Raw genomic sequence first — 121,896 nt, 5'->3', positions numbered from 1 at the left:
GGCAGCAGAGGAACTTTTGTAAACACCTTCGATCACGCTGTTGTATTACGGCACCATATTATTTCCCCCACGTTATGAACGCGCATATAGCTGCTGTGCGCATGCGTATCCAGGGCAGCGACCCAGCGCACTATGGGGTCAAAAATTTAATTTGCATATGGAAACAGCATTTGAAGCCAATCGCTTTTAAAAGAATTCTTGCAAAGTATGCAAGTTATATGTTAAATAGACATATCGAACTATTTATTTTTAGGGAAATAGCTGCTGCAGCCTGGAGACTGACGTTTTAACCCCAAGCTGCCCGCTTGCTGAAGAAAAAAATAATAATGGAAAATGGAAAATGTATTGGGTGCTGAATGCAGTACATGATTGAATCTTTGAAAATCATTCAACTAAAAAAAAACACACTTTAAAAAAAACAACTCAAGGATATGCAGTCAAGTCCAGGCAGAGACGCCTAACTTTAAGTTTTTTCTGCATTTTGTCCTCAAATTTAGACTAAAAAGTCACTGTTTGCTACGTGCACGGAATATCAGTATCAAACCCGTTGGTTTAAAATTGAAATAGCATATGTTGCATGTTTCTTCTTTTATGTGGCATGGTTCTCTCTAATAACAAGTAGAACAATGTTAATTCGCTTCCTCGTTTAAACTTTGCCTCTCACCAGAAAGCGTGGCAGCTAGGCAGCTCCTCACAGGAGAGTTTTATTTTGGAGGTTGTGGCCCGGCAGTCTTTCTCCCCGGCTGTCCCTGCTCATAATGGAGCAGATTGGATTGTTGGCGGATGGGGGCGCTTCACCGCCATTAGAAACACACACAGACACATACACACGGACACACATACGCACACTCACTGGCTCGGTCTATGCGACGCTACGCGTGTAGCCCCTGGAAGTGGACTAGAAGATGGACTGAGTTGCAGATAAGACAAACAAATCTTCACCGCGAAAGCGAACCGGACCCGATTATTCGATGATCGGATGATGTGAAAACACTGATCGCAGAGATCAGTCCGGGCCGAGCAGGCTGAAGTGAAGAAGCAGGACTTTTCCGTGCCTGTTACTCACGCTGGCCATCAGATGACCAAGTTCTGAAAAGTCGATCTGCGCTGTCTTTGCGGGGTTTCAGCTCGAGACTTCGGAACAAGTAAGTACGTTTGTGTTTTGTTTCTTTCAAAGCGCGGAGAGCTTATTTTTTGGCGTTCACCCATATCTCCGAAACTCCATGTGTTAAGCAGCTTGCGCACGATCCTGGAAACTTTGCCAAAAAAACCCAAAATGTGCATTACAAATGCTATTTTGCTCGTTGCAAAATCTTGTTTGACCAATCATACATATTTAATATGCTGAGTCTACTGCACGGTTTATTTGAAGCTCGCATTAACATGACATAGACTTAAAGTTGCTCTAAAATTCCGCTGCAACTGCTCACGAAGTGACAGCCGTGGTCTGTGTGGACAGATGTAGCCTAAAGAGCGTATCCTGATAAATATCAAATCCCAAAGGGAGGAATAAAAAAACATCTGTGCGTGAGATAGAGATGAGCTAAACTGGCTCGCTTGGAAAATGAAACCTCTAATATTAAGTGTACAGCTGAAATATTCTGTAGTGTTTCTTCACTGTTGACACAGTCTGGTGTATTGTTGCAGGCACAGATGGGAATCAATATATAGGCCCATGCTCGCTCCAGTGCCCATGATATGCTTATTTATTTGACTGTAGATGCATTACACGAGGAGTGCAACCATAGAGATAATCAGTTCTCCTTTTTTTTTTAACTGTTTTGATCTATTAATCAACAAATGTAGACCAGTGTTAATGAGAAGTTGCCAGAGTTCATGATGCCTTTTAAACTGCTGATATGTTGTCTCATCAACTGGCCAAAAACACAAAGGAATTCAGTTTACATCAATATAGAATATATAAAACTGGAACCAGTTTATGTCCGGATTCTTACTGGTTAAATTACTTAAACTATTAAAAATACACTCAAGATATTGATTAATTTAGTACCACACTACGTTACTAAATGAATTAATTGAAAAAAAATGTCCACCCTGTACGAGCAGTTTGACAGATTCTATGTGTTTTTATTATTACACTGTTTGAATTGGAAAGCGCAGCACGCTGGGATGAGAGGCAATGTGCAAACTGAATCTGGTTTTGTGTCATATTTAAATGTGTTTCGCCCTGCTGTAGTTAATGAGATTTCTTTAAGAAAAAGCTTTTACTGCACCGTTGAGTCCCATGACTTCTTCCTCTGTTGTGGCTCCAGATCATTGTTTTTATCTAAATCATATATAAATTGCTGCGTGTTTATTATCCACTGGATGGCATTAGTTTAGGGACCAATTTAAAAATAATATACAATCCCCTGACACTGTGGGATGTTATGCATATCACAAACCAGTTTTCCTTTCAGACCGTATGGTTGGATGGTATTCACCTAAATAAAGCTAAGCCATACTCAATATGATTGTTACATCGGCTCCTCGGATGCAGAGAAAAAGCAAGTTGAAGGACACGTATAATAGCAGCCGTCAAAGCACCCTCCTGAGGTACAAGGTGTATTAATAGACGAGGCGAGGATTTTTAAGAGACATTATAGTTCCATCAGTTTCTGAATCAGTGTTTGCTCCACTCCCACATACAACATTAAGTACAGCTGTTATGTTCTGACAGCACTCGGGAAGACCATTAGATTTTTACACACATCAACGTGCACTTTGTCTGATGGTGGTTGTCAGGATGAGTGTGTGTGTGTGTGTGTGTGTGTCTGACATTGTCTGCAAATTGGAGAGTCCGTGCTGCACATTTATACTTAGACTTCATTCTTTATCTAAGCACTGATTGTGCACTTATTAGTTTGCCTGTGACTGTCCATTCTGTAAAGTTTGAATCAAGTCTCTCTGAAATGACCAACCGAGGCATAACCGAGGTTATTGTGTTGATGTTAAGCAGCGGAGACACCCGATGAAAAGGTAAGATTCAGGCGAAATTTAGCTTGACAGCTATTAGTTGTAATATCTTTGACAAACTGTTGCATGCCCGTGCGTGTGCACAGACACACACACACAGCGCGGCATGCTGCAAAGCAGACATTTCCCCTAAAAGATCGATTTTGAGATCTGTGCAGCACACACTCTCTCCGTTTCTGCTGGACCCGGGCTCTAGCTCGGACTCTTTACCTTTCTTGTTCTCGCTCCGATACACACACTTGATTTTACACGTACACGCCTGCACATGCACGCACGCAAACACCAAACGCTTGCTTTCATTCGCCTCACACACACACACAGACACAGTGTAGCAGGGGTTTGCAGATGTGTGTCCCGCTTCTAGCACAAGCTCTCCTCATGCCAGTGTGCTGACTCTGAGTTTTCCACTCTCTCTCTCTCTCTCTCTCTCTCTCTCTCTCTCTCTCTCTCTCTCTCTCTCTCTCTCTCTCTCTCTCTCTCTCTCTCTCTCTCTCTCTCTCTCTCTCTCTCTCTCTCTCTCTCTCTCTCATATATGAAATAAGAGTTGGAGACATTAGAGCACATCCAGCATCCAGACGTGAATGCCTGAGTGCGCTCACAGAGACGCAGGTTAAAAAATGCTTTCTGTGTGTGTGCGTGTAGGCCCGTACCCTCTCCACAAACGCACACATACTCATCTCACCACAGGTCAGGGCATTTATGTGAATACGTCCAACAGTTGGAGGTCTATTAGAAGCAGCTGGCTGAGCTGCAGCTTTTGGGTCCTGCCTTCTTCGTCTGCGTGGACCCTTCCTAACCCGTTTCTGGTCAAACGTGCAGGCTCATGTTGAAGTCTGTTGTTTACTGTTTATTTTATTTTATTTTAAAGAAAGAGGTTATCGTGGTGAAGGGGAAAGTCGTGGGCAGAACATATATTTTCATGATTTTTGAAATGATGACGATGATGTTGAATTATTTCTGCCACGATATTTGTGAAATAATGTGTAGTGGTTATCATGCAGCAAGTACAACCGTGCTTTGTCAAGACGGAGCGATTAAAGATGCTCCATTGGTCCATTGATTGATGCCAGGTGCTTGGAGGTCTATAGGTGCACAGTACGTGAAAGGCCTGTTGTGTTGCTGTGAAAAAGCTATTTTTATTTATGTTTGCATAGTTTTGTCGCAGTCGTAGTTATTACACACACTTGCTTTTAAGTGATTTCAAGCTGATTTGCTCTCACAAGCTGCACACCAAAAGAGGGAGCGGTTTACAGTTTCTCTCAATAGCACGGTTTTTAAAACGGGGCTCGTCTAGTCAAAACACGACACACAATTCACACAATCGGATCAGATTTTGTCACCGTATGGCACACACACACACACGGTTCATCTGGACACTGATTGTTAGAGTGAGGTACTAGATTGTTAGAGTGAGGTAAATGAATATATTGACCACACACAACACACAAAGTGTTGCACAATGATGAAGATATTGATTTCTCTCTACATTGTGAAAGCAATCAATGTATTTCCAAGGGTTGCATTTTGCACTGAAAAATGGAGAAGAGCATATTCTAAGTAAAGTAGAAACACAGCAAAATCATTTGTGGAGAAAAAAAAAAAGAGCATGAATTACATACATTTTTTAAACTGCTAATACAGGTCTTTGAGAACAGCTACTCGCTTTAGCCTCCATTGTTGTTGTAAACAGGAAAAACCTGTAGTTGTTTCATAATGCTTACATGATTGATGAGTAGACAATCAAACGATCAGGTGTTTGGCCATGGGTGCGGCATTTTCGTTATACCAGTGTTTTGGCAAAATAAAGTGCCATATTTAATTGCAAATTTCCTTGCAACGCTCAAAATGTGTTTAGGGTTTTGAGACATGAGCTGAGGTTTTGCTCTCAGTGTCTCAGTATGCTTGTGCTTTCATGTGTCATTTTAAAAATAAGCACAATGGCTGGAAATCAAGTCTTCTTGGTAAGATTTTGTGTTTGCATGTTATCCTTTGGGAGTGCAATGCTGTCTCCACCACCGGCTAGCTAAACCACTGGCTGGAAGAACATTTCACCCAAAGGGCTGGTTCCTCTCAGCGGGTTTCCTTGTGGCATCACACTCATGTGGGCTTAACTTTTAGTAGTATACCTTTTTAGATTGTCTTTGGCTCAACTCTTTTTTTTGTCTTTCCTTGAGGAATCAGACGCTGAATAGATTTTGTTATGTAGGCTTGGCAAGTAATTTAGTGATTGGTTCCAAAGTAATTAACAAGTTCATACTGAATTGATTAATATCTTCCTTTAACTTGTCATTAGCCCAGCAGTGAGGCACTTGGAGCTCAGAGTATCAATACGTTTTGTAGTGAAATATAGACTGCAATGAATGAAATAGGCAAGGAATAAAAGTGAAGAATTGAAAGTGAGTGAGCGAAAGATCAAGAATGCACCAATGGGAGACATCACATTCGCATTAATTCATTCAAAGACTTGGAAGAGTCCCTAAATCCTCTGAAGTCACTGAAAGGCAAGTCATGCCTCTTGTCATGCTGTATGATATTTCTAAAACCCCCCGTTGGGCTAAAAGCAAATGTTTGGAAACACGTCTATGTTAAAATCTCTACTTCTCACTTGATTTATACCCTCAGTGAACATGAGTTTATGGTCTCAATCACTAGTTTCAAGTCTTCTTCAATACAGCATGATGTTCATTTGGTAAATTTAGGGTTCCATTTAGAGTACAATAAACCATAAAGCAAGGCTTGCTTAAGGTGTGGTTAACTTGTGATTGACAGGTCGCTGCCACGGCGTTGTTCCGCCTGGGAGTTGTCCTTGTTTTTGTCTTACAACTAAAACTCTTTTACAGTGTGTTTACAGTTCATGCAATTTAATTGTAACAACTTGATTGCCTAAAAATGTCTTTATCAGCTTTTGATTGTAATTAGTTTCCCCTCATTAAACTTCTGGTTGCAAAAAACAAAGGTTGGAGACGGCTAAAATGCAGAAAAGACTGCTCCTTCTGCTTTAATGCATATATTTCACAATTTTTCTCTCTCAATTGTGTACTTTCATCTTGGGACAGCCCGAAGTGGCACAGTGTAGGAGCCTTCGCTAAAGGGCCAATTGCCAATGTCTTTGTAAAAATCTTTTTGGAGCGTCTGGCTCCCTCAGAGGAGCTCTTTCCTGGTTGTTTTTACCTTCAGTGAGACGTCTGCCAGCACTCTCCGTCTGCCTTGCACTTCATTTCCTCTAGCCTGAAGTACTTAACTCCACACGGCTTTCTGATATTACTGGAATGTTGACAGAAGCAGAGGGACACAAAGAAAGAGAAAGATTAAAGGCTAATGTTAATTATCCTAACCCTTTGCTGCAGGCCAACACACCCCTATTTTAACAAAAGTGTGTGTGCACCTGTTTCTAACGAGTGTCTCTCACAGATTGGGGTCGACAGCTCATCGAGGGTTGTGGGTGAGGAGGTGGTCCATCAAAGCCATAATCCCATTCAAGGGTAACCTCAATGTTTTGCATGTATGTCTGTGCACGGATGTATGCATTTCTATAATCGTGTTAATGAATGTGAGTGAGTGTTTCAGTACCTACCTCCCGCCCTTTAAGGTAAACCTCCACACACTCCAGATGACAATTTCTATTTAGCTTTTCAAGTTTTTCAGGATGTTAAGTAAATAGCCTCGGTGGTATTTGTTAACGTAATGTGTATGTATGCCTAAGGTCTGACAAACGGGTTCAATGTATTTTCCTTCTCGGAAAACATTCCCAGAGCCCTCTTTCAAAAATATTTTAAATTACTCATTGTGCGCATGTGCTAGCAGTCTTCTTGATCACTGCCAGGCGTATGGCGTCGCCTTTGCTCCATAGTGAAAACCATTTTGTTCTTCATCATAAAAGCTCAAAATATATATCTCTTTAGAGATATAATGCAAAGATATCATAGATGATCATAGTGATTTCTGAAATACTGGACTAGTGCAATACTGTCTCTTTGCTCAATAAATGCATCTAGGCACTGGATCATTTATCTTAAGGGATCTAAAACACAGAACACGTAGCAAAGTCAGCTGTACTCCTAAATACTTTGTCATAATCTTCAAAAGTACTACAAAACACGAGTATCCTAACTTCTCTGTACTGTACTGTAACTTTAAAGAACTGTGTCCTAGATTTCTGTCCATTAGAAATACAAGTGAAGCTGTTGTTTATTGTTAGACATAACAACTTCAAATCTTCATTGTCTTACAAGCATCAGGGCACCCAGAGAAACACTGCCGTAGCAAATGTGTCTGAATGACCACACATGTCCTCACAAAACACAACTTTGACCTCAGTGTCCCCCAGACACACGTACTGAACAAGGTAAATGGAGTTGTGTCCTCCAGCTGTCCAGAGAGAGGGTGAGAGTGTGTGTGTGATGAAGACAGAATAGCAGAGACAGAGCAATCATTCCACAGTATTTCTGCTTTTTATTTGGAGGAACCCCTAGATAAACTTGGGCTTGCAACATCAATCTGTGTGTGTTTGTGCATGCTTTTCTTCTGCAGCTATAGAAGGGGCTAACACAGACATGATGTGACCTCTCACCCCATAACCTGTTTTTTTTTGTTCTTTCTTTGGCTTCAACCTCACATCATCACCCCATCTACTCCTATGACCTCCTCCCTCTCGTGACAGCTCCCTTTTTGCACAAACACAGATGATCAATAGAGGTGTGTGTGTGTGTGTGTGTGTGTGTGTGTGTGTGTGTGTGTGTGTGTGTGTGTGTGTGTGTGTGTGTGTGTGTGTGTGTGTGTGTGTGTGTGTGTGTGTGTGTGTGTGTGTGTGTGTGGCAGAGGTAGTGGGAGGAGGTTTGACCACAGAGGCCTTAAATGTTTACCAAGGGACCCCAGGAGACCGGGGCCGAGCCTCCCTCTTTTCTAATTGGCTGAGGCGGTCTTCCTGAGAGTCTGCAATTGGCAGAGAGGAGGAGAGGAATGGGGGAGAAACGTGCATGAGCTGGAGATGAAGCACCAGCCATGCCAGGCCTTTCACATGAGTGAGGGGCTGAGACTAATGTTGGGCTTAACATGAGGCCACATGTCGGAGTGGAGGGACCGTTTGGCCCCCTGTTATAGTACTTTAGTTACTCGACCGATTTAAAGAATGTTAGACTCTGAAAGAAAAGACAATGTAAAGAAAAAAAGAGGAGCAGAGAACTTAACCCGTCAAAAATAAAAAAGCTGGTTTGAAAGTGCTCATCAGAGGGCTGTTAACTTCACCCTGATAATGGGGCTTTTGATGAGTGGAGAGATGTTTTTAATCAGGATTCCAGAATGACAGATTATCAAAACTGAAGGGAAAGTGTCTGACAGGATCTTATGAGCAATAATTGATTGTAAATGGAGCATTTTAGGCAGGCGAGATTCACCCGCTGTAATGAGTTCTTGCATTGTATGACTTGGCACTTGAAAGCCTCTGACACTTGGAATTCATCCACACACACACACACACACACACACACACACTTGTGACTGCACGTTTATGTTGATAGACTGAACTGGGAAATGTTTTACACTGTATGTTGTAGAATATACTCACAAGTCCAGTCTTACAAACTACAAGTAGCAAACTTGAATTTTGCAAAGCTTATGAGATTCTTGTCTTTATGTTCTTGGTTTATAGTTTTTTGTAGTACTTCTATCTTCTAATCTGTAGTAAATCTAATCTAGAAAAAAGTAATGTAAGGTGTTCTGATTTGAAATAGCTGCCAGTACTTTGATATGTGCTGTTATACGAACGCTCATATGAACTTTGCTCATAGATTTTTTTTATTTTTTTTTTGCCTCTAGGTCTGGCAACACTCTATCCAAGCTTGTCAGTCTTAAAAAAATGTGCCTGCGCTGGCCACATTGCTCAGTAGTTGTCACTCTGTATATCAGATTGTTGTGAAATAGTCACTTGCCTTACTATTTTTAGGCACGGCAAACAGTTTTCCCCATAAAAAAAACATACAGAAGAAGAATTTCATATGCCAAAATACGGCCACAGTTGCCCGGAGAAACATAGCCTCTACGTTTGGGTCTGCTGGCTGCCCAGCAAAGTTGCGGAGACACAGCTGTAAATAGCCATGGGTGCGGACAGAACGTTTGGGCTATATTTAGAGGTTGGACTTGACTTGAGAGTTGTCAACACCAACTTATTGACCAGGAAGAGTTTTTCAATATAACAGACCATAGACATTATTCTAGTTGTAGGTAGATGGCCTGGGTGAGAGAGGCAGTCGCCACATTTCTGTGTGAAAGGTTTTGTTTGAATCTTCAAGTCTAGTTTCTAGAGGAGGAGTCAATGTTCCTATTGCCGTGGTACAAAGACGTCTTGCTAGATTCTCACAGCATGTGATGATTGGACACCAAATGTCAAATGCTACTATTCGGTAATGTGATTTGGCGTGGGGTATGAGCTGCTATACTCAGTATGTTTGTGTTAACAGTGGATCAAATTACTTTGTGTGAAGGTGTCACACGTAGTGATGACACATGGATGGTTATCATATGCCTCTACCCTATGGAGCATTTTAGGGTCTTTCATTGTTTTGGTTATACGGCTTCCATACAGTATTGCTTTGGTTGACTCTCACCGCTCTCATCCATTGTTTCTGGAAGCAGCAGCAGGGTAAACTCTCTGCGCAGCACCAATTGGCAGACAAACAAAGTTAAGGACCAGCTGGTGAACATGTTTGAGAGAAAGGTTTAAAGTTGTAAGACAAAAACACGGACAACTCCCAGACCTGACGATGCCTGGGTAGTGACCTGTCAATCCCAAGGTAGCCCCGCCCTAAAGCATATGCTGCTTTATTTTGTATTTTACTCCAAATGGACCATAATTTACTATATGAACATCACACTGTCTTGAAGCAGGCTTGAAATTAGCAATTGAGACCATAAACTCATGTTTACAATGTTTACTGAGGTAATAATCAAGTGAGAAGTAGTCATGTTCTCATAGACTTCTATACAATCAGACTTCATTTTTCAACCAGAGGACTAGACTGCTGATGACCATTTTGAGATAATGCAAGTTTAAGGCACTTCCGCATAGGCGTCACTTTTCCGACCTGGAGGTTGCCGCCTGCCCCATATCTACTTAAATGGTGATAATGTGTCAGTGTTGTGTTTACAGCTTGTTTCTGCTGCCCCCGAGTGGCCCTAAAAATCAATGCAGGTTTGATATATTACCACATGTGGTGTTACGTTTATGCAGTGTTATTAATCATGGTTCATAAACCAGAGTGGTGTAACGTGGACTTGAGTAATGTATCAACATATTAGGCTTGGCCTCGGAGGAACAGCAGTTACAATTCTAACAATTTAAATGACCCTGATATTTAATTCACAACCAGTTGGCGTCACGAGGGATCACTTTTTGCTTCTCTCTCAAATCACTCTTGCTGCTGTCATTTCGAAACCTACAGTATATATTAATGTCTGGTGGAAATCATGGCTGATGACAAAATCATTTAAAATGGGTTTCACAGAGAAATGGTGTATAAGAACTGACAAATAAAGAGAAAATGTTTCTAGGAGGTTACACAAACACTTACTGCTTACATTCAACCTACAAATGCTGCAGCACCAACCGGCCATGATAATTAATTATTCCCTGTCCCGTGTTAGGTTTCACATACACCAGCTGAAAATAAATGGCAGTGGCACCCACCCACAATTTAATGCTCACTGGCCAGAGAGCAAGAAAGAGAGAGAAAAAAAGGGAGTGAGGCCGAAAGTAGTGAGGGAAGGAGGCGGTTTTTCACATGGGTATGTCATCATGGAGTTCAACTGATAATTATAGTCACTGTCTCTATCCCTCTCTCATTCTCCCCTCTGTCTCTCTCCAGCATCATGGCTGCCTTGTCCTCCTCCTCCAATCTCCTGCTCCTTCTCCTAATGTCCTCCCTGGATTGGCTGTCCACTCCGGGATCTGCATTTTTCATGGGCCGGCACCGCGTGACGTCACCAGGTAGGTTTACTGGTGTTTTTTTTTTTTTTTTTTTTTTTTTACTGCTTTTCTTTGGGACAAATATATGCAGAAGAAACAGATTAATGCAAGACAAAAAGCATCCTTCAGCTTATTAAGCTCTCTCTAATGCAGCTCATCAAACATTAACAAATGTGATTCCGGTTTTTGCGCGCAGCCCGCTGTAGACACTCGTTATCGCGAGTGTCAACATCAGTTGCAGCACGCTGTGTTTGCTCAGATACATGTGGAAAGGTTCACCGTTGATCAAACGCCGCTCTTTCCTGGTTTGGCTTGTCAAACAGCCTGGTGATCAATAGTGCTTGGGTAAATATATGGTCGGAGCGTCTCTGTCAAAGTCCAGGGACAGGACGACGCAGAATGTTCAGCCAGCTAATCCAGCTGTCACTGAACCATTTGAAATAATTAGGTGAAAGAATCCTGCGGCTGAGAAAACAGGCCAAACAAGCAGATTACATATGATTTACAACTTGAAATCCCCTAAGGCAACAGGCGGCCAAGATAGATATCTTTTTACTTTTAATATCCAATCATAATCACAGAACAGACTGAGGGTTATAGCCTTGTGGTGATTTGGCATCTTCCTCTACTGTTTGAAGCCACTGCAGCTGGAATTAGGCAAAAGTGCGCAGCCCTGCCAGAAAGAATCTCTACACTAGAACAGCATGATTTAGAGAAATCCTCACAGCCAAGATTCAACTCCCAAGAATGTATCAATTCTGCTGTTGACTTTGCTAAAACCTGTCTCTAAGCTTTAAAACGTTGCTGTGTGGCTGTTTGGTTCTGCTACGTCTGCATTATTGGGGATGACACTTTTGACAGCAACCGTTTTCAATGAAAACCTTTGTTCTTCATGATGAAATGAGGAATTGTTCATTTTGGTAAGGATTACATAAAAAAAAAAGTAATAACAGCTTATCCACATGCCCTTGGGACATCGATTAGATAAAATCACACATAAAATAGAGCTGAAACAATTTATCGATGATATGACAGAATATCAATGTCTATTGAGATAATTCATATATCAATAATTCATTCATCAAGTAAAGATGAAAAATGTGTCCTGGTAACAACATATTTAAACATATTTAAATGTGTTGATTAGTTAGAACCTTTTGAAAAAAAAAGGTTTTTCACTTTCAATTTTTTTTTTTTTTTTTTTTTTTTAAAACTTGGCTAAGCTTCCCTCAGTTCCAGTTACCTTAGTTGAGCATGCAATTCAATGTACCGCAAACATTTGGCAACGCAATAAAAGTCGTCCGTAAATAATACATTTTGGCAAGTCGCTGTCCTTCCAGTGTATTTTTAGGTGCGTGGGCATCTGCTCGTTATCTTTAATAAGCGAGCCAGACAGCGTTAGACAGAGACCTGAGAAATCTCCAAACCATCTCTGCCCGTCTGGCTGCTGCAGCACCTGTTGCCAGAATGGAGAGCACGCACGTTACCTGGAGGAATCTTGGCTGTGAGATACGGGCTCCAACGGAGGCCCTATGCACTTGAAGCCCGGCTCCTCCGGTCCACATGTCAAAGTGTCCTTGAGCGAGACACTGAACCCAAAGGTTGCTCCCCAGGCGATTTACAGCAGCCCAATGCTTTGGATGAGTTAAATAAAGTTGTCAGATTTCATGCATGTTCCTGTATCTTTGTGACAACTGGAATAACGTTTTAGTACTGGGTTCCTGCACATGTACGTGTGAAGGATTTCTCTGTACTGCCTTTCTGTGCTGATGATCCCTTTTTAATGTAATGCACAGACTTTCTTTGCCAGGAGACCGCTGTTCGTGTCCCGTTTGTCACGTCAGTAGTCACGTGAGTTGTTACTTACATGGGTCGCTAATCAAAAGACTCGTTTGTCACTCTCGTATACGTGAGTCGTTTGTCAGTCAAGTAAACGTCAACCACGATCTTTTCCTAAAACTAACTAAATGTTTTTTTTGCCTAAACCCAACTTCCGGTGAAGACTGAAGTTTATTCTGAAAAGACACTATGCAAAAGTGACACGCCGTCTTTGATTTGTCCAAAACTGATTCTAGACCACTGACCAAGCGTCGGAATATTACGAGTTGGGAGTGTGAATGTGTTGTCAAGAAAGTGTTGATTTTTTTTTGCGATTGTGCCAAATTTTCATAACGTCCTTGAGCAGGACAATGAACCACGATCTATACCAGACAAATAGTTTGGCACTTCAGTACGGCTACTCCTTTTTTTGGGGGGGGGTTTAGTGAAAACCAGCTGGGAATATTACCAAAGTCATGCACTGGCAAAGGCCAACTCATCTTGTCTTGAGTCCACACCCTTCTTCTTCTGTTCTTTTAGGCTTTATTGGGGAGAAAATGCTGCCAGTATTAATGCTTTGTGCTATTGGATGCTTTCATATATTTTTCTTCTATTTATTTGTAAATTCTGTGTATGTACGTGCAGATCAACGCAAAAACCGGAGTCAAATTCCTTGTATGCGTACGCATACATGGCCAATGAAGCTGATTCTGATTGACTGGTGAATGTTGAAGCCTCACAGATTTAAATGTTGTCCATTGTGCAATCTGCAGCTTTCTTAGCTGCATCTATCGGGGAATAAGGGAATAAGTCAAAGCTTCGCCGGTTGAGGAAAATAAATGACTCAGTGGACCGATGTGGCACAGAAGTTTGAGAACATTGGTTCAATTATTGTGTGCTGTGAACATATTGTTCTTTCTGCTCTCCTGCTTTAAGTGCTTTTCCAAGCAAAAAAAAACATTCAAGTGCCAGTGCTGGTACCAAAGCAGAACAAAAAAATGTTGTCTCAGAGATTTTGGTTGTAAAACAACTCCTCTTCTTTGCTATTACAGCCTTTTAAACCATGGACTGAAGTAATATCTGCATGAACTAAGCATTGCTATTTGGATCAAGTGATCATTGTTAAAGGCCATGTTGGCATTTTGACTGGAAATGAATAACTGAAAATGTTTTTCCGACGTGTATCATAAATTCTTGGTTATTGCTATGCGCTTTGGGCATTGGTTTTGAAAAACAGCTTGTGTTGGAGAGTCTAGGTCAAGTGATTTTGGTGTTTCGTTGGGTGTAGCTGAGTGAGAATAACTCCTCCGAATGAGAGTCCTGATACGATACTCCAACAGACATGCGACGACATGTGAAAACTAGAGCCTCCGTTACAAGATGTGTGTAGAATAGAGGCAGTTAATATCCTAGTTAATTATAGAAATATTTTGTTGATCTTCACACGTAAAAAAAACCCACAGCTACCCCTGATTACTGGTTAAGATTCCATGTTACAAATAAAGGCACTAATGTAGAACCGATGGGTCTGTTTGCGCTGCACTTTAAATCAATTAGCAATATCACACAGACTTTTGAGCTCCACGTCTTTGCCCTTGGGTCTTTCGACTTTGTACTTGTTCACAGACTGCAGCAAATATCTTTATCTCTGCGGGTTTCAGCTACCTTTTCTGATAAACTCTCAGACAAACCGCAAATACGCAGATGAGGTTTTGACCGGTCCACCTCATTTAAATCGTTACAATGGTCTCCATACGCGTCTCGACAACCATTTAAAACATCTGTAAACACAAAGCAGCTACTGATTGCATCAGCAAACACATGCAACCTGTGCCTTTCTCAAGCTTACCAGTGTCAACTCAAACCTGACACCTGCTGTCTACACTTAAAACGGCCCATCAATCTTTGAGTAGCCCTAAACATTGTGATTTTGGGGTTGTTTAAAACCATTTTGCTGTTCCATTTGGAGATCTTAAAGAGCCTTCCTGAAATTCTGAGGGTTATTCTGTTTCTGCAGCATTTCTATGTCCGTTGTAGAGCCAGCCGCATAACAAGCCAAGAGTAGACATTTGGAGACGCTCCCTATGTATTTAAAGGCTTACCAAAGTGATTATAGCCACTGGTAGTTGTTTGTCTTGATCTGACCTCATGTACACGCTGTTCTTATTTTAACAAAACGAGTTGAAAGGCTAAGTAAGGCTCATTAGCAGCAGGGCAGACTGAGGATTATCATATAAAAAGTTACAGGGAGCCAAAGTGAAACCGGAAATGCATAATACTCTTATTTATTTATATATTTTTCGATGTGTAAAATATTTGGGTAAATGGTGTGCCCGACCGGTGTGATGTAGCTTTTACTCAAAGCTTGATATGCCTAATATCATATTTAACAAAAGATTTGCGAAATAAGAACGAGGAAATATAGAGGAGTCACAAATAATCGCATAACTAATATCAAATTCTGATGGCAAGTACAGTCCCATTTTCTTATAATATGAAAAATGAATCCCAGGAACAGTTTTTCAGAAAGACAAAATACTCTTCATAGGTGATTTCTTTGAGTGATAGAGGCGAGTGGAGCGGCGGCTACAGCTTAGAAACAATGTCAGGTTTTCGGCTCTCACTTGTAACACATGCTACGGAGCCATTTTGACTCATTTCTGAAACGGGGATGTCCCACCTCAGTGTGAGGCCGCGCAGTCGCCGGCTGAAATGAACATGTTGCTTTGGTCCCGTGTGAAAACGTCTGACGCCCTGCTGAAGTGTCGAGGCCAGCAGAATGGAATAAGCCAGAATAAAAAAGACGAGAGAGAAAGTGAAAGGTGGAGAGAGTTTGCCCTCAGTATATGCAGATGTCCAAGCTGGAAGCCAGACACCCCCACTCATCTATATTTACTCTCACTTGGATGTAATATAACATAACTAAGCCAATACTGTGGGGTGTAATGGCATTAGGGGAGATTAACATCGTTAGTTCAGGCTAATAAATCTCTGGGGGAAGAAAAGGCTGACTGGGTCACTGCATGGTCAAACGCATCAGATTGTGTCTGTAAGACTTCAAAGCTATGAACACTGATGGGAATCATGAGGATCAGATGGAGCGGCAACTCGTCGCTCTGTGGTCCCGGACTTAAAGAAGGAAGAAAGAAGCCATAGGTCCTGTTGTGTAACTGGGAGGAAAGGCGCAACGTTTTCAAGGAATGGGACAATGGAACGTTGATATTCTCTGTCTGTTTTTGTTTTGAAGGTGTAAGTTCAGCGTGTGTCCGTGCACTCATGTGTGAAACTGCTTGTGCATGTTGGTTATTTATATCATCTGTTTGCATTCCCTTGTTTGTATCTTGTTGCAGCCTCTCACCTTTCTCCCCCTCACTTGTGGCCCACTTATTGCTCTTTCTGGCTCTCTCGATGGCTTCTTGAATTAACCTCCACTCCTAAGCGCAATTTGAAAGGTTTTAATTTTTATTTCCTCCACAAATTGAATTACATGTGCATAAAATACAGAGTCCAAGGAGCCCCGAAGAGGACATGGGGAGAAAGAAATGTATGGGTTTCTCCCGAGAAACTTTTGCGTTGTATCTGAATTTGTAATCGTTCGACCGACTCGTTTATAAGGCTGTCCTGGCCAACCTCAGCAGCGCAGTTGGCTGCCAGGAGAGGGTCGTCAGCTTGATTAAGCTCACCTTGGCCTTCCAGGCTATTAAAGCCGTGCCCTTGTGTGAACTCCCATCTCTCCCTTCCTACAGCTCACGTCCACCCTGCATCACAACGCCTCCACACCACACATGGCACAAATCCCAGCACTGCTCATATTTGCTGACACTGCTGATTCTGCACACTTCATTGTTCATTAGCTTTATAAATTATGTTTGGATTGAAGTAAAACCTTGTGTAGAAAACTCAGTTTTTGTCACATTCCCTGAGCTAGTTTGTGACACAGACTAAAGATGAGACAATTAGCTAGCTAGCTCACCCCACGGTCCCTCTGCCTCACTCACTAGGAGAACTACTACTACTTTGCTGGGAGGAGAGTGGACAGCGGCTCCAAAAAACTGGTGCTGCAGCTCTAAGTTCGGCCAGCAAATCCAAGCGCCGGGCTCTGACCCCATACACTGTTAGAGAGGTGAGACCCAGAACTGCCGCTGGCTACCCTCCCCCTGGCCACCGGCTCACTTGCGCTGGGTGAATTTAAGCTATGCTATAGCCGCTAACTGAAGCTCGTTCTCTAACAGCTACTGAAGCTCAGAAAAATAGCCATATGGGGAACTGAACTTGATGGATATACTGTTCATCAGACCACAAATGAGACCAGACTTGGCTAGCTAGCTTCGACGGGAGGTCAGCGTCTGACCCGGAAGTACTTTTACCTCATTTTTGGGGGGTTTTCGCAAACGTTTTTGCAAGATTTTACATCTCTTTCTCTCAACCTTTGATCCAACACCCCCCCTCCCCCATGTCCCTTCCGGGGCTCCGTATGAGTCGGTACGGATGCATTTGTGACACAAAGTAAATTCTCAAGTCTGTTCATTCTTTCTCTTTCTCATCATCCAAGACACTTTCCCTGTGGAAGACAAACAACGCCGTCTGCTGCACCCACATTAACGCATCTGCTGGTGTGTGTTGCAGAAAAGAGCATGTGTGTGTATGAGCTTTGGTGCAGGGATATAATGTAGAACTCGGCATGTGTGAACTGACGGGCACTTTTACTTTTAGAACAGTGTAAGTATATGCTGTCAATACCTCCATCTGGTTAACAGAAACACACACACACAAAGACAGACTGGCATGGGTCAGAACTACCAATTACATTTACGTAAGTGTTCAAAGCGGTGCCTACCTGTTCTGGAGACATAAAGCAAGTTAATATTGCATCTCTAAATACACAATGTTTGGGCTGAGATAACATCAAATAAGTACTTTTATGTTATAGCTTTACCCTAAAAAGAAGAGGTTACATTTTCCTGTTAGGGTTAAATTGAGACTTGCAGTGGCAATTCAGCTTTGTGTGCCTTGTAATTGTGTTTACGCTGTCAGTAGAGAGCAGAGTACGAGTTTGTGAGTGAACTGACCCGAGGACAACGGGTTCTACTGTTCAGCAGCCGTGTGTGTTCTCTTCAAGCATAGGGCAATTCAAATCAATTACGTGCTAATGGCACAATGAAGAGACACTCAATGTCCATATAGCTAGGGTTTATGTGTCTGTCTATATGTGCTTTTCTGGTGTTATTGAGCTATTTTTGACAGTGAGAAACACATAAGAGCACTTCCTAAAACCAAGTCACTAACTGTACATGCAGTCATAAAGTAAAAGATGATCAAGTTTAATTTATTTACTTTAACCAGATTTGTGTCAAAGTGCTTTACACAGGAAATATGAAATGCAGTGAGTTGCAGTAGTCGTAGCAAGAACTTCCTCCATGTCAGAGGGAGGTGGGATGTGCCCAATTCTGGGTGCAATTTAATTTTTTTTTAAAGGTAAATTTAACAAATGTGTATATGACTGTGAGGGAGTTTTGTTCTCATGAAGATTCAGAAAATTGTGTCCTGAGGTATGTCTGCTATTAATGAAGCATACAATATATCTAAGTTTCACCTGCATAGCAGAACAGTCAATAGAGGCATATGAAAAGAGTAAAGGACCCAAAATAGAGCCCTGAAGGACACCAGACAGTGGGGACAGATAATTAATCACCTCCAGAGACTGGGAAATTTCTCCAGATGAACCAGTTTTTGACAAACTGCAACATATCAACAGTACCCTACAACAACAAAAATGCTAGATTTGCACATTCACTCTCTCTGACTGTTGCCATCTATCTGTTGCTCTCTTCCTCCTCCTTACTGCACATCTCCTCCCTCCTTCGCAGCCTTTTGAAGCGTTATTAACCTTGACACTATCTTAAATCTGCAAATGAGCTGGAAAAGGTGATAATTCATAGCACAATAGTCTACTTTCCATCCCGCTGCTCATAACAGTCGAGCATTTCCCAACACGGTAACTGATAAAGCCTGGTCGCACCTTTTCTCACCGCAATTTGTAGTGCTGTTTGCCAGCTGGCGCAAGGGCCGGGAGAAGAGGGCTTTATTTAGGCTTTTTAGTGGATTTTAAACCTTAATGGCTAAAGCTGACATCGAGGTAGATAAGTGGTTTCCTAGCTCCCCTGTATGGACTGATGAAGACGGGACGTGAGGCTAAGAGCTGTTTATCAGTCTCAGACAAACACAGCCCTCAAGGGCCAACAGATACATATGGACAGACGGGATGAGCACACACACAATTAAGTTTCTTCTTCCAGACGAAGGCTTTCAACGGCTGATCATTTAATGGCAGCTGGCAGGTACATGCAGGATTTAGCTTTCCATTACTGAAACTGGTTATGTATTAATATGTGTCGAAAATTACCAGTCTATACATGGCAGGTAATTAACACATAGCTGTCAAGACTTTGCCCCGTGGCTTGTGAGCCAGTCACAACTTGAACAGTTTCTTATTTTCTTTTTACAGCAATACATATTAAGCCGAGAGAGAGAGAGGAGAATTGGACACTTTCCAGGTGTTGCTGCACAACCTTCCACCTCTGACACACTTCAGAATGACTAACATCCACAGCCTTTAAAGTTATTTTTATTTTTTTAAAGGCTGTACCTTCTGACCTTTGCTAGCAGAGCCCCATTCTTTATGGAGAGGTTAACTTTCAAATCAATCGCTGTGTGCTTTAGAGTCTTCACCACCAAGACTACAACAGCTACACCACCAAGACTTGCACATTGAAAAAAGTGCAAGCTGCCTGAAATGTTGCCCCACCACGAGACATATTTGAACCCAAAGTTATTTCACTTTTTATGTAAATTGTCCTGCTGTAGTTCTAAGCACTCCTTTGCATCCAGTGTCAGCAGAAAGCTCTTTGATGGTAGCAGCTGGAATTTGTTGGTTGGGGGAGGGGAGGCCCAGTTGAAATAGCAAAGCTCTGGGAACCAAGACAGAAGATGAAGGGAGGGAAGGTGGGTAAGGCGGAGGGAGTGTTGAGAGCTCCAGGCCTTGGAATGCGATGAATTATGAGGTTGCACTGGCATCAAATCAACAGTAAGCAAAGCAATGGTGCAAATTCTGTGTGAATAAATGATGAGTATTTGCTGTCTGGCCTACTGGGGGTTGGGCTTGTTTGTTTGGGCGTTTTGTTGCGGTGTCTGGTTAACTTTGGATGCACGCTAGCCGGTTGTGTGCAAATGTCGTATGCATTAACATGCTGGTAGTGTGTATTTTACCCCTTTTTTTCTCTCTTTTAAAGATTTAGCAGCAGTCAGTGAGTCTATGTGGAGATAATTATTCTTTAATGTCTATGAAATCCAAAAAAGCGATCCCATGACAGCGCCCTGCTGCATTTGCGCAGCATTGCTCCAACCAGTCTGTCTTTAATTTAATTCTGTGTTGTGAAGCCCGTTTATGTTCCCGTGGTCTGGTGTGTGTGATTTATGCTGCAGCCAGCGCTGGAGGAGAGCGAGTGGAATCGATGATACCTTCACGTGGCTTATTTATGATTGCAGCAAACGCCGGGACTCTCGTGGATGAATGAGAAACTGGCCTCCGACCGGGAGGGGGAGGTGGCGTGGGGATTGGCGATGAGGAGCGACAGGGTGCAGAGGGAGAGGGGGACAGGGCTGAGTCAGGGCCTTGGGGGTGGGGCAGATGAGAAATGGAACGGGCAGATCTAAAGGTTATAAAGGCACAGGGGCTGAGCTTTGATGCAGCCGATAACTCTGTCTTTCAACAAGTGGTTTTTCTACTCGCAGATTTGCAGGGAGCTGAAATTGATTTTAGAGTAACACACGATGCAGAACTGCAAGTTAGCCTTGTCTCCCACCAGCAGAAAGTGTTATCCCCGCTGCAGGGCTATCATCTGGCAACTACAGGAAACTCGTAACCTCCATCACTGAAAATACTTGATGCTACAATGTAATGTACGGTGTACGTCTAATTATGTTAACAGAGAGGAGTGTGACAAAATTAGACTGCTGTCATGGTTTAAGGAGGAGTAGGGATAAACCGGTGATTGATCAGCCTCATGCAGTCTGAGTTCTTCTGATTACCCTGCCTCTGATCCTCTACCTTTCCTTTGTATCTTTCTCTCGCTGCCTTTCAGCTCCCCTTGAACCTCATATCACAGAGTGCATATCGAGGGACCAGACGACATTCCAATGTTGGTGGAGTCCAGGCAACTTCCACAACCTGTCCTCCCCCGGATCGCTCAGACTCTTCTACATTAGGAAAGAGTGAGTGTGACAGCCGCAGTGCCTTCTTTACCGCGAGACGTTCAAATGATTGTTTTTCATGTGGAGCACTTTATGCATCTGTGTGTGTGCATATATGTGAGTTTAACGCAAAGTTCATCTTCTGTCATTGTTCCCCCTCCTTCAGCTCGCCCACCAGTGAATGGAAAGAGTGTCCAGAGTATGTTCATTCAAATCGGGAGTGCTTCTTTGATGTCCCCCACACGTCCATTTGGATCACCTACTGCATGCAGCTTCGCAGCCAAAACAACATCACCTATTACAACGAGGAAGACTGTTTCCATGTGGAGAATATCGGTTAGTCAAAATATTTGTGCAATGTGCATGTATCCAGATTTTTGCAACGCGTCCAACGAATGAGGGTAATTCTACATCAATTCCACATCAATATACACTCAACATTGTGAAACACGTTCTGTCAAAACAATTTCTTTCCACCACATGTGGAAGTAGCTGCGCTGACCATTTTCACAGATTGCCGAGTGAATAATTCAAACGGAGAGAAGCGTATGCCGTGGGGCGTCAGAAAATGCGCGCTGCTATTATAATCGATCACCTGCACAGGCTGTTTCTAAGAAATGCTACTTGCTGCTGCATATCGGCTTAAACCAGCAAATGTCACATGCTTGTCAATATCACAGTGTCAGATATGCAGTGTTTGCACAGTAAATGTTTTGTCTGACCAGGACTGTACAAAAGGCTGATAGATACTGTAGTATCACAAGACATATGTCATACAGTCGCTGATATCTCTTCGGCGGAGAAACGTTTGTGTTTAGCTCTCGTCGTGTGCGCACATTGATTATCACCTTGTTATTAAAGCTTAAACATTTGGATGTTGTCCTCCGCTGAACCCACGGCAGGGTGCAGAGTAAAGGAGTTGGATGTCCTGGACATTTTCTGTGTGTATTCAAGGATGAGCCAGCCTGATATTCAGTACATTGCCGATGTTCCCGCTGAGTTTTCCTCCTTCCTTACTCGTGCAACCCTCAGGCCAAAATGTGAAACCTTTACACAATATATATTTTCATCTAACAGGCTAATTGCCATGAATTATTGGGGATACATCCTCTTACTTTTAGGGACCTTGTTGCTATACATCTAGTATTCACCCTCAAACCAATCTTTACATGTTTAGCCCCACAACTGGTAAGGCTTAGACTAGCATAGTCGTTTGTTAACATGTTCATTTAACGCTGTTGTACTGTAGAGTATAATGTATAAACAATGTATCCTCTATTATGTATTTTATTTATGTTAGTCTATGTTTTAGCAATTTCAAACTGGGTTTTTTTGTCAGTTCATATTCGGCACATCACACTAACACACATACAGCATAGGTGACCTCCACTCTACTGTAGATTTTTTTTAATTAATTCACTAAAAGAACGCAGTTTCTTTGATCCATTGTTTATTTGTTCATCTACACATAATCGGGTGCATTCAAAGCCATTCATTGATTTACCATGTTCATAAACAAGTGTTTTCTCTCTGTTCAAACTGCACCTTTGTCCTTTCCCGGGCAGTACGTCCTGACCCACCATTGTCTCTAAACTGGACCCTGCTCAATATAAGTCCCTCCGGGCTAAACTATGATGTCATGGTCAACTGGGAGCCCCCACCCTCTGCAGACGTCAGGGCAGGCTGGATGCGCCTTGAATACGAGATCCAGTACAGAGCGAGAAATGCCACAAAATGGGAAGCAGTAAGTCTTCTCTTTACTAGCTCCTGAATGATCTCTCTTCCTCCTTTTGCTTTCATTTTAATACACACACACACACACACACACACACACACACACACACACACACACACACACACACACACACACACACACACACACACACACACAGGGGTAACACTTGGGAACACACGCACCGTACAACTTTACAAAAGGATTCTGTGCGCAGGCACAAGCTGACACATGCAAACACTCTTTAAAGTAAATTGTAGGTAGGTGTCGTGTTTCCTTTCCCCTCCCCCTCCCCTGAACTTGTGCGGCTAAAATGCAGTGTAGCTCTGTTGGCAAGGCAGTGGAAGCCAGAGCAAGCAAGGCCCTCTGGGAAAACGCAGCCTCTCTGAAGGAAGTGAAGGGAGGGATCTGTAGGTCAGAGGCCATGGGACCTTGCACAGGCTCGTATTCAGTAATACGGGGCCAGCCAGTCTGACAAATGCCGCCTTGGTAACTGTTTTAAAGCCCTCCATTATAACAGTATTTCCTCCGTTTAATGTATCTGAAATGCCTCAACAATTTCGCTTTTGGAGAGATCACTGTTATACTTACCAAAACTAAACCTAGATGTCTATATATATATATATATATATATATATATATATATATATATATATATATTTTTTTTTTTAAATACCTTTTTATTCTCTCTCTCTTGCTCTGTCTTCCTTCGTGTTTTTGTACATCAGTTGGAGATGCAGCCGCAAACCCAGCAGACAATCTTCGGTCTGCACACAGGAAAAGAGTACGAAGTGCACATCCGCTGCAGGATGCTGGCCTTCATTAAGTTTGGAGAGTTCAGCGACTCCATCTTCATTCAAGTGACGGAGGTTCCCAGCAAAGGTGAGATCAGCAATCAGTCATTTGGTAAAAATGTAATAAATAAATATGGCCCACGGCTTCGTTTGGGTCAGACAGACCGGGTCAGGCACACATCACTGAACAGGGAACATTGTGGTTGCGATGATGATGATGATGAGGGGTTCTGTTTTCCTGCTGTCTTGTAGAGGCTTCTTTCCCGCTCACCCTGGTTCTAGTTTTCGGGATTGTGGGCATCCTCATACTCGTCATGCTTATTGTCGTCTCTCAGCAGCAAAGGTAGGAATGGACTCTCTCTCACTCTTTCATGCATGTACACCAATAGTGTCCAAACCTCGTTAACGAGGGCAGTTACGACGGAGGAGGTGTTCGAAAAATCAGCTGTCACACTGTGCAGCGCAGCGCTCAGCGTGGCACACACACACACACACACACACACACACACACACACACACACACACACACACACACACACCCCCACACAAATAGTGTCGAGTGTGAACCGATGGTCTTCATCATGTCCACCTCCTCTCTCCCCTCTCTCTGTGTTACAGATTGATGATGATTCTGTTGCCACCGGTTCCTGCCCCCAAAATCAAAGGCATCGATGCAGAGCTGTTAAAGGTACATATATGTCTGCGTTATTATTCTGCCTCATCTGGGATTTTTCTCTCACATACTAGACCCTGACCTACACATATTGGCATACCATACATTCACTTCAATTCAAGGGTGAGATACAAATACGACATTGCAAAAGAGATGTCGGTGTCAAAAGATTCCCCGCAGCCAACACATGGCATTGTGCTTAGTTTATTCACTAAAGTGATTATATAAAGTGTTGTGTAACCACTGTTTATTTATTTATTACGTTTCCATTGTAATTTTTATGAAAAACAGACACGGCAGGGCAACAGTTGGCCGAGGCATATTGGGCCACGTAATCATCGCACCACCCACCGTCCCTCTCCCGATCACGGCCTGTTTATCTTTGTCAACTATCAAATAAAAGCATAAATAATTTCAAAGCGAACAGGCACTCTTGTTTACGTGTAAGTAAACAAGGACAGGAGTACCACCGAGGGGTAATGCGATGTGAAGAGGGTCTTGGTTCAGCATTGTGTTGTGGGTGTGTTATTGACAGAGGATGTGGGATGCATTTAACAGGCAGCCTGTGTGCTCTTTACAAAACACCCTCAGCCCTGGACGTCAGGAGGGAAAAATACTTATAGGAATAAAGACAACAATAGGGCTGCTATTTCATGCTGAGACAAAGGTGAAACACAATGCGTCAGGGCCGGAGTGGGACTCATTGTTGTCCCGGGGGGGGGGGGGGGGGGGGGGTTTCATTTCACAAAACAAAGCCATTCTACCTGCTTACTCTGGAGTTACAGGCTCATGTTTGGCACTTGGCACTGCCTCCTTTCCACTGCAAAATACGTCTGTAGCTTTTACATGTTTTTAAAAAGTGACTAAATGAGACAAAACCTCATAATGGCGACAAGTCCAGTTTCTTAGATTAGATTAGATAAGATTATCTTGCAGAACAAAACGTGTAAGTATCATAAACGTTTGATTGCCACAGAGCTTTCTGTAGTAATCCCAAATCCAGTGTAAAAATCACATTAGCTTTTTGTCCAAGGAACTAGTGCAAAGCTCTGGGGGTGGCACTCGCCATCCCTGCATCACTTGCATTACAATGCTCCGCACATGTATGCGTTATTTGAGTACACATTTAAATGAAAATGCATTAATCCAATTTGCATTTTAAAATGAAAATGGAAGAGCAGTTTGACATTTCATTTTTGAAGTTGTAGCCGGTGTACAGTGGACCATATTCAAATGAAAATGCAATATAAACAACTTATTTTTCCATTTGTGCGAGCAGTATTTAATTCACACTTTTGCAGGGTTTTTTTCTAACCATTTAAAAATTAAAGCATCATTTGACATTTCATTTCCAAAGACTTAACCATCTGCACTTGGGACAATATTCAAATATGAACTCAAAATTGAAAATTAAAATGCAATACAACCAACGTAGCCTAATTTTCCAATTGTGCAAGCAGTATTTCATATTTGTGTCCATGCAGAAAGGGAATCTGGACGAGCTGAATTTTATCCTGAGTGGTGGAGGTATGGGTGGCCTACCCACTTATGCAACAGATTTCTACCAAGACGAGCCATGGGTGGAGTTCATCGAGGTGGATGCTGAGGATGCGGACACTGGGGAAAAGGAGGACAACCAGGGCTCAGACATCCAGAGGCTCCTGGACCTGACCCAACCCGTCAGCCACCACATGAACATTGGGTTCTCCAATACCGTCAGGTACCGCACACAGTCTCATGGACAGTAAAGGCTGTGTTTTCATGCTGCCAGATGTCTCTATATATGTGAAATCCTTTTGTTGCCCTCTCCCCCCAGCTTCCCTGACGATGACTCAGGCCGCGCCAGCTGTTATGACCCAGATCTGCCCGACCAGGACACCCTAATGCTGATGGCCACCCTGCTGCCGGGCCAACCCGAGGACGGAGAAGCCTCCCTCGATATCGTGAAAAGAGCCCCGGCTCCAGAGAGAGGCGAGAGACCCCTCGTCCATACCCAAACCGGAGGGCCCCAGACTTGGGTCAACACAGACTTCTATGCCCAAGTCAGCAACGTGATGCCCACTGGGGGCGTGGTGCTGTCTCCTGGCCAGCAACTCAGAATCCAGGAGGGCACCTCGGGTGCAGAGGAGGAGACTCGTAAGAAGGGAAAAGAGCACAAAAGCAGCGAGGACAGTGAGGAAGACAAGGAGAAGGAGAAGGAGCTGCAGTTTCAGCTGCTGGTAGTGGATCCTGAAGGAGGCAGCTACGCCGCAGAGAGCAACGCCCGGCAGGTCGGCGCTCCCCCCAGCTCCCCCATGCCTGGCGGGGGTTATCAAACCATACACCCTCAGCCAGCGGAGACCAAACCTGCAGCCGCAGCAGAGGACAACCTATCCCCTTACATTCTTCCTGACTCTCCCCAATCCCAGTTCTTTGCCCGAGTTGCAGACTACACAGTGGTACAGGAGGTGGACAATCAGCACAGTCTGCTCCTCAACCCGCCTCCCCGCCAGTCCCCCCCTCCCTGCCTGCCACAGCACCCCCTCAAAGCCCTACCCGCCATGCCCATGGGATACATAACCCCAGACCTGCTGGGGAACCTCTCCCCGTGAAAATGCCATTAGGCCTTTTTTTAAGTGTAAGACTGATTGACCATGATGCCCCCTTGCAGTCACAAGAGCCTGTTTCTGCCCGATTCCTGCTGGAAACCAAATAACTCGCAGCCCACGGTGTGGATGATTGAGTACAGGTGTTTGTTTTTCGGCGGGTGCCGATTGAGAGACGGGAAAAGCTACCAGGCGACGTCAAATTACTTGGTGCAAAAGTAAACACCACAAACCAAATACACACTTTGCTCCATTTGTTTGACACGCGCAGATAAAAGGCCGAGACTGTGACTTGACAAGTCAAAAAGCATTAGCTCACCGCTAAACTGGATCACATTACACCTCTGGCTGATATTGTTAAGAGCAATGGCATTGTTGAAGTCTTAATTACAGACAGATGTCAGTGTGTGGTTTATCAGGAGGAGACGAGCACATTCTAGCCATGAGAAGAAGCCGCCGTTGATACCTCTTGCCGGCAGAGATGCTTTGCCGCTCAGTTGTGGCTTATTTTTGTATTCTGATCCCGTCGTGTCATCTTGTCAACAGTTAAAGGAGAAACCCGCCCTAAAATACAGTGGAAAAAACACTACTATGCAGTTTTACCTTGCATTCCTGGCTTCATTTTGTTTAATAATGCTGTTCATGTTTGCGCGACGACCTGGCCAAATTTAGATGATATGATGTCAAGATGTTTTTCTCTATTTTTCTACAGCCACAATAGAGTTTTAATAGGAGAAATACTTTCAACAACTGAAAAAAAAAACCATACAGTATAAATGCACACACAGACGTGAGTCATGGGGACAAAACTATTTCATCTATTTCCTTCCTTGGGGGATATTTAATGAAGGAAATCGCTAACTGAAGTAGAAGCAGAGGTGACAAATTAAAGGGAAATTTCCCCGTAAACGTATTTATGTAATGCATTGAATAATACAGACTGATTATACATGTCCCAGCATGGAATTACTCATTCCATTTTATTCTGACATGCATAGCGAGAACATGTCACTTACAGCGCTGGATAGTCATTCTTTGAGAGGATTTGTTCATATTCATTCACAGCTGGGGGCCGCTCGGCGCAAACAGCGCTGCAGTACACCGAGCACCAACAAGTGCCTTGCTCGAGGGCACATTGATCTAGTTATTAAGCAGAAGGGAAGGGACGCAGACACACCCGTTGTTGCATTTCATCCTGTGAATAGCAGCAACCTCTGCAACCAGCAGCCACTCGTAGTGACTTGACTGAAACCTCAATGAGCGCGCTCTCTCCCTGGGAGTTGTATTCTTCTCATGTTGCGTTGCTGTTGCGGGGACAGCAACTGGAACAAGTTGAAAGACTGTGAAAGTATGTAATAGCTGTAGTAGGCTAACATTTTATACGTATTATCTGCCGAGTACGCGGCTTAACAACTTGTGCCTATTGATAGTGTTATTAGCTTGCCATTTACGTGTACTATGGCGTGCTTACGTAATTAGGATTTATGCATTATTGTTCTATGTGTAGGTGAACTGATGTGAAACCTCTATTAAACTAAAAACCTGCACATGCACTAACACAGCTTACACACACACACACACTACATAAAAACGTTTGCCTTAATTGTTATTTCATTTTGCATCCCTGACATGGTCAGAAACGGGATGAGCTGAATTTTGTCAAAGGCAATAGTTGCATGCGTGAAAGGCCGCCAAACCGTAATTCGCTCATTTCCGATCACGCTCGTAAAACTGACCACAATTTCCAAACCCAAAAATGTTAATCAGGGCTGGTGATGACAGATAGAGTAACACATGCATAGATAAATAGTTACTTTTTTTGCCAGAAAACCTCTAAGATATGTGTAATTATGTATCGATTACTTTGCCCCCACCCCCCCATACTTTTCTTAGAACAACCAAAAAAACTGAATCTGTTGTTTTATCAATTATGTAGTCACATTAGATTGTGGTGCAAGCTGCCCTTGGTTCATAATAGCCTGTGTAGGTGAGTTGTTAGCAGGAGCGACTCCTTTTGTCAAGGTTCTCCTCATAATAAAGACTTCAACAATATGCCGACAACAAACACAGCAGCACAGCATATTGTACACAACAAGCTATCAAAGCTTCTGCTAATAGAGGTTGCCCAATTGTTTTGTGATGGATCAAGGACAGTGAATTCCCATTACAGCGAGTCTGTGAATGAGTTAGACGGATTGTTATTGAATAACGTCAAGGCAGCCTCCAAATGAGCACATCACATTGCAACGAAACGTAATTCACGGCGCAGAAGGAAACGTGTTCTGCCTTTGAATCATGTCGCCCGGGATTCATCCTTGAAATAGGCACGCGAAGCAGATAGAATAGGTCTTTTGTATCAGACAATCCCTTAGTGAAGAGAGAAAAAGAAAGAGCCATTAAATGACTTTAAAAATATATATATATATATAAACTGTGAACGTTAAAGAAATGTGCCATTTCTCTCTTTCTGTCCCCGTGTCTGTGTTCTGTTGTTGCTGCCTTGTGTTGAGGATACCAGCAAGTCAATGCTGTTGCAGAAATGTCTTAATATATTCACTAGTGCTGTAAAATTACAAGTATATGTATATATAATGTATAATGTCATTATTGTTACTAATCCCAATATATTGCTGCTCGGTACATGTATCACCGTGTCGTCTGAGAGTTTGGTGATTAAAAACCTGCAAATTGGATGATGCTGATATCTGAGAATGGTCGGCTCTCTGGGACAAATGGGAAGGTAGGAATTAGTTCAGTTATTTGATTATCAGTAGCAACAGTAGGACAGTTTACCCCCAAAGTCGAGATGTAATACAGTCCACCCTAAAGATGCTCATCCAATTCTCAGTATTGGCTCCGATCCAGAGATCGCAAGGCTCTCAGTGTACATGTTTTTTTTTTTTTAAATAAGCACTGCTAATGTGCGGTTTCAGTTGTACCGTGGCGATTGTGAATGTGTGCAAAGTGGAATACACAATCATGACATTGAGGAAGAATTTGTAAAAAGAAGTGAAAGTTAAATCACTGAAAGATTTTTGTTAAGGGTAACCGCGAGGAAGATAAATCAGGATTCTTTTTGTTTTTCGAGCTTACTGTACAGGCGTTTACTACATTGTGTCTGCGAATGTGTTTGCCAGTACGCAATGGGCTCTTTCTTAACCTAGTGTAGAAGTTTGCATCTGTTATTTCAAGCTTATAAATGTTACGGACACTTTAGAGCAAGCACTTTGTACACAAACACACACGCGTATATAGATATATGATGTTAAAAATGGTATTCAGATTTTGTATTTTGGACTGAATCAAGTCTATGACCTGTTATTTTAAAACAGCATTATCTTGTTGTCGTTTTTAGTCCGCACAATAATCAGACAATGAGGAACCTTAGATAAGCTTTGTGTCCGACAGAGGTAATGGGACATATTTTACACTACCAGATTGATTGAATGATGTACTGTAATGGAGTATTTAATGTTTGCTATACAATTTATGGATACATAGAGCAGATGGATACAGTATTTTATGAAGTCATATCAACATATAGGCAGAGGGGAATAGCTACATTGTAAAGTTACACCCTTGCAGTTGTGATTTCAGCATTTCAGAAATATCAAAGTGCATTTGAAGGCGCTACAGTGTTTTATTTTGGCCTCCAAACTTTTTTTTTTTTGCTTCAGTTCAAGTTTGTTTTTTTGTCACTCTGAGAGGGCCTGGAAGTAATCTTGCGTGCTGGAATTTGTGCTGGTTGTAACTCTTTTATTATGGAGCGTTCGGCCAGACATTTTTCAGGTTGTTGGCAAAGTAGTTTAATTCTTGAGTTGAGTGCAGCGGCTGGCTTTTTTATGACGATGTTCAGTGGCTCCTCTGTGTTCCTACCCATGTGTTATTTATTGGTCTGCTTAGAGCCCTCAGATCACCCCACCACCTCATCTGACCGCAGCGAGTGGGGCAGCGTGAGTAATGTATTCTCCGACGTGTGTCATCCAGACTCGTAAAACTGGAAATATTCTCCTTGTCGGAGTTTGGAAACAGCTGCATTGCGGTGTGGGAAACCTCAACACCATCATTTATCCGCTCGCTTCATTAATTGCCCCATATTTTCAGACCCCGTTGACCTTGGAGCCACTGCCCTTGTCTGTTGGTCTGCGGTTAAACTCGAGGCCGAGAACGGTGTTGATCTTTGATGATTAATATTCTCCATTGTTACCCGTTGAGCCTTTCTGGTGTTGTATGTGTGAGCTTTCAACAAGTTGCACAATAAATGTATATACAGCATCGTAATCCTCTTGTGCATGGTATTTTGTTTGTCATCAGTTGTACTAAAAATAAATGAAAGCAAACATTTTAACTGGCGTGTTTTAAATTGTTCATCGTGCTTTCCGAATGATTTGTGTTCCTAAACACTCCTTAACCTTAATCCTACCAACTGGGGTCCCCGCAGACTCCAGAGGTACACTTGTATTCATATCTCACAAGTGCTTAATCAGTACATACTTTCATGACTTTGTATCATTGTTTTCTGTTTTAATTTAATTCATAAACATAACAAAAAATGTACTCATAAATTGGGGTCCTGGGAGATCCCAGTCTAAAGCATCCAATCCTGTCTATGCAGTTTTTGAAAGATGGAACTATTTATTGAGTTCATGTTTGCCATGGGTCCTAGTTTACAGTATCACACTCTATAAGGGGGGTTCGGGCACTCTGAAAGTCGTTTTGAAGGAGACGGACACAGATTTTCTCATGTGCTCTATTTTCATTTTAGACAAATGTGCAAATATTGTTTTTTTCATTTATTATTTTCTATTGGGCCAGAATGGTTCTATTGTGATTTTAAATATCTTTTCCAACGGGGTCCTTCTCAGGACGGGGTCCTTCTCAGGACGGCGTCATGAAAGATTCACACAAGCACATAAAAGCACGAAAAACACACTTAAAACAAACAGCAAAGCACATCATCAAGTTGGCAGTGTAATTCAATACCAAGACAAGTACAGTTAGAAGTTAAAAAACGTGCATGCTTATAAAATAATCTAGTTTAAATGGCCTGTTACAGAAATAAACTGTAACCTTTCTAAAACGATCACCTGTTGCTATCTGCTTACCTTAATTAAATAACTAATGTTTTGAGAAGAGAAAAGCTAACTCTTTGCTATGATGGTTGTTCCTTACTGTAGTTTATTCTTGGGTTCTCCAGTCTGTGGTCCTTGTATGTTAGATATGGTAATAGGATGAGCGTTAAATTGGACCCAGTATTTGACTAAACCAATATTCTAGTGTAAGTGTTTCAGAAGTAAATGAGACCAATTAGATCTCACTGGGTTATCCAGATCATGCTACTTATAGTGATTTAGAACATAATTCTGTCGTGAAATGTAACTCGTGGGACAAAAGACCTCCTTCACTCACTGCCAACTGTGTCAGTGAAAGTACACGAGCAGCATACGTCACAGTAAGAGTCAGCTCAGATCAGCACTCCATGACAGAAAATAAAAGGATGTTGATCAAGAAGATGTACAGCCCACTGCGGTCTGAGAGCTCCAATGCAAATAGAGCCGAGTGTCTGAAAAAAAATGGTGGGCATCTGTGGCGCTTGCAGGGTGGAGAGCGCGTACTTGTTTGTGAGCAACACAAGAGCACTTTGTGTGTGTGTGAACGAGTTCACAAGTGTGTGTGATTCTCCCTCCTCGCTGGGGGAGTAAGTGGAGAGGAAGCGGCTGCAGAAGCCGCCGTGCATCGGGGGGAAAGCATATCGGACAATTAAGTCAGAGGCTGTGTGTATTGCACTGCTCTGTGTGGGGCTGATTGAATCAGAGAGACAGCCACTCACAGCTCTTCGTCTCAGGACATTGCAGGTAATTACCCATAAGTCACTGTTCCCCTGTATTGGATCTTCAGCCCAATTACGCCCACAGAGGCAGTCCACCAAGGCCTCATTTATTTCCTCCGGTTGCCTGTTGACCTTTTCAGACGCACAGTCAGACAGGCAATTCAGATTCATTACACCGAGGAGAGGGTGTTGCACCCTAGTCTTGAAGACAGTTTTGCAGATTTTCACCTAAATTTATGTAATTATACAAGATTTACTACATACAAATTATGCATATTCAACAACGCTGCATGTATACAATCACAATCACTCTGCATCACATTAACAAACGGAATAGATAGATTAATAACTGCTTACAGTCTGTTGACAGTATTATCAATACAAGAGATAGATAATACATATAAAGAGATATACTAAGTGTATCCTCAATCTATAATGTGTTAATGGTTATATGTCACAATCCAGCTAAATGAGGAACCAAAATATGTAAAACCACATCTGACCAAACAGGACGGTTACTTGTTTTCGGTTTAGATTAGTTTAACTTAAGTGAAAGCATTTCCTGAAATGATGAGAGCTCACTTTCATCACCTATAGACACGTGACATAATGTAAAAAATCGGCATAGTTTGAACTACTGGAATTGAGATTGCACATGTTTGTTCATTTGCAAAGAAGGAAACAAGACAAAGACGGCTAACGTGCATGATCCTTAAAAATGCAAGAGTAATTCCAGAGTGTGGTGAGCTGGTTTAAGAGGACGAGCTCCATCAGTAAACTATTCAGAGTGTGGTGGGTGGTTTATAGTGTGGATCTTCAGCGCCATCTGCTGAAATCTGGAGGAAAAGTTGAAGGGAACCAACTATATAAATATCTAATATATATTTTGAGTGGAAACTGTTTTATCTACCAAACAGCATTGGTGACGTAAAGACTTAAAATCTGTCTATTGGTCTTAAACAGCATGGTGGAGACTTGTGGAGCTTATGAAGTATTGTGGGTAATATGATCCCTCTGCTTTGTTCAAGTCACATGCGTCCAACTCCTCAGGCACGTGCAGGATAGTTGACAGATACTGCCAAGAGTCACTCCCCCCCAAACCCAACAATTCTTCTCACACAGCAAATGTTAAAGTGAGTATGCTTAAATAAAGACGTTCACGGTCAGTTTATGTGTTTTAGCTTTAAGAGGAGAAACCCTTGGTGGATTGGGTAACATTAGATATCACCTTAAAACTTCCCAAGTTGATTACTTACAACCAAGATGATTACTGTTTGTATTACACGTTTTCAGAAATGTTATTTTTGACATGCAAAATATGTGCTAATTTGCATACATTTCTGGACACATAATGACTCCAGTTTCAAAATGATTGTTTCATTTTGTTGACATATTCAAAGGTTTTTACAGAGGGAATATTGGATGTCACTTTTGATCAATCCCTAAATAATGTCAACAGCTATAAAAAAAAACATTTTCAACATGTTTTTAGGAATAAAATGTTCTATTAATCAATATCTAATGCTATCTTTTGGTGAATCTAATATAATTCCACTGACACAAAATAGACGTAGTAGTAAAATAAACACCTTAATTCTTATTTTGGTTGTTTTCTTTCCATAGTCTGAAGGAAAATGAGGCAAAATAACCCCAAATCTTAAATCTGACAAGTGCACGAAAAAAACAATGTGGTTGCCTGTTGTGTCGCCCCTTAACAAGAACACACACTCACAAACTCAAAAAGTAACTCAACCATCTTTATTCAACACTCAGTTTCCATGTTTGACAGCCTTCTCACAATACAGTTCTCTGTGCAAGCATCAGGTTTTCAGGGTGACTTTTAATCTTCCCGCTGAAACCATCATTGAGTACAGAGTGTATTCCAACATCGCTTCACTCTCATTTTCCCTCTGCTCTTCTCGAAACAATAGAGTCTTGTATTTCATTTATTTTTCTTGCAAAGGAATGCTAAGCACTCAGCATTCAAAATGTTGCATGTTTGTGGATAAAAAAACGCCTGATATATGTTTCAGCTTGCAGGCTCTAAGAACCACACGAAATATAAGCATACAGACAAACACATCAGTGGTATAAACTTTTAAAAGCTTGCTTTTAAATGTTGTAAGGACTGTTTTCCCAGTAACGGTTTTCCCCAACAAAATAAATGTGGCATTGACTGCAACCTTCTTTAAGGTGGATCTGATGTCATTTGTTTTTGTTTTTGCAGATTCAATACGTAATTTTTCTTCTTCTTCCGTTTCCTCAAATAATCTCCTGTACTTCCCTTTGAAATGTTTAACGTGTTTATCGTGTTCCTGAACCACCCTCTCCTCTCTCTCCTGCCTGACTTCATACAGACGCCACTAGAGCGTAGTTTCCGCGCCTGGCTTCATAAAGGAAGGAGAGAGCTAAATGGAGGGGGCCCATTCGTGAACACGACAACCACGTGCACGCCTGAGAAAGGATGAGGGCGACCCGCTGACACACACACACACATGAAGAACAGGTGAAACACGGCATATGTTCTTTAAGGAACAAACTAATTATGAGTTAACGAGCTGCCAAATCATTGGCATTATTTAATCTTTATCAATGTGATGTTGGACTCGTGTTCATCTATCCCACGTGCATGCTGTCAGGGGTCGCCCTGCCCTCCCCCAGGGGTAATACTAGTTGGCATAAAAGAGCGCTTGGCCCCGGTGTTTCTGGATGGTCTTAATAAGAGGCTGAAATCAGAGTCAGCCTACAGCTGCTCTCATCCTCAGTTCGCACCGGCGGGTCAGGCTCAGGCTGTCTGAGGCTGCTGTCAGTCAGCGGGGGGCGAGCGTCACTGTCAGGTCTCCCTGGCGCTATTGGTTGCGTCGCCAGTCAGCCCGTGTCACTGTCAGGAGGCGGGCAGCGCCTCGTCACAGTGTCACAGGCCGAGCGGCTGCTCGCTCCCCGCGTCGCCAAACAGCCTGCGTCAGTGTCAGCATCAGCTGGCTTTGGGAGAGGCTTCGTTGTCGGAGCCAGCTGTCCACTGTCAGCTGTGCTTTGACTTGCACCTGGCCTTCTCTTGCACTCATGGCCTCACAGGGGCCCCGTGGGCCTCCTGTGCTATCTGCATCTGGCCTAAATCGAAGTGATGTTGCCCTTGGGATACCCCGCTATCTCGCTCGAGCCCCAGGTGTCTTACAACTCGCTGGCCAGCGCCATCGTGGTCTCCATGGCCCTGGGAGTGATTATTACCATGGTGGCCATGGCCAAGGTGATGTCTGTTTTGGTAACCAGGCTCAATGTCTTCCTCTGCAGCTGGGGGAGCGTCTGCATCAGGCTGTGCGACTGCTTTCTCCGCGCACTCCTCTGGTGTCTCAGTGCTCTGTGGGGGGGGGAATAAGTGTTTGAGCTTATTTTTAAATAAACATATTATCTGAGGACTCACGCTCGTTGAAATGAATGTATATTCTTGCAGTCGTGTGTGGTTTGTACCTCGTGCGCGCAGTCCCCACATGTGCGTTTGCAGTAGGCATCTTTGATCGCGCCCTCCACATGGCCTTGCCCGATGATGGAGTAGGGGAGGGAGATGTGGTGGGTGAGACGGCCACACCTGATGGCAAAGGGATAGAAAAACATGGTGAGGAACTTGGAGGGAAAACAAAATGAAAGCAGTTGCTCTGGATTTCGAGCCACCGCGGGCAACAAACCTGTCATAAACGAGAAAGTCGTCCTTCTCTCCGCTCAGTGCCTGCCAGACATCAGGCTGCTGCTCGTCCTGTTTGTAGAGGGTGATGTTCACCGACAGTCTCCGTGCCAGCATGGTGTGCAGGCGCAGTGCTAGCTCCCCCTGATGGTTAACGACCATGTAGGCCACGTCCTTCAGACCCTGACCCTCCACCTTTTGGCGCAGGCCTTCCATTCTGCTCAGATGAGGGGGGGGGGCAAAGAATTAAAAAACACAGTTGCCAAACGACAAAGCTGCTAATAAAGCTTCCCTGGTTAGTTTGCTTCACAAACAAGCATGAGCTTCTTTGACGGGAAACTTTGTTGCATAAGAAGGACATGTTTGAGCCTCGCTGCCAACTTTGGCAAACCTTGCAGAACGGGCCATACAATGAATGTCGTGCTTTGCAGCCGATTTTTGCTCTTGAAAGACAGAAGTGCATTAATAAGAGTTGAGGTGGGGCGGACGCTGGCACACACCTGGAAGCCTGCACCAAGCAGAACAATCAGCTGGCCTGTAAAAGGCCCACCACCGTCACCTGGCCCATCGTGCCCTTCATCGGCTCCACTTCTCCTATCCTCCAGGGCGGAGGCAGCTGACACCGAGGCCCGCCCCCGACACTCTCCGCGCCGCCCCCGTGGAGCAGGCAGAGAGTGACGAGCAGGCTGAGGCACGCCCACATTCTCGTGGTGCCTTCTCACTGAGGGAGGGAAAAGTTAGGGAAGGGGTGAGAGTAGAGAAAAAAGGGAGGGGAGAACATCAGAGATTGGTCAACCTCAGGCAGAAATGATAGAATTATACAAAAGGTCAGAGAAGGGTTACAATTTTACCAATTTTAACATTCCACAAATCCTTCTAAAACTGATTATATATAGCTATAGAAGACTGTGCAACTAGAGTGACCAAAGCAGTTTATTTGAGGTTCCCAAATCATGTTGTTTCTGTACAAATGTAAGCTTGTGCATACACAGTTAACACAAAGAAACAGCACAGAGTTGAACAGCCAGCCTGCTTGAGTGCTGAAAGCACAAAGTAAAAATGTTCCGCATTGTGTTACCACATGCAAGACAGGCAGAAATACATGCATTCTGGGGTTTTTACTGCATTTTAGGCAACTCGATGAACTGCAAATAATTCTGTCGCTTACCCTTTTGGTTCAAAAGTTTCCCTCTCTCTGCTCAGCTCTGCGTCGCTGCAGCTCCTTGAACAAAAACAAGTCTCTTCCTCCACCGCTCCCCCCTTTTTATACTCTGCCTGTTGTTTTTCTATCTGGAGGTAGGACAAAGTTCAGCCCCAGCTGTATGCTGATGCCCACACTTTTCTCAAGTAAAAGAAAAAGAAGAAGTCTTGTGATGCTTGCATGAATTCCCCTTGTTGACAGGATTCAAACTCGTAGCAACTGGCATTTTTGACGAAACAGTTGCCTCTTCATTGCGGCCGGTCAAGATATTTCAGCCCTGGAGATCAAATCAAGTTGAATGCTTTTACATTGTGTCAAGTACTGTATATGATAGAGGTGTATTATGAGTCCCCAAGAACATGGAAGAACATTGTGCAATTTTGTTTTTCACTTTCAGCGCAGAGAGGGGAAGTGAAAAAGGACAAAGGGTGGGACTCTGGCAGAGTTCACGCAAACACAGCATAAAAAATATGCACAAGTGACATTATCGAAGGATAAAGTATCCTGCAGTTTAATATAGGAAGACAGTTAAAGTAGGAAAATATGAACAGAGTTTTGTATAGTACTGAACATGGGAGATCAAGTAAGCAAATTATATATAGTTAGAGGCAGGCCCAACAGAGAAAAAAAGAGAAGTACAATTAGTTAGAACAGAGGAAATCGGGTAAAGTCAAATTATGAACATCATATGGGAGAAATTTAGAGGGTACGAAGAAATAAAAACATCCTTTAAAATCCGGCTTCAGCTTCTGAAGCTAATTTAGAGCTTTGGGCACGTTACTATTTATTCTGGAGACACATTTAGATTCTTTATAAAAACTTGTGTCCCTGATTTAGGTGAGGGAGCAATTATTGCGTAACAAAGTGTCAATAACCAGGCAGCTGAGATTGTCTGTCTGCAGAGCAAATATAGGCCAAACAGTTTGAGGCGGTGTGAGGACTGTTATAAGATTAACTAGGCCATCAAATGTTAGTGACATTGTGGTTAAGCAAAGAATAAAATGCGTGTGACTACATCTGAAACTATGGTGAGCAGTGCACGCAAAGGACACAATAAAAGTAACAATTGCCCCGCAGAAAGTTCTATATTTGCAGCTTGTTGTTGTAACTGTGTTAGAGAAGTGTCTGTTCAGTTACGGTTCTCGCAGTTAAATATTTGAGATAAGAGAAGTGGTGCAGTTTAATTCCTGCTGCGTGTGCTGATTTTGAGGAGTTCTGTCAGGAACACAGAGCCACACGCTGTAGCAGAGTTACTTGACTTGGTGGGTATGTATGCTTTAACTGCTCGGAGTGTTTGATGCCGGAATACCACACAAGCAGCATTACATACATGTAAGGGAGAATCACAGCGGTTTAAAATTGAATCTGCATGGACACGTTCAGACGGAGCACTACAGAAAAACATGGAGGCTGTGGTGCAGCAGAAATCATGCATCTGTTTTCAGAGCAAATTTGAATATCAGTGTCTGTAAACACCACCTGATCACTGCAGCAAGATGGGACGGGTGTGGTGTAGCGTCAGCTGACACAGCAGAGCATGACATTTGACATGCCAGGACTAGCTTTCTGTGACACCTCGTTACTCTACACTGTGAAATATACGCTGCTTATCGGTGCACACTGACCTGCAAAGAAGAATGCATATGAGGACACTTCAAGAGCTCTGATTTGATCACAATCGTATAAGCCTTTGTCAGCATAAAACATTCTCAGAGCTACTGCACACTTTGGTGACTGTGAATTGTAGAGTTTTCACTTCTTCATAATTTAGAACATTGTAATAGCTGTGGTGTTTTTTTCAGTCATTCATTGCAACATCCTGAGTGAGTAAGCTACTTTTCCCCTCCCTCTGTTTTTCAACATTTGAATTCGCTTTACTATGACAGTATCATTTATTTGTATACAGTAAATACTTTTTCTGTATATATTTATTTTAGTATGTAGAATCATTTGCTCGGATTAGTTAGGCCTTATCTTATCTCTACAGACTTCAACCTTGTATAAAGATGAGTGATGAATGCTGAGCTAAATGCTTTGTTTGTATATTTGTATGTAAGTGAATGGCTTGCAAAAGCTGCAGTGTTATGACATCTGACGTGATCTATAGCATGCTGCTGCCGAATGAGAACAGAATGAAGACTTACTGTAAGTACTGTATTTTGCTATAGGAAGATGCCTCTTCTTTAGTTATGTTTGAATGCAGGGCTTTTTCTTGTATCATGTGTTTTAATAGTCTGTTTTTGTCCCTTTACTACCACTGCTTAACAGTGACAGACATACATAAACTGTGGTCTAATAAGCGTACACTGCATTACACATTACTTGAAGTTAATGTAACTTTCTGCATTATCAATGGCACATTATGGTAGGGTTGTTGTTTATTATAAATGGTTATTTTGATAGGTAGGCTGCGTTGGCAGTCTTATTAAATAAATATATTCTAATGTGATGTAAATTAAATCTGAAGACACTATTATCCGTTTTGGTGGTTATAAGTTTGCTTTTTTATTGATCAGAAGAACAGAACATCAGATGTAAACAGTCGTCACTCACCGCTGTCACTAAGCAACGCTCCTCAGCGTCCTTGACTTCGCAAGGGTTTCTGGGAAACCGAGGCCCGAGTTCTGAACGACCGCCCTTTTTGGAGCAACGAAAGTAGAACAGCGCTACATGCGTCGAGGGAAATATTATCGCAAAGCAACTTTCTGAAGCAGCGTAACCAAACTCGAGGTATGAGTGCCGATGGTTTGTGACGTGTATTTTGACCCACGGCGGTCATAATTAGGAAATCTATCTGGGAAAAGTGTATTTTAATGCGCGGTTTGATGACGTAATGTTGATTGTCAAACGCGAAATGGCGAGCGTGCTAGGAGGCCCGTTACCTTCGACCCTCTGGGGTTGTAGCATGTTTATTTCCTTCATGTTCCAGTATCGAAACAATTACATTAGTATGTCTAGTCCCGGTGAGTTCGGCTTTGGTTACATACATGTCTGGGGCGTGTGACATGACTTGTTCTGTTCTTCTTTCGGGGGCGGGATTGTATGTTGTGCTAGTTAAGCTAGCATCGAGATGTACTAGCAAAGATGTTCACGTTAGCTAAACGAACAAACGTGTGGTGTCATTCGTTGAATTATATGCTGGTCTCCTTCGTGTGCCACGCAAGGGTCTGTTATTAAAAATAACCGGGGTGTTTTAAAAAAATAATTTTACACTTTTATTTCATTTTTTGTTTTATTTAGTTTTAGGTAAGTGTAATTCGTATGTCAGATAAGTTCACTTCCTTCAACCCAGTACAGTTTAATTACAGTCTGTCTTCGTTGGGCTGCCAGTCTAAAACTGCAAATTCAGTGATGCACACACTCACTCGACATGTCCTTTATTAATATCTGGTTCTCTTCACACATTATTTTTGGGACACAATGATCACACTGAAAGCTATGGTGGTTTAAACTGACTGCATATTTCAACTGTTGACAATATTCACAAAGTTGTTCCCATTGATGAAACATTTTCTTCCTGTGTGTCGGCTCCCTCACTGTCACTGTGTACAATCTGACTCTTAAAGCAATTCCAAAGTCTCCAAAGTTGTCTCATTGTGTCATATTGCTATTGAGGTTCAGTTGAACCGTAGTGCGGTGTTTCAGGAGAGGTTACAAACATACATTTCGTGACAGGCTGCACTCACTGAGGTCACAGACTTGGTCTGTGCTGACATCACTCCTGCCACGGCACGGATGTCACCCAAACTTGTAGGGGTGATGTAGATGAAACTCTACAGCCGTATGTAAATAGCAGTCAAGGTATGGAGTCATAAACAGACTGCCCCAAATAGTTAATTCATTTTATTTTCTCTTTTGTTTATCAGCACCAAATGACTGCGTGTGTGAACATAATGTGTTTAAAAAAAGAAGGCTTGTTATCATTTGCTTGTTTTGAGTACGTTGTGTATACTATTCTCTACACTATTTAATTGTCTAGAAAAATGCATTAAAACAAGGGATAAAACTGTGTGTTTTGCTTGTGTGTGTGGTTGGTTCGGTTGATCGCTGTGTTACTTTTCTTAAGAATATTAAGTCTTGTATGTCCATCTGTCTCCGTTCTGTGCAGAGAAGGATACGGTCAAAGATGGCGGCTGAGCTGGAGCTGGAGCTGGAGCGAGGCGACGAGTACCCAGCGCATTACAAAGTCATGATGGACAAACTCAATGAACAGCGACAGCTGGACCAGTTCACAGACATTACCTTGATTGTGGATGGTAAGTAGGCATTTACTGCTGGTAATCTTTGTGGCGTCTTAGTGAAATTCCTAAACAATGCTTCTCATGTCCGTGTCTCCGGTCTCTCTCGCAGGACACCAGTTCAGAGCCCATAAAGCAGTGTTGGCCGCATGCAGTCAGTTTTTCCATACGTTCTTCCAAGATTTCACCCAGGAGCCGCTGGTGGAGATAGAAGGTATTCTGTGCTTAATTAGAGTTTTGATAAAGTAGTCAGACAGTTCTTCAGTTGAAGTAAATCTACACTAAAGAAGAGGTAATTCCCAGATCAATTTAGTCATTAATGTAATGGTCCAAAGATATGTTTTCCTGTGTTCGCTACTGTGTAACGCCGAACAGCTTTCACTCACTATTGCTGCTCTGTCGTTCTCTGTCAGGAGTGAGCAACACAGCCTTTAGCCTGCTGATGGAGTTCACGTACACGGCGACACTAGTTGTAGTCGGAGAGGAAGAGGCCTACGATGTCTGGAAGGCCGCTGAATACCTCCAGATGCAGGAAGCCATCAAAGCGCTCAACGTTAAGTGAGTCTCGATTCACTTACCGCTGCAGATGATCACTGTCAGAATATAAATGATGTCATTTCCAAATTCAGTGGTGAACCCTTTTTTTATGAGCTAAAAAGGAATTTGTCTCAGCACTCCTTGGTATGAACATTGTTACCTCTCACCAACAGCTTGTCCTCTCTTGTAGGATAAATGAGAATCCCTCGCTGACGGCAAAGAGCAAAGGTAAAAAGAGGAAGATAGCGGAGACATCTAATGTGATTACAGAAACCCTACCTTCAGTGGAAGGGGAACAGGTCAGTACATCCATGGTGGTCACACTCAAAGAGCTATAATTCCTTGCAAAGCAGTGGATATTAAGATTGCCTACCACTAAGATTCATCCTTTTGTTGTAACAACTACCTAATGTATGAAGTGCACACATTTAATTGTCAGGACTGAATGTTTTCCATTCTCCAGGTGGAGATTGAGGTGATAGGAGAAGGGGCCATCGAGGTGGAGGAGACCGGACTGGAGGAGGTGGTCGACGCGGCAAAGAATGCTCAGGCGGCGTCCGATGACTCTGCTTTGGCTCTTCTCGCTGACATAACCAGCAAGTATCAGCAAGGGGAACCTACGCTACAGGTCATGAAGAAGGGAGAGATAGACGAGGTATACAGACTTGTATTAGCGCAGAGCTGTCATGCTCTCCTGGTTTATTAATTGGTAAACTATGTGTACACAGTAAGAGTTCTAGATGTGAAGGGCTTAACCCTGCCTTGCCTGTGTTCGCGCTCGACAGGAGGTGGTGTATCAGGAGGAAACGGTGACCGCCTCCAAGGTGCTGGAGAATGTCGAGGTCGTAGAGGTCCAGATTTCCCAAGTGGACAACATGTTCCGCTGCAACAAGTGCGATCGCAGCTTCAAGCTGTACTACCACCTCAAACAGCACATGAAAACGCACCTGGGCTCGCTGGAAAAACCCCACGTGTGTGACCACTGCGGGAAAGCCTACACGCGGGAGGGCGCCTTGAAGCAGCACGTCAGCACGTTTCATTTTGACGCAGAAGAGCTGTCGCGGAACCAGAAACCCCAGAAGAGAGTGCACGTCTGTGAATACTGCAAGAAGCACTTTGACCACTTCGGCCACTTTAAGGAGCACTTGCGGAAGCACACCGGTGAGAATGAAAACAAAATAAAGCTGGTGGTGTTCAGCGTTCAGTTTTTTCGTACGATCATAATTACGCGTCGTTGACTTATGTCTATCTGCAGGTGAAAAACCATACGAGTGTCCAGATTGCCACGAGCGATTTGCAAGGAACAGCACACTGAAGTGCCATATGGCAGCCTGTCAGAATGGGGCCGGAGCCAAGAAAGGACGCAAGAAACTCTACGAATGCCAGGTACAGCTTGTCCAGAATCAAGGCCCTGCCAGTTCACTGTCTACAGTAGAAAAAAATAAAATACATATATATATATTTCACTGAATGCAGATGTGGGAGGGGAGATCAGAGAACGTCAACATTGGGCTTATGAGTCTGTATATTAGTAGAGAGAAGACCGGCAGGGTGTTATCTATCAAAAGAGGAGGAATAGAGCACTTGAGGGTATTTTTGTCAGTTAGGGCATCCCGCCACCTCGTGCCTGCGAACAGGGTTGATGAGAGTGAGAGTTGCCGGAAGAAGGTGGCTTCAAGGAGTCATGACTCAGTGATGAAGAAGCAGTTTAGATTTTGTGACACAGTGAATGATTTGTTGACAGCGACCTCACATTTAGCAGACCGCATTTCTGACCACCACTGATTCTGATATATGCCTCATTTAGTGTGCAGACTCACTTGAATAATGTACTAATTCTGTATGTACTAATATATTGTCACAGTTTAGATTGTGGTGGTTTACCTTGAGAAATGAACGATGTCTCAGTCATGTGTTTCCTCCTAATGCAAGTCATTTCATATTGAATATCTGCCGATTTCGGGTAGTCGACTTGATCCACTACAGGCCAGATATGCTTCACTGGTGAATGATGTATTTCTGTATTAAAAGGTCTAGTTTCCATTAATGTTTACAAGTAAACAAAGGAATGGAGTAGAGCTGATAAGATAGATTTTTGGGCAACTTCTTAAACAATTGATAAAATGTTGGAGACATTTTTTAAGCAGAAATGTCAAATAATTGATGGTTTCATCCAAATTCCTGAAAGAATACGTTGCTTTTGTTTGGTCTTACATTAGTTAACAGAAGATTTTAGTTTTTGGACTTCTGGTCTGACACTACAGACAAGTGATGACCTCTCCGTGGGCTCCAGGCGTGTGATGTTTTTTTTGTCACTTTTTTTTGAAGTTTTAATAAACACCCACATTTCCTATGTGACCCCCACTGTTTTCTCCCTCCTCAGGTCTGCAGCAGTGTATTCAACAGCTGGGACCAATTCAAAGACCATCTTGTGAGCCACACGGGCGACAAGCCCAACCACTGCACCATGTGTGACATGTGGTTCACCCACCCAAAAGACCTAAAGGCCCACCTCAAACACATCCATTCCATTGAGGTCAATACAGTGGAAGAACTGGTCGGCAGCAACGCCGACGCCGTCGCCGCCTCCACCCTCGCCATCGCAACGCAGAGCATAGAAGGAGCCGAAACGGTACTGCTGGACGACGGCATCCAGGTGGAGCACGTGGACGTGATGGAGATGGAGGAGACGGCGACGGTGGTGGTGGAGGACGGAGGGGTGGCGGAGATGTGCGAGGAGGACGTGGAGAGACTAAAGCAGGCCGGGGTGCAGATCCAGGTGGTGCACGTGACCACGACTGAAGTCGACGGGCAGCAGGTGGTGAACTCTCAGGTGGAAGTGGAGATGGAGGGCGAAGTGGTGAGCGTCGAGGAGGTGGAGCAAGCAGTGGCTGTATGAGACCGTGACAAAAGGACTGCGTCATAAAGGAAATGCAGGACACTCTTGACAGTCCTGAGCGGCTGCGTTTTCCTGGTAGCTGAGATATTTTGACGTGAAGAACAATGCATGTGAGATACAGCATGTTGCCTCAACATGTCCTGCTGTCTGCCATCACATCGAATGCCTCCGTTTCCAACTTCTCTCACCCTCTGAACTTATGGGCAGAGCTACGGAGACGTTTCATTTCCCGCTACTGATCCTGTATTTATTTTTAAGCCGTTTGTCATCACATCGCATATTTTCGATGACTCTTCACTGCTTCAATCAATTTTTATGTTTTTTTTCTTCTCCCGTTTGTTTCTTTGTGTCCTTATTTTACATCCGATTTGAATCATGTTCTTTTAGTTTGGGTCACTTGCCAAGACACTTTGACAATGATTGAAAGCTTCTTGTTGCTGCATACGTATGGTGCTGAATTTCCTCAGTACTAATGCTACAGTTTTGTTTAAGCTTATTTTCATATTGAATTTGGGTGTTTTTGTAGGAAAAATGAAATAAAGTTGGCTTCCAGCATGGGCTACTAGTCTTGCATCCATCTACTGAGTTGATTATCTAAAAAAAAAACTCTTGAGATTATTAGTCTTACTTTCAGAATCAGTTTTTTCCTTTTTTCTTAAACCTGCTCTGCATCACTTCATCAGGTGACTGGTTCAGTGCCAATGTTGTTGTTGCAGCTTGTTTTCTTTTCCCCCCCAGTGGAAAACACAAATCTATATAGTTTTGATGAAGTTGGTCGAATGCCGTTCCTAAATTGGGAAAAGATTTTTAAAAATTGTTTTAAACATCCTGAAAGTAGATGTTTTGCCGCTCATCCAAGAGGCTCTTTCAGATGTTCTGATTAATGAGGAATCCCAGGGATTACAATTTTAGAATCATCTCAAATACTCAAAATATGTCCCATTGCTAACACAACAGGCAGTTAAGTACACACTAAAGCAGTCAAACTGCAATTCTCTATTGTAGTCCTGCCTGCTGGATAAAGTCATAACTGCAATATCTCGAGAACCGCTTATGGCATCCGCTTCACTTGATGATTTCATTGCCGTGGAGTGTTTTTTCTCTCTTAAATTCTTGGCAATTTGGACACGAGATAATTCCATTAGGAAACTTTGAATAAAAGGATTCCTTTCTGCTAAAAAAAATGTGGTTCCGTTGGCGACAGCGGAATGCCGTTTTCTTAACCCTTACATACTGTTCGGGTCAAATTTGACCCGTATCTATTGAGATGGATTTTAGATCTACCAGTGTGGGTCAAATCAAGGGAAATAGTTTCAGGGAAACCTTGAAACTGTTCAGGCCATGTTTGTGTGACAGCGGTGACAGAGTTCAAGGGGGACCTCGACACTGTCACAAGAACTGTCCGTGTTCCCACGACATTTGCCCAGGTTCCCGCAAAGACAGACACCTGCTGGTCTTTGAAGGGGCATGGGGGAGCCTCGAAACAGTAAAACAGCACAGGAGTGATCATGGTGCACAGAGGGAACAGACGTCATCCACAGGTCAGAGGGTGCCTTGTCACAGACACAAGATCTGCACCTGCAATGTAATAAAATAATCTACAAAGTAACACATTTGAATCAATTTGGGTTGGGAGGGTGGTGTGTGGGTGGGTGGGTGTGGGTGTGTGTGTGTGTGGGGGGGGGCGGGGCATTTCAGTGACTGACATGGCAGCAAGATGTAGTGTGCATCAGGCCCTCGATCTGAAGATGGTACGATGACAAGAAGAAAATACTTTGCTCATGTTTGTTTATTCATCATGTAAACATTCAGTTTGTTCACACATCCCATCAGTCAAGTCTGTTAAATGACTTGATCAATGATTTCATGAACAGATCCACTTCATCCACACAATTATTATCTCTGAACAGAATCTCAGCTGTGTTAAAGAGAACAATGTCCTCAATGATTGTAATGAACTGAAACATGTAAATGATAGATTTCTTTACAAATCTACGAGGTAGCGAGAACACAATATCTGCATCTGGTGTTTTCTCTTCATGCAGTGGAAGAGAAACAACAAAATAAAAGCATCAATACAAATATTCATCAAACATTTAGAGCTCAGAGAAGTTTAAATCTCAGGTCATGTAAACAAACGTCATCATGAGCAGTGATGGCCTCCATGGCTGAACAGACACAGGAAGGAGCTCCACCTAAAGAAACTCAAACATTCACAGAACAACTAACGACAAGATGTCCAAGTACCGCCCATAATGTTTGACTGACAGCTGATCTTTTGCAGTGAAGAAACCCACAACAATCAGCTGTCTGCAACAAACATGGAGACACAATGAGTTCAAAAACAGAGTTTAACCCTTAAAGGACTTCTGTCTATTTAAGTTTACACAACTCAGCAGTGGCTCTAGAAATAAAAGGCAAAAGTCCAGCATAGAGAGGCTGAGTGAATGTGGTCTGGACTCTGTGGAGGAGAGTCATGGTTGCAGAGATGCTGTAGAAAGACAGAATACCTGCACTGTGATCCAGGTACACTCCTATTCTGGAGGACTGAGGACCGGAGACGGGAGTATCTACTTTGTTGTGCACAAAATGATAACCGTCTTTTTTGTCAACACTTAATGACCAAGATTTGTCATTCCATCCAAATCGACATTCACTCTTTCCCCCTATTCTGGTGATATTCTTGTATGTAACTGCTACATAAACTCCTCTTCCTCTCCACTCCACCTCCCAGTAACACGGTCCAGTAAGACTCCCTCTACTCAGGACCTGAGCATAATTAGTGAATCTGTCTGGGTGACTAGGATAAGAATGGTTTTGATCCGTAGTTGTTACTTTTCTGTTTCCATCAGATAATAACAGATATGGGTTTACTGTGTTTGGATCAAGTGTGATTCCACGTGAATATTTCAAGAATCCAGCTCTGGTCTTGGGCTCTGATTGTGAGCGTAAAACATCCACCATAGTCACCGTCAGTGAGACGTTTGTCCACTTCTCTCTCAGAACTTCCTGTAGTTTATCTCTGACTTCTAACACAGCCGCTGTCACGTCCTCAAAGTAGCTCAGAGGACTAACCTCGATGCTGGACGAGTCTGTAGACTCACTGACTGGTGACAGTGAGGGGTAGTTGTGTAGAAACTGGTTGTGATCCTCTGTGAGCGAGAGCTTCTTCAGCTCGGCGTCGTTCCTCTTCAGCTCAGTGATCTCCTGCTCCAGCTTCTCCTGAAGCTCTTTGACTCGACTCACTTCGGTTCTCTGCTTGGATCTGACCTGCTGCTTCACGTCAGAGCTTTTTTTCTCCATGACACGGATCAGCCCAGTGAAGATCTTCTCATTTTCCTCCACCACTTTATCAGCAGATAGATTGATTTTCTCCACCTCCCGTTGAAGCAGCTTCACCTCTTCCTCTTTGTCCTGGATTCCCTGCTGGATGTTTAGTTGACTCACCTCCAGCTCTCTCTGCCTCTCACCCTTTTCTGATGCAGCTGAGACTGTGTCGTGGCCTTTGTGTTCATGCATTAAGCAGAGGTAACAGATACACTGCTGATCAGTGCGACAGAAAATCCTCATCACCTCATTGTGACGAGAGCAGATGTTCTCCTGGAGCTTGTTGGAGGGGTCCACCAGCTTGTGTTTTTCAAAGGCAGTGTTTTTAAAATGAGGCTGAAGGTGTTTCTCACAGTAAGAAACCAGACAGACGAGACAGGACTTGAAGGCTTTCAGTTTCCTCCCAGTGCAGACATCACAGGCCAAATCTTCAGGTCCAGCATAGCAGTGATCAGCAGGAGCAGCTTGGAGTCCAGTCTTCTGCAGCTCCTCCACTAAATCTGCTAACATGGTGTTTTTCACCAGGACAGGCCTCGGTGTGAAGGTCTGCCTACACTGAGGGCAGCTGTGGAGTTTCTTCTCCTCCTCTTCATCCCAGTGGGTTTTAATACAGTTCAAGCAGTAGCTGTGTCCACAGGGAATAGTCACCGGATCCTTCAGTAGATCCAGACAGATGCAACAAGAGCAGATTGCCTTGTCCAGTTTAATTCTTTTCGGATCCATATCCACTGGTCACAGTGACTTGACAAGAGTTCCTCTAGACCGGCTCCTGTTATTTTGCTGTTCTTCACTGAATGGGGCTCGTCCTGCCCCACCAGATGTTGGTTACACCGATATTCACACTTGCATATCAGTGAGGGGGAGGGAACAAGACGACAAGCTCCTGCATTCCAGGAGGAGTTTTCTCTCAAAAGGACAGTAAATGTTTCTCTGTCTTTTTTAACATGCAGTGAAGATTAGAACATAAATGAAATCATGTATTTACTCTTGGAGTTCTTTCACAAGTAGCTGTGTCCACAGGGAATAGTCACCGGGTCCTTCAGTAGATCAGATGCAACAAGAGAAGGTTTCCTGGTCCACATGAACTCCTTTTCTCAGCCGTTTTCTCCTTGTGGCAGAGTGTGTTGTGTAGTTTCACTGCAGGAAGAAGAGGGAGGAGTTAACAAGCTTTCATGTGATTGGACAGCAGCAAAGCGGAGGAGGGGGTTGTTTGTTACTCTCTCTGCACAGCTCCAACCAGAAAGCCTCATTTGAGATAAAAGAAATACACACTTCATGATCATCATGGGGAGACACCTTGGTCTGGTCTGCTTAACAAAATATCGTTATACATCATATATTTGTAGGCAGGTGAAATTTCCCTGTACATTTAAAGTTGCACTGTAGACACAAATTCTCCCTTCAAAACCCTGGTCAGTAACCTGTACAGTGCATCAATCTAGTGCACACTGTCAATGCATAAATAACTGTAGTGGTAACTCTTCTGTTGGTACAAAAAGAAAAGAAAACCAACAATATTACACAGTTAACTCTGAAATTAAGAACATGAAACATTAGGTCCATTAACAAAGAGAATATATATATTTATATATCAATATACTCACAACATCTTATCTTTCTGCTAGCTCAAATACACATTTGGCGGCCACGCACACCAATCCCATACAGCACTAGATAAACTAAAATAAACATTTTCAGTACAGTACACACACATTAAATGTTCTTAAACATGAAGGATAACAGAATGCATAGAATGTATGTAGGATGGTCTTAAAATGCTAAACGTTATTAGCTTTGTAGTTCCCTCCTGAACGCTCAGCACATGTTGACAACATCTGTAACCATCGGACCAATTAAGTCACCATCGGCGCATTTAGCGTCAAAAAATACATTTCCTGACTTCTATACACACATATTAATGTACATCTTTCGATCATTTTGTGCAGAAATAACATTTAGAACACATTTACTTACACGGAAAACAACTAACGCTCCACAGGTTAGCCACTCGAAAAGAAGGATTTCACTTCCTGCTTCGCTCTTTGCGTCCCACTAGCTTTCTCTGGAGTACAGCGCCCTCTAGTGGCTTCAGTGGCCACATCATTTTTCCCACTAGGCTATAAATTAGGGCTGGGCAAGTTATGTAATAAATTAATACATGTAATGTAACCAAATAATCTACAAAGTAATACACATTTTAATCAATTTGGGTTGGGAGGGTGGTGGTGGTGGGGGGGACTAGTTTATAATAACCATTTTATTATGTAATGTTTTGAGTTCTAAGTGGTAAATGTATTTATATTGACAAGTTAACGCGTTATCGCGTTAACGCATTAATTAATTAACGCAGATAATTATTTTATCATGCAGTTTTTTTTATTATTAAGTGCACATTTTTAACACAAGAACTGGTCAGCCAGCGGTGAACAGCTGTTTGTGTGGCATCTCTTCCATCTCTTCCTGTTTCCTTCACCCTGGGTCCTAAGTCCCTCCAGGTACAGCTTCTTATCACCCTCTATGTACCAACGTACATTTATAACAAATACCACACATATTACGGTAATCAGCGTTGCATTATGTGTCTGACCAAAATACCAAAAAAATAAAAAATTCATCTAAATTATTTTTTAAATTATATCACTTTAGTTTTTAAAGTGTTTTTGTTTGGAATATAATATGCATATCATTTAGTTTTCACTGAGAATTTAACAAACATAAGAAAAAGAAAAAAACATGACGTAGATAGGTTTGCAGTTTTCAAGGTGTAGCCTATATTTCAAATTACATCTTTTACACAAGTGAAGATAAAGTTGTGAACACCGGCTGAATATCTATTATCAGAATCATTATAACTGTATTTTAACTGCTGTGTAAAGGGAATACTGCTGTTAAATAAATAACCTTATTTGTTTAAAGTGTTTGCAAACCAAATGTTATTGCACTTTTGTTCATATAGCAGTAAAATAAAGTAGGCAGTACACTACTTTTTAATTCATTATTGAATTTTGCGCATAACAATGCAATTAATCGCAAATAAAAAATGTTAATCATTGCCCATCACTAATATATTTATGTATTTATTTATTCCTTTTATCAATTTATTTGTTTTGTCTCAAGTTGAACTTAGACACAATGCACATACATGTAGACATCAATATGTTTAAACAAATTTTTTTTTTAAATAGCACAAAGGCACGACTACAACTAACAGTGGTTGACGGAAACTACATTTATTTTATACTATATAAGATAAGATTAAACTTTATTGATCTCCAGAGGGGGAATTCAGAAAATCATGCGATTAATCGCGATTAAAAATTGTAATCGTTGCCCAGCACTAATTTATATCAATATGGCTTTTAAGTTTGTATGTCTTATGTAAAACAGGACATGCTAATGTGTAATAGATGTTTTTCTCCAAAAACGAATTTTGTAAAAATTAAAAAAGACACTGTCCCTGCTCTCTGAAACATTTATTACGGATTAATCTACATGTATTAATGAGACATAGGCTATTTAGACATTCTAAATAGATGTTTAAAATTTGGTATGAGGGAATTCTTGGTCTGGGTCATAAATTGACCCGGACCATACTGTGAAGGCATTAAATATGAACAGTATGTAAGGGTTTCTTAAAGGTCTGCAAACGTTAGCGGGTTGAATTTTCCTAACGTTCCGCAAACGTTTGTGGGCCGAGTTCTTCAAACAGAACGTTTCACGAGCATTGGCTGGACGTTGTTTTTCAAACAGAACGTTAAGCGAACCACTTTTTTTATGCAACAATATGGAGTTCAGGGAACGTTCCGCAAACGTTGACTTTAACCCATTCTGAACAGGCATGTTTTCAACAGTCCATGTCAATTGAGCAAAAGCCATCCACTGAGGAAGACCGTGGAGATTCAGATGAAAAACCCATGAAAGGCTAAGTGGACCTTGATTTGTTTTAGCCTATTAGATGAGGTTTTGGCGCAGGTACACACATTTTTATATCAAATAAGACGGTCACACACAAGAATAGTGAGCTCGAGACACCTCTTGTTACGACCTCCCGCTGGTCCCCTGACCCCACCTTGAACCTCTGCTGTGCTAATAGCCTGGCAGGTGAACCACGGTGCGTGACACACACAGGTTCAGGTTACGCGCCTCCTGCTCTGGACAGCTCCCGTGGTCCTGAACCACCAAAGTGATCCCGCGGCTCGAGCTGTAACTCTCGCTTCTGATTGGATAAGAGATGCACGGTCGACTACCAAGCCCGCCGCCCATTGGTCGTTTCACCTGCCAGACAAGCGGCTTTCCTTCCCAACAGACTGAACCAGGGGAGCAGCTACTGCGGAACCGGGGAGCTCAGTGTCACCGGGCTGCCGGACGGAGGTGATGTCACGGAGGGGTCGGTGAAGCTGGTCGCCACGGGGCTCGCGAAGATATCCGCACAAGTAAGACACATTCACAAATGTAACATCTTTCCGTGCTGACAGGATTATGGAGAGAGCTGCGCTGAATGGCCTGCTGCCGTGAGGAGGTGTTAACTGTTGACTGTCACTGAACACCGACAGAGAAATCACTTAATGAATGCACTGCGGGGTTTGTTTACTCGAAAGCAGGTTTGTGTTTGCAGTGTTTTTAGCAAAAAAATTAAATAAAAATGCGTTTAAATTCTAACACATCACAGACACTAAATATATGGCGACTCAGTACCTTTTAAAATGACCTGAAGGTGGTCGAGCTCTATGCGACCGATAAATAGTTATTTCATAATCTCGTGGTCCATTTTTAAATTGTATTTAACTTAAATTTAGCATGTTTGTCGTTAAATCCATTGCACCACTTCTGAAAAAGTATCACAACGGGTCACCTGGCAGTTGCGCACGCACGTGACGCGCGCGCAATTTAAGATATCAACCGCCGTGACTCGCTGATTCTCCTCCTTTCACTGTTTTAGCACAGTGTAGTATGCACGGGATGCTTATAGCTCAGTCACCTGTTGTACCCTGATGGGGATGTATCTGCCTTAATGCAGCATCCACCATAACGCATGCAGTGCCCCGTTGGGGATTGTTCTGACAGGTGGGGTATAGCGTGCTTGTCATTGAGGAGAGGAATGATTTTATCAGCACAAACTCAGCAATGATTTACACAAACAGATTCGATTTACAAGATAAAAAATATAATTTGTCAAATTATTCCAATACTCGTCTGTAGATAATGCAAGGGGAGGAGGCAGCCTGATGCTGGAACTGTTTATATCGCATATACACACTTTATTTGCATGTTAAAGTTTCTGTTTGCTAGTCCAAAGAGAGAGGGAAGAGATTTGTATGATTCAGCAGCTAGATTTGGACGTCACAATTACATTGTCTTTTCGAACCGAATGCTCCATATTGTCTTTAACTATAATTTATGTGTCTTTTGGCCTTCTTCCAAATTAGGCAGGTAATCTTTAATGTATTGCATTACATAATGTTTTCCACTCATTTTCTACCAGTGACCTGGATTAGAAACTCCATACGCAGTATTTCCATATCTTTGAAGCAAAAATAACACTTTTTGGAGGGTCTGTTTACTTCCGCCTGAATGCAATTTGTTCTTAATTTGAAGTCTTTTGATGGCCAATCAGTCAGAGCACATGAAACACTGCGCTTCATGTGGTCTTTCTTTGATGCAAACCCCTTTGAAGCGCTGGCCGTGAATAAAGTGCACACTCAGATGGCTCTTTAAAGCGGTAAGAAGTAATTGATCGAATAGATTTGGATGTGAATCGGTAGATGCAGGATTTAAAGTGTCTGCTACATTGTGTTTATAGTGCTCCCTGCATACACAGTCATGGTTACCCTGTTCAGGCCTCAGAGACACCTCTAGCGCTCTCTCTCTCTCTCTCTCTCTCTCTCTCTCTCTCTCTCTCTCTCTCTCTCTCTCTCTCTCTCTCTCTCTCTCTCTCTCCACAAGATGTACTGAGCTGCAGTTCAACTTTTCTATTGTCACGTTTAGGGAATAACAGCATGTGCACTGCTTTTTTTTCTTCTTTTTACTACATTATAGTGACAAGTCATGCTACATAAAAAAGATAAATGTCAAACAAAATATATGTAAAAATGTATGAAGAGTTGAATAGTGTCCTCATGTGTTAATTCATTCCAGTTGACCATTTGCAAAGCCAGGTAAAGTAGTAGTAGTAGTTTGAGTGCATCCATAGAGACCCGTGCAGCTTTGGTTTGGACTTGTCCATCGGGGGGGGGCCCTGTTCCTAGGGCCCGTATAGACTTCATTGTCGCAGCTCTTTCACTGTTGAGCTCTTTATTCTTGTCAGCCGTGCGTCTCAATTGATACTCTGGGGAGCTTTGTGTGGAGAGAGAGAGAGCTCGCTGCCTGTGTGCTCGAGCAAAGAGTGTGTGTGTGTGTGTGTGTGCGCGTCGCCTTTTGTGCTTGAATGCATGGAGGCAGTGAAAAAAGAGAATGTGACACAAGCACATGGCGGAATGACGGCCGGGACGTGAAGTGAACGGGAGGCAAAGTGAGGGGCTTTTTTCAGAGACAAAACAGACAGATGTTTCATGGCATGTGATGTGTGTCTAATTCTTGATCCACAGCTGGTGGGGATGGGCTCTCGTGTTTTTTTCCGTTGTTGGAGTGTGTGAAGAGGCTGCTGATGTGGTCAGCAGCAAAGAGTGCCAGGCAAACCCTCCGCCTTCTCTTTAGGGATCCTCAGACAAGTGATTGGCTGTCTGGTGAGTAGGGACCTGTGCATAGTGTTTTGCCGGCTGTTTATGTATTGTATTCACTGAGTATTTTGTATTTTTAATGCTTTATATGTCCGTAATTCGAGCTTGAAGCAGCAAAGTTGGGAGGACTGGATACATTCATCCAAATTTCTGCTGCTTATCCAGAGCCAGGTTGCTGTAGCAGCAGGCGAAGCAAGGTCCCTGTCCCCCAGCAACGTTTCACAGCTTACTCCTTTGGGTGTTCCCGAGCCAGATGAAATAAATAATCTCTTTGACCTGTCTTGGTCCTGGTGTTTCCTAGCAGTTGGACATGCCCGGGAACTGCCAAAGGAATCTCTAAGGGTGAGTCCTGCCACCCTGCGGAGGAAACATATTTTGGCTGTTTGTATCTGCAATCTGGAGCAAACTTCATGACGATAGAGTCCCCTTTTTCAATGTAGACTTGCTTGTAACCCGTGGGAAAAATGTGTAGCTTTAAAAAAACGATAATGTTTGCGTACATGGTTTGACTAGGAGCCAAAACATTTGTTAAATGATTTTTAATGGACAAAAAAGCAAGTGAAGCTGCAGCCAGTTAATCTTGGGTAATCTTTCTTGACACACAATATAAGTAAAATGAATCAAGGTGCTTCAACAGTCAATATCAGCTTTAGGTGACGATCAGACAGGTGTGAGCAAGGCACTGTATTTGTGAGTTTTTTTATGATTCTTCCACTGGTGCCCTCTCTTGCTCCGTCTGTCTGCGCGTGTGCGTATAAATCCATCTGCTCATGCACACAATTAACATGGCCACTCCGAGGCTCAATGCAGCACTGTATAGCTGTAGACACTGTGTGCCTAAGCCTCAGCATGACCCAAAAAAAAAAAGAGAAGACAAACAAACACGCTCGGCCAGTGTCCATCTCCAAGCAACCAGGTAGGTATGTTATCCAGTGGAAGCAAAGCACAAAGCAATCTGGGTAGCTAACTACTACGTGTCTATTGTCCCACTGTGGAGACGCTCACCACTTAATGTAATTCAGTAGATCCACTTAGTTATTTGAAAGCTCTATACTCAACAGGGCAGAGCGTGTGTGTCACGCTCTCTTCAAGACATTTTAGTCATTTGTTTATGAAGATTAGAAAGTGTCATACTTGGCAAAGACAAAGAGAAAATACGACGGCCTCTGCTCTTCCATGTCAATCTGTTGAGCATGTCTGCCTGGTGGCAGGGGATCGTTAGGGCCAAGTGGCAACACCTGGGCCCAGTGTTCAGTCTACAAAGCTGTCTGCTGTTAGTTCTCTCTGCTTCTCCCCTCCAGACGCCTGTTGTGGCTGGGTTTAGTTATGTCGCGTGGGTTTATTTTTGTATTTCGTCTTGCACCTTTGCGACGCCCACTCATTCCCCGCTCACGCATCCCGCACACTACTGATACCACTGATTTCCACAATCTTTTGTTAAATGTCCATATGGTGTCAAAGTTTGTTTGCAGGTAGCAGCGGGTGAGTGGTGTTCCCACTGTCAAATCATCGAGTGTTCGAGGGCTCTCTCGCAGACATTTTGAGCCCTTTATGAACCCTTTCCATAGGTCCGCATTTCGGCAGACTTTGCCCAAGGGAATTACCCACAATTCACAGAAACATTAAGATGGAATATTTTTTTTTATTTTTTTTATTTATACTAGTAAACAGATCATTTGACAATTACCTCTCATTCTGTAAGGAAAGAGCCTGGAAGATGTTGAAATTAGGCAGTATAAAGTATAAAATGAAATACCCACAATTGTACATCATATTTGTTGACGTCATGGTAACGTGATATGTGATAAATTGCTGTCCCATTCGTAATTAAAACCATTTCAAGCCCTTGCAGTCTCTCACACATTCACCAGGTGATGTCAGTATGTTCCTGAGGGTTCAGGGTTTAGAGTTAGGGGGACATTGGGATTGGGCCATATATACTCAGGGTTATTTGAACTGACTCGGATCAGCTGTTCTGGAGCTGAAAACATATCAGGGTTCATCAACTCAAGAGTTCAGGGTACGGCTCAGAGTTTGTTAAACCTGCGTTCTGAAACAAGCCACAGCTGGTGCAAATAGCTGAACCATTATGGCAATATTGTGGCAGGAAGAAAAGCGTAAGGAGGAGATTAGAGATGCGTTTTTATCTTTGTTTGAAGGAGATGTTACAGATAAGTGAGCTTGGTGCCAGCGCCTGTGTCGGTGTCTGAGCCAGCAGCTGTGCAGACAACTGGTTTGACCTTTGAGCAGCAGAAAATTTGTTAGTTGTGCAGTTTGAACAAGGGAGGATACGGTTAAAGTGGACCTGGAGAAGCAACTATAGAGTTGGAGTAAGGGGGCGGATGTGAAACAGGTGTCTGATAAGCTGTGTGACATTGCACTGGTTGTATTCCAAGACATATTAAGCCATCCTTATTCAGTATATCAACAATATACGTTTAAGATTGAAAAATACAGTTTCCTGATGATGATTTGGTCCCAAAAGTCTTTATTGCTCTGCTCATTATTGATTTGTTTATCTCATGCGTGGTTGTCCTTTTAGTCTTTTTATTTACATATGTGAAAGGCTGGTACGGCATTCAGGAGCTTGTCGCTTTGTGCTGTAAAGTGGACGCCTCTCCTCTCTTAGCAAGTCCTTTTAGGCTGCCTGAGATCAATGCTTAGATATTCATGGTGCCACGGCAGGAAGGTGTTTGAAGGCTGGGAGACTGCCGGCCTCACAAAAGACGATCGCTTTGATTTCCTAGCGAGGCTTTAATATAGATTCATTCATCCTGCTGTAGAGATGGATGAGAGAACACCTTCCAAAGCACCATGTTACGCTAAGTTGACCCTTTCTGCTCCTGCCTTATACACACCATGTTATGTCACTTCTATTTAAACTGTAAAACTGGACACCCTGTAGATTGTTTCATTACAATTTTACAGCACTTTGCTGCATACGTTTTGTGTTTCAGTGAAAGGAACAAGATTTTTGCACAGCAACTATGACTGATAGTTATACTTCCAATTGTTTAGTATTGACATTTAACTTGATCACCTCAGTAAATGAAGTGTTTTTGTTCCAAACAAACAAGAACTTCGCAAATGCACCACTGCTCTGTCATCTTTGCTATTGTGAGGATGCGTGACCGGTTACCCTGTCAGTTCAGGTGTCGGTTGAATGTTGAACAATTGACTTAAGCTGGCTGGAAGTATTAATTGTGCACATTGTTATTCTGTTAAACACCGAAAGCTAATGATTTAGCTTATTTTTAGTTTGGCTGATTTGAGCTGTCATTATAGAAAACATATATGTCTGCAAAAATCGAGTTTCCCCTTCCCCTCAGAGTCCCCCTCTCTGTTCCCTCTCACGGGACGTTGTTAGAGCGTTGCTTTCTAAGCACAAGCAATTATCACCTAATTAAAAACTAATACATACTGTACCTCTCGCACACATGGGAGTGACAGTCATCACTCATGCTCCCCATTCGAAATGGACTAAGTTAGGTCGCGAGTGTGTTCTCGGCGGTGGAGAGTGATGAGAGTGATCTCTGATTTGTTTATTTTGGCTCCCATGGCAACGTAAGCCGGCGTCTCCCTTGGAGCGGGACTCGAGCGCTAAATTAAGTGCGGATTACAATAGACGGACACTCAAGCAGATGCTGCACTTGTGTTGACGTGTGCACACAAACTCTTGAACGTGATGGGTGGAAAAACCTATTTCCAAAAAGTTCTGCACAGATGTTCGGCCCCAGAAAAAAAAGATCTACAAAATTGCTATAAAACAGATTAAAGCACAATAATTAGACAGTAAAAAAAGAATAGGACGGGCTGTGTGAGCACCACATTTAACATGAATGACGTTTCTTTTTGTTTCTCTCTTCAGGTCGTCTCACTAAACGCACCACGGCTGCACCCTGACACTATCATCTGTTCGACCGCTCTCCTCCTACCCCCCCATCCAACTCCTCTTCCCTCCTCCTCAACCTGTGGCCTATTTATACCCTGGAGACTCGAAAGAGCCCGTTAAAGCTCCGCAGACCTCTTCAAGCCAGAGACAACAGCGAGCATGAATCGACGGTCGTTCTGATCTCCAGCCTCAGCGCCTTCTCTTTGACAGCAGCACAAAAGGAAAAATAAACTTGAACTACTGGAGTTTCTTGAAATAAACCAGCTTCAGAGGACAAACAGATATTACATTGTGGAGCGGACAATTTGCAGATGCAGCAGATTTAGGAAAGCCTGGATGCAGCATGCGCTCGGGTCCTCGGACTGGAGGCTCTGTCCCGTTTCTTTGAGATACAGGAAAAAAACATTAGCGTTTGTTTATTGACTCCGTTGTCTAAACAGCTATGAGATTTGGGCAAGGACACTGAAATAATACTTACCTTCGAAAGGGCTCACACATCTGAAGGTAAGTCAAGGTTTTTGTTCCATTTGAATTGGCTCCATATCAACTTTTAAATTGCTTCTATGATAGAATAGGAATTGTTCATTTTGTGTTGCTGCTGTAGCTGTTAAACCTGCAAACCTGCAAATCCATTTATTGATAATCTGATATGTTTAGACAAGAAAAACAGAAGATATATTGTAGTGGGCTTAAAATAAATGTATGACACCTCACCATGCAGTTAAATACAAGCTAAAGCGGTTATCGTGCCTTTTAGTTTAAAATTGTACAGCCACTGGCATAATAGTAGGAGCATCAATCATTGAGCAAATTGTATTTTTCTCCTTATTGGGCATCCAGTCCTCCACCACCCCCAGCCATGAGCTAATCCCACGCTGAGCCCCCTGGGAGTCCCTTGCAGGATGACTGCCGTCTGCCCGTCCGAGAGCAGCCCAGAGGGGGCTGAAGCCGGGGCCAGGACAGCAGGCGCTAGGGGCCCAGGGGCAGCAAGCACCGCTGGGAGCACCTCAGTTTCAGGGCCGGAGAACGGGGAGTCAAATGGAGACTCTGTCGGAGGTTCGGCTGGAGGCACGGCCGTGGTCGGCGGTGGCCAGAAGTACACTCGCTGGAGCCGCCAGGACAGCTCAGACATCAACACAGATGATGAGGGAGCCACCATCCGCCGCCTCACGCCACTGGAAAGGCTGAACCTGGATATGTGCCAGGATGAAAGGTAGGGGTCAAAAGATGAGGCAGTAATCGCCTTTATTTTATAGGTCCTTCGGTAGCCGTACGTTCATTTTAAAATTTTAATTTGCTTTTTTGACTTACCAGCTGGGGAAATTTCCCTCAACGATGGCGCCGCTGTAGTGTTTATCATACAGAATATTTAGTGTTACAGCTTCTGTTGTGTAATCCGGTCACAGGGTGGTCCGCGAGATAACAGTGGGCAGAAGGATCGGCTTCTACAAAATTCGGGGAGAGATTGGCTGTGGAAATTTCTCCCATGTCAAGCTCGGGATTCATGCGCTCACCAAAGGTAGGAAAGAACAAGACATAAGTGCAATGCAACTGCTGAAACGCCCGCACTCAAGTACAGGAAAACATCTACTAAAGAGTGAATCCTGCACACTATAATGCTATTCTATAGAGGGTAGACTGATTGGCCATCACTAAAAGGTCCAAACACATCCGTTTGTAATGATAAGAGTCTTAGATAACCTCCCATTCGCTGTTTTGGATCGTATTAGGATTTAAGTGATGATTTGGCCGGTGAGCTGTTTCCATCAATGGGCTGCAACACTAACAAGTGTCCTTATGTAGCAGTTCACTTACAAAGTGATGTGTGCCTGGCCAGGGGGCTGATTCAGCCACGAGGAGACAGACTGTCTGCTGCCCTTGAACAGATGGATTGATTAGAGATCTCCAGTTTCCTTAGCGACGGCTAAAATTGCTGCATGCCTCATCAAAGGCTAAAGAGAGGGAGGAGTGGGTAGCTCTGTCTGTGTGTGTGTGTGTGTGTGTGTGTGTGTGCACGCTCACGCTCAATATCTTCTGGGTTATATGTACTTTTGTCTGCCTGTCTGTGCCGTGCTATATGTGTATGTGTATGTGTGTGTGTGTGTGTAAGTGGTATCGCTTAGTCCTCCTAAACCAATATGAGCTGCGATGCATTTTGAATGCTCCTATTGAAAGCTATGTCACAGCTGAAAGGGAGCCTAATACCAGCCTGAATAATGCATACTGACGCACAATAAGATATCTCAACACCATTTAGCCTCTTAAGAACTTTTCTGTATTCAGTTACCTGAGGTCTATTTGACTTCCCTTTGTGAATCGTTCAACAGAATACAGTAAAGATATCAGTTGTATGAATTTGATACATTTAAAGTATTCCGGTCTTCATTGGATGTAAAATTGTTACGGACAATGTTGCAAACTCAGCATGCTGTGTTCCCGTGTTATATTTAATCTTAACCCTGACCCTCTATATGTGCTCAGAGCTGAAGTCACTTGCGAAAGAGCAATTTTCCTTCATTTGCAGAAGCACATTTCCTTTTGAAGCTTAGGCTTGCCTTGCTTCGGAAGTCTTGCCCCCCCTGAAAGAACATAATCAAGACAATTGGTTTCTGAGGGCAGCTAATCCTCCATCAAATTATCTAGAGGAGAGCATCGGGCTTGGCCACTTCTGCGGCAATTCTGTGTTTGCCGAGTTGAACAAGGCTCACATTTTCTATCCGCTATCGACATGTATGTATCACGTGTAATGCATCATTTCTCAGAAAAATGGGAATATTTTAATGAGAAACACAATGTCAGCACTTATATCCTGATTCAAAAACAAAAACAATGTTGATTTATTTATTTATTTTTTCCTATCAAGTATTTCTCTGCATCCTTTGAAATCTGTATTACTGACTCCTCTGTACAAATTAGTCCTTTTTCAGCGATCATTGACCGTAATCTTGTCCCTTGGTATCACCAGACAAAGTGGCCATTAAGATCCTAGACAAAACCAAGCTGGATCCGAAGACCCAGAGGCTGCTGTCCAGAGAGATCTCCAGCATGGAGAAGCTGCACCATCCCAACATCATACGCCTCTATGAGGTTTGACTCGTACACACTCTCATTTTGAATCATATGTCAACGTCATCTGATCCCTATGGGCTTCCTCGACGATCACCACGTCCGGCCCAGCGTCTGATCTACTTCTCAGTAACTCTGCACTCTGACTTTCTGGACTTTCTGGTCGTTCATTTTTTAGGTGGTGGAGACGTTGTCACGGTTACACCTGGTGCTGGAGTACGCAGGGGGAGGGGAGCTCTACACCAAGATCTCTACGGAGGGGAAGCTTTCTGACACCAACAGCAAGATCGTCTTCGCCCAGATCCTCTCTGCTGTGAAACACATGGTCAGTCCATATAAGTCTGCATTGAGGTGGTATTTAATTAAATAATGGAAAACTCAATGATGGTAGATTAAAACAACATATTCTGTTAATCCCTAAGAATATTTATACACGAGGGATAGTATGATCGTCAAAGATTAGGAAAATAATGTTTATAGATTTGTCCATGTAACAGCTTTGCTGGATCAGTAGAATTCCAGTGGCAACAATGTCTCATTGATTTCTGTCTGGTGGGGATTCAGTCTATTAATGTTGAGTCTCTAACCCTTGAACAATTAATCAGTCACACTGCACTATTACCTCCATCACCTTAATTGCATTAGCACTGTTGTTGTATAGGTTTATGTTCATATACATACTTTTTGGATATATATCTATATTGTACATAGTCGTTAAATGTTTATGCTTACATCTGTTCTACTTTTTTATTTTTTATATATTTAAATGTTTTTCGTCTATATTTGTAAATTCTGTGTATGTACATGGAGAGCAACAAAAAAAACAGAGTCAAATTCCTTGTATGCGCACACGCATGCATGGCCAATAAAGCTGACGCTGATTCTGATTAAAGATCCCCCAAACATGTTTTAAGACGCATGCAATTATTCTCCTTGTATTAATGACTTACTGATATGCTTTTTTCACAAAAAGAAATGTGTTAACTTTCCACGTTAAGAAAGCATAAAGCAACATCTCCCCAAATCCAGAATCTATGAAAATGCAAATATTGTTAATGTTAAAAAGTTGAACTGCTGGACACGAGATGTCTGCTTCTTCACTGAGTCCACTCTCAGTGTATTTACACTTCAAATGTCCACATCGTACTGAAAAGTGGGTGGCCCTTGCATAACGCAGTTTCTCCTCGATTCTCCCACAGCACGAAAACAACATCATCCACCGGGACCTGAAGGCCGAAAATGTCTTCTACACCAGCAGCTCCTGTGTCAAGGTCGGGGACTTTGGCTTCAGCACACTGAGCCCCCGCAGCGAGACTCTCAACACGTTCTGCGGCTCTCCGCCGTACGCGGCGCCCGAGCTCTTTCGGGACGAGCACTACGTCGGCGTCTTTGTCGACATCTGGGCCCTGGGGGTGATGCTGTTCTTCATGGTGACGTGCACCATGCCGTTCAGGGCAGACACCGTGGCCAAGCTGAAGCGATGCATCCTGGAGGGAGCCTACATCCTGCCCACGTGGGTGCCAGAGGCATGCCAGAGGGTGATCAGGGGAATCCTCCAACCCACACCATCTGACCGCTGCACGGTGGAGCAGATGATGGGCTGCGAGTGGTTGCTCCCTGTGGACTTCCCGTGTGCCATGGAGCCCTTTAAACTAGACCCATCCTACCTAGCAGAGAGCGATCCATCTGAACTCGGGGGGGAAGAGGTGGAGGTAAAAGCAGCACTGGAGACGCTGGGAATCAGCGCAGAACACATCCTCAACAACCAGGGGAAAGACTGCAGGAGCTCCATCACAGGGTGCTATCGGATCCTGCTGCACCGCGCTCACAAGAAACGGGCTGCTGAGAGGGCGCCCGCGGTCACACAGCCAGTCCGACCCACTGCAACGACTAAAAAGGAACGGCTAAAAGTGTACCGTAGCTTGAGGCACACGTCTAAACTCTGTGTGGTTCTGTGACAAAGTGCTCTGCTTCGCTCTGGGAATTAATTAGCTTCATAGTCTGAAATTACATGGACTTTATTAGAAATTTAAAAAAAAAATGCTGTTCAGTCCAGCAGTTTGAATTTAAATCATGATTAAAAAGCCCACTGAGCTTCTGAAATCTGGGATTTCTTACTTTAGTATCTTTCTTCTAGTAAGTAATATTAGTCTCTGTGAGAATGTTGATGCAGCTGAATCACTGTTGTCTCCCTTTTGGGCAGGGACCTGTAATACTGATGAGATTTGGAAATGTTATGAAGTATAATTGATTTGAGTAAACATAATGATGATTAGATGGCACACACAACTATAATCTGGGTCACGCAGGCCAGATGTTTATAGCCCACGCTCATGCTATCTATGCTCAGCAAACACAAATATGAGAAATCATTGTAGCATACATCTAGAGGAAAAGAGATCCACAAAATAATGCTGAGTTGATGAAGTGGTGAAACATGCAGTCCGAACATGAAACATGGTGTCTTCGTGTTCAATTGCACTTTTCTTTGATGCCTTAGTTTTCTTTCATGTTATGAAATCAGCCAGACTGGTTTCATTATACTCCTTAATGTTTGTGATGACTTGAATAGAGATTTCACATCTTACATTATGTGATGTATCTCTATGAGACGTTCCTGCTGTTACACTGATTTACCTGAATGACCTCGCTCTATTTTTCCTGTGGCCTAAACAAAACAGATACATGTCATTGAACTACAAATACCAACATACCAACCACCAAAGTTTTATTATTGATCATGTGGCAAAATCAATTTTCAATACAAACTCAGACATTTTCGGAATGAGTTTCAGTAATTATTATTATCTTTAACTATCTGATGCCATGTTCGTGCTCATGTGTTGATGAAAATAAATTGAAAAATGTAAATGCATTCGTCTTTTTTTGTGAAATATTTATGATGCTTTTGTGTTGTAATCATTTCAACATTAGACGTGCATTCACCGGTAATTTGTGAGCAACTAGTATCTCTCCTTTTTCTCTTATTATTATTAATATCATCACATAATGCAGACTCTAGTATAAGAGTGTGCGGCAAGCTACATAACAGCAGCCCAGACACTTCAGTGGTTCATTAATTTTGTATTGTTTTTTATTGTTATATATATATACATTGTATTTGTATAGTGCTGTAAAAGGTACTCAAAGATATTTATATAGATACAAACAAATGTATTTATTTACAATATCATTTTAAGGTTTAATATTAAACACAAGATGTTTTCACTGGCATCACAAGCAGGTCATTCATTTATACCATTTTTGCTGTATTTTACAAAACGGCATCAGAAAATAATAATTCTATAGGATCATCTTCATCTTATATATTAGTTTATTAGTCTATTAGCTGTATTTAACTGCTGCCACCACAGTCTATGGCTGCCGCTCATGTGTATGCCGAAAGCGAGACAATCAAGAGTACAGTACGCGGTAGGGTGCTGTACACTACACTTCCCAGAATCCCCCAAGTAGCCCACGTACTCATATCCGCCTTTACGCGATGACGCAATTTCTGCCTTGTTGGAAGGTAGTTTCAGTAGGAAGCGCTGTGACAGTAGACTACTATTACCAGCACCGAAGAAACGCTGAGTGGAGAAACCTAAAGACACCCGGACGCTCTCACTCGAATGGTATTTTCTGGCCTCTCATCGAACGGTACGAGTAGTAATGTCGACATGAACTGTGTTAAATGTGTTTCAGTGTGTTTAATGTTACGAGGGACCACGCCCTCCTGCTGATAAAGATCATCTCAGGATTATTAAGCTAACACTAGCTTGCTCGTCGATGTTGGCCTAAGACATTTCCTTCTCTCTGCTATTGGAGTATATAATGTAGTGTTTTTTTCCTGCTCGAAAAATCAAATGCTCATGAATCATTTTGCTCGTATGTGTCCACTGCTAGTGCATTAACTAGGTCATTTATTTTGTGTGCTATGGCTATACTACAAGACAATGCTCTTATTTTGCAAGACAACAATGACACCCTGCATCCGGACTGCATTCACATTTTTTTATTTAATCAGTGCATCATAGAAAATATTGCTTTTCTGGAATGAACTAAAGGCTATACATATTATTTGTTTTGACATTGAATTCAGATCTCGTGACAAAGGCATGTGGGGGGCGGGGCTCAACAAAAGATGAGGTCATGATGGGAACGTGGCAATGATGCAATATGAAGCCGTCAACACAGCACTTAAGGATACGTGTTATTAACTCACTGACTTACTTGGAAGCATAATGTGTCATACTTAAGATTGCGCAATTGAATACTGTGGCTGCTGAACCGCGCACAGTCAAAACAGTGTCCACATGGAGATCAGCTTGTGGGGCAAGCTGCAGAACAGAGCCCAAGGAGTCAGACACTGACAGCAGAGTGGAAGCTTAGTGGACCGTCACTCCATTTAATGTACATTTCTGTTGTCTTAGATCATCACACAAATGTCATATTGGCACAAATTCTATAGCCGGGTGACTTTGGACTCTGCTACAACAACATTTGACTCAATACTCTGACTCCAGATCTAAAATGTAGTGATTGTTATTTATATTACTATTGGGACTTTAATATGACATTCAGTCTAAGCCGATGTGTGCGATGGTCATACTCGAATAATAGTCAAGCATGTAGAGGCAAAGACTTCTTCATTTCAATCTGTTAATTTATTCAGAAAGTGGGATGGCATCTTTAAATTGTTTGTTTTGTCTCATTACAAATCCCAAGATATTTTAGAAAAAAAGCATCAACAACCCATTATTTTTGCCTGCAAAATTTCTTTAAAAATATATATAGCGATATTATGTGTACATAGTTGTTAATGCCGTTGCTGTGGTCTGCATGCTGCTGTGTTGCTCCAGATGTCAGTCACTGAGGACCTTCCAGACATGGATGGAGCGGACCTGATGGGGCTGCTGTTCCACGACGGAGTGGATGGATCCACCGATCCTCTCTTTGCTGATGGGAGTGGACTCATTGAGTCCTGGCTGTCGGAGCAAGATGTGAGAGTTCATTCACTGAATATAAATGCACACTTTGGATGAAGTTGGTTAGATTGCTTACCCAGACAATATTAACCCACATTGTCCCTCTTTATTTTTGGATGACTCTAGTCTAGACTGTAGTCTTGGCCTTAAAGCTAACATTTAGTTTTCTCCCAGATGCTGACAGGAATGGACACTGAAGACTTTCTGTCCAGCTTGTTAGAGGGAGAGTACAACATGGAGGCTATCGGTTCCTCTCACTCTCCCTTGGGCAGCGACAGCGGCATTTCTGACGACAGCAGCACCGGGGTTGGAAACAACAACCACCCGGGGTGCCCGAGTCCCCAGGGCAGCGATAGTGACGTTGTGCCCAGTCCCCGCTACTCCCAGCCCAGCCCGGTGCACTCTGACCCAGCCCCGGACCCCGGAGAGATGCAGACGGAGAGCCTGGAGGTTTTGACAGTCCAGGCGGATCACAGCTACTCTCTGCTGCAGGGCGGCGGCGGCGGCGGGGACATGGACGTCCTGCAGAGTGTGAGGGCGGAGATGCCAGATACGGATGTCTTCATTGATCTGGGTACGTTAAGTCCAAGAACCCCCTGATTCCGACGTCACTTATGAATTCTATAGGCTAAGGTATATTCGGATTTTGTAACTTATCCAACCCCTTGATGAATACCTACAAAACGCATGCGTTGAGTGCATATTCGGTGAGAGGGATGCTGCATACATTATCAACAGATTACGGTCATTTCAAAGGTGTTTCTCTCCTGTCAGACGACTTGGTGAGTGAGGCAGTAGAGGAGGACTTCACAGACGAGCTGCCCTGCACTTTGTCCATAGAGGACGACTCAACACAGGATTCAACTCCAGCCAACGCAGCAGACCAGGTTAGTATTCCCTACTCATCCTCAGTTCTCTGTTTTTTGGTCGAATCAAAGAGATTGCCTGAAGAAGACGGAAAGTTTCAGTTTAAATGTTTGTGACATTATCTGCTGATTCTTTGCATGTTGCATCTGTAGTACCGTCTTGTGCGGGAGATTAAAGTCTTTTCCCCTCTTTAGTTCCAGTTTAAAGAGATTGTGCTCACTGAGGAGGAGAAGCGGCTTTTGGGGAAAGAGGGAGCAACTATTCCGACACACATGCCGCTCACAAAGGTAGTCAATGCTGAAAACGTTTCCTTATTCCAGCTGATTGGCGGCATTGTAAACTCTTCTGGATGAGAATGTCTGTCATATGTTGTAAATGTTTGTACAATAATGAGCATAGTCAGACAACACAAGTGCTGATAGAAAATAATTATTGTTGTTCATTATGGTAGCAATTATTGTACAATAATCCTGAACTGTGTATCGTTTTTGGCCATATTTGAATGTTTTCTTTGAATTTTATTCAGAAAATGGATTTTCTGTTTTGCAGCAAAGCTGCTCAAGGCCGTTTTTCATATGTCCGTTGTCATGTCAACGCCGTGGTGAAAGCCCTCTATCTGTGTAACAGGCTGAGGAGAGGACCTTGAAGAGGGTCAGGAGGAAGATCCGCAACAAGCAGTCTGCTCAGGAGAGCCGCAAGAAGAAGAAGGTGTATGTTGACGGACTGGAGAACAGGTGAGATGAAGAGGCCAAAAATGACTTCTCAATGAGAAGTGACTAGTTATGCTGGCAGTGATCAACTGTATGCCTTTTGGATAAATATCCTAATTACTGAATCAATGTCTACCACAGGGTCGCCATCTGTACTGCACACAACCTGGAACTACAGAAGAAAGTCCAAATGCTCCACAAACAGAACATGTAAGAGATCTCTCTTCTGCATTAATAAGTAACAACGCAAAGTGTTTTTGAATCTGCTGACGGCCGTTACGGTGAATTTGTCCTCTTGCATCTCACAGCTCCTTGATCGAGCAGCTGAAGAAGCTCCAGGCAATTGTGAAGATGTCGACTATGAAGGCCAGCACAACCAGCACTTGTGTTATGGTAAGTGTGACGGCTCCTCTTTCCTCTCCTGATTATTGCTCCCGTATGACGCTCTTTGTCATGCTGCAGTATTGTTTTCTTTAGTTTTCCTCACACTCTCTCCTTGGGGTTGCCCTCCAGGTGTTCCTGCTCTCTTTCTGTCTCATCATCTTCCCGTCAGTCAACCCATTCGGCGGAAACAGAGAACAGAAGGAACTCTACACACCCTCTTCCAGTAAGTTGCCTCAAAATAAGAATTAAAAGTCTCTCTTTTGTCATATCTGTCTTTTCGATACCCAGAATTTGTTGGATGCTTCATCAAGACGGCGTGTCATTGATGTTGTCTACTGTGTGACTGAGATTTCTTGAATTACCTTCCTGGGCGCAGCTTTGGTAACTCATTTCTCGTTCATCGTTGCAGTCATCTCCCGGACCTTGCGCTCGATGCCACCAGAAAGCACAGATGCCGTATCTTACCTCGGGGACCTTGAGCCTGAGGACGAGGAGGTTCTCTTAGTGCCCCAAGCCGAGTTGGAGAACGCCAAAGCCATCTTCGTCGGCGGCCAGAAGAACCACACGCCCGGCTTCCAGATGGTGGAGCAGCCCGACTCCGAAACAGCAGTCAGCAGCAACTCCTCGGCGGACTTCCCCGGCCCCGCTCAGGCCGCGGAGATGAAGCCGGGGCCGGCCGGCGGAGCGGGGCCCTTGCAGGAAGGATCCGTCGACGGCGCCGTGGCGTACGAGGTCGCGGGATCCAAGGACAACTGGATAGACCGGAACCCCCCGTCTGTCATTCTACAGCAGCACCGCTCAGATGAGATGTAGTGGGGGAGATGTTGATCAATACAACCAGCAGGGGGAGCTATCTTCCTAATGTTTTAGGTAACAGGGGGTGAAGCTTAAACTTCCAAAAGGATGAAGGGAACATACCGGTAATTATCATGAACTAGGATCAGTCTTTCTGTCCCTGCTTTTCCCCTCTAACAACCTTCCGATGTACTACTGTTACTTCATTTGCACTTTGTCCGTGCTCCAGTAGGCTGAAATACCTGGAGAGAGATTTCCATATTTCAGCAGTGTAAACTACCTAAAGAATAGGACTTCGCCGCGATAAACTACACGCCTGTCCCGCTGGAGGCCACATGCAACCTAAGTAGCACTGAGGGCTCCCATTTTGAATGCACAATGCGGTGCTGGTGACAGAAGAGAAGTTTTACTCGATGGCATTATTTATTGCCAAATTCTAGGGGGTTGGGGGCTATGTTCGACTCGTGTCTGTCTTTAGCAGATCTAAATATTAGCGTACGCTGCTCATGAATGACTCTCCCATAGTAAATTATTGTGAAAACAAGCACTCCAGCAGTTTGCACCGCAGACTAGCCAGACACCTCCATCGCATAGTAGAAACATAGGCTGCTCCATTCTCGTAACGCTTGATTAAAGTGGTTGTCTGACCACTGTAATGCTTAAGCCATTGCAGGACATTTGGCCATTTAGAAGACTTGTAAAGTTTTGTTAGTATTTCCCTTGTAACAAGGGTATCCACGCTTCTTTTTTAAAATTTTGGAATGCTTTGTTTTTATGTTGTACAGTAAAGCAAGAAATATAACGTCATAATGCAAAATATGGAACAAGACACGGAACCGTTGAGTTTGTCTTTGTCCGCCAAGCGAAGTCGACCCCTACCATCTCCTCTTTTCCAACTTCATGGGACAGTTCTTATCTTTCTTAACATGTCTGAAATACCTTGGCACCTGTGTGCACCGAACAAGGGGTTTGAAATACATCTGTGTGTAATATATAAACCGTGTTGCAGTAAAATGTACTCAGAAATGCAATGACCTGTTGTGTCAGCGAGGCATTTTTGTCATTCTTTTTTTCTTATGTTACCGTCAGTGGTACGTGGAATCTAAATGGTATTGGAACTGCTTTTTGTTATAATCGACAGTCAGTGAGATTTTAAATGTTGAACAAATGCACTGTCATTTGACAAAGTCCAGGAATGAAATGTGAATATGCTTAAATGATTGTGGCTCTTCTTTACATTGGAAGCCTTTATGTAAAAGACATGTCTGGACATCTATAATAATAATAAACTTTTTATATATATATCTGAACAAAGTTTTCTTGATCTGTGTTATTGGGCAAAGGAACAGCAGAGCACGAATTGTACAACTTGAGGCTGTTGATCATACGAGACTCTCTTTGAGAACGTCTAAACGTTAAAAAGGACACATTTGGACGTTTTTATTTAAGATTTACCTGCAAAGTTACCTCATATACCTATAAAAAAAAATGTTAAATGCTCGTCACAGCTTCCACAATCTTTCTTTTTCCAAGATGGTCTTCTTTAGCAGCAACACAGAGGCATTTAGTGACATTCTCACAGACAAATTAGTGCTCAGGAGCTGCCAGCACAACCACAGTCTGGAACTGTTTGCCACAGCTTTGGACCATTATAGTGTTCAGTTGTTTGTTGCCTTGCTCAGGGTCACGTGAGGCCATTACTTATTTATCCTCCAATGGGATTTGCACAGCCAGCCAGGGATTTCCCCTTATCATCTTAGCCAAACTGCGTACTGCATTCACAAGTGCAAAAGTCATACAAATTCCAACAGTATTTACGTAACGTTGTTTATCTGGCCACAGAATCACATGAGTGCATTGGATTAGTGTTCATTTACATGTATGGATAAAAAGAGGGACAGTGGGCATACAGTTCTGTAACTTCAGACTGCTCATTCAAAGACTGTTTTTCACTCGTTCATTCTATTTTCACCCCGTTCAACATGCAACATGTCTGGGGAAAGAGCAACCTCAGCTGTCGGGGAATAACAACATGCAGGGGACTGGTTGATGACTCAACAATATGTGAGGTTGGAGGAATCATGAGTCATGGGGGTTCATTCAACATGTTGAGACTAGAGCAGTGTAAGTGAGGGAAAGGTCACTGGCTCAATGACCAGCAGGTGGCGCCGTCCGTCCGTCCGTGCACATGTCTTGACACCGAGCGCTCTCAGCAGCTCCGTGACGGTGTGGATCCAGCTATCATGTTATGGCATCTTTGCGTGAGTAAATGTCAGAGTGGTTTATCATTTGACTCATCGTTTAACACGAGACTTTTTAAGAAAACAACCTTTAACATAGAGAAACATTCCCGTAATCAGACCCACCTATAGGTTTCCCCCGGTGCAGAATTACTCACATTTACTCTGGATGAGCGTTTATAGGAGACATCATCTTCACGTTAAGACAGCCTGCGGGTGTGCAAAGGTGCACAACCCTGCGTATCTGTGTATAAAGCGAATGATGTTGAATGTAAACATGCAGTCCCGCACTGATAAGATCAACTGGCCTGTAAAGAGACTACTTACTGACCGTGGCGCGTGGCGCTTTTCGGAAAAGAGGGAGGGAGGGGGGGGGCAAACGCGCATCTGTCGGGCATCTGCCGCAGGGCACTGAATAGAGCAAGGGGGTCATAAAGCGCACACATAGGCCCTATACTCACAAACCCCCCCGCAGCCGGAGGCAGGTGGAGGACGTGCGTATTGTTGTGACACAAAAGTCGCCCTTTTCTCTCTCTCTCTCTTTGGGGAGAAGCGACACGCGTCAAGTAGTCCGACTGTCAATCAAAGCTTTTCTTTCAACGGGCGAACAAAAAAAAAAGTGGCGTGTGCCGGCAAAACAAGCTGTTTTTCTGGTCAGTCTGCCAAACTCGCATCAATCAGGACATCTCACCCTATTTTTTTTGGGGGGGGGGGGGGGGGGGGGGGGGGGGTTTGGGCCACGCTTGCGGGTCTCACTCGTCAGTTCTCTGAGCTGACTGCAAACACGGCAGCACGTTGAGTAACCGGTTCATAGGATACAGGTGCACCGTCAACAAGCTGTTTATTGAGGGCGATGCAAGGCAACAGACACCGGGGAAAGTTCAGATGGGCTAAAACGCAGCAGTGATTCCCCCGCGCTGGGGAAGTCCAATCCTCACAAGATTGTTCCAGAGTTCATCATGGGAGAGATTCATTTCACCACCGATCCCACGGTTTCCCCCCCAAATAACATTCCTTTTCTTTTGACTTCTTATCTCTTCAATAACAGTTACCTGTTGTTGGTCCGCTATGACTGTCATGGGAAAACATCACATGGGGCTGAACAATTATAAAACCAACAAACAACAGGCAGGGTTCGCGATGGCGTGATCAATAACAGGGCAAATAAACGGTGACCTCCACCTGTGACATTCATAATGCAAACAATGAGATTATTATAAGAAAATAAATTGGGATGCTGAAACACATTTATCCTGTGTGATTTAGCCCACATACATAGGTCACAAACATGACAGAATATAATTTAGCCTACTGCGTGATATTCAGAGATGCATGTGACCACAAGGCTGCTATCTGCAGTCAACAGGACTTTAAGTTTTTTGTTCATCGTGGTGATGTTGGATGTTGACAAGGCAAGCAGGAATCGGTGGTGGGTGGTGGAGAGAGAGGAGGGGGGGACATTTCTAGAAAGGTTGTAATCTTGCCCCACGTGGGATTGTCAACAAGCTCACTGTAACTGCCCGGGGATTTTTGCTTCCCTCACCCCCTCCCTGACTGCTCCGAGCCAATAGAAGGACGCATGAGCTGGAAAGACCGCCCCTTGCCGAGAAACTACGCCGATCTGCTATAAATCCACCCACCGTCCGTTCCGAGCTCAGAATAAACGCAAGAGACTATACACGGAGAGACACGCAACCGCTTCAGTTCACTGCAACGATCCCGATCGCGCTTGGATTATAACTATGACTCTGGAAGAGATCCGCGGACAAGAGAACGCAATGGAAAACGTAGACAGGTAAATATTTTACACAAGGACGCAACGTTCAAGCTGCCGGGTTAATGCTTTGTACCCTGTTTACCAAAACTGCGCAGTGTCCTAATGATGCGTATTTGTCTTTGTCAAGGGTGCAAAGTGCAGGCGCAGCCCTGGAGGAGCTGCTGGTGGCTGCTAAGAAGCAGGAGTACCTGACAGTTGGAGTTTACGAATCTGCGAAAGTCATGAATGTGTAAGTATTGCAATCCACGAAGTGTTTAACTGCGATTGTCTTTTGTTTTTTTGATTCGAAGCATATGCGTGAAAAGAATGTTTTCTGACCCTCGCTCGTGTCTCTCCCCACAGTGACCCAGACAGCGTGGCATTCTGCGTCCTCGCCACCGATGAGGAGTACGAGTGCGACATCGCCCTCCAGATCCACTTTACCCTCATCCAGGCGTTCTGCTTCGACAACGACATCAACGTGGTGCGCGTCAACGACATCGAGCGCCTCGCAGACCTCGTGAGCGCAGGCGAGACCGGCGAGCCCAAGGACGCGCATTGCATTCTTGTCACGGTACGTTCCCCGGAAGCACCCACTCTCCAGGCAGCCGGTGATTCATGCACGCATCACTCCCCGCCTCTGTCTGAACATTCTGCACACGCTGCCAAGTCACTGCGTGTCTGCATAGCTCATGTCTGCCTCTTGTGTCCTGACTCTAAATGTCTCATATTTTTTTTTAAATTTCAGAGCCCCAGTGCAAACCCATGGAAAGACCCCGCTCTGGACAAGCTGAGTCTGTTCTGTGAGGAGAGCCGCAGTGTGTACGACTGGGTGCCCACCATCGCGCTGGAGGAGCGCTGAAGTGACACTCCACCTGCAATGCTTCACATGATGATGGTGATGATGAAAAGAAAGTCAAGGAGCTGAGCCTCAGTTGGGGATGTGAGGGGGGCGTCAAGCCTTTCTGCCTCACATGTCTGGATTAAGAGGATGTGGCTGTAACCCCACCCCCCTTGCAAGAGCACAGCCGTCCAGTGCATTCTGGCTCGGCACGTTGGTTCTGGGTCACCCCGAGTGTTCCAAGTTGAGAGGTCAAGTGTGGACCAGGTTCGGGCGGCGGCGGGAGTGGACTGAAAAGCCTGACGGACACTGAGAAGGATTTGGAATGTACTGCATATAGTGCATGAATAGATGATAAGTGGCGCCTGAGATACAAGGCGATGGGGAACTGAGCGGAGCAAGGTCGCAGAGACCTTTGCAAGAAATGGACTTATGAAAGTGCCGAGGCTGGACTGAATCTCATTAGAGGGGAACGAGGAGGAAGAGGGCATTCTGAAAATGTCTAAATGGACTTTACTTTTCTTTACCAGCGCCGCGATCAGGGACTTCTTGGAATAAAGCACAGACTTTGCTTGCAAATCCTGATCTGCGCTGCGTCTGAGCCTGTGACACTTACTCACGGACTAATATTTTGACTTTCAAATATGCAACATTGTTTGAATTGTATTCATTTTTGAAATGTTTTTGTGAATAAACAATCAAACTCATCCTCGCTTGTCAGAAATGTTATTTCTCCTTTGTATGACACTTTGCAGGCTGTTGGCATACTCTAAAACCGGCTGGCTTTAATGCAGCAGTGTGGGAAGTAAAAACAGCAGATTGCATAGATATCAAAGTACCAGGAAGTGTTGCACGACATCAGTTACACACTTAAAGAGAAGAAGTAGAGAGTAACATGGGGGTGGCTGACAGAGAGTTGGGTGGCTGTGAGAGAGAGATAGAGAGATGGAGCAAAGTAGTTACAACATAATGATGCTTGTGACATGTGTTCTTTCCAGGCACTGACCTTATACCGCTCATACCACCAGCTGCCTTATACAACAGCTTGCACAATCGCTGCAGCCAGAACCGAGGCCGAGGCTTTGGGGGGGGGGGGGGGTATTTCTTTTGTTTCCTGCGCACCGGCAGCTGAGTCTGGAGAGGTCTGTGTGTCAGTGGGTAGAGCGCTTAGTTGTAGTTTTGTGCAGCCAAGTGGAAATGGGAAACAACCCAACTCCTTCCTCTGCTGTAGAGCACTGAAAGTGAACTTGAACTTGACAGATCAGAGGTGGGCTTTTAGGAAATCTTCAATATTGCACACACTTGGTTTGTCTTGCATGACGTTCGGTTTAATCAATGCTGCAACAGCTTCCAAAATTCATGCAACAAACACATTTTGTCTTCCTGTAGACATGTGCACACACAGCCCACATGCAACCACATATACAGGAAAGCAGCACTGGGGTTTGGAGCTGAGCTGCAGCAGGATGAGGGTCAACGAGATCATCAGTGGCAGGCGAGGGGAAGCGTGTGAGCGCTGCGGTCGGCTCTGAGCTGAGGCTGACGGTAAAAGGGCGGCCCACATCAAAGAGCTGAGCAGACTTCAGAGGAACTCAATCTATTTCTTCTTGGCAAGCAACCCCCCCAAAGTCTTCCGCCAACCGCTGGTCAAAGCTGCATGTGTGCACGCACGGACACGCAGGTGCGCACACAAGCGTGAACAGACACCTGGATGCACAGAAGCACACACGTACACACACACACACACACTCACACAGATCAGCAAAGGAGGCAGTACTTCTCTGCTAAGACTGATCTCAGGTAATTGCTCAGCGTTCTAAGAACACAGGAAGCTTTACTCACAAAGTTACACACAAAAAAACAGGTTTTAGAGAAGCAATAGAGGGACTTTCCACGTGCATTAATATCTGCAGTGGTGGGCTTATGGGAGACTGGAGTAAATTGTCATGAAACAAAACGAGTAATTTTCTTACAAGTGCTGTCAAAACTGTAACTAGATTGGGAATAACGCTCTCGTGAGACACTGATATGAGGACCAGTGTGGCTTGTTGCGATGACTGTTTGTCTGTGGTTGCTGCACTCTAGGCTCTGCTCTGATCGAACATGAAGCCTGCGTCTGAGTGAAAGTTGAATCACAAGATGTTGTGCTAATTCCCCAGAGGTTCCGGCCGGCTCGCAGGGAGGATTGGGACACGTTTAAAATGTCCTGAACTGAAAAGAGAAAGTATTTTCCACGTTTTCAAAAAGCACCCAAAATATTCCGGATTCCTTTGTCTATGCAGGACGGTGACCCTCAGGCAGTCTTTTCTGTTTTCTGCCCTGAACAAAAAGGCAACAATAGCAGTGGCAATCATGTCTAATCTTGACCTGTTTTGCTGAAAAAAGCAATATTTAATGCCTCTAACCCTCAAGCATATAAACGGTGGGGGTTTTTGTGCTCCTGGGTAAACAAAGAAGCGTTTGCTAGGTGTATGCTTGTTACAATGAAGGACTATGTGTGTTGTTGACGTAATTATTGACCTATTTTACTTAACAGTTGCGATTGTGGTCTTTGTGATACATCAAATTCTTCTTTGTGCAAACCGATTTCCATGGCAGCAACTCATGCAGCCCCTATGCGAGACTAAACAACAACAACATGCCTGTTTTTCATGCTATGTTGCTCTTGGCGACAGGTGTAGCCTATGTGGGCCAGCGGAGAACGAAGAAAGAAAAAAAAAAGAGGCTATTGTAAAGGGTTGCCCGCCCTCTGCGGCTGCTGCTGCTATTTATATGCAGTTAACAAACATATTCTCTCCCAGGAGCAACAGTCCAGACTGTTGAGGCAGCCCGGCTGTCTGTGCGAGGTCTGAGCCAGAGCTGGGCTACAGCTACGACAGACTGAAAGGGAGGGAGCCAGACCAGACTGATCTGTGATCATCTGACTTGGAACCATAAGTGTTTTTCAACCGTGGCACGGAAAGATGGCAAACATCTAGCAGCAATTTACTCCAGAGTGCTTTCCAGACTGTTTCCTTTTTCTGCCTATATGAAGTGCTGATAATGAGTTTTCCTCTCTTTCACATGGGCCAGACAGAGTATTTAGTTCATCCCCGATGGATCTACCACTACAGACACAATATTTACTAAGACCATTAATAAAGGCAAGTGGTAACTTGTGTTCTTTAACAACATGTTTGATGGTTTGGGAAATAGGCTTATCCACTCCCTTGTCGATAGTTAGGTGAGAAACTCACGTCTGTCTTTATGAAGCTGAAGCCTGCAGCCGCATAGCTTAGCTTAGCTTAGCATAAAGACAGAGAACAGAGGGAAACAGCTAGCCTGGCACTGTCCAAAGGTAAAATCCACCTTTCATCACCTCTAAATCAAACAAATCAACTCATTACATGTCTGTTTAATCCATACTAAAAAAACAACAACAAGTTCTACAGGGGCGAAGCTGATCTCTCAAACTATTTAACAATTTCTATGTCGTATTTCAGAGCAGAATTATTGAGAGATTCAAATAAAAAGTCCCAAAATGAACTCGTGAACTCACTCATGGCCGCTGTTTTTGTCTGAGCAATTCTTTCGTCTGAAAGAAAATGTACATTTTTCACTGCACGAGGCAAGACAATTTGCCCTGTGGTGTTATATTACCACATGCTGTTTGCTGCTTGACTACTTTAACCCTGGTGAAATGTTACAGTATGTGTTTCCATATTGGGACCATGATTCCCAGATCCTAAACGCTTCGCAGCGACTTTGGTAGAGTGATACTCCGCCCTTCCCAGCCAGAGCCATTACTTTCAGGGGGATCTGTGGTCCCTTCTTCCCATTCCCTTCTCCATCTCACTTACAGTAACCACAGCGAGATGAGATTACATGATGAGCTGGCAGGCAGCATCCCCTCTCACCCCGCCCAGCTCTGAGCCTATCCCTCTCTCTCTCTCATTGGTACCATGAGCTCATGACCCAGCTGGCTCTGGCAGGCAGAGGAGAGAAAGATAGATAGATGGATGGCTGGTGTTGGGTGTCTCTAATCTAAGTATGTGTCACTCACTGGAGAAGCGAGCTGCGCCCTAGCTGCTTCTGCTCCATGCTGTTGTTTCAACCCTACAGTGAGCTCCCGCCTCAGAGCCAACGTGGTGAGCCAGCACAATGTGCAACTTTTAGAAGTTCTTAGATTCAAAGCGCAGGGAATTTTCTCACCGCTGCGGCGGCCAAGGTGATTCCAGTTCAGCAGCATGTGCACACACCGAGACTGCCGTTTGTGAGAAATTACTATAAGTCTCTCTGTGTGACCTGATGGAGGGTGGTTTTTGAGTTTTGTGGTTGCGGTTTGGCTGAGGCAGCTGTACATTTTGAAGCATGTGTACACACACACACACACACACACACACACACCTGGGCACCTGGGATGTCCGCACTATACTGAGAGGGATGAGATCACATGATGCAAACCATGCAGTTCAGAAGAAGTGATCGCGGTTGTGTTTCTACAGAGCCTATAATCAGAGGAAAAACAGGTGTGTGTGTGAGCAAAGGGGAGGGTGACCAGGTTATCAACACACACCTGACCTACACTTATCCACCGTGTCCCTTTGGGGAGTACTGTGACACACACACACACACACACACACACACACACACACAGCAGGTCATTGCAGATTAGGTCATGACACACACTTAACTGCTGCTAAAGTGAAACACTACTCTTTGCACTCTGGTTGAAACCGGTGAGGCAGTTGTCTTATAAATATATCCGGTGTGCGGTGTGAGTTTTGAATTTGGAAAATGATCCATTCAGTGTTTTTCCCTCACATCATTTTTTTGTTTGTTTTCAAATTGGTACGTCTGTGAAAATTGCCCTGGGATTGCATCAGAGTGTTTGTTCAGTAGTAACTGAGTGGATTTGACTGGATGAAACGTGGGATTCCTGAGTGCAATGTCTATATTATTAGTATAAACAAGATTATGTGTGATATTGCTGGTTGTTTGCCGTGAAGCTCTGGTCACAGGGTTTAAAAAAGAAAAAGAAAGCTTATGATAGGAGCCATGATAGCAGCGACCTTAGCTAACCCGCAACAGCTAAACTTAGATCACATGATCCAAGCGCCAGAATCCTTATTTGATCCCGCTTCATGGAATTTTACATGACCTGAACAGTGCAACAATTACGCAAAGTGCTGAATAACAAGAAGGATGGGTTAACAAGTAACCCCGTTGAACGAGTCAAGAATGCCAGCCAAGTCCAAAAGGAGTAATCTGATGCCAAATGCATTGATCAAAGGAGGCTGGTGAGCTCTCCCCTTTACATAAGCTGCAATGAGTTAAGTGTAAAAGGCAAAGGCTATTTCAGGACATTTGAAGCCGCTCAGAGAGTCTTAAAGTCTCACCTGTGTTTGTTCTGGCACAGAATAGAAGCAGGGAAGACGAGTTTAGAAAGTGAAAAAGGAAAACTAGCCAAATATAGCGTTGAATGACTTAAAATAAAACCTCCCACATTTGTTATCATTCACTGTATGGTATTTAATGAACGCGAGCATGTATTTCTCATGTTTCCCCTCATCCCCTGTCTGATTCTGCATTCTATTCATATTTTCTGCTTTACTGTAGCTGCCAGTCTGGCTGAGGTGGGGCGATGCTAAGTGATTTGCCAAATATGGGGAGCAGCCTGTAACCTCCGCGGGGTTGACGCATTACTGACATAGCTGAGCTTATCCTCCCAGAAGCACATGTCCTCAAAGCCATGCCAGGAATCCCCCCCCTCTCCCCACAATCCTCAAGTATAGGGCGGGAGGCTGCAAGGCATGGCCGTAGAAGTGCAGCCTGGAGAAGAAGGGGAGACGAACACTGCCGGCAGACACACAGACAAATAAAATGCAATCGAGTTGCAAGCTATTCTGTTATCTGATGATACGCTCTCTGCTCCGGCACGCAGACAGAGAGGGCAGCCTGGACGACCGGGTTGATTCAAGGATAGATGGAAAGACTGTCACAAAAGAAAGAGATAGACACATTGCATGCCTGGTGTGAATTCCAAATTCCATCACGCTGACGTGTAAAACTGTGTGTGGGCAAAACAAAGTGGTATCTGAAATAGCGACGCGCATCGTGGGGATTGTTTAATTCAAGAGCACCATTTGGAGCACACGGACATGTGCCACATATACACGCAGAGAAGAAGAAGAGAACCAGGAAGACGCTGTCCGCCGAGTGTGTGTGTGTGTGTGAGAGAGAGAGAGAGAGAGGCCGGGCAGCCGGGGACACGGCCTGCCTTGACCCGGGGGAGAAAAAGAGACAAAGAGAGAGTGGATAAGAGGGAGGGCAGGAAGGATGTGAGGACATGACGGGGGCCCCTGGCATTAACACAATCACAAGTGGACAGCGCCAAGTACTGGGTGCAAATCGAGATCTGATCGCTCAACACACAGAGAGAGGATCCCTGACGAAGACCTCGTTTGCTCCTGCCGTGTCGTCACTTCGTTATAGGTCAGGGTCATTAGAGGGATGATGATGCAACATGACAGCCTTCAGCTCATGCACAAACAAGTTGACTGTCTTTGTGTGCGCCTGTCATATGTGTTTAATGTGTAATGTTAGATTATGAATACCACTCAAACCTTATATGGGCGTGACAACAAAATGCACGCGATAACCTCGGTGACAGTGTCGAGCACTGGATTAACCCACAACATGTTTTCAGTTTCCCTGTACTGCCTGTGGGGTTCCAATGTTTTCTTAGGAGGTAAAAGAAACATGCTCCTTGAACCACTGAGGCATTGCCTAATAACCAGACCTGGACTGACCACGGTCTTTGCAACATATCTTATCTGATGCTGCCTCTACTCCAACTACAGCCTCACTGACGGATCAAAACAAACAGCAGCTGGCTGCGAGGTCTCACTCTTTAACCGAACTGCCAGCGGCAAAGAGGAACAACGGGTCTCAGTGCAGCTGATAAACACAGAGCATGCACGGAAACAATGATCTTTAGAGTCACGACCAAAACTACCAGGAAGCGTCTTGAGTCTCTTTCATGCATGGGAGAACATTAACATTGCTGCACATGTGCAGCATTTCAATGAAGTTCCTCCCAGAGGACGATTTGAAAGTGCAATCAGAATTATGCACAGGGCACCAAAAGGGGAGAGACATGTTTTCCAAGGACTTTTCAAGGGAGTGATGCAATTGCCCCTCTTCCTTGCACTTGGGTTTTTCTTTTTTTCATAGCAACATACCATACTTAACCTAGTAACACACTGAGGGTGCATGGCAACAGTGGTTCGCTCTATCCCGCCTCCTCCTCTCCCACCCTCCTATCTCTGCACCTCCACATTGCTCCGTGCCACCATGAAGCAGATACCTTCACATCTAAACAAGCCCCCGTGTTTGTGCGGGGTGTGCGCTGTCATCGATGCAAAACAAAAATAAGCTCTTTTTGTTTTGCCGGTGTTACTTAATCTGCAGGGATGGAGGGACAGGCAGAGGGAGAGCGGGTGAAGAGGAGGGGGGGCGCGCGCGCTCCGAGGCTCGAAGCACCAGCCAATCAGAGGGCGGGATTAGCTGCCGGCAGGAGTAAACAGGAGATGTTGCTGTTGGTAACAGCAATCTGATTGGCTGTTGGGAGTTCTTGCTCAATGGGATAGGTGTCTCGGCGTGCGGGTATTTTGATCACTGTTATGAATATGTTTATCTGCTGTTATGTGCTTCAATAACCTTGTTGTTCCTCCCCCTTCTGTTTCCACTTAGAGGGGAGGACTTTATGGTCCAGCCACTGAGGGCCATAGTAAAACGTCTGGGCTGTTGTGTACCAAACTCGCTGAACTTTGGTTACCTTTAGCTGCCGGCCTGCAGAGGAAAGGCCACATTGCGTTATCTAGGTCTGCAGAAGTAAACACACAAATATGATGGACATCACGTAAAGTGACAAAGGGTAGAGGGGAGAGGTGACACTGGGGGAGAGGTCACTGACACCTGTCCCCATGTTCCACACTGATATAGGACTGTTGTTGACTGGCAGCACGCCTTTTGGTTCCCTATCATGCATTTAATAATGATAATATTGATAATAACGATATTAATGATGATACTGCTACTACTACTACTACTAGTAATAATAATAATAATACTAATAATATTAAGAAGAAGAATACAATAATAACAATAATTTAATAATAATAACATACAGTTTAACACAGTTTTTTATAGGCTGTTTAAAGTCATAAAGTCACACAAAAACAATATGTCTAACAACAAAGTCCTCAAAGGCAGCAGAATCACATGTAAGCCAGGAGGTCAGCCTCAGTCTGCCTGCACACAGCCTTTCACTCTGTTTACCGCGGAGTCAAGCCGCACATGTCGGGTTTGTTTACATGCAGTTCCTTCCTGAAAGGGGCGGCGCCACACACCCGGCATTCCAATGTTGCTTTGGAAACAGGGCTCGCGCAGCAGCCAATGGGAGGGCAGGGATTATGACATGTGCGTGTTTGTGTGAATTAATCACACAGTGGTATCTATCTGGCAGCGTGTTGACAGGGGGGGGCGGGGAGATTTTTTAATCAGCTCACTCAAGGAAGAAAACACACTGGGCAATAATACCATGGATCAAACAAACACACGCCGCTAAGCCAATTAAAAATCAACAGTCTAATCTCCCAGTGGAGGGTTGAGAGGAGTTATATGCCTGTGCATCTGTTTGTATGTGTGTGTTTTGTCTGTGATAAATGCCTAACACGCTCCTTAAGATCGCTCTTATATCCGTTTTTTGTGGCAGAAACGTTTTCAACATTTTCATTTCTGGACCTCAGGCTCCTGTAGAGGCTGTCCGTGTGTGTGTGTGTGTGTGTGTGTGTGTGTACCCTGAGTGTGTGTATGTGTGTGTTTTCGTGTTTGCACATACACCAGTGTACATGTGGTCATGAGCATGTTTTCCTTATATAGCTGTTATTGTTATAACAGGCGTTGATTGTTGGTTCCGTCACCTGTTTCAGCTTCCTTTACCATCAGGAACTCGTTGTCTTCCAGTCAGCACTCACTTTATCACTGTGAGCGCACACAGAAAACAGAAGCTCGGCTATCTACCCAGTTATAAAACTGTGGCGAAACACAAACAAAATCCAAGCCACGCGGGGACTTTTGTGATTGTTAAGCTGTACCAGCGATCTGCAAACATTTTCATCAGGTGTAAAGATTGAAAGGAGTGTAAGAGTGGTCTGTGTTTTCTTCTGCACCTGTGTGTGTGTGTGTGTGTGTGTGTGTGTGTGTGTGTGTGTGTGAATCGATGTACACAGCAGGAGCCACGTGTTACCTGCTACACAGGATGCAGCTGCAGCAAGTAAACAGTGGCTTCAGAATAGTGTGTGAGTGTGTGTTTTACAGTTTATTTCCTTAAAACAGGAGCGTCTTTGTTATCTCTGTCGGCCCTTTGTTCATTCTGTCTGAAATCCACGAGCAGCTCGTCAGATGAATGTGCCCTCGGGGCAGGAGAGAGGTAATCTAATCAGTAATCCACGCTTTTTTTTTCTCTCTCTCTCTCGCTTTTGAGCATTTGCTTAATCACTAGAAAACTAGGGGATGTAGTAATTGAGTGACAGTTCATCCACAGCAGCGATATGGACAGCAACGTAGAACTGGAATGATATCGGGAGCAAAAGGTTTCTTCCCAGATTCAGTGTCTTGTTTGTTAAGGTTACGTCAAAACAAACGCCAGAGTTGGCTGACCCAGGTCCAGTTCGTTGTCCTGCATTTGTCGGAAAACATATAAGCAAAAAAAAAACCCTGCCATAGCACAAAGCAGTCTCCTTTTGTCCCGTTCTAACAGCAGAGTGTCAGATATACCATTTAGGAAACAAAGAAAGGGGCGAACCAACCACGACATCCTCCTCAACTCTACCCAGCAACTACTGTACACCGACTCTGAGCCGGTCTGCTTCTGTTGCGAAACAAACGCAGGCATGCATATGTCACATGCAGAGGACCTTGCTCAGTTTGTGAGACAAAAGGGGTCTGTACGTTTGTCAGTTTGCATGAATGTGTGAGGCTGTCTGTGTAGATGCACAGTACTGTACTGTAATGTACAGTACTGGAATTAGGAAGTTTTGCATCTGCTGTTTGTCTTGATGGAATAATCATTTCTTTTACAGTGTCTTGTACTGTGTGCATAGTGTGTGTGTGTGTGTGTGTGTGTGTGGTCACTACTATGCAGATATACATGTGGGGGCTCCATGTGGGCAAGCTTTTATTCACAGCCTTGAGGCAAGGCAAACTCTCATTGACGTCTGACTTGGAAAGTGACAAAGACAGACTTTGTTGTCTTTGTGGGCGAACCGAAAGAAGTCTGCCTTTGAGCTACCCGCTTCGATTGCGTATGCGCTCGCTTGTGTGTAGGTTAGGTGGGCGGGTGTGTAGTCACATACGAGCGTAAGGGAACTTTAATTCCTACGAGCGATGAAGGGGCGTCTCTGCGGCCTTATTAATGAGGCCATAATGCTGAAATCCACAAGATGGTGAGACGATTCTTTCCTTCTTTCCTTCCTTCTTTCTTTCTTTCTTTCTTTCTTTCTTTCTTTCTTTCTTTCTTTCTTTGTTTCCCTTCAGTGCAGCACATGACTCCCTTACTATCTCTAACACACTCAAAATAAATAATATCCTCACACAGGCTGCCATTCTCCTCCTCTCAAGGTAATTGTACTATATAGGTCTATATTTAGTGAGTGTGCGTGCAGTCTGCAGCACAGGACATGTGGTGCCATACTACGTCCTTTCAGCTCTCCCAGCTCGGCAAAGCCAGACATGAGTTGTCTCTCATTCAAAAACAAATCTCTCTTTGTTGGCCGTGGATTCAGAAGCAGTGAATGTCTCTTCAAACACACGCATAGATGCACGCACGCGACTCCCCCGAGGGCGCGCTTCCTTTTGATGTGGATCTTACTCAGCCATAGAGAGCGCAGCAGGTGTGAGGCGGCCGTCAGGTGTGCATGTCGGAGAACAAGTGAGTGTGGATGTGTCATCAGCCATATGGCTTTTTAGTTGCTAACTACCCACCTCGTGCACCCACTCGAGCAAATCCGCCTCCATACAAACACACGCTGGCTTTCACCCTGTCTCCAAAGCAGCTGCATGTTTTAGAAAAACACCCAGACTCTGGTGAGCGCACAGACCAAGGGCGAATCACAGCACTCTCCAGGCGGATGCTCCAAACCAATCAGGCGGCTGAGGCTGAATGCAATCACCAGCTGAGCCAATCGGGGATGGAGAGAGTGGGAGAACCAATCGCAGCAGGAGCCAGAAACTGAAGCAGTTAGAGATAGAGATAAACCAATCAGGACCTGGAGACCGAATCAATTGATGTGTTGTTTTTTTAAGCTCTGCTGAGAAGTTCACCTTTAAAGTCAAACATGCAACATCTTAATCCCCTTACTTTGTAATCCCAACTTTATTTCCGTTAATACACGGGGAGATCCAAATTTACACATGACTGATGTGTTTCAGAACAAATCCTTCCACTTATTCTTTTTTTAAGGCTACTGAAAAACTGAAAACAAACAGGTCTGCTGCAGATGTTGCAAGATGATGAAATCGCAGAAATCGGCATGCACAGCAAACAGCATGTTTTCTTTCTGCTTGCGAGGGTTGTGTCCCATAACTGTCCCTTCACACACGCTCCTTTGTTTGCATGTGCGCATCCCTTTATGTTTCTGTAAGTGTGTCAGTGCGTTTTGTCCCGGGTCACCCAAAACTCTCCGACTTCATGGACAATAAAGCTGAGAGGCGTGTCATTGACACACGTGCTGCCAACTGTTGCCGAGACACAAAGCGGACATAAAAACCACTTTACTGACTGTGAGGGTCCCCCCCCCCCCCCCTCCCCTTCCCCATGACCACGGCACACTCCAAAATCATGAGCCACACACGCCCCCCTATCCCGACCCCATTGTCCTAAATGAATGAGTGGAGGAGTGTGTGTGTGTGTGTGTGTGTGTGTGTGTGTGTGTGAGGACAGCTGGCTCTCTGGCTCCATCAGTAGCAGCTGCCCCAGCCTCAGGCCCTCAGGGTGGAACAGTACAGATTAGAGGGTGGCTGGGGTGGGGTGTGTGTGTGTGTGTGTGTGTGTGTGTGTGTGTGTGTGTGTGTGTGTGGCCGTAAGGGGACGTAAGGCTGAGGCTCAATGATTAAAGGAGAGGACCACTCCCCTTCTTTGTCCCACCTCTGTGTCATCTTCTTTTTCATATACTTTCTTTTTCGGTTTCTTGTAACCCCGTAACACAAAAGGAAAACACATCTTTTTACAAAATAAAAAAAGGAGGATGCAGTGTAACTAGAGGGAAAGAGGGGGAGACAGAGAGATAAAGGGGAAGATAGACAGCGAAAGTAGCCAGCGACAGTCGGTCCAAAGGCTAGACAGCAGCATGGAGACAGTGGATAGACACGGAGAGTTTTGGGTCCCCACTGGGTGCTGAGTGGGGGCCAGCTACGGTGGCTTAGCGACAGCTGTTACTCCTGCCTATAGGATATCTGAGCCAGGCCCTTTCAAAAACACAAGGCTACAACGGAGAATAAGGCTTCCACTTTTCCTGCCGAGTGTGTGTGTGTGTGTGTGTGTGTGTGTGTGCTGGAGGATAAAAAGAAATAAAGAGCTTTTGAAATAGATGGGTGTGGATTCCTGCCAAGACATAAAGAGCGGCACACTTCACCCCGAATGTCAAAAAGAGCAGTCTGGCCGGACTGATAGGAGGGAGGGAGGCAGACAGACTTTCAGTCCCTACAGAGCCGTTTACAGCCCTGTTTTAATTCATGTTGATTTATTAAGACACAACGGCATCCCCAGGACAGAGCCACAGTGTGTTGACACAGAGGAGTCACCCAGGGCTCCAGAAAAACATGATATTTGCACAGCGCCGAGGGCTTGTGAGACGCCAATCTGTTAAACAATAAGCCCCATTTGGGCACGATGCAGCATCTTGAAACGTCATAAAAAGCACACAACGCTGATGGTTAAAAGCCTTGAGGAGTATTGAGTCATATGTTTGCAAAATCCAGGTAATAAACAATGGGAGATAATGTATGACACGTCATAAATAGTGACTTGAGACTCCGTGACCTTCACAGGCAATTGTGCAAAGTCTTTCTCCATGCTTTGTTTAACTGCTTTCATCAGATGCTAACGCAAGACCGACTCCCAGCTGATTGTTGGATGTGGATCCTCTTTACACCCTCCACACTTCTGTCCTCCTCCTCCTCCTCGTCCTCCTCCTCCCATCTTGCATCCTCCACAGGCACTGCAAACCCACTGACCCCTGTTGCTAAGGCAACACGTCGGTCTGATCCAGAGTGACAGCTCTATTGAGGGACGAGCGATGCTTAATTAGGGTGAGGGATGCCCCAGAAATTAGAACGACGGTTGATTCAATTACGGAGCCTTTGTCTGCTCGTTGTTTATTACACACATTGTTATTAGCCGTAAACCAAAAAGTCGTTTGTCTCAACACATAACCCGGCCAGGAAAAGTAAATGGAGAACAATGCTTCCTTTTTTTTTTTTTTTTGAAAATGTGTTGCATGAGGGTATTTGATACCACATGGGCAGTGAGAGCAGGATAATGACCCCCCAGTGAATGGCACATTCAGGGGGATGCCAGAGAATGTGTTCAAAGTTATACTAACAGCAGCAACTGTTAGGTGTGTCTGAGCAGATCTGGAGTCTGCCTGGGAGCGGCGAGCCAATCAGCTGGAAGGAAACTTCCTGCAGAAGCGAAACGAACGAGATGACTGGCATTAGACCTTGTGAACATTGCATTTCATTATTCTTGTGTAGTAACTTATTGTACAGCATAACAAAATGCGCAGTGATCACATTTTCTCCAGGTCACGAGCCGGTCGGTGCCGAGTCTTCACATAACAGTTGACCATGCACTTTAAAAAGTTTGGATCTTCAATAGAGCAAGGTTTGGAACAGCTGCATCCATTGGGGTTGATCTCAGAAAACCCATTAGTAAGTGGAGGTTAATTCCACCCTCAGCTGTCAGGGAAACTTTCTGCGTGTTTGGCAGATATCATCGGAAACTATTCAGCAGGTAAGTAAACAGGACACAGCAAGCATTAAAGTGTCTATTTGTACTCTTGTGCACTTTACATTTAAAAGCAAGGAAGTACACTGTTTCAGACAACTAGATCAAAAGAAAAATGTTTGGCAGCTTCATTTACCTGGACCCGGATGAAAGGTTAAAGCCTGTATGAGTGGCTGTGTGCTGGGGCTGCGTGATTAATCGTGTTGAAATAGAAACTCACATTCACACCTCTACGCAATCTTATATGACAACTCTGCTGTATTTACATTAGCAGCTTCATGAGATCCAACCGGAGGCAAGTCATTGTAGTAAGTATATTTTTAAATTTCATTAAGTTCAAGTCATTTACAGTAGATGAAGTTATCACCCACATGATAGTATACGTGTACCATGTAAAACGTTTGGAACTTGTTTTGCACTCTCATGTGTTATGTCCGAGAATAGTTACCTTGACAGTCATTAATCCGCGGCATATTTTTTATGATACAAATGTATTACTGTGTCTTTTTACCTTGAACTAATACCACCCTCAGCCATCCCCTGATAATCTCATGAAACAACCTGAAAATAGAAAATCATTCCTCTGTTTGCCACTCTGCATATGCCCTCCTCAGCTGCTAGTATGTACTCTATTACTATTATCATTATTATTATTTCAAAGAGTGACAAGACAGACATTTTGAGAACCAGCAATTCAACATACAATCAACCGCTCTCTTGACGCAGGTACTGATCCTGACCCTTGACAAACCCTTGCTATCGCACACTGTCAGTACATTTCCATCAGCATGCTGATGAAAAGCATCACGTGATTCCCCTTATTTACTACAGAAGGATTATTAACAAGCAGAGAGAGAGAGACCATGTCGGTGATGCCCTTTGACACAGAAGGAACTCGGGCACCTGGTCTGGTTTTTCTGACACACTCCAATGTCTGTTTCTGCTGCAAATTTGTCAGATTGGTATCCAACTCAGATGACAGATTGGGTGGGGAAAAATACAGCAGAAGACACACACACCCACACACACACACACACACACACACACACACGCATGCACACGCACACACCTGTTCACAACAAATAAAAAGTATGCTTCTTCTTTTGTGTATGCAAACATACACATATGGAGGCGGAGTCTTGCGCATGCGTAAACACATACAGAATACACTGCCAGGGGTGTAATTGTCATTTCGCTCCCCTATCTCCACTGTTTGCACTCACAACAGCACACGTCGCTGCACGGCTGATAAGGATCTGTCTGCCTCGCTATCTGACTTCGTACCTGCGTCTACCTGTCGGACGCTGTGGTTTACTGTCGACCCAGCATCTTACCGCCTGTCTGCAACTGCTAAAGCCCAGATTTAACAAGACACTTGTATTAAGAGCCCGTGTATTTACATCAACACACTGGCTAATCGCAGTTGGGCTGGAGAACCCGTCTTTCCTGTACATCCCTCCGTCTGCGTAGCAATCAATCCACCGTCAGCTCTTTGTGTATTGTACGCTGACTGATCTAATCAGCATGTTCCAACTGTCTTCCTTCTGACGACAATGCATGACCTCATGGGTGGAAAAGCACTTTCCAAAAAATGCCGTGAGGTCATGAGCGCTAACAAAGTGAGAGCTTGTGAGGACACCTGAACGCACAATTGGCATTGCAAAATACAAATGGATGATTGCATCACGATCAGAAGTATTTATAAAGACTTTTCATACCTCCATGTTGTTGGGTGTCTTCATGTTACGTGTTTGTGTGCACCTTTGTCAAAATCCCACTAATCCTGAAACAATCTGCCACAAATGTCTCTTTGGCACCTTTTCATATAAAAAAAAAAGAAGCATTCTCAGTCCAGCTGTTCTCTGAAGCTCGGAGGCATCACAAAAGTAGGAGTAGACAGACAGCGTGGAGCAGACACACGCAAAGACGCAGAAACACAGAAACCAACACGCTAGCAAGTTTACAGTGGCTCGAGGCAACATTTTGAGTCTTAATAAAACTCTTTAGCGTAAGATTGCTGCATCAAAGACAGGTGCATGTGTGTGTGTGTGTGTGTGTGTGTGTGTGTGTTTGGTGCAAACACTGAACAGCATACCCAGCTGTGCATATACCGAACCCCACTCTAAAATCAATACAGTCCTACGTACACATGTGTAAATGAGGAGGGACGGTGGGCAGCGGTCTCTATTCATAAAGCCCTACGTCAACGGGCCGAGATTATTTCCAGGCAAACATTTTGAGAAGTGCTTCCCCCTACATTCTGAGTGCAAGTTCAGCTTCATGAACGCTCTGAGACGTGAGTGCGGGTGCAACACTTGTGTGCTTGAACAGCCATAGAGAGGGGCTGCTTTGCTGAGCACGTAGATACATAATTCATAAACTTGAGCAATAACTTGAATGTAGCAAGTAACATTCGCATCTGCGCAATCCGACATGGTGAAATATGAAATACTATGCATTCCTTCAGAGGTTCTTGGAAGCATATGAAAAAAAAAGATCTCTGGAAAGATGAAAAGTACGTTCTGCAAGGAATGTATGAGCAGTCATATGATGTGAGTTTAATTATGCACGGCCACGCTTCGTCTTTAATCTGCTCCCGCATTTGTTTCTGGCACGTGTGCGCCACAGTGCACATGCACATGTGACACAGGTGAGCTACCGCATCGCAGGATTCAACGCCATCTCCTCAACCTCAGGAGCCATGGCGCCTTGCAGCTCAGGTACGGAGTGTTTTGTTTACTCTGCCATACCAGACAAACACACGGTATTTCTCGGATAGATCACAGGTCGGGGTGTGAAACTGGACTCGGCGTTGGCACACTCTCACACCTAGGTAACAGTACACTCAACCGGTCCACGCTAGACCATGAGCCCCGTGGTGGAAGCTGAGACAGAGGAGGGTAAAGGGTGAAAGATCAGTCTCGCACTCCTCTGAGACATTAGCGGGCCTAATCCTCAAACCCAGAGGGGGGGGATTCCGATGGCCTGTCGATGGCCTAGAAGCCCCTGCTTCAGAGAAGAGGTTGAGTATTGAGGAGAAGAAAGAAGGGGAGGTGTTGAATACCTGTGTGAAATCTGGTCTTTCGCAGAAAAGAGAGAAAGGGATGTATGTTGAAGAGTGTATGTGTGTGTGTGTGTATGTGTGTGTTTGAAGCAGCTGCCAGGAAAAAAAGCATTGCGAGGTGACTTCCAGAGAGATCAGAGGAGAGGCTGGAAAGTCCAAGCTGACTCACCGTTCTGTCACCTGCACAATAATGCAGAGACACCGGCAGGAGAGAAAGAGATAGAGAGAGAGAGAGAGAGAGAGAGAGAGAGAGAAAGGAAAAGAGAAAGAAAGACAGACAGGAAGACAGACCCCCCAAAAAAGCAGACAGTCTTCAAGAACGCAGACAGCTGAGGTTGTGTTCGTGTTTGCTAAGCTTTCACCATCCTGCGTGCTGCTGGGAGCAGCCAAACAGCAAGCGCTCCACCCGTTCCCCGCCAACCCCCCTTTTGTTTTGGTGTTATAAGCAGAAGAGCGTAAGATGTTTGAGTGCTTTGAAGTCTGAAAGACAGAGAGAGAGAGAGAGAGAGAAGAAAAAGGTGCTCGAGGAGAACAAGTTCTTTGATCATGTGTCAGGGAGTTTTGGTCTTTGTTAAAGAGTTGAGTGAGTTAAAATTACTCCAGTGATCTGGTGTCATCTAGGTCCACACCGGGTGGAATACAGTGCTTTTGTCTGTCATTGAATCACTTTTGGATATAGATTAGTTGATGCATTAGAGCTTCGGAAGATCTTCTCTGAGTGAAAAGACAACAAAGAGATAGAGAGTAATCCCTTATCAAATGATACATTTACTGGAGGATTAATCACATTAGAAGGGCCGATAAGCTTGAATACCCTTCCACAGCACAAAGCAGAATAATCTTGAGGCGCTGCTGCTGGAACGTCATCACACATGAAGGGCCTCCTTTGAGTGGCGTAGAGTTTAGGACATTGCATATTATTATTTCAAGACATGTGCTACTTCAGCTTTGAAACACTCAATGTCCTAATATAAATACATTAAATCCAGACAATTTATTGAAGTGTTTTTTTTTTTTTTTTTGGTTTTGGCTAATGCAAAGGCGCTTTGATGTAGTTGTCAGCAAACACCATCTAATGTGAGCCAGACATCCTCTTTTCTCAGCAGAGCAGAACTTACCTACATCCTGTTCTCCTCCACTGGCCGGTTCTACAAAGAGAACGGGGGTTCCACAGAACGGTGGATTTACAGCACAGAAGCACGGTTGGTTTTGTTGCAGTGTATTTTTCGGTTATTTCTTCTTACATAATGACAACTTAGCTGTCTCCATGACAACTGAGCTCACTCACTTCTGTAAAAAGATAGTCTATAAATAGTCTATCATCTATAAAAAGATAGTAATGGGGTCCTTGAGTTAAGATTATTTTTGATTAGATTAGATTAGAAAACTTTATTAATCCCCAGTAGAGAAACTCAATTGCCATCAAAAACTCATACAGACAACAACAGACACAGTCCACAGTGCACAACACACAAAAAACACATTACAAAGAATAAAAAACACCAGAAAATGCCATATGAGACATGATCAGAAAGATGCTAAATCAAAAAAACACTTCTAAAGGTGTTCATTAAAAAATCGAACTGCTGCTGGAAGGAAAGGCCTTCAGAGTCGTTCAGTAGAACCCTGAGGCATCCTGAGTCTCTCACTAAAGGAGCTCCTGAGTCCATTAAAAACACGGTGTAATGGATGGCCTTCAAAAGAAACAATCGTTTTTAACTTGGCCCTTGTTTTTTCAAGTGAGTAAAGCCGATCCCTGAGCCAGCCTTTCTGATCATCTTATTGATCCTGTTTTTGTCATCCGTGATGCCGCCCCCCCCCACAGCAGAGCATAGAAGAGGACACTAGCTCCAGATCCCCTGTTAAAAATGTGTTGTGAGTGTTTCTGTTCAGAGACACTGTGGAGACGAACATTTGGCTCAATTGTTAGTTGTGAATAGGTGCCTTTGTAGTTGTGTGAGTCATGCTTAACTGACATTACAGGAAGTAATTTGGGGGGGAAAGAATATTTGAATAATGAAAAGCTCAGCCATATAAAAGGCCATATAAGAGGAGGGAAGGGGTTAAGGGAGAATCGGGCCAAGCAAGAGAATTTGAATTTGGGCAGTTTGTTGAAGTGACAGGAGGTCAGAAAGTGTGGGGCCTCTTGAGCAGCATCTCCTGAACAGTGGTTACACAGTGTAACCAGAGTTCTATGACCACAGGCGGGCAGAGAGCCTGTCAAAGGGAACTGCATTAAACACCCCAGGTCGGCACACACTCTTCCCATTTACTTCAGTCACGTGCATTTACCTCCTCACTGGCACGCGGGCAGGCATGTTTGTTTGAAGTGGCTGCCAGACCCGGCTGTAAACTTGCGCTGAGGAAAAAGGAGGACAAGGGGAAGTCGACTGCGGCTGAGTATATACAGTGAAGCCCACAGCCAGCTGCAGAGTGAGCAATCTGATGAGGAAAAGAGGTCGGACGATTAAAACTGCACGGCAATTCCAAGAATTCTTTCTGCATCTAAACCTATCGCCTCATATAAACTTTATATGCTCCACAATAGTCTAAGTATCCCTTTGAGCATGGCCTCACACACAAGGTAATTAAAGTGAGTATAAGCAGTGGTATGAGTTAAAGGAGCAATATACGATAGTCGGAGCATTAAAATAGGAGCAAACAACTATTAGCTATGTAAAGATATAGTGGAGTAATGCCTACCTGAGCAAAGAATAAGTCGCTCTCCCTCTATGTGTGTTGTAATACCAGCTTCTCCTTGCTTTGTGGTCATAGCCGGGCTGGCCGAGGGTGCTTTTAGTGCATGTTCGTGCATGTGTGCACCCTGCGGTTCCCCCTCAGGTAAACACTGTTAGCGCTGTCAGCACCGTTAGCTACGAGCCGTCAGCTCAGGCGTCGCCATGTTGATTCGAAATGCTCCAAATCTCCTATCCACCTTTAAGAGGGGGTGAGTTTAATATTTAAGAATAGTTAACACCCAAAATGATCATTTGTATGTCATATTACTCACCCTGTATTATGTTGAATTCATGAAGAAAACTTAGTTTTTACTTCAATTCATCAAGATCTTTCCCCAGTTTTGGGATTCTTCGTTCACCGTGGAGGCATGCGAGAAAAACAAAGTTTTCTTCACGAACTCAAGGTAACACGGGGTGTGTTACTGATATGCAAATGATCATTCTGAGGGAGAAGTATTCTTTTCATGTTGCTGAGAAAGAAATCTCTAATGCAGCAGTGTCCTCAACAGAGGGGCGAACTCCCGGCCCAGGACTGCAACAAAGAGGGTAAGGTTACTTTCTTAGTAGCCCTCAGTGTCTCTTGCTTTCCGAGTACTCCATGTTCTCTTCTCCAGTGGCAGAAGAACAAACAAAACAACGTGTTCTTGTAACATAAAAATCTTGCAAGATAAGTTGATCAGTTCTTAGTCTTTTTTATTTTATTTACTGCTGTGTTTTGCAGACAAAGGTCCAGATAATCTGCTCTGCAGTGTGGACATGCATCATAACTCTCCTCACTCTCTGCACTCTTATAAAGAAAACTAATATTTTGAGGCATTAAATCGTTGCAACATACAGTAAAGTGGACTATCCAAAGCGTTCATTACGCACTCTTTCAACTGCATGAGAAGCGAAGCGCTTTCCAGGAAACATCCGAAAACATCTCTGAATCATAACTGCAATAAGATCCCTGCAGTGAGTCTCGCACCTCAGAGACTTCTCAGTGAGCCAAGTCCATTTATACGTCCATCATTCACACACAGGCTGCACATGCAGTACATTTTCAAATTCGCCTACTAGTATGAGTTCATTAGTTCTCTCCAGTGTCACGCTATCCTTCCCTCACTGCCCTCCTCCCCCACATCCATCATCTCACTAAGCCCTCTGTGCAGTGTCTCTAGAGGACCTACTGTGTGGCAGCAGTCAGTGGTAAAGTTTCATAAACACAGACACACTTTGGGTGACAGATTACCACTTTACTCATTCTCTCTTTTCTTGACATGTCCAGACACATGTGGCGTAATCACCAGGAATGGATAGAGGGATAACTGTTTGTATAGCTACAGTATACAAATGGAGATATAAGAGAGAGAGAGAGAGAGAGAGAGAGAGAGAGAGAGAGAGAGAGAGAGAGAGAGAGAGAGAGAGAGAGAGAGAGAGAGAGAGAGAGAGAGAGAGAGAGAGAGAGAGAGAGAGAGAGAGAGACAGAGAGAGAGAGAGAGAGAGAGAGAGAGAGAGAGAGAGGGGCACATTTACAGGCCCCCCCCCCATCTCGCCAAGCCTTACAAGCCAAAGCAGCTGCCCCACGCGCATAAAATCTTCAAATCCACACTGGACAGGTAGTGCCACATGTGCGGAATTAAAAGCCTCTCGTGAGCCGGGTCTCGGGTTACCAGCTGCACGCGACAGCTGCCTGAAAAAGGATCTGGTTTCTGGTGTTTTTTGTACAGTTGGTGAGAGATGTGCAGCAAAAAGCAGGGATTGTTAACCCCCCCTCCAGAGCCCTCCTAGTGAGTAAAGGACAGTTTGACTGTCAGGGACAGGAGGAGCATTATCTAACCTCCATGAACTCAGTGACTCTTTAGTGTGTGTGTGTGTGTGGGGGGGGGGGGTATCGTGGCTGATTGAAAAAACTTTTATATATGTTACATATATTATAATATGAAGAAATGGTTTATAAACGCTCAGGGAAGGTGATTCCGATGGTGCCGACAACGTACCAAGCACATGAGCTCTCAACTGTGCTGCAGTCGTTATCGTCTGATATGAATACAACACACTCACACACAGCTTAATCTCCTCGCATCCACAAGACAGACAGAGTGTCTGTACAGACTGTCAGTGCCCAGCCTTTTTGCTTTTAAGAACAAGCAAGTTCTGAGACGCACGGAGAATAAGCTCTTGTCTGAGTATACGGTGCTGGTTGTGAGATAATGGCTGATTCATATGGGGAGATGACGAGCTGTGAGTGTTTCTGTGAGGAGAACTCTGATGTGTTCTGTCTCTCACTGCTGTACTGTACTACCTATCTCTGAAGAAAGACCTATCTGTACGGCCTGTGTCTCCTGTTTACTGTTAAGGGAGATTACAGATACTGCTGCCAAAAGAAGACGATGTCATGTTTCCACTTATGAATAGGATATTATTCTCTGAGGGTTGAATAGTGTCAAGGGGAAGAGCAATGCTTGTATCTGGAATTGTTTCTTAGATAAACAGCATTTATATTATTGCGCCATGTATCTGCACACGTAGGCTTGTGTATCAAATGAAAACAAAGATCTGAAGATGCTCGATATGTATGTCAACGGAATTTCGTTGTGTGAATCAAAGGAAAAGCTACAGGTTGACATTATCCTCTCAATATGTTGCAATGTGTTCTCTGGGTGCGAATTACTCCTTATCGGTCTCAAGTGGCAGTAGCAGGATATTGGCACATAAAATGTTCACTTTAAAGACATCCTCATTATGTAACCAAGCGCGTCTGTGTTACCTCCCTCGGTGTCTGTAACCGACACAGACCTTCGGCGTCTGCATGAGACGCACCGGGCTTTCAAGTCACTACAAACCACTTAGCGTTATTATTAGACGCTCAGAGAAAATGCTCAGGGAGTAAGGACGTAGTATGAAGCCCGAAAGGGAGGGACTTGGGGGTAAGGAGGGGGAGGTGGATTGGTCAAACAAACACAGGACTTTCAACCTCAAGACCGTAGCTCGTGTCCCAAAGTATTGCTGATAGTTACTTGTCTTCCGTACTCATGTTAGGTTTACACTTTACTTAGTTTACGTTCTCATTTTTAACCCGACCATGATATTATTTATAAACCTAACTAAGGGGTTTTGTTGCCTAAACCTTTTTTGTTTGAATTTTGTCTCAACAGGAAATCTATAAAAAGATACAAAGGCAGATGTTCAGTGGGCCACACAACACGTAAGCAAACCAGCAATATTTGTTCTCCGGTTGAGCATTTTTTGTTGGAACAGCAGTTAAGGCAAGTCCTAAAGATGGCGAAATGAATCAGTTATGTCAGTTAAACAGCAATATATATCTAAGGTTTGTTTAGATTAGCTAACATTAGCCACCATAGGCCACAGGTCATGCCAGTATTTAAGGCTGTAGACAGGGTTTACATTAGCCATATGCCGGCTTCTTGCCGGTATCACTCGTAGTTGTCCGGCAGATGAAATTATCATTGGCCAAAATGTCCCTTGGTAAAGATGCTGAATAAATAAATTACACACATATATAAAAGTGATGTGAGCATATTCATTTTTGCTAATAAGGACCGTTTGTTCCTTCGCTCCCCTGCTCAAAGCCACTCCGCTCAAATCGCTGAACACTTACTCCACAAAAATCAAATTTTTAAATCCTCAACATTCTCAACTTCAATAAAGTGATTCATTGGATTCATGGTTAATTCAAATTTAATTCACTTTTGTAATGCATATAACTTGTCGGTTCCGTTAGATTGCTCCAGGACCGCCCTGTTAGGCGCCTCCCTCTGTGTGCTGCAAAGTGGAGAGCAGACTGTTTTTTTGAAAGCAGTGAAAATGTTGTTTTTGAAAAGCTTGACGCCAACAAATACGATCAAATCTGAAAATGTTGTTTTAAAAAACATGTTGTGAATAAGAGAAATGATCACGTCTATCTTTTTTTTCATTAAATGTTCACTTCTTTTCGTAAGAAATATTTTAAAAAGTAATTATTGGAATTATAGCATTTGTGTTTTATTGCTGAATGAATGAATGCTATTATATCATTATGTTGTTCTATGTAGTCTGAATTATGGAATATTAACGGCAATATTGTCAGTCAGTAGAAAGTCTGGCACAAACCCAAAGTTGGGCAAGAGTGTTCTATTGTAAAATTAAACTTTTTAACACGTACATTTGTTTGCACAGTGAATATCATTTGACGGTTGCAGTTTGTAAACACACCATTCAAAGTTGGCCCCTCCACGACACAACGAGGGTACGGTGCTCGCCAGCAGGTGAAAGCCGACCCCACATTCACTCTCGTTTTAGAACGAGCCGTGCTTGGCGGTTGAATCTCAAAACATCCCGAACACAGCAAAATGAAAAGACAAAAATCCTCTAATTGGGTCATAACTGATAAGAAAGAGGGTTATTTTTCTATGAGTCTATACATTGTTATTGTCTCCTCATTTTTGCAATATTGGCATTTAAGAAAGCTTCAAACTCAAGATTTCTGATGCTGGAGATGTTGCACATGTGACTATTTGAAGCAGTGAGATAAATATGCCCAGTGTGGCACTTGTATGTTGCTTGGGGTTGCTTTGTATGTTAGTCTGACAGAAAGTATTACTGTGCATGCATGTGTGAATGCATGTATGCACCGCCGTCCAGGACATTGTATCTCAACAGCAGTGAACCAAATTCTTCAATAACGTGTAAGAGCACGTTAACCCGGACATAACATTACGAGCGGTTTGTCGCATCGAAACACTTTAAGCCCCTGCTTTGTGTGTGCATTGGTGCTTGTTTATCTTGTTTTGTCTAATGATGTACTGATTTACACCTGGTCTGGCGGGTGAATGCAATAAACTAACTGCTTGGATAAGAGGTCACCAGTCCCGCAGGTCTGGTGACCACAAAGCAAAGAGCACATGTTTTCCTGTTGCCTGTCCACAGTGTACTATCTGACTGTGTGATCCAGGGTTGTGTAACTATGTGGGAGCACGGGGACACATCATGCTGTTTGTTTGGCAGACTGCTGCAGCCTCATGCCTGTTGATCTCCCATACGGAGGCACAGGGAGGAAACCTGAACTGTCACATGGCATCTACACCGGGCATTGAGTTGAACTGTGCAAATTATGAGCAAACGTCCCCGTGCTGCGGCTGACTCCCCTGCCTGCAACATGTGTAGAGAAATCCGCTGCAGATGCATGTCAGCTGTTCAGAGAACTAGCTGTTTGTTTTATGTATGGCCAAACCTTAACTGTGTCATACCACATATATTTATTATATGATTACTGGATTTGATATTTGGTGCCTGAAGGGTCACACGTCACACACTTTTATTCACAATTTGTCGTCTCTGCCTTTTTGCGTCAGTTCTGCTCATAAAATGTTCTTTTTCTGTAAAACGTTGTATATCTACAACTAAACGTTATTGTTGAAAGTTACACTTAAAATGTATTAAGTCTATTTCATTCGATTTTCAAATGTGCCCTAAAAACACAGCCTCACAAGACACTTTTTAGGTACACTGGACAAATAGATTACAAACTTTGTCTTTACAAATGGACAATGTAGAATATGACATCATCCCCTCTACCTGACTAAATCCTCCCTTTACTGTATGGGCAGCTAATACAGATTTTGTGTTACTGTATTACTGTCTTAGTTAGTTTGTAGGATGTAAGCAATTGCAACACTCCCTCCTAAATGGAAGGAGGGAGTGTTGCTACCAAAAGTTGGACCCTTTTCCTCATTCGGTCTTTTAAAAAGATCAAAGTTTTCCGTCTTACACTTTTCAGACAAATGTTCTGTGCGCTTGTTGGCTGGTTTGTTCATGTGTTTGCTCGATTGTGTGTGACATTTCTTTCTGCAGCAGGCCTGCAAACAGAATGTGGGTCAAAACAATCTGTCTCCAAGCAAATAATTGCTGCAAATCCAGGTCAGCAATTTGTCCCCGTCCTGCATTGAGCAAAGAGAAACCTCAGAGACATGAGCAGCTCCACACATGACCTGACCGCGCTAGAGCCGTGGTTTGTTCACAGTTGTCCAATGCACAACAGCAACAATGGGTTGAACAAAAGAAACAGATCACAGAATATCATGAATTCCTGTTTAAAGCATTTGACATGAATATTCACAAACAAGCATGGCCCGGATGTTAATGATGTTATTTGATTGTTTGGTGGTCGAGCACATTTCAAAGCTGAACAAACCAATTAGTATTTTGGTTTGTCGCTCATGAATCCTTAATTGTACGCAAAAATCCGCTACGGGGTCCCATCCGTATTTGGAGATGATCGTAGGTCTGTTGCAAGTGAAATCCTGATTCTTAAAGAACCTGTTGATTCGCAGGGGAAAAGCACCAGGGCCATATTGTCTTGCCACATAACTCACTCTCATTACACAATTTTGTTTTGTGGTTCCCTTGGGTTTTTCCAGGCACAGGGAGATGTGAATTGACTGAAAAGTGTGGAAAGATTAGAGGGGATTTAATTAAGAGGCTGGCAAAGGCAATATTGTTTCAAACAAAACAGATTTGTGAATGGGGTCTGTTAACATTGAGGTCTGAAAGGACCAAACGGGAACATGTAGCAGGTACATGTGAAATTCCGCTGAGTCCTCAGGACCTGAAATACTCTGTCTATTCCTGAACGCGTTGTCTATGAATATAGGTAGTGTGTTGCTTCTTAATATTTCCTGTGATTCTGCATCTGGGGCAAAACGTGTAAAATAGAAGCTTGCTTTAGGGGAGTTTTGTTATTGTTCCTACTTGTGAGCAGGGAAGGTCATATCACTAATCTGCAACTAAAATATGCACTTTATCTTATGTTAAACACTTTAAACATCCCAAAACAGATGTCTTAAAAAAAAAACTTTTTCTACCAGTGCCACCCCCCCTTCTTTATCCCCCCCAAAAACCTCCCACTGCCCTCTTCTCACCCTTTGTTGAGACTACTGCCCACTACGTGCTGCCTCATCTCGCTGTCATACCACTGAACCACACAGTCAACACCACAGGACAGCTCAGCCTCTCAGCACTGTGACTATCAATATCCACAACCACCTGAGCAGCATGACTCTTTCCATTAGTCTTGTGGTCCCACATGACAGCGATGCTGGGGGTAACTACGGATCACGTAGTGCTGCTATTCTTATGAAATCCTTCTTAACAGGCCTTTAGTCTTTTTGGAGAGTATAAAAGAGGTGGGGGAGTAAGAGGAGGAGGAGGAGGAGGAGGAGGAGGAGAGAGTTGGCAGGATTGTGAGAACCTTGAGAGCAAACAAACTCTGTATGTACGGGGGAGATGTTATTTCTCATTCTTGGCGGTGGGGGATTCACTCTTACCCCCTGCAAACATTAAACTGCGAACAAGGCCCACTCCTCGCTCTGGACTCCGTCCAGACGGCCTTGTAACGGGACCAGTGCTCTGACGTAGAAAGAGCCGGAACCGTGCAGCTGAAGCCGAGTTTACGCTTTTCTGCTGCTAATCAAGTCCTTCCCCAGCTGATTATCCAGAGGACACAGCCAGCCTCTCTGTGGGGCCCACACAGGGACACTGGGTCTGGCACTGGGAGGAGAATGCGCACGATACAGTCCCGCGCACACACACACACACACACACACACACACACACACACACACACACACACACACCTACACACACACACACACACACACACACACGTCATTGATGCATCATTAGAAGACATGCAAAAAAAATATATACAAATGCACACACACAGTGGGTGGGTGGGGTTCCTTCTACAGATGTGTTTGATGTTCTCTGTTGCCTTTTGTTGCATCAGCACAAGGCCGTCTTTGTGTGCCTCATGGACAATGCTGCATGGTACCACAAAAAAAAGTCTGGATTGTAGGAGCAGCAGTGGTCCAACGGGGGCATGCAGGGCAATGTAATCTGGGTCACACGAGGAGATCACCGCAGTTGACTCCAGGACGCAGCGCACCGATTCTGTCACTTGTTGCTTTCTGCCAGAGCACAACAGGCTGCCTGTGATCACTCCTGCTAATGAGCACGTGGGTGTTTACGTCAAAATATTCTGCACAGTGACATGCGTGTGTGCTTAACACATGCGCGAAGTGTTTTGAAAAAGCTGAGAAATGTGCATTTTAGAGATATATATATATATTATATTCCGAGTAAAGTTCACATTTTTTCTTAAAAAGCGTCCTATGTATATTATGACTTTTTTCCCCTCACAATTACAACTTCATGCTCTTAAAACTACACTACACATATTGAAGCTTTATTCTGGTAATCCTAGATTGCCTGGATGTGGCCTCAGTACTCTGGTGTACTAACCTGAACCTATTCGCTCTCATTGTAGTGCTAACTCAAAGCAACCCGGCGTTCCCGGGAGACAATGCTGTCTTTAACAGCCTGAAGTGAGGATTATCATAAAGAAGACAACCTATTGAATCCCAACCATGTCATGCTGCCTTGCTGGGAATTGGTGCTGAATAATAAGTTGGGCAACATTTTGGTGAGGGACAAACTGGCTTGGTAATTTTCAAAGGGGTCCCTTGACCTCTCACTTCAAGATATATGAGAAAATGGGTTCTATGGGTACATACGAGTCTCCCCATTACAGACATGCCCACTTTAAACTAACCACATGCAGTTTGGGGCAAAAAGCATGCAGTGTTTTTGCATGCAGTATAAATGTGTTATTTTTGCCTATTCTTAAATGGTGTATTTGAATGCGTCTGCATAGTGGGGTCCCTAAACAGTCTTGGTATGAATCTGGTATGACTGGAAAGCTGAGACACTTGTGGATCCAATGAGCCCAATTGTATTCATGTGTGATGATGTTAGTCCCCAGTGGCCATTTCACATAGTGAGTCAATTTGACGTCACTGTATAAATAACCTCTTGTGACCCTAAGTATATTGACAATGAGGGGGTTACAGAACAGTTTCCAGAACAGAAGTATTGACCATCGCCAAAAAAAAGTATGCAATTCTTGCAGAAATTTCCAAATGTCAAAAGTTTTAGATACCAAATCACAGCATGACTTTTTCTACGGTGTTTTTCAAGGTCTTTGTATCTTAATGTGGTATTGTAGAGGGAATTTGGATCATTTCTTATTGATTCTCAAGTGGTAAAAAATAGTTAGATTAGCAACAAATCTGTGTAACAAATGCGATCAACCCCCAAATAATATACTAAGCCCTTTAACACTAAGGCAATCTATTTTAATGCTTTTTTAATTAATTGATTAATTTTTATTTCTGATTTATCACAAGAACAACTCGACACTTACTGCTGAGCTGCACATCAAATAATTCTAATGACCCAAGCTTTTAGATTAAGCACACCACTTCTATTTCTATTTCTGACAACTTGTGTAACTGTCACATTATCCTTCATGAAGTTGTACCTTTACACTTTATTTGTCCATAAGAAAGCCAGTTGAAAGTCAGGTGTTGTGGTTCACATTGTTCACAGTTAATCGGATGCAATTTGTATTTGGCGGGACATGGTGCCAGCAAGAATGTGATTTCATTACTTCACGAAATTAAATAATTTCATTTATTAATGGTGACACTCAATATAACAACAATCACTTAACTAATAAAGTATATGAGTACAGTTGGCACCCGCTATGCTTCAGACAAACCATTGTGTCAACATCACACATGGTTATTATTCTCCTTACTTTATTTTTTTAAAACACACTGGACTTAGTCATAATCCTCCCGCACGGCTCTGCATAGTCAAACAATCCTTTTAATGAATCCAGTCCCCAAAAAGGCACAGTGTAACCCATGTGGACGTCAACAACACAACCGCCACATCAGAGGCCACATGTCAGAATACAGTACATCCCTGAAAACAAAAACAGAGCAATGCATCCAGATACACATGTTTACATATTGCCACATAGGCAATCTCAGAGGATCAGTGCTCTCCAAAATCCCCCTGGGATGTTTTTCACAGCAAGAGCCAGCGGCTGAGCGGCCCCCTGAGGATTTAAGTGTGTGTGTGTGTGTGTGTGTGTGTTCGGAAAAGACAGCGAAGTGTGTGTTTGGAGTTTTAACGTGCATAAATATGGGTGAGGAGATCAAAATGTTTCGACGCCACAGTTGCAGGTTTTTCGGCTTTGTGTCAATCCTGTGGAAGGGAGTATATCAAAAAGTTTCTGTTTCCAATCTCCTCCATGTCTTTTTGCACAATTTGTCCCCAAAAAGCAGAGGGAAATTCAGCTTACCCTGCACTTACAGTAACTCCGCTGCCCTCTAACACTCATGCAACATTCAAGGCCTCCTCAAAAACATTCAAACCCCTCCCTCTGTTTCTTCACTCCAACTGTGTTCCTCCCTTTCTCTGCAGTTATCTATGACAATCTATTCAGTTTCTGCTTTCTCAACTTTTCTTATTGGTTGCTCTCCTTCTTCATCCACTCTGTTTTATCCATCCCATTATCTACATCCTTTAACCAGGAATATGGTAGTAATATACAGCAGAAGGAATTAAAGCATTTGCTAATCTGACACTGAGGGATTATAGTCCCTGCTCTTTGAGAGATATTGTTTTATCCCCCCGGATTTTCCTTTGTCTTCCTAAATCGCCCGGGCTGGAAAGGAGGTTGGGTTGTAATACCGGCTGAACTAACTCATTGTTTTTTTTAAGTTGTAATCTCTCGCTGAACCAAAGAGGACGAGATAATGAATGTATGGCGATCAACACATGCAGTAGCTTAGAGATAACGATGGCGACAAACCTTCAGGCAAGTGAGCCAGAGGTTGTCTCTGTTTGTTTTGTTGCGAAGTGAAACAAGCAGAATGCAGAAATATCATGAGAAGTTCTAAAAAAAACCTGTATTATCTGCACTCAATATTGGAAGAGGTATCGCTACTCTGCACTTCAGTAAAAGTAGCAATACTGTATTGTAGAAATACTCCATTACAAGTAACTCTTGTAATGTAACTCTATATTTCGAATTTGAGTAGACATATTAGTAAAAGTACAGACATATTAGTGGAAAAATATAAAATGTAATTAAGATTAAAACTGTTTAATACTGTTTTACTGCAGTTCATAACAATATTTGATAAGTTTGGTGGAGTAGAAGTATAAAGTAACACTCAAGTACCAGCGCCTAAACATTTTACGTAAGTACAGTACTTGAGTAACTTAGTTACTTTTCACCACTGTCTCTGCAGGCATTGCTGCAGCCCAAATGTCTGTACTATTCAACTACAGTATCCAATGCAGGTTCTGAAAGGCATCCCAAGAAAAAGGAAAATCTTCAAACTTGAAAATGGCAAACGGACCAACACAAGCTCCCTGGAAGTACACAGGCAGCTCTCTCCACCTTGGTTGAAACACAGATCTCATGGGCTTTTTGGGTGGTTTGATGTTCGGCAGCAGGTTTTCCCAACATCACACACTTGTGTCTGCAGCTGTTGCTGTAAGCGTTTAGTGCGCACCAAAAGAGAAGGCCCCATGGGGATTCCCTCAGTGCCCCCTATGCCCCTCTCTCTCTATCTCTCTCTCTCTCTCTATCTCTCTCTCTCTCTCTCTCTCTCTCTGAGCATGTGTGCCGTGTAAAATGAATGGAATCATTGGTATGTGTCCTCGGCTCAAAAGCCTGACGTATGCAGTGCAGAGTTTAGCATAACATTCCTGCAGAGACTCATGACTTCATTATCAAAGAGCTCGTAGGGGGAATGAGAGAGAAGCAACTTGTACACCGAACAGAGCATAATGAACACTCGAGGGCTTTGAAAGACATCAGATTAATGTGGTCAGATTTCTCAGATTCGCATTTTCTCATAAAAATGATCCTAACAGCTGTGTAACAGACTGCAGAATGTGGCAGGACAGAGAGTCGTGAGTGTGTGTGGTTATTAATAATGCAGGAGGGAAGAGGCTTGGACTGCAATTTCAGCTCTCACCTCCTCACACAGGGTCACGGTTTACAGTAACTCCAGCTACACTTCTCTTGTTCCAATACGCGTTTGGTCACAGCAACAAAATCCCTTTTACAGTAAATCCCCTTAACTATGAGGACTGAAACATTTCTGTGTATTACCGGCTCGTGGTCTATCAGATTATGTGTGTGTGTGTGTGTGTGTGTGTGTGGGCTCCGTCCCTGTGCTCCCACTCACAGTAATGAGCTTCACAACAGCTTGCCCTGCATTACAGATGAGTTAGTTGTGCAGCCTGCCAGCCCTCGGGGTGTCTTCAGGGTGTCGTGTTTGAATAACACTGACCAGGCAATTAATCCCAGAACTAACCATCTGATAAGTGCTCATTATCTTTGTTAACACACACCCTGGAGGATCCACGAGGGCCAATGTGATCTGGTGGGCGTACCTTCTGTGAGTTTAAGTAGGACAAAAAGGTAACTTGAGCTTCCTCAATCACTTGTACAGACATTTTTTTTTTTTTTTTTTTAGTTGTCTCCAAAAAGGGAAAAAGATTAATGCTGTCATTGTAGGGATTTTGTGTGAACATGCATTTCTCACAGGTAGCCTTTTCAAAATGTGTGCAAATGAAACGAGAAAGTATGTGGATGAATCTCCGCGGTCAGAGCAGATTCTCGTTATTCAAGGGTCAGAGTGGGCCGTTGACTCATCCTCACCTTCGGCATTGTTTAGCCGTCCTACTGAGAGCACATGTCAGTGCTAATTGTCAGTCTGTCGCGCCGCCACTTGTTTTTTTCAAACTTTGAAATTGTGGAGTATGAAGTTACAGACAAGTTAACTCTCATCACTAAAGAGGTAAAATGTCTTTACTGTGTGAGTTTTCATACCAATGTTGTTTTGCCTATTTTGTAGCTGACAAGAGTTAATAAGATATTTGGAACTTCTAATGAGAGCGCTGTCACCACCTTCAAATCACTGGGAAATTGTCTGCCCTCCTCACACTACTACACAGTGGACGATTTACATAACGTGTCTGCACAGAGGTGCATTGCTTTGAAGGACGTTAGTGCTATTCATTTATTCCCCCAGAAAGACACAACAGGTAGCCACAGATAAGAAGGCCCTGGGTGTGTGTTCTATCCTGTGCTAGACTTGAATTTAATTATGTGGAGCGGATTCACAATTAGTACTAACAAAGTAGAAGCTATCCTCCTCTTTGTCTGCTCACCCCAGGAGCCCCTGAGAAACAACCTTTTATTCTCTAACCCTCTATCTACTTGGTTACACCCACTTCCTGTGTTTACCTGGGCGGGTGTTCCACGATCATTGTTAGAAAGGTGTCACTTGGGCTACAACGCTGATTGGACGGATAGGTGAAGGTAGTCCTTAACACAGATGCAGTGCGTCTGTGATCCCTAATGAAAACGTCCAACTGGCTTCTGTAAAAACACACGGCGAATCATATCCGGATGACACAATGGCTGCTAATTAATCTGCAAACTTGCTGAAGGAGCGGCTGATCTTGTGTGCCCCCCCCCCCCCATCTTGAAAATTCACAGTGGGCCGAAGCGCTTGTGTTGACTCTGCTGAAACACAACTTGGCTCAGCTCATGTCATGTTTCAAAGCTGGCCTTTGTACTCGCGACGTTTGCAACCAGTTACTGGCCACCGAAAACATCTGTTGGCTCGTTTTCTGCCGCTTGAACAAAGACAACCTTCACAGAATTTCCTGACGACTAACACGCAGTCACATGCACACAGAGCCTGCGATATAGGCGGGGGGGGGGGGGGGGGGGGGGAGGGGGGGGGGGGGGGGGGGGGGGGCACCAGACTGCTCCAGCAGGTGGTTATCTCTCTTGGTTTGACCCATGACCTGCACAATCAGCTGTGGTTGGTCACAGGGGCCCGATAGTGAACCATCCATCAAGGTGAAGGAGGAAGTGCTACGATTAGGCCTCACTTATCAGCCCGAACACTGGGGACCCCAGAGCCAGTGATGGTGAGGAGAAAGCTAAACACGGGGGATTTTATAATGTGTGCACCCGTGTTTATTTGTGTGTACGCTTTCATATGTTTTATTTTTGTTTTGTTTGGGTATATTTGTGCAACTGTGTAAAACACAGTAACACCAATTGTTGAACTAGTTCTAAGTGGAGGCAACCTAACTGCCTTTCGAACAAAAGTTGTAATGCTAATAAACTATTTTAACCCAAACCACAATCTTTTACTAAACCTAACTAGTTTTGTTGCCTAAACCTATCAAAGTTGTTTCTTGTGGGAACAGAAGTTTATTTTGAAAATACTGTGTGCCTGTGAGGAGCGGAAATTGACACGTGTTGCTGGACATTTGAAGGAAAATGCACCAAAAATGAGGTATTACTTTTCGTAAGATATACGAACTGTTGTGTGTTGAGTACTGTTATCAAATAGGACTTTTTTATATAGAAGGAATGAGGACCAAACAACAATACAAAATTCTTCATATATACACAGTATATGTTATGTATTATATATTATTTATAATGTATATTTTTCAGATTCAAATTGTTAAACCATGAGGAATAAATTAGCACGGAAAGTGTACTACACTAAAAATACACCCATGTAGTCTTTGCACATGAACAATTGTTTATTTACAGCTACCTTAATGATAATCTACGCCCTTTAGCTAAGCTGTGTACATAAACATGGATGTACTGTATGGGTGACACTGTTTGTGAAACATCCGTACGGTTCATGTGTTCACGAGGACAGCTGTGTCACTTGTGACTCCCTCCCTCTCTGCCTCTCACTGGCCTCTCTGCTGTGACAGATGCGTGCAGATTCCTGCAGCTGTGCTCTCACCTGTTGGGTGAGAGTTAATGGGACGTGAGATGTCGCCAGCCCGCCGGCCTTTTTGGAGTGCAGCCACAAAACGCCGGGTGGCTCTGGCGCACAAAGGAGGCAATACATGCTTGACATGTTGACCTTGTTTTATTGCCACCATATTACCTCGAGTAATATGTAATCCCTTGACCCCTGCGACACGTTGTGATCAGAGGATATACGAAGAAGATTCTTGCTATGTGCGCAACCCCTTTGACTTAATATGTTGCATAGCGACTGCTACGTTAAGACAGCAAAGATATTGATTAATCGCTTATTCAGAGAGCACAATCTCACTCAGTTTAACTACATGTTTGCATCGCTATATATGCCTCGATGATATTTACTCTGATTCAGCTTTCCTGCAAGCAGTCATTGCCACGCAGCTGCTGGGTTTCTCCACATGTTACAAAAGCAGCTAATGACAACCTTTGTTCTTCAAAACAACTCACCCGGTCTAGCCTCACTCTCTTTTTTTTCTCCCCCCCCTGTGTTTGGAGTGCACACAGGTTGACTCCCCGAGGCTACATGGCTGTGTCGTATTGGAGGCACAGGTAGTAAAAAAAAAAAACCTGTAAAGGAGAGACGGAAAGAATGGGATGAAAAGAGGTAAAGGAGAAAAAAGGAGAGAGAAGAAACACACGAGATATAGCGAGAGATGAAAAGAGAGAGGCGAGGACGAGTGTTTGATGTGGTTTGGACGGCTCAGTACGGATGGCGCTGCACCCAGTGAACTTGCACCGCTGTAATAGTGGGAGTTTTAGCAAGAAGATCAGTGAAAAATCAGATCTGATTGTTTTTTAAATACACAGCATCTGCTGGTAATATACTGCACATTGTTCATGCCATCATTAGCATCATTATGTGTTTTCCCTCTCTGAGCGAGTGCACTACTGCAAACTGCAGGTCAGCAAATTTAAAGATGCGTCACCGAGAGGGGTAGCGCCGTTAAAAAGACTCGAGATCAATGCCTTGCAGCAGCAGGACTGTTGCAGGGACTTCTTAAGTGTTGCTTAAAATTACCCTCCACAAGAGAAGAGGCCTCCCCTCATTTCCCCTTTCTTCTTCCAGAGCCCCTCCTCGCCCTCCCTGCTCCTTCCATCGCCTACCTGTCTGAAAACATTAAAGAGAACCGTACCTCAGATCTTTACCTTGTCTTTACAGTTCGCCTTAGATGTCAAAGAGTTCAACCTATGCTGTGTGCGCCGCTCAAAGCACATGCATTTCTAAAGAAACAAAGGAGTCGGTTGAGTGGGATTGTTTAGAACACTTTTTTTGGGCCAGTTAATTCACACATAAACACACACACACACACACACACACACACACACACACACACACACACACACACACACAGAATGATGGAGCGCTCACTGTCTCGTACAGTGTCCCAGATCTGTCCTTTGTCCCATGCACGTATACAAATAAACACACACACTCGCTGCGTAAAGAGGCCATACGGTTGTTTTGTTAGTGGTCAGAAAGACAATGTTTGGAACATCTGGAGGTCGCTAATCACTCTGTGGGCGTCAACCCCATCAAATCCCTCTGGACACGCACCAAACCCCGGAATCCCCTCACAAATATGCTTTAATGAGCAATAATGCCACCACAATGGCAGTCCCACCTTCTGTATCTTAATCCAGGCTTGTGTGTGTGTGTGTGTGTGTATGTGTGTGCGTACAGTACAATCTGATCTGAGTACCCATATGCTGGCTCCTTTGAACTCATTAATCAAGGATTGGAAATAGGGGGGGGGTGAAGCACCGAAAAAAAACATACAGGATTGAACAGGATTATTCCAGAGTGGTTGTTTAAAAACTATTAATTCCGGGCCTCTTCAAAAGATCATATTTAGTCAGAAAGATCACAGTCAGTATAGCCCTGAGCTGGGAACAAAGAGGTGGGGTTTGGGGAGTGTGCATGTCACTGTTGAGAGGGATATAAAGAGAGAGAGAGAGAGAGAGAGAGAGAGAGAGAGAGAGAGAGAGATAGATGGTATCAGGAAATATGAGAGAGGCCAATAGGAAGGGGAGTTTTGGTTGTGAGGCAGAGTGAGGGAAAGGTGACCAACAATTCTCTGCCAACAGACACACAGAGATAAGAGACAGGGGGCCTTTATTCACACAACACCTTCTCACCGTTCCACATCCTCAGAGTCTAAAAATAGCAAGGTCCTGGGAAGTACACTTTTACCCAGATCAGGTTAAAAATGCACCTGTCTGCCTATTTTTAGAAAGGTTCCCCGCACCTAGTTGAATTCCTTCCAAACAGCAAATCGTAACCTTTAGCTGTAGCTGGATTTCCTGCTGCACTAAAAGTCAGGTGCAGATTGTTTCCGAGTATCTAATTTTTTTCCTTTTCTGCACAGTCATTATGACAGCAAGCACCACGTCAGCAACGATAATAGCTCTCAGTCTCCTGACCCCTGTAATCTCAGCAATGCAAAAGGAGACTGAGCTCTGTAATAACAGCGGCCTTACCCCTATTGTTTACGGTTTACGCTCTCTATTTTTGGAGCGCCAGCTCTTTTTTTTTTAGCCACAGTGACACAAATAGATCCTCTAAATCACAAAGTGTGTATTGTGTTTTTAGCGAACGGCTGGTGATGTCATGAATGAGGTAGAGTGGCGGTGAGTATGTAAACAGACCTGCTTTTGGAATCGGGGATTCACTTAAAGCCCTTTGTTATTCAGTCTTAGACAGGAAAAACAGAATGATGGAGACACCACAGGTAACTGGGTACACATGTTTACTCATAGATACCAACATGAAACTTCCCCAGTTACTTAAATTAAGACCATTATTTTTTTTGTATAACACGTTTTCTGGAATGTTATGTTCTAATATGCAAACGAGACCTTGTCTATGTGCTAATTTGCATACATTTCTAGAACAGAAATCTGAACAATGTATAAAGCCAGGTTCAAAATGGAGGTTTTATTTTCCTGACATATTAGAGTCAAAGGTTTTTTACAGAGGGAATTTAGGATAACTCTTATCACTCTATAAAGAACACGATACTGTTAACAACGATACAAAATGTTTTTTGTATGTTTTTAGGAATAAAATGTTGAAATCAGGTTAAGAATGATACATGAACAAACATCTCTGTAAAAACCTTCAAAATATAGATAGGACTGAAAGTTTGTTTGGAGAGTTCTTTGGAGATAAAAAATGAAATGTGCACCACCAGTGCATGAAAAAACTATATATTTGCCTGCAATGTCTCCTATTCATAACAGGCAGACACAAAGCACCTTTGTTGTACCATGAAATGTATAATAATGAAATGTTGGCAATGATGCGTACATATATGCTTTGTGCTCAGACGTTTCTTTCACAAATGTATTAGTTCAGTTGAGCACTGAACAACAATTCACAAAACACTTGAGTTTTTTTATTGCTGCAAATTGACAACACATAAAAACCTACACACATGCATGATAAGGATTATGTAATTATGTACTTGAAATGCTTTCAAGTATTATGAACGCTTTTCTCTCAATCAAATGCTTTTATGTAGGTGAGATTGTGGAAATTCTGTTGGTAGGTTGTGAAAAGTAAGCTGATTACACTAAATGCTGTGAGAAACACAGTGGGCCACTCGCATGTGTGGAAGGTTGAATTTGCTCTGTTGACTTTGAGGTGTTTACCCTTTATTTACTCCTCATCCTTTGCTTATGAAGAGCAAAAGGCCTGCCTGTGCTTCACCTTCACTCCGTTACATCCGGATCAGAACCATCTGAAGTGCCTTGTTGAGGAGCCCCTCAGCGGCAGCAGCAGTTCACAGACTGCATCATCGATTCACTTTTCCCACCCGCTCTTTCACCGTCAGTTCAGTGATCCGAAGCAGCTACTCCGAAGCAAAACCTACAGAAGTAATTGCGCACAAAACAAGTCATATCACTCCGGGGCTTTGTGCAAGAATATTACTCACATGCAAATAGATGAGGAGTCATACCAGTCAGTGTCTCATTGTGTACCAAGACTGATATTGTGAAATATCTCTAAGTCCCACTGCTCCACACAAATGCCATGTTACCACACCGTTTGCCTGTAATTGCTCTCTGTGGTAATGTAGGAGCCCAGATTCAGAGCAGGCTGATCTATATAAAGAAACAGCTGATCGGCCAGGATTTGGAGACGCTACTGTTTTGAGAGCAAAGTGACTTTCAGAACTGCTCATGTAGCAACATGATTTTCCCCTCCGATGAGCAGAACTTTCACAATGACACATTTCAGGAGGCAAGAGAGGAGAAACCCAGAGCCTGAACAGTAGAGCTCAGGTTTGCAACAAGTAACTGTTGCAAACATGTCGCTTCTGCACATCTCTTGTATGCAGACGGAATATGAGGAAAAACAAAACATGTTATTGACTTTTTTACAGCTTGAACCGTGGGACTTCCTTCAAGAATTTGGATTAAACTGAATTCTTTTTTTCATGCACACAGGACACTTTAAAGCATTACAAAATGTATGACAAGTGTCTGGAATGTTTCTTTATTTCAATAAGAGGGAATGTATGTTGTTTCGAACAATAAACATGCATTTCTACATCATCATTTTGTGCATATTTGTCTTGCAGTTACATGAGCAGTTTTCCTGAGGCCATGCTGTGGGTTTGGGCTCTATATCCACAGGGAAGAGCTTGAACACATAAAGGAATGCACAGACAGACATTTGCATTTGCTGCAAGTTAGAACAGCTGAATAACATTTGGTGTCAACAGGAAACTGAAAACCTTATTTGCTGAGTTAGGTCACGTTACTGTTAAATGATTGGAGTCTGGCTGCTTTTTACAGATTCAGCATTTACTGGACTGTAACAGTATTTACATGAGTTTTCTTTAGTTTTGCATACATAACTTTCAGTGTGCAGCATATAGTGTACAGTTAACTTTATAGTATAGTTAACTTTTATTCAACAACATACTTCATTTTTGATAAAAAAAGTGAAAATGTTCCACCTTTAATGTGGATGTCCAACCAGTTTTGACGGTGAATGTAATCGATTGAAGCAACAAATTCCTCAATGTGGGCTTTATTGACAAAGAGAATCTGTTGTTCTAACTGCATCCAGCGCCGTCATTTGACTTGACAGTGACGTAGTTGGATGCGAGGAAGAGCTACAGGCTGCTTCTTCAGCTTTGATTTCTAGTCTTCGCCTCCGGGTAGCCAGGGGTCACGTATGCTCTAGATGCTGCACTACAACAGAACTTCATCAACCGTTTGTAAATTCCTTTTGTGTAAAAAAAGTAAAGAAAGAAACCTTCCTTTGCTTGATTTGCAAACTACTTCCGTCCCAACATATCAGTGCAGAGGCCGTTATGGACGAGGATGGCTGCGGCATCAGAAGCTTGCTCGCAATGCATCCTGGTTACATGTAGGCAGTGCCTGCACTGCTCTTCGAGCAGGAGAACTCAGCTTTCTCGATCAATATAGCACGCGCTGAGGGATGTATTGCTTCAATCGACAACATTTACCATCATCGCTGGTTGGACAATCTTCCCTTTAAGGCTCATATCCCAGTGCCTCAATGCTCAGTGCAGCTGCCATAGCTTGCCTTTGAACTACCTCAAAAGACAATTCAGCATCTAAAAGCCCGTCCTCTCTCTAATTACAGTGTCTCTGTATTATAGGGCAGGCATGGAGTTCTTAGTATTCTATTGCGAGTGCTTTGTAAATGGTAGAATCCAAGCTGGCTTGAAACAGGATCCCTTCTCTCAGGTCTTGTTTATCCTGCTACTACCCTGCTGTCTTAAACCCTCTTTAAAGCACGCTAATTGAACAAGAATATTTATATTATGCACAGAGACAACAAAGGGAGTAATTGCAAGAGAAAGAGGAGCTTGTGCATTTCCTTGAAATGTTTCCCCAGCAGTGAGGACTTACTTTAGGATGCATGCAAGAGAGAGACTCAGACTCATGGAGTTTAAGCTGAACTGTTCTCTACTGGGATGTCTCCATGTCGAGGAGAGAAGCCGTATAAGGACAGGCAAGACAGTGCATTAATCTGCTTAAGCTTGAAAATGTAAAATACAGTTGCCCGTCCGTCCTGACATCCCATATGCTTACATGTTTTGTTTTCGAGCGGGACACCTTGGGGTCTCTAAAAAGGAAGATAAAGGCGTATCCCAGACTGCACTGGTTTCTCCACCTTTCTCTACCCCTCCCCCCCCCCCCCCCCCCCCCCCCATGAACACATGGAGAGGAGATGTAGGTTAAGATATGGGCCAGTACATAACTGCTCGACTGACCTGCTTCCATGCTCAAATGGGTCTAGATTCGATACAAGCGCTCGATGTGACCTACATCCGTGTATACAAAGGTGTTCATGTCTGTCACCCAAAACAGACGGAAGCAACAAAGGAGGTGGATGGATTAGAATAGGAAACTGGAGCAATGACTTTGCAATTGTGCGCTTCCTGAGTGTGCAAGACGAGGGCAACAGGCGGTTGAGTCATTGTGTCGCGCTTTTTAGTTTTTTTCTACCAACATGTGGATCGAAACCGCAGGGAGAGCAGATTTCAGACTGATACTCGAAACATAGATGAAGCTGCAAATATTACACGGATGCAGCAATCGTGAAAGCGCTGACGCGCGCTGATATCTGCAGGGTGTGTGTGTGTACGGTGTCTGTGCGTTAGCCCGAGCTTTGTGCATGTCAGTCAGTATATCTGGGAAGGGAAAGGGAAGTGTTTCAGGGGGAAGTGGATTAACAGCAGGATGCAATGGAGACACTCTAAACAGCCATCTCACACGCATGGCTGGAGGTGAACAATACATATGTATATGAAAGAGAGAGCAGATGATGGAGGCTGACAGAAAGGAGAAAAAGAAGCAGCGAGATAGAAACTGATAGCTAAAGATTGTCACTCAGAGTGTTTTACATCATTTTCATCAGTAAGCAAATCAAAGCCAAAGTTGAATTGAGGCCTAAAGGTCTGCGTGCTGTTTGAATGTATGGGAAGTGCACACATTTGATTTGCGCGTTTAATTTGCACTTGCACACACATATATGTATTAAAATCACACACTTTCTCACCCACACAAACACAAGCACACTGTGACACCAACAACAGGTTAAAATTAGTTTATTGCTTTTGCTCAGAACCAACCGGAGAGAACCAGATCCTGAGCTTTACCTCTTACCTGAATACTGTCTGTACTGCAGGGGGAAGGCAGGAGAGCATGAATGTAGGGCAGCCAGAGAAGGAATAAGTGCTTCTTTAAGTGGATGATGGAAATGTTCCCTAAGATGTCTCTGTGTTGTTCCCCTGTATACTTATCCTGGGAGCTTTATTCTGTCCGGGCCTGGAAGAGTTTATTTCTGGAGCCTCGGCTCCTTTTTTAAGCATCTATTCCTTCTATTTCCAGCCAACCATACCTCGTGGTTTCCATCTCTGGCTATCAGTGTTTATAAATCAAGAGCTGCCTAAAGTTATCAGAGCGTGATCGGCTCCGGGCCGGTCCTGGAGCAGTCCCATGTGACTGCGGTTATGCACCAGAAGTCATGCTGCGAGACATGAATGAGACGATGTGTCAAACGTCGGTCAGCAACTGTCAAATCATCAGTTTTTTGTAGTCATTCCGATCTGCTAAGCTTGTTAAACCATGTACCCGGTCAGACCATCTCGCAATTTGTAGACACTAATAGAAACTGCAAGTTCTGACTGCGCGTGCTTTAACTCTTTAGCTGTAATTGTTTTGGGTAAATGCAAGCTTGGGCGGTTGCAGTTTGCCAAATAACAGGCTTTGGATGTGACAGTTATCATCTATTTAACTGTATGACTGTCTGTCTGCATCCCTTCCCATTCAAAGGTTTTGTTTTCTGCTTCAACAGTCTCAGACACGATGATGGTGTCATTTGCAGATACTCCTATGAGTGTCTGTGCATCTTTGACTCACAGTACGGGAGTCGTTGCAGGGTGGAGATCAGTTTGATTCAGACAGAAAGAGACTTGGAGTTGGTGGTAAATAAAAAGGGAACAAAACAGTCATTTTTGAAGCGCTGGCTGTAACGTTATGATTTTGGATAAAAAACCTTTTCAATTTGTGATTCCGGCCACCGCTGCCTGTCACGATGGAACCTCCCTGTGTAGTGACTACACGCATATATAACGTCTGTCTGGGCAGAGCAGGGAAACATGCGCATGTGAATGGAAATTCGGTAGTGGGTGTGTGTGAACCATCTGCCTGAGGGTGTGTGTATGTGTGTGTGTGTGTATACTTGTGAACAGTCTGTTTGCGGGTGTGTGTGAAGAATGACTTGTCAGTTACAGCAGCAGGTCTCTATGTGCAAGACACCTGTACTGTACATCGCCCCAAGTCCCTGAACTCAGAACCAGACAAAACAAAACAAAAAACACAGACACGGCCCAGCATGGGCAAACACACAGATGCAAACACTTTACTGCCAGTGCGCCAGTAAACATGGATTTATTTTATTTTTTTACTGAAAAGCATAGAATCAGGCTTCTTTGTTCTAAATTTTGTGTTGGGGGAAAAAAAAAAATATGCATGCAGACATGTGACCACACCGCAGACACACAGAGCTCTGCAGCAGATTTAACATGCAAAGTCCAAAACACAAGAAGAATCGTTTCATGTTGGATTCCTGCACCCACGCACGCGAGCAACACACAAAAAAGAAAAAAAAGCGACAGGGAAAATGCCATTTGCAGCTCCGAAAGGCAGACCGACTGACTGACTGAAGACAGCAGATCTAAGCTGCAGTGATAAAGTGCCCTCAGCTGTCGGTGCAGCTAAATCTGTATATTTTAAGGGCATTGGGTGCTCGGGGTGATGTCCTGCTGCAATCTTCTTAACAGACTGAGTGAGGCCTTACACAACCCAGTCTTGTTTACAGCTGAAGCCTGTGCACGCTGGATTATTTATATTACGCACAGTTTTGAACGTTGTATAACTCACGCTTTCAACAGTAGATGTCCAATGCTTTCTCGAGCTGCGAAACATTCATTCTGAGGACGCAAGATGAGTGTTAAAGGAAAGTGGATGACATGTGGATTGATGCTGACATCTCATTTCTAAAGATGTTATGACTTTTTAATTGAAAGGAGGCTGAGCATGCGCTTCCCCACAAAGACCCTGTGTTTCTTTCCATCACTATCGCCTTCTGTCTGCCGTGATTAGATGAAGAAATTCTGATAATGGGATTAGTGAGCCTTTCCACCTGCTGCAGCATTATGGGTAAAAAAAAAAAAAAAGGAAGCATCTCTTCAAAGTCAGCAGATCCTCTCTCGCAGTCTTAAAACTCCATTTCATCAGCTTAGAGGCGCAGCTGAGGCGGAGGCTGCAGCCGCGCGTGTCAGACAGATGCTCGGGCAGAGTTTTTACTCGACCGTGTGCGACAAAGAGATCGCAAGAGGGTGTAATCGCAAGAGCAGGATTAAATATGATGTGTTACTTTGATGATCTTTTGTAGTGAAACTCACTTTGCACATCTCATCGAGGTCAGAGGTGACGGGCAGCAAATTAATAGCTCCCTCATGTTGGCAAAGGGGTTTTCTACTTTTTTTTTCAAGTGCATTTTTACAGGACAAGATGCTTGAGAGGCTGAACCAGTCCTCCAGCTGACGGGCGCGAGCCCACCCTGCTGCTCAAAAGAGGTTGTGATGTCTAGCGCGGATGGTGTCTGTCTGTGGTCGACGTTGGGGCCACCTGCGATCTTGTGCGGGGAGCGTCAGCCCTCAAACTACAAGCCTGCAAGAGTCGACCACCAGACGCACAGGCCCAGACAAACCTCTCCCCTCCCACCCACAAACACACGCCCACATGCAGACAAAAGGTTCCCCTGTGGCTTTGCAAATGACAAACAGGCAGTCCCTTCTCAGAAACACCTGCACACAGACGCACCACGCTAACAAGTGGCCCCCTTTCCTATGTGTGTCCGTCGAACTGCGTAGACGTGTCAACCCTCAGCAGTGTTGTTACGTGTTATTGAACATGTTTCTCACATGTCCAGATGTGTTTGATCTTAACAGACGATAATGGAAGCACATTCGGAGTCTCTTAGCGGAGCACAGTTGAATGGCTAACGATGGAGGAGGAATATACTGGAGCTGAATCATGTGCCACACTCATTCAGAAGCCAAAGATCCTTAGTTGCACAATGAAGAAGTGGTCAGAAGTGGTTGGCAGGCAAAATGAATATGTTCAGGAGGAAAACAGATTGTGTAAGCTGTGTGATCTTGGAGAAATGGAAAATGAGTCTGCTTTTCCCGCATGTGTTGTAATGTACTGTACATACTACGACGTTTTTTCCCGAAATGGCTGGAGGAAATCTTGTAATCATTTGGTGTACAGTACAGATGATAAAAAATTGAAGCAGACGGGCCAGATGGAATATTAAGTTACATTTCCAGTAGATGTGCTTTACTGGAAAGTTATGAATGTTGTGTCAGTAGTACTCTCTGTATTCCTTTATTGAACTTTTTGTAGTATTTGAATATGCATTTGCTGCATTCTGGATCTGGTTTTTGTGGTGTCTTGTAAGCCCATGCAAATTTGGCATATTGAAATGCATGAAAATAATAAAAACTTACATCATCATCATGTATAGGTTACGTACTACTCATACTAATACACCATGCTGTCTAAACTCAGCTCATACGGACAGCAACAGATGCAACAGGTACATAGAGAATACAGCAAACTGGAGCCTGTGCTAGAACACTGAGGGGGCTTCTGTGTACCATGTGGGGTCCCATTACTCATAATGCCCGTGACATTTTATGTCTGGAACCAAGTGCTGCATAAAAAACAGCAAGACCAGAAGGACAGTTAGGAATGAATAAAACAGAAAGTGTACTGGAGGGAAGATGGAAGAGGTCAGCCTCATGATGCTGTTTTGGGCTAATGGAAGTTCAGTTTGACCTGAAGTATTAGCGGTAAACCTCAGCAGTGCGCTCTGAGACTGTGCCAACCATCATTTTTAACAAGCAGAGGTATAACTCTCATCAGTTCCATGGAGGTGGCACTTTGATTGTCTCATCCGAAGGGTGTGCCCTTGGCTGTGCACACCAACTGACATTATTATTCTGTGCAAGTCATGACTGTCACTACGGGTAAGTCTTTATTTGGTAGTGGGTGCATCTACAGGAAACTAGCAACAGTCTGTATTTGGGTGAAAATGGCCTTTCTGCCCTCTGGTGCTCACGTCATCTCCTCCACAGGCTGCCAGATAACCCCGGAGACAAAAGAGTTTCCTGTCAGTCAGATAATCATCACACTCACTTCCTCCACACTGGCAGCCGCGCTGACTGCAGGGGCAGGAGGCTAACATGGTCATAGAAGCTGATCCGGGGCTCATTTTGTCTTTATCCTCGGGGGTTGATTTTTGGCCTGATTCAATAAGTGGTGGTGCGAGCAGACGGGTCAGAGATCATCATACTCCATTAGAGGGGTCAAGCCAATGGTGACCTGTGTCTCTTTTGGCCCTCTGCCGCTGCATAGACACCAACATGAGATTTAGGTAACAGATTTTGAGACTATGTTTCGGCAGTTACTTAGTAAAGCTTGAATCGGCGCAACATTTTGTTTCAGTGTGAGGATCAGAAAGTGAGTCATACTGAACATATTGCACCTTTACAACTGCAATATCTGTAATATCAGACCGCAGGAAAGCAAGCACAGAGAAGAAATGTAAAGATGCATTTCATATACATGCAAGCTAAATTAATTAGGAGCATTAGTGAGTCTAAACAGCTGCACTGTAAGTAGTACTGTATGTGTGGGTGTGTGCGAGAAAGAAACCAGGTCGCAGCGAAGGGGGGATTCCTCCACTGAAGGAAACTCCACTCTGCTCGGCGCTCTCCTCACAACAAGACATCACGGGCCCCGCAGTTGTGGCCGTTATCATTTCTGTCTCACGTCTCATTCAGAAATTGGAAACTTGGAAACTTCCACGACCAATCGTCGATGTTCATTCAACACGATTAAACGAGCTTAGATATTAAACATTGTTTTCACTTGTGTCGCGCATGAAATGAAGTGACATTAGATGGTGCAGATCCTTACACCAAAAAGGCGCACCACATGCTATACCACGCATCCCACATACACACACCTACCCAGGGTTGAAAGCAACCCAGAGAGAAAGAGCCAATGAGTCATACGCCGAACTGCTGTGAGGTTCTCTCCCCTCCATCTCTCTCACTCTCTCTTTCTCTCTAGACTCCACACCATGCGGTCTGGCCATGTTCTAAGATGCTTCACTTCACACACTCTGACTCTGTATGAAAAGGTCACACTGACAGCTCATAGCTGCACCAATTAGGACCACTTTGCAAGAGACTGTTGCTTCTCTCATAAGTGGACAGAGGTGTAGTAATTAATGTAACATGTGGGACAGATAATGTCCTAACTTTAGATCAGAAGAGATGGAAAGGTCAGCCCTTTGTGTTTCTGACAAGGTGCTTTGGTTATCATCACAAACAAAAATCTGACAGTTAAATCTGAGAAATGCTGCTCGCTCAGTTTGGCTTTGAATCAGTAAAGTTGGGTATTTTCCGCATACAGTAGTTCTGATACCCTTCATTTATCATTTAGTGAA

General features: G+C 43.7%; 7 protein-coding genes across 9 annotated transcripts; 5 read left to right on the top strand and 2 right to left on the bottom strand.

Moving 5' to 3' along the window:
• Nucleotides 1–836: 836 nt before the first annotated feature.
• ghra (growth hormone receptor a) lies at nt 837–31,123 on the top strand. 2 transcript variants are annotated; one of them, XM_079161356.1, is made up of 10 exons: nt 837–1,145; nt 10,836–10,957; nt 20,896–21,025; nt 21,171–21,340; nt 22,570–22,748; nt 23,465–23,618; nt 23,783–23,873; nt 24,149–24,218; nt 25,688–25,923; nt 26,020–31,123. In XM_079161356.1, the coding sequence occupies exons 2-10, from the start codon at nt 10,840–10,842 to the stop codon at nt 26,792–26,794; spliced, it is 1,923 nt and encodes a 640-aa protein (XP_079017482.1). In that variant the 5' UTR covers nt 837–1,145; nt 10,836–10,839; the 3' UTR covers nt 26,795–31,123. The 2 variants fall into 2 exon arrangements, with proteins under 2 accessions (XP_079017482.1, XP_079017483.1); XM_079161357.1 differs by having other exon boundaries at nt 837–1,149.
• Nucleotides 31,124–34,357: 3,234 nt separating this feature from the next.
• selenop (selenoprotein P) lies at nt 34,358–37,774 on the bottom strand. The gene is given in 7 exon segments (XM_079160591.1): nt 34,358–35,580; nt 35,583–35,595; nt 35,597–35,976; nt 36,087–36,204; nt 36,302–36,514; nt 36,798–37,018; nt 37,466–37,774. Coding segments are annotated over 6 exon segments (1,056 nt in total). The 5' UTR covers nt 37,001–37,018; nt 37,466–37,774; the 3' UTR covers nt 34,358–35,451.
• A 2,366-nt stretch (nt 37,775–40,140) lies between these two features.
• On the top strand, nt 40,141–45,730 carry znf131 (zinc finger protein 131). 2 transcript variants are annotated; one of them, XM_079161462.1, is made up of 9 exons: nt 40,141–40,228; nt 41,607–41,754; nt 41,849–41,950; nt 42,150–42,294; nt 42,464–42,572; nt 42,737–42,928; nt 43,059–43,434; nt 43,529–43,659; nt 44,657–45,730. In XM_079161462.1, exons 2-9 carry the CDS (start codon nt 41,625–41,627, stop codon nt 45,170–45,172), a joined length of 1,701 nt encoding a protein of 566 aa, XP_079017588.1. In that variant the 5' UTR covers nt 40,141–40,228; nt 41,607–41,624; the 3' UTR covers nt 45,173–45,730. The 2 variants fall into 2 exon arrangements, with proteins under 2 accessions (XP_079017588.1, XP_079017589.1); XM_079161463.1 differs by lacking the exon at nt 40,141–40,228 and adding an exon at nt 40,347–40,461.
• Nucleotides 45,731–47,173: 1,443 nt separating this feature from the next.
• On the bottom strand, nt 47,174–49,114 carry LOC306697157 (tripartite motif-containing protein 16-like). The gene has a single exon (XM_079160918.1). It carries the CDS (start codon nt 49,007–49,009, stop codon nt 47,546–47,548), a length of 1,464 nt encoding a protein of 487 aa, XP_079017044.1. The 5' UTR covers nt 49,010–49,114; the 3' UTR covers nt 47,174–47,545.
• Nucleotides 49,115–59,513: 10,399 nt separating this feature from the next.
• nim1ka (NIM1 serine/threonine protein kinase a) lies at nt 59,514–64,131 on the top strand (the record flags this gene model as incomplete). Its single annotated transcript, XM_079161986.1, has 6 exons — nt 59,514–59,611; nt 59,948–60,320; nt 60,514–60,626; nt 62,073–62,194; nt 62,352–62,498; nt 63,373–64,131. Exons 2-6 carry the CDS (start codon nt 60,010–60,012, stop codon nt 64,129–64,131), a joined length of 1,452 nt encoding a protein of 483 aa, XP_079018112.1. The 5' UTR covers nt 59,514–59,611; nt 59,948–60,009.
• A 1,565-nt stretch (nt 64,132–65,696) lies between these two features.
• creb3l3l (cAMP responsive element binding protein 3-like 3 like) lies at nt 65,697–71,229 on the top strand. The gene is made up of 10 exons (XM_079161612.1): nt 65,697–65,830; nt 67,033–67,173; nt 67,333–67,732; nt 67,933–68,045; nt 68,220–68,312; nt 68,653–68,759; nt 68,877–68,945; nt 69,044–69,128; nt 69,249–69,342; nt 69,529–71,229. The coding sequence occupies exons 2-10, from the start codon at nt 67,033–67,035 to the stop codon at nt 69,930–69,932; spliced, it is 1,506 nt and encodes a 501-aa protein (XP_079017738.1). The 5' UTR covers nt 65,697–65,830; the 3' UTR covers nt 69,933–71,229.
• Nucleotides 71,230–73,825: 2,596 nt separating this feature from the next.
• On the top strand, nt 73,826–75,452 carry gadd45ga (growth arrest and DNA-damage-inducible, gamma a). The gene is made up of 4 exons (XM_079160743.1): nt 73,826–73,949; nt 74,059–74,160; nt 74,274–74,484; nt 74,659–75,452. Exons 1-4 carry the CDS (start codon nt 73,897–73,899, stop codon nt 74,770–74,772), a joined length of 480 nt encoding a protein of 159 aa, XP_079016869.1. The 5' UTR covers nt 73,826–73,896; the 3' UTR covers nt 74,773–75,452.
• The last annotated feature ends 46,444 nt before the right edge of the window (nt 75,453–121,896 follow it).

The sequence above is a fragment of the Pholis gunnellus genome (assembly GCF_910591455.1).
Source record: "Pholis gunnellus genome assembly, chromosome: 6".
Taxonomy (NCBI): Eukaryota; Metazoa; Chordata; class Actinopteri; order Perciformes; family Pholidae; genus Pholis; species Pholis gunnellus.
This window is presented reverse-complemented; position numbering and strand designations above follow the sequence as displayed.

What these genes read in the sequence shown, in the direction of transcription:
- LOC306697157 (XM_079160918.1), bottom strand. Translation starts at nt 49,009, where the DNA reads ATGTTAGCAGATTTAGTGGAGGAGCTGCAGAAGACTGGACTCCAAGCT.
- znf131 (XM_079161462.1), top strand. Translation starts at nt 41,625, where the DNA reads ATGGCGGCTGAGCTGGAGCTGGAGCTGGAGCGAGGCGACGAGTACCCA. An exon ending in ATCAAAGCGCTCAACGTTAA is followed by an intron (nt 42,295 to 42,463) that starts GTGAGTCTCGAT and finishes CCTCTCTTGTAG; the next exon opens with GATAAATGAGAATCCCTCGC. An exon ending in GCACTTGCGGAAGCACACCG is followed by an intron (nt 43,435 to 43,528) that starts GTGAGAATGAAA and finishes GTCTATCTGCAG; the next exon opens with GTGAAAAACCATACGAGTGT.
- creb3l3l (XM_079161612.1), top strand. Translation starts at nt 67,033, where the DNA reads ATGTCAGTCACTGAGGACCTTCCAGACATGGATGGAGCGGACCTGATG. An exon ending in GTTGACGGACTGGAGAACAG is followed by an intron (nt 68,760 to 68,876) that starts GTGAGATGAAGA and finishes TGTCTACCACAG; the next exon opens with GGTCGCCATCTGTACTGCAC. An exon ending in ATGCTCCACAAACAGAACAT is followed by an intron (nt 68,946 to 69,043) that starts GTAAGAGATCTC and finishes TGCATCTCACAG; the next exon opens with CTCCTTGATCGAGCAGCTGA.
- ghra (XM_079161356.1), top strand. Translation starts at nt 10,840, where the DNA reads ATGGCTGCCTTGTCCTCCTCCTCCAATCTCCTGCTCCTTCTCCTAATG. An exon ending in GCACCGCGTGACGTCACCAG is followed by an intron (nt 10,958 to 20,895) that starts GTAGGTTTACTG and finishes GCTGCCTTTCAG; the next exon opens with CTCCCCTTGAACCTCATATC. An exon ending in GACGGAGGTTCCCAGCAAAG is followed by an intron (nt 23,619 to 23,782) that starts GTGAGATCAGCA and finishes GCTGTCTTGTAG; the next exon opens with AGGCTTCTTTCCCGCTCACC.
- gadd45ga (XM_079160743.1), top strand. Translation starts at nt 73,897, where the DNA reads ATGACTCTGGAAGAGATCCGCGGACAAGAGAACGCAATGGAAAACGTA. An exon ending in GCAATGGAAAACGTAGACAG is followed by an intron (nt 73,950 to 74,058) that starts GTAAATATTTTA and finishes GTCTTTGTCAAG; the next exon opens with GGTGCAAAGTGCAGGCGCAG. An exon ending in TCTGCGAAAGTCATGAATGT is followed by an intron (nt 74,161 to 74,273) that starts GTAAGTATTGCA and finishes CTCTCCCCACAG; the next exon opens with TGACCCAGACAGCGTGGCAT.